The sequence below is a fragment of the Eleginops maclovinus genome, chromosome 16 (genome assembly GCF_036324505.1).
Source record: "Eleginops maclovinus isolate JMC-PN-2008 ecotype Puerto Natales chromosome 16, JC_Emac_rtc_rv5, whole genome shotgun sequence".
NCBI classification, from domain to species: domain Eukaryota; kingdom Metazoa; phylum Chordata; class Actinopteri; order Perciformes; family Eleginopidae; genus Eleginops; species Eleginops maclovinus.
In genome coordinates this window covers 19,629,806-19,773,984 of record NC_086364.1, presented here as the reverse complement: position 1 = coordinate 19,773,984, position 144,179 = coordinate 19,629,806, and the positions used below count along the sequence as shown (strand labels likewise).

Sequence of the window (144,179 nt, the reverse complement as noted above, 5' to 3'; positions counted from 1 at the left end):
ATACCATTTATATTGGAGCTGCAGATACATCCCAGTATTCTACAGACTCAACATATACGGTTGGTACAGATCACACCATGTTTATTTTTATATATTTTATGAGGCAAAATGATCAATCCCTTCTATATGTCGTGATCACGATATCAGTCAAAGTGATTGCAATTAGTTATTTTTTACAAACTGTGCAGCCCTGATGACAGGTTGTATGATGTAAGGTCAATTGTGTCATTTTTAAGTCGAACTCTGAATTGTTAAACGTATTCAATTGCATTTTAAACACATTTTTGATCTCACGCTCAAGCTTCACATTTATTGAATTTTGATCCAATGATAAAAAATGATCCTACAAAATTAAATTGCCATGCATCTGAACTGCATTTCCAATTATAGTGAAACGTATTTGGTCTCGGTTTAAGGTGTTCGTACAAACACGTGGTCAACATTGCAAACTTAAAAACTGAAACAAAAACCACTTTAGGATCACTGTAGGGGCCACAAAGCTTATTTGGCCTGAGGCAATTATTTTCCATTATTGTTGTTATTTAGATTACACACCTTTTAATTTAAATATTGCTTCCGGCATTTGTGACATGGGTGGGGTGTGTTTGTATTTAGTCCACCTGTTGTTTGCCCGTCATAAGTCTGACACAGAGCGTGAGCTGGCTCAGACATTTTCGGTTGAACGCATCGTTAAACTTTAACTTCAGCTCGGAGTCTTTTCGATTGAAACGTGTCAAAGTGATGAGCCTACCTTGGCCTTTAGCGCCTGTTCATTGTGAGTTTTGTTGCTGCAATTACCATTTATTAAAATTTGCCTTAAAATAAGTTCAGTATAAGCCAAATACAGGACATCCACCCTGATCAACATGACACAGACGTATTTGTGATGCCTAAGAAATCGTATAAAATACATTTACCTTTTGAAACACAATTGACTGTGCATTTATTCTTTGTTTGGGAACCTTTTTTATGATATCAAACTTTATACTGCGCACTGTGAAGTAGTAGCTTCTGACGTATCCTGTCTTGACCTAAATAACAATGGATAAGTGAGAAGATGTGTCAGTCATGTGGATCTATCCTCTGGTGAGACTAAAGTTCTGAGTCTGGAATTCACACCCTCACAGATATATCACATCCCATGAGCCACCGCCTCTAGCAGGGCTGAAAAGACATTGCACCACCCAAAAAATGGGGAAAATTACGTAACATGTAAGAGAGATAAGAGAGTGTGTTTGGTTTGTTAGAGAGAGGTGGGACGGAGAGAAGGAAGAGCGAGGTGAAATGCAGACGTTGTATATTTAGCTGAGGAGCTTTTGTTTTCTGGCTGGGGGGAAGTGGGGAAGGCCGGATGCTTTGCCAAACGGAGCTTTCTCAGTAAAGCCATCCACAAACGCTCAGCCATGCACATGCAGATCCACATACAGATGCACTGGTCCGCCACACACTGACATGTACAGTACATATATCACAGTATACTGTGTGTGTGTGTGTGTGTGTGTGTGTATATGTGTTTGTGTGTGTGTGTGTGTGTGTGTGTGTGTGAGCTCATGGCTGGGCCTTGTCACATTATGATCATTATTCAGGAGATGACCTTATCAGTCTGTGATTTATTGCTGACTCCAGTACAGTTTTATTATCATCCCCTCCAATCTCGCAGATTCGGTGGCCGGGCACCTCTGCATCTCTCCAGCCAGATTTAATGAGGATTCTCAGACTGCATATAAACAGCATTTTAAAAGTGAAATTGCAGAAGGTGTGTGTGTGTGTGTGTGTGTGGGTGTTTGTTTATATCATACAAACACAGAAATGTACACACAGTGAGAGAAGCATGTTTGCATGAGTCCAGTGGCAGCCACATTTCTTTTTTTACAATTAAAGGGCCGAGTAGAGTTTGTAAAGGAAACCATCCATTGCAATTTATTCCAGTAAGTGTTTCTGTGTTGCTGCCTGCAGAATGTGTTTATGTCTACAATTCCCTTCAAGTGACATGGCAAACATGTAAAATACATAGTGTTCATTGGCCTAAAGACAAGGGTTTTCTCATCTTGTTTATTTCAATATTAAAACAAGACGATCATTTTCCCCTTACCTTCAAGTCTCTTGAGCTTTCTATGCATCTTTAATATCAAACATGGTCTAGTGCTGAAGTGGATTAGAGAAAGGGATACATTGCATTGTGAATGAACGTGTGGCACCTACATTCATCCATGATTCAAAAATTCAATTTGCTAAGATTTAAAAAAACGTCAGCCAGATAAACGACAACACACAACTAATGAAAATACAGGTGTTTCTTTGTCAAACTAATGGAGAAAATGTCGTTAACGAGGAGTAAATTGAAACCATAGCCCCACCATGCCGTTTTTCAGCAAAGGAAACGCTGAGATGCTTATTGAGCAAAAAGTGGAATTTGACCATAAGTGTCAGCGATATTGCAGAAGTGTCATTAGCATTGATTGTTTGGCCCCCCCCCCATGACTCCACACATTCTGCTGTGGGAATCAATGGTTAATGTTACATAACACTGGAGAGGGAGAGATGACCCGGAGGAAGCCCTCGGTGTTTCCACAGGACGGTTCCTGCTGTATCAGTGTCTTACAGCACTCCTGAGTTGGCTGATGAGGCAATGAGTGACAACTGATCCCCATTATCTCAGCTATATTTGTACTGCTTCACCACCCTGGGGGAGCACTGTAACCCATTATACCGGGTTGTTTACAAGACTCATGAGTGTATGGCAGGATGGCTGTTCAGTTTTTTACAAATTGACTTTGATCCAGGAATATAAACAAACTGCCTGCTTTTCACTTCCTCCAAAAGTCAGCAGAGAGTTGCCTCAAATTAAAAGCTCCAACACTGCAACTTTATGCCTCCGGGCAGGAAGTGTATTGTTAGTCTTGACGCTCGGTTCAATTGGTTTAAAACAATCCTCTCTCATCGTGATGGGCTGTCTAGCTTTGGAAAAACATGTAGCCTCAGGTCATCTAGGGAAGCTGCTGGTGAATTTTAAATAAAAAACCATTACAATGTAACTCGATGGCTCGTCTACTTCAATTCAGCTTCTCATTTAATTTACATACGGTTCATAGCGAAAATAACAGAAGAAATCATGAATAAAAGGCGAATGGGCTGCCACACTTTCAGATGCCTCATGGTAGGATATGAATTATTTAATATTGTATCTTTATCATTAAATGTACATAAATAATAAAAATAATAATAGTTCAAATAAATCAAGTGGGCTCCATGGTCAGTCTCCCCATGGTATTATACAAATGATATTATACATTTTTAATTGAATTAAAATAAATAAAAAATAGATGAAAAATCTTTAAGATATATATCTATAACGGGAATTGTATAAAATGAATTCTTTGTCATTAAATTTACGTAATTACAAAAATAAAAGACAAGAAAATAATCATAAATAGAAAACAAATGGACTGCATGGTCATACTCCCTATGGCTTTACATGAATTACACTATCATATCTTTTTTTCATTAAATTAGCATAAATTACAAAAATAAAAGTCAAGAAAAAACATGATAAAAATAAATCAAATTTGCCGCGCCGTGGATTAAATTGAACTATAGAATATTATGTCTTTATTATTTGGTCTAAATAAATTACACAAATATAAGACAAGAAATAAATCAATTAAATAAATTAATGGGCTGCCAGTATATGCCCAATGCTCCAACTCGCATTGCTTGATATGTATTATATAACACAGGGTAGGGCTGCACGATTCTGGCCAAAATGATAATCACGATTATTTTAATCAATATTGAGATCACGATTAATTATCACGATTATTTGGTAACTGCTTTCACATCCAGGTGCTACATTCCTGCTAATGTACACATTTGTGCATCAAAATAAAATTGGTCTATATCTCGTCCACACTACTGCGTTTTTACGGAGCCCGCGAAGGGTCATGTTGGTAAATATTTTTATTGCGTTCCCTCGCAATAGTTTTGCGTTCCCTCGCAATAGTTTTGCGTTCCCTCGCAATAGTTTTGCGTTCCCTCGCAACACTTTTTGCGTTCCCTCGCAATACCTTTTTGTGATCATTTTTTAAAGTCCAGGTTATCCATGGTGACTGAAATCCAAATCAACCGTGTAGCCTATTGTGAGGTTGGAAATGCAGAGCCCTATTCAAGGGAGCACAAAAGTTATTGTGAGGAAAAAAGTAGCCTATTGCGAGGGAACGCAAAAGTTATTGCGAGGGAACGCAAAAAGCATTGCGAGGGAACGCAAAACTATTGCGAGGGAATGTAAAACTATTGCGAGGGAACGCAATGAAAATATTTACCAACGTGACCCTTCGCGGGCTCCGTACGTTTTCGTTTTAATCCGGAGTTTTAAAACGAAAACGTGACCATTCACGCATACTGGGCATGCGCGTGCCGGTTGCAGTTGCAGCATTATAAAATGCAGAATTTACCTGCACAACAACTGCTACCACAGACAACAAGGTAAACAGCGCTTTTACTTCGTTATCCATGTTTACCACTGGTAGTCAAGGCTGATCCGACCCGATACCCAGCTGATCCGACCCGATACCCAGCTGATCTGACCCGATAACCAGCTGATCTGACCCGATACCCAGCTGATTTGAATTTTTCCGGGTAAAGAAGGGTCACATGGTAGGAGCGTGACGAATCAGAGAAGGATACTCGTGATCGATAAGACCCAATCAGAAAGCGCTCATGGGTGCCTACGTTAGCGTTTCCAAAAGTCTGCGTTTTAAAACCAAAACCCAGTTTTGTGTATTGCATTGTATACGAGGCTTGTTTTCTCCATCACACGCTAGAAGCGCTAGATTGGCTTTGGAAAAAAACGTTGATACTGAGCGTTCTATGAACCGAATGACACATTTAAAATATCGCTCGATCACGCGATTTTGATCGTGAGAAGCAAAAATCGTGATTAAAATTCGATAAATTGTGCAGCCCTAACACAGGGTTACATAAACATAAATACAAAACAAGAAAAAGTTCATTCAAATAAAGCAAATGGCCCCATCTCAGAGGCTCCGTGCAAAAAATGAATGAATTATATAATATTTTGTTATAATAAATAAAGGCAATTAAGACCTATGACAATATGGTTGTAATTGATTTATCTCAGAGAGCCTCTTTCCTTCACATCGTCCAATGGTTTCCATGGAGATGACTGTACCGTTACTTGAGGGCCACCAATCACGACTCGCCATGAAGGGCAGAGGGTTCAGGGCGTCTTCAGGTTGAGTCAGGGAGAGCAGGAGAAAACAGAACATGACGACACACACTCAACTCCCTGAACCAAACGTGGACAGAGCTCCAGCCATGTGGGGCCAAAGAGAATATTCATTAAGAAGAAAAAGAGCATAAAAAAGAAAACCCTAGCAAGGCTGAGACAGCAAAGACAGCTGAGGGCAAAATGAGAAAGGGTAATGAAGTGTACATTTAAGTGGACCTTGAAATGACCTTCAGATGCTGGAATGTAAACACTGCTACATATGTCACTGTAAACAAATGTTGGAGGCGGATTTATGTCCTGTGTGTGTTGTGTCAAACAGAGTCATCATACTATTATCATAATTGCATTGGAGAGCAAATCAATAGTGCACGGAGCACTGTGTCGGCATGAGGTGAACCTGCAATCTTCTATATGTTTCTGAGCATCTCGCAGTACTTTCTGACTGCAGGCAGAAAATCGATCTCCAGACGTGGAGAATGAAATGGTGTATTTCTACACTGGAAGCACCACGTCAATATATCAGAGCTCCATCTTCAGCAGATAGATGCATAAACGTGCTAGATTTAAGCTTTTTCGACATATGGAGATGTCTTTTAAGGTTTGTTTATTCAAGGACAACAATTTCAGCTTAATGACAATTAGGCTGTGATCTAATAATATCCCAAAACTATCTGGCTAAAGTCAAAATGAAGATCTTTACACTTGTGTTTTGCTCGAAAGTCGCTTAATTCAGAATTCCGACATCACGGATACAAGCCATTGCTTTGTTAATTGGTTTGATTAAGCAGCCTAAGTCCCGTTTATGCTAAGTAGCTAGCTAACAGTCGCAAACGTAATTTCCGTAATTGCACAAAAGATGTTTCTTTTTCGTAACAACACTATCCTGACATAATGTGATCACAAGAAGTGTACACAAAGTACAAACAGAAGTGTCAAATTGAGTAAAGTCAGTGGGGTTGGCAGTAAATACTCAGAATATTGATTTCTTTCAGAAATTCTCAGACTTTTGACTTTTTTTCAGAAAAGATGGAGTCAGCTGAAAAATAAATCAGAAATGCGGCATATCGCAATATATGGTATCGCAATACATAGCATATTGTAGAATCGCAATACTATCGTATCGTGGCTTAAGTATTGCGATAGTATCGTATCTTGGGGACCCCGGTGATTCCCACCCCTAATTCGACCGCAGCTGTATATTCAGTCTTGATCCTTGAAACTCAAACCTGCTATTCCACTATCCACCATTTCCAATACAACCATTCCCTTTAGGTTCGTTGATTGGAATTAAGTGAGCATTTCTATCAGCTTTACTCAATAACAAACACCTCCACCACTGTGTAGTCTCCGGATGACTCTTAATGTATGTTGATGAAGATGCTTTACATTATTTGGATCCAATCATTTGGTCTGTTTACAATCTCAAGGCCTGTTGTTATACACCTCCATCTGATATCATTTTCTTAATGAACTTTCAAAAGTGTCCAATCAATTCATCATTATCAGATTTTAGAGGAAGTATAAAGAGAGGAAGATATATGATGCTGCTTCAGAAAGCTGTGTTACATCACATAGATTGAGGCGAATGAATCGAGTTCTTTGCATCAACACCTTCAACAGTGCAGTCCTCAAACCCCCCCCAAAACCCAAAGCAGGGAGCACTCTTTAAAGCAGCCAATCTCCCGTGCACTGACCCGTTCAGGCACACCAACCTGGTTATGTTGGCTGTAAAGCAGCCAGCAGAAAGTGCTAGAGTGAGAGCATGGGAAATGAGATGGCTTTTAAAAATCAATGATAATATCACATAGTGCTCTGCATCCCCCTCATTTGCAAATCTGTAGAAATAATATTATTAACCCTTCATTCATTTGAAAACAGACCCCTGAGGGGAACAAATTAATAGGCCATATAAATGCTTTGTGACTACAAAGGGGACTTTCAAATATCAGGGATTTCAGAGAGAGACAAAAGGAGAGATGTTGAGGAAGACAAACACAGAGAGATTGATAGAAGTTGGAATCGAGAAGCTTTTCATTGCTAATTAATGGGATAACGTTTGGGCTGCAACAAACTGTAAAGCCTTGTGGGACCTCTTCGGTGGCTCCTTATGGCGCTGCCTTTAAACTGCCTTTGGAACACTAATTAATTTGCATCCTGCTGCTAATTAATTTGCCACCGCTAATTAAACTGAAAGGCACCTTCTTTTCACCCAGTCCTCAGCGTCCCACCGCTCCTCTCGCTGTTTCTCTATGTCTGTGCTTTTTTTTCCTTCTGCCGCCCTCCCTCGATTCAACAGCTCATCCAACGAGCCGCTCTCCCCGCAGTGTCTTCACGGCTGACAGCTGATGCTATTATTGTGTTGTATGCCCCCAGCTAAAAAGCAAAACATCTTGCTTTTCTGTTCCTTTTTAAATGGTTCCACCAACAGGGGGATTGTTAGCGGGATGTCAACTATAATCACTCTCGCCGAATCCCAACGTTGCACTCAGCTGATTCGAACCTCCCGTCTCCCACTCAGACAATCACAATGACATAAACCTGGCAAATGGCTCCCGGAATTACGCAATCCTTGTTTACTTAATGATGTAAAACTAATCCCCGTACTTAAAATATAAACACAGCTGTTTTAAAGCAATTGTCTGTTTTCCGATGACTCACGAATTTCGTCAATCCATAATGAGCTTTACTTCCATGCCTGTAATCATTTTGTAGGGGTCTTATTTTTCTTGAAAATGCGTCAAAAGCAAAGCACTGTGGTCAAACCGTAGGAAGGAGGAGGTCCGCTGAGGACTCCTCCCGAACCTCGATGCTGATTTGTCGTTGCGCCGTATATCGACTATCAGATGCGTTGTGAATCTAGCCTCGCTTGGACGATCCCAGTGTAAGTGTACTTCCTCGTGTGTGCATCCTGGCCTCTTGACCCGCTCCTCAATAATTCTGTCACTGTAATGTATTGCATGTCAATTTGACCACGGCCCTATATCCACTCCCATCCACACGGGAACTAACGTGCATGACAGGTCAATCTCATACGAGCCCCTTTCAACCTCACTCCAGCTGAATGGACATCTTTTCAAATAATTTATTGTAAGTCATGCCGTATAACGTGGATTTGGTAATAACCAATTACATTTCGTAATAATTGGAAACAACCTCATTATATGTGCAATTTAGCCTACTTATCGACGCATAATGAGCAGCCATAGAGCTCCTCACGAAGCGGACACACACACTTACCCTGGGGTTATCTTTACCTGGGTTAACGGCTGACTGGGGAGTTTTTGACACACAGGAATAGTTTGGATTTTTTAAGTGGGGTTGTATGACTCACTTATCCGTAGTCAATGTTTTACCTGCAGTAGATAGCTGTCAGCCAGTCCTACATTTTGGAAAAACAGACAGAAGTTACGGCACACGAGCAAAGAAATGTACCTGCTGTTGACGGGGACAGTGGGGTAATATATTTTAGCCACCTAAAAAACTTTCATATTGGAAGTGTGTGCTATATTTAAAGATATCTTTTTTGCTCTACTGCGCCATCAGCAGACACGGGATCCACAATCTATGTTCTCTTCTAGGCAACTACAGTCCTTTGACAAAAGACAGTTATTCAACCAATCTAAAATCTAAATCCTACACTCCTCTTCTTCAAGTGAATCAAATGAATACCTATTAAGCCGCCGGCTTTAAAAGGAAATTCCATAAGGTATTACAACAACTTCAATTTTAACTTAACTCCATGTAACTCACCTAATTTAAATGAAACCCTATCTACTGAAAATACCAATCATTCCTTATTAAAGCAGAGGAAAACATAGACACATGAGGTAGCTCATTTAATAACTGCTTGAATGAATGGCTTTAATCCACATAGGTCCACAACATTTACAAAAAATACTCGTTGAAGGAACAAACCTTAAAGGTCTCCTATTATGCTCTTTTATGGCATATATTACAGGTCTCAAATATATCAAAAAAACATGTCCTGAAGTGTTGCCAAATACCAAACAGATCACCCATTGTAGCATGCCTCATACCCCTCTATTTCAGCCCTGTTCCTGAAGTGCTGATTCTGAGACTGTCACTTTAAATTTGAGCTGAGCTGAAGCTGGCCACGCCCCTTTGGATTTCATGCAGCTCTCTGTCTGAAGAGAGAAGTTTCTATTGGAATACTCAGCTAAACGCTGCCGTGATTAAACCCCATATTATGTTCCAAACCACAAGCATTATTTCTGAAACACTCCTCAGTGTTTACCACTAGAACAGAGACAAGTATTATATATACAACAACTCTGAGTCCCTCCTGCAGACATCCTGCACAGAGGTGCTGCGGGGATCAGCTCGCGACTGTATATTACAGACGATAGGTTGGGAAGTGTCACATGGGCGGGACGTTGCCAGTAGTTCAATGTAAAGCCAGCCCACATTTCTGATATGACGTCATATCGGCAGCAAATCGGGATCAGCTCGTTTGTAGCCCCGTTTTTAGAGATGTGGGTAAGGAGGAAAGGAGAGAGGGTTGTATTTTCTGACACTTTGTGAGTCTCCTTACACCCCGCAGTATGTATAAAAGACAGCAAAAAGTGCACTTTGTGACCTTTTAAGATTTTCATTTTAATAAACAACTGAGTCACTGTTTGTTGCCAAAGTTTTGTGATTGACCGCTGATGAATGTATAGCTATATCCATTTACTTGCTCTATTACAAACCAAGAGGGGACATTACTTAAAAACAACAATGAAAATAACTATATTAATACATTCTTTCTCCATTGCTCCATGTTTCTCTGACACGTTTACCCTCCTGACACAGGGATAAAACCCACCGCAGTTTGTTCCCCCATATTATTACAAAGCTCTTGCAACAGACCCTCAAACTAAACGCTCTTCCTGAGGATCAGTGCAGTGTGTCCCCACACTTTAAATATCCATCCACTTACATCAATAACAATTACGACTATGATTATGATGATAAAGGATTGTGCTGCAGTTCTCTCGGGCTACGATCTGATTATATTACCAGCGACAAAGATAATGAAAGTCATACACTATTGATTACGGCTGTGATAAACCTTTACAGTGGTGGAGTGCTCATTTAAACTCCTCATGAGAGTGTGTGCTGTACTGTGTGTGTGTCAAGTATCATTATGGTACGATGACCTTGTGAGGGTCATTAATGACGGTATGTCTCGAGGGGTTAACGTGATGCATAGAGAGGGTATTCGTGTAGGCAACTACAAGCAGAGATATACCGTGTTTTAACATTCACAGCTTCGAAACACCTTCCTATGCTCCAAATAGATACGTCCTATGGTGTGAGTGTGTGTATAAGCGTGAAAACTGACAGTACGTGTGATCACATAATGACATTCTGGTATTTAAAGACGCGTCGAGTATATGTTATTCCAACACACGTGCAATATACATGAGGTTTTTCATTGTTTTCTTTGCTTCAGGTCTGCTCCTTATGTCAGATTCTCAGTCTGCTCAAACACCGCTTTCTTCACGCTATCTTGAATGCAATGAATTTCTAATGACTGGTCTGATGGAAATTACATTTCAGTGTTTGTTCTCTCGTTGAGATGTGTGCTCGATGTAATCCGCCGGGAGATGTCGGGAGTCTGCCTGTGAAACATCTGCTTTGGGACGCCTGTGAGTGACAGATGTGGCCCATTGTTTTCCACTGTTTTTGTTTCCGAGAGAAGTAGGACATAAGTCTAAAAGGATGCCCTCAATGCTAATCGCAAAAAAATGGTTAACCCTTTAGAGATATTCTATGACAATTCCACTCCAAAAGAAAACCTGGAGGAGCAAAAATAGCCTGGCGCTGAAGTGTGACGGACGAGCTAGCCAGGATCAAGTCAACTTTGTGGGGGCGGGGGGGGGGGGGGGGCTCGGCGTGTTGCCAAGGAGAGGAAACAACGGAGGGAGCTCTTTGTGGCCTTATGTTCCACAACGGATGGAAAGGGATTAAGTAAATTAGGAATTTTAAGCTTCATTTATACTCCAGGATTAAAGGGTTACACCATCCCTATGGCGGTGGCTACGAGTATTAGCTCAGAAGCTACGACTGACGTGTACGCTACACAGAAAGGCGTCTCTGCTCATTAGCATACTCTCATTGATAAATGGGGAGGGCTGTATAATAAGGAACGAAACAGTAACTCAATGTAAATATCCAAACCGAAATGACCACACAGTTGAATCAACACGCTCAACGTTCATTAAGGTAGGATTATACAAGACTACCTGTGTAACTGAGTGGAGGTTAAACAGGATATGGCTGATCATATATGATATACATCTGTCTTGTGATGCTTTGGTACTACCAAACAATGACTAACTGACCAATCGATATGTACGTTGTAGGTATTCAGGACTGCAAATAAACCCTTGCTTCCATAAAACTGCCTTTACTTCCTACAAGTCCACGCTAATTCTTTACTGAAAACGATTAGCACGCCAACGACCTTCTTTCCCATGTCTGAGAATATGTAATGAGATCACCAAATCATTAAAGACCAACTGTCTCTCTACTAACACGTGATATTGTTGTGGAAAGAAGACATGAGTTAAATGGAGTTTAAATGGAGTTACTTGGAAGGAAACAAGGTGATATTTTCGCTCAATTTAAGCTGATAACTAAAAAAGATTTTTCATTACCTAAAACAAAAGTAGTTGGCCTACAGTGTTTTTTGACAACTCCAATGGTTTGGGGATAGTTCATTAATAAATGAAATAGGAAAATAGTATTTCCTTATTTTTTGACCTTATGTTGACTCCCTGGATGATGTCCACTTTAGCGGTTCATCTCTACAACTCACCTAAACACTCAATTATCTCGACAACTGTTTGGCGGATTGGCATTACATTTTGCTCTTAAAGGATAGAAGTATTTCTAAAGACTTGAATGATCCACTTACTTTTCCATTTGTGTCATTATGAGGATTACATTTGTACTATAGGTCACTAAAACCCCACCACGATGATCATTTTGGGTTTCCTTCTTATTTAGTGGCAAGATTGTAGTGTCTATTAAGTTGTGTTTAATGCTTATTTACAAAGCTTCCTTTCCACCTGCTTATCTTATACTCCTGTGAGAAGCTTAGACGCCTCAGCAATTACTGCTAGTAGAATGGAACCTGATATGTTTTAGTCCCAGTGCCGTGTAAATGGACTCGTGCATGTAACCTTGCACGACCCCAGGCGTAAGGTTAGCAGGCACCGGGGTTAGACTTAAATGTCTCGGAGCAGGTGTATCTCAGAGGAGGTCACAGGTAGACAGTTAAGGTTCAGTAATGCACTGAGCAATCTTGAATGTCTCAAAGAAATTTGTAATTAATCTAAGTAAAAAAGTGTGTGAGATTCAATATGATCAATTGGTTTGCAACTGTGTAGTTTCGTAAGAATTATTCAAGTGTGTGTCATTGTCTGTAAATCAAATCTAATAGCTTTTAACATGTATTTCCCTCTTGGGAGAACAGGGATATTCTCTAACTGCAGAGGAGAGAGCCTCGTCTTGATTCAGATCATTCGTGATCGTTGGAGACAGATTTTGTGATGAGCCCATTTCAGAAGAGCTTTGAAATTTGAAAGGGATAATGAGGTCACTGCGGAGGGCTTTGATGAAGGCGAGGAAAACATTTCGGTCGTTTGTTCCTATAGCTTCAGTGCAGAGTGAGCTCAGGAATATGAAAAAGGAAAGGAGACACTTTGCACTTCAGTAAGGTGGTTTCACTGTAACAAGTCCTGCCAAAGCTTACTTATCTATGGGGGAAAAAAGGGGGCATTTTGTTGTCAACATCAGAAATGTACCGGGACCACAAAATCACTTCTATAGGTTCTAGTAAATCTTGGATGCCCGCATTGTGCTGCCACCCTGCACTGTTATCTTCAGGGTAAGTGCTTCATTTTAAGCCAATAAAAAGAGAAATCCCTTGTTAGAGTAGCTGTGTTTGCGAGACAGATGGAGTTACAGTTGTGCTCTCAAAGCTCTTTGTTGGAGATGGCAGAAGGTCTTTATTACTTCTTATCAATAAAAAACAAATAGGATTTAGATCGTCTGCCCACGGGCAAAGTTGTGTGCAAAGTTGGCAGTTCAAATTGCTAATTACACACACACACAGTGACTAAATTAGGACGCTGCAGCTAAATTATGAATGTCGGACCTCTCTGAATAAATATTTGAATGATAAAATGAATAATTTTTGCTATTTTTTAAATATTTTAGAGTTCGTATTACAAAATCAACCATTAAACATTCTCAGTTTCACTCCTCTTAAGACTTGAGTGTTGCCATAAGCCTCCTCTACACTCGACTTTCCCTTTGAAGAACTTTAAAGAAATTAAAGAGGAAGCCCTGACTTTGATACTGCCTCCTCAGCATGAAACATTTTTAGATTAGATCAGGAAAAAAATAACCTCCCGGAGGCAATTTGCCGTGCAATATACGTCACGTATTTACACGCTGTAAAATGCTAGTTTACAGCCCTTCACGTTAGCTTAGACGTGCTCTGGGCTCTTCATGGCATGCAGGTTATCAACTGCACAGGTTGGACCGCATTTCTTTAGATGTGATAAGATGATAAATATAGACTTGGAAAAACAGCCACAGGGAGAAGGAGCTGTATGGTGATGTGATCAGCCGTACTGAACCAAATATGAGTCATCTACAAGTTTAGGAGCCTTGGTGATGAAAACATCAGCCCGTAACTAGGCTAATCCACTGAAATCCACATATTCAAACTACACACACACACACACACACACACACACACACACACACACACACACACACACACACACACACACACACACACACACACACACACACACACATTCACGTACTTAAACCAAAGCGGTGCCTCATTTAAACTGAAAGAGATTAATTATGGAAGACTCCATGTGCTTATACATGTGTGATTTATAGACCTCACATTGTATAGCTATCAAACATGTTTATTTAAAGGCTTTACATTTCCATATGTGCATGCACTGATCTTTGCTCTGCAATAAAAGTCAACTGGATTTTACAAATCCGCTTTGTGTCACAAAAGTTTAGCAGGAGAAGAGAGAGAAAGCGAGGGCGAGTTAGTCTCTGCATCAACAAGGTCTCCTGATTCCAACTCTATCCAACTCCCATAATCTGTTGGGTTTTTATCATTCCCTCTTTTCATTTCACACTAAAATGTCCTGACATCATGGATGGATTATGAAGGGACCCTATAGAGTGGTGTAGAAATAACTCAAGCAACCAGTTCTGGTTCCCTCTTCTTGGGGTCAACGTTTGTTTGAATTTGGTTGGAAGCCTGAAATAAGGTCCGTGGGTAAAACAAGCCTGAGAATTTGACGTTTGGATCTGCGATATAAAATACGTCAGTAGTTAACACACTTGCCTGAAGCTTCTATGTTTCATAGAAAATAACTAAATGAAAAGACTTAGCGTCATTGCGCCGACGCAAGACCGCCTTTAGCTTAGCTGGTGATGCAGCCATGATGTAGATTGTGTATAGCCTAGCGTTAGCTTTTCACTCCTGCTGATTGCATTTAACGCTTAAAAAAAGTGACGTTAATCTGTGGAGGATATCCTGCTCGAATGTGTCATAAACACATGTTGCCTAAAGAACTTGTTTCTGTGAAATATCAAAACCAATACTTTTGGTTGAGGGAACTCTTGGGGTTCTAACTTCCAGGTCGTCCGACAAAATACTCCATCACTGCACCACTCTCTGCCAGATCATCGGTTTGAAGTGACTGTTAACATTGTTGTTTGGAAAGTCAATCAAACCAGAACAAAAAGATGCAATACAACCGCAAAGAGACTGCAATGAAAACATCACCAAGGAGGACCCCAAACACGGTTACAAAACCAGACTTTAAAAAAGACTACAAAGAGATGCTTAATGACAGAAAGACATGCAAAACTGTACCCAAAAATGACTGAAAACATGGGAAATATGCCAAAATAATTACAGAAATGACACAAAATGACTACAAGGAGATGCAAAAAGACTATAAAGATATGGAAGATATCAACCAGGATTGGGCATTATGTTTTCCAAATGGCCACTGTTACTCCAACATTAGGCAATTTCCGATTCAGGTGTGTGTGTGTGTGTGTCTGTGTGTGTGTGTGTGTGTGTGCATTTGCGTCACTAAGGAGCAGCTGCCACTCGCTCTCTTGATGCGGACCATTTAATTATCTTAAGAAGAATGACACAAAAACACCTTGATAAAAACAACCGGCGATGTACTAATGAATCACAGATAGCTGATTATTTCTCCAATCCCCAAAACCATGATGCTAACCATTCATTTCCTTTTTTCCATTTCTGGGTCTTGTTTTTATTCAGGTGAGGTGGAGGACCTTTTAAATTCCTGTGCCCAGGGGTCCTGTGTCTCTTAATCCCTCCATTCCTGACATTTGTGCACCTGCTCTTATTTTATTTCCCATTCTTCATTCAGCTGCTTTTTTTCCCCCTCGTAGTATGAGCCACCCCACCTCGGATTTCCTTTGTTCACCTTTGGGTGACCTTTCCCTTTCCCTCTCATTCTACATCTCTGTTCACTCTATCCATTCTTCTGAGGACAGATCTCCTCTCTTACCGGCTGATTGGGTTACTGCGGCTGTCCCTGTTGACACACACACAAACACACAGATGCAAACAGCGGATGGCTTTGCAGGGGACTGAGGCTGCATTCGGGCAAAACGGAGACAGACAGCTAATAAAGACATGGACCCCCCACTGAGAGGCAGTCAGATAATCCCCTATTGACGACTGCTGGCTGAAGGCACGACGGGTCATCTAGCTTGGTGGCTCCTCGGTGCTTCGGCTAACTGATAGAAGAGATCGACTCTCTAAATGACTTTTCAGAAATACTAGTGATCCATCCGTCCACAATTAAAGACAAATTAAATATATCCTGTCCAGTGTTTGACAGTTGACGAGACGATCTGCTGTAGTCTCATTATGTCCGGTAAATGATCGCCCATCAGTTTAATATGAACTGTATTAAAAGTCAGCACCAGCTCCTCTCTGCGGTCATGGAGGCTTGAATTTGATTTAATTTTTATCAAAGAATATGTTGGCGTGAAGCTGAGGGAATTCTTTGTGCTTCAACATCAAGAGCTTGGTTAATAATTATAATAAAGTAAAATAATGATGCACTAGTCTATGGACAAGACTTTGATTCTTATTTGAAGTAGCTTACTTTTCGAATAACCATAACTCAAAATGGGTTGATGTCATTCTTTACATAGCCTTCCCTTAAATTAGAGTTCAACTAAAAACAGAGCTACTATTTGACGTGATTTTTCCCATTTGTTGGGACATTGACATCTTCCTGACAAGTTGACCAAAGCTTTTTTTCGTACGGCAACGTGGATCTAGTTTCAAACATATCAATACAATATAGATATACTTGCAGTGCAGGGTTGCACAGGATGGGGCTTTTCCCAGCACACATGGAGAAGGGCCACCATGGACAGGTTTTCACATTTTTGAATGGGGCACACCAGCGCAACGAGAGCAGTGAAAGTAGAGCGTATTGTTTACGTGCATTAATGGCGTGCCACGGATCATACCAAGCAGCCTCCTTCTGCCAAACCGTGATGGATAATGAGTGATATTCCCTCATTACGCTGCGTCTTCAGGTTTGTTGACCGTTTGGCTCAATACCTGATGGGTTCAAATGGAATTGTTCCTGATGGATCGAAGCGTGTCGTCAAACTAAATTCCTGTTTGGATAGCTGACAGAGAAGACTGGATAGCCTGGTTAACAAATGGCTAAAAAGGATCATCAATACTTAAATACATTAGCAGCGGGAATTGATCCGCACATAGAAGGGCATTTGAGGTGGTCTTACAATGGAAATATAATATGGCAATAGAGGATTGTATATATAGAAACGCAGAATAACACCGCTTCAAAGTTATGTTTCCTAGGAATAAACTATAACAAGATATCCAGGAACTCAATAGATTTATCTTTTATATCAAAGTGACCCACCGATGGGTTAGAGCAGGGCAGTTCTTTCACTACAGGACCTTTTCCGTCACGGGGAACAGACAGGGTGAGCTCTTTGTGTACTTTTCTTTTGATTGTCTGTAACCCTCTCAGCTTTCTCTCTTCTTCAAAGAGGGATCACAGTACAAAAAGTGCCACAGCGGGGAATAAGACCCAGCTGGCTCGCGGGGGGGGGAGGGGTTGGGGCACAGAGAATCATCCACAAATGAAACTTTTATTTTAGGAGAACAGCACGAAGCACGGAACAGCTATAAACCTCCAGTGACACAGACTTAAGAACACTTTTCTTTATGTTTTACCTTTTTAAAATCAGTCATTTCTCCTGTAAAAATTCTGATAAATTAATAATTTAAAAGAACACAAACTTCTTCTGTATGGCAGGTGGTTAATGTTGTGAATTTGAACAAAAACGCAGCCACCAAACCTATTATCATTAGCTAAATATCAGGGTTTGGCATAAAATAAATAACTGTTGAATTATGCAAAGTTCATTTAAGTATTGCTGCAACTCAAGTTTCAGTGCATTTTTGGACACTTTCTGAGAGTTAAATAAGAAATTGATACCACACCAACTGTCCGCTAAATATGAAGTTGTTTCTAGCAGCATGTTAGCTTAGCTTAGCATATCATAAAGACTGGAAACAGGCTTGAGAACAGTGGTATTAACTAGTCAATCACAAGTTAGGCACGTCCTGAAGCGATTAAGACTATAAATGCCTTGGTAAAAATGTTTAATCGTGTCAGAAATCAAGTCATTTTCTCATAGACTTCTACACAATTTGACTTCTTTTGTAGGACATTAGAAAGAATGCAGGTGTAAAGCTATTGTGCATCAGCTAATGAGACCTAATGGTGTCTGGCCGACTGAAATTCAATGCAGTGCTTTTGATTTGGAATTTAAAACACCAGTGTTGGATGGATAATTACATTAAAAAGCAAACACACACACACACACACACACACACACACACACACACACACACACACACACACACACACACACACACACACACACACACACACACACACACACACACTCCTAATTACTGCCTAGGTTAGAGTATAAACTATATATTTCATGCTGTCAAACTCTTTCTGAACCCTCCCATCTTGGAACATGATGTCTTTGTGAGCGAGTGAATGGGGAAGTAATGTGTGTGTGTGTGTGTGTGTGTGTGTGTGTGTGTGTGTGTGTGTGTGTGTGTGTGTGTGTGTGTGTGTGTGTGTGTGTGTGTGTGTGTGTGTGTGTGTGGCAGGTATAAGATGTCTGGTCCCTGTAGTCAAGGACGAGGTTGCTGGAAGGCACTGTCTTGGGACAATGCTGAACACGGCAGTAAACCAAAAAATAAAACACTCCTACAGCCGCAGACATCCATCAACCCGACAGAAGTTATCAAACTATAACTTAATCCATCGATCTTTGGCTTTGTTAGCTTGTTTCTTCTCTCTTTCTTGGTTATTTTTGACTACCATTATTCATTTTTTATAACTAATCCTGTTTCCAAGGCCTTTCCCTGGATTCATCATCCCTTCCATTCTCGCATGGCCTTGTCTGAGTTACCCTCCCATTTCTCCGTCTGTTTTCCCCGTGTTCATCCCCACCCTGAGCTAATCTATACTGAGTGACGGTCAGAGAGTACTCGAGTGATGAGCCGAGCAGCCATGCCGTGCAGAAGTAAGTGACAACGGTTGAGTAAAAAAAAGAGCGGGAGTGACAGGCGTGGCAGAGCGTGGTACATACACCAGAATTTGAGAGACAATGGGAGACAGTTTGATGAGAGGATGTGAAGATGAGGAGGGTGACAGATCGAGCGAAGGACAAAGTGAAGGTAAAGAGAGGATGATGATGGAGGGAGGGGGAGGTTGGCTTTGAGGGAATTGAACATATCTACGCTCCTTCAGATTTCAAGAAGGACCAAAGGAGAGCAGGTAGAGTGGAGAGGTGGAAGATGAAAAACAAAACAGAGGAGAAGTACCTGAGAAAGACGAGAGGAAGAGGGGGAATAATGAAGAGATTAACAGAGGAGAGAATATCCTTTCACTGGATTTGTCAGCATGTGACAGAAAGATTTCATAGAGAATCCACCAAACACACTCCGGCTGTTACCTGGAGTACAGTTCAAGGTGTCAAAACTAAAACATACTTCACCATTATTATTGTAGTAGAAAATGCCCTGACTTGTTTGTCTTTCTTTAAACCAATTGACTTTCCTTCTTTGTAGAAATAGTGGTGGTCTGTTTTGAAATTCATACAGCATTTATTTTTTCCGTTTTGCTTATGCAGAGTTTTTAGATGCTGCGCATGTTTTCATCAAATTGGTGAATGCTTTCTGAATGCTGACTTGACGACACATTTAGGTGAAGATGCTCCTTGATTTGCATGTGTTTTGGAATATTCGTGTTTTATATATTTGCATCGTTTCTGAAGCTGCACCTCGTTTCTCCTAAGGGAAATGTTTTGTGCCATTGTAGTGCATTGGCACCTGTTGGCCTCCGTATATCCGACTTTGGGCTGAAAGTTGAAAACATTTTAGATCTTTCATTTTCATTATTCGACTTTGTTATCAACATTATACTGAAAATGTTCAATTTACTTGTGAAATTTTGTGTTAATCCTTGAAATTAAGATGTTATACTTGGCCACCTGTTGGCCACCATATGTCCCACTTTGGGGCAACATTTTGAGAATAAATCCAAATACTAATGCAGCGGATATTCCAAAAGTGCAACTTTATTTGCAAAATGTTAACTTTATTATCAACATTTCGACTTTTTTTCCTACTCTATACTCAAAATGTCCGTCTTAATTGTTACATTTTGTTTTTATCCTCGAAATGTTGATGTTATATTTAAATTGCAAGGTTTTTAAAAATGTTTTCAATCCCCCCCCCCCCCCACACACACACACTTATGCCTGGCCCTAAAATTCTTTAGTAAGAAGGAGAGGAAAATACAACACCAGAGTGGAAATGCTATTAAACCACAGCCAAGGAGAGGAGAGAGGGAGAGAGGGAGAGAGAGAGAGAGAGAAATTATTTAAGACTGATCTCCTATTCAATCTGTCCTCTGCCCCCCTTCTCCCCCCCAGGACTTCACCTCTACATCCATCTCATCCCTCTTTCCTTCCCGTCTAGATTTCCCACCAACACCCTTCGCTCACACCTCTCACTGCTTCTCTGCATCTTTTTCTTTTTGATGGTGGTAAACCAATCTTTAGTCACCACCACTTTGTTTCCCATCTCTTAATTAATGACCTGCTTTCCATTAGAGGAAATGTGCTGAGGACACTTTAATGTCAGACTGCAGGAAGAAGGAGGATTAGCTGATTTGTGGCACATCGCAGAGCTGTAGTGTAAAGTCATGGGAGTGTGTCGAGACGCAGCGTTTGTGTGCATTTTCTACGTGTGTGTATTCTTAACGCAACTCCTGACGCACCCTGCCAAAGATTTTAAAGCAAATTTAGGCCGAGAGGGTTGGACAGAGTACAAACAGCAAGCGAAGAGGAGCTACTTACGGAAAAAAATAAAGAAATGTTGCTTTAAAATCAGGGGAGTTTGTGAGAAGATCAAAAGAAACTGGTGACAGGGAAATTAAAGAAAAAGCCCTTAAACTTTTATGTAAAGTTTGGAAAATGAATATTAAAAATAACAGAATAAAATATTAAGCAGGTTTCCCTCCCCGCTCCGTGTTTGCTGATGAGGTTTGCCCGGTTCATGGTCGGACCCAAAGGCGCTATTTCATTTTCGTGTTGGAAATCTAGTTCACATTCAACATAATGTCTGGGATTATTCAAAGATTCATAGCGCCTCTTCAGTCGATTTCCTGGGAATTTTTCTGGGGCCTGTATCCCTTTTTGTGAATTCTCTCTGAACACTATTCCCTCTCCCGGTCTAATATGTCATATCCTTTTTGAGAAAGCTGTACTGTTTTTCCCCCTCCTACCTGTCTGCGCTTCCTTACCATCTATATCTCCCCCTATCCTTCTGTCAGTTCCTATTCCAGTTTCTTTCCCCACGTTTCTTAATCCCCCCTCCCTTCCCCGTGATAATTCCTCTCCTCTTTTCCCTCCCCGGCTCCTCTCTTTGGCAGCCGCTGTCCTTTTCTCTCCTCCCCTCCCTTCTCTTCCCGCTTCCCTCTCCCTCTCTGTTTATCTCACTCTCGCTTCCTCCTCTCCCTCTATCCATCCATCCCTAAATCAGCTCCTATAGACTGCTGCCGCATCACACATGTTACAAGCGTGCTCCCGCAAAAACGGGGATGTGTAGAGGTGTTACGCGGCAATAAGACACATACTGAAAAGATTACAAAGATAAAAGGTAAACAGAGATGAATGGATGCCACAAAAAAGAGACAAGAAGAAGAAAACGAGGGGAAAAGGAAAAGGAGGGAGTTTTATAGAAGAGGGACAACAGTGAGAGAAGAGAGTGTCAGTGACACATAATGACAGAGTGAAAGGGAGAGTCAGCAGCGCTCATTTACGCACAAAAGCTATAAGTGTGTGTGTGTGTGTGTGTGTGTGTGTGTGTGTGTGTGTGTGTGTGTGTGTGTGTGTGTGTGTGTGTGTGTGTGTGTGTGTGTGTGTGTGTGTGTGTGTGTGTGTGTGTGTGTGTGTGTGTGTGTGTGTGTGTGTGTGTGTGTGTGTGTGTGTGTGTGTGTGTGTGTGTGTGTGAGCAAAAGGGAGGGGAGGAGTGAGCGAGAGAGGGAGGAGTGAGTTGCGGAGGGAGGAGTGAGAGAGAGAATGTGTGTGTGCGAGACATTGTCATCCAGTCCTGACAGAGAACAGCAGCAGCGCGAGCATCACCAGCCGACGGGATACAGACGCACTGAGCCGCCTCAGCGAGGAAATACGGGAATACACACTGATGGAGAAGCAGCAACAAAGGGAGAGGATGGAATAAAAAAAAAAAAGAAAGAGAAAAACATTTTATTGCTTCTCTTCCTACTTCTGTTTGGAGCATCCCACAAGCAGAGCACCAGTGAAAACACATACATATGATATATATATAAAATTCCTATACATATATATCAAATTATGCCTGTTTTCAAAGAAGCTGCAGCCGGACAAGGACTGAATTGACAGAAAGAAATCCATTGCATGACAAATTGGGAGATAATATGCGACATTTGCCTTAAAACTGTTGCATATTAGATTTCTTTTTGTACATTTCTTTTGCTCAAAGGGCGGAAAAAAGACAAACAAATACATTGATGCAAATGGAAAAATTTGGAAAAAAAGGCAACTGAGTTGTTGAACAACAAAGATCTTCTGCTGCAGGCAGTCCTATATTTCCAAGTGGGCTTCTTTTGAAAACAGGATATTTTTGCCCTCATTGCCACACGGCCGTTTGGCTGTCGCATCTCCACTTGTCTCTGTCGTGCGTATGGGCTGGGGGAGCTTTATTCCGGCGAGGCTTGCACAAGTGCGACACTGAAAGTGCAGAGGGCAGTCCACGGGCTCTCTGACCCCACGCTGATATTTCCTCAGTGACGACAAAAGCCCACACAGCTCGGGTTGAGAGAAAAAGGGTGAGGTAAGTTGCGGGGGGAAAGAAAGAAGCAGAAAATATCAAAAGAGAGCATTTAGGGAGATCAAAATGTGAACACAGAGAAACTGAGCCGAAAGAAAAACAAGGAAAGACAAACTAAAACCCGTTATGTGGGACACGCCACTGATCCCCACGTATTTGTACAGCTTCTTTAGAGACGTGGACGCAGCAACGCTCAGACATTAAGATCAGAGATTCAGCATCCCAACATCAGCCCCCTTCCCCTCCTACCTCTCTCTTTCTCCTCCTCTCCCCTTAGTCTTAGCACTTGTAGGGCAGGCTGGTGTCCTGGGTAGAGGTCCACAGAGAGGGGGGGGTTCCACTGGAGCAGCAACAGGAGGCGAGGACACAAAGCCATTGGACTCCTCGTGTGTCGCTTAGACAGACTGACACTGACAGAGCACTGTCACCAGGGGAATTGGAGCTGCTGTGAGTGTGTGTGTGAAAGTGTGTGTTTGTGTGCGTGAGAGACAGCACGCCTCAGGTGCAAGAGCTCTTGGACCGTAAGGATTTCAGCTTGACGAGACCCCCGGAGTAATGTTTTAAAGAATATTGCACAGCTGTTGTGACCTGTTGGCTGGCAATAGGAAGGAGATATCTTTCCAAAATAAAAGCTCAACTTTTGAATCTCACTCAGAAAGACTGGATCTACACATCTGAAGGAGGGGGTTCACCAAAGAGGAGCAAGGTGGCAGTGGAAAAAGATGCCCACCACCAAAATAAAAAAGCTTCATTTGAATAGAGACGTTGAGAGTAGGAGGAAGACAGATGCGAGATAAGCTCTGTGAGGGAAAATTGGAGGAGACACACAACCCGGAGAGGAAAACACTGCACTCTTGGTTTGAGTTTTCCCAGGACATCTGAACTGATTTGACTCCAGCTTTGAGATTTGTTATCCACTCAGGAATAGGAGCCTGTCTCCGGAGTGCAAATCCTTTCATGTGGGAGCCTGTGACCATCTCTGAGTTTGAGAGGAGTCTTCCTTCTTTTTTCTGCCAGCGCTAACAGTTTTCCACTTTTCACGGATTATTCATCCACTCAGCGGGGGGGCTTATTGCAGGATGTGCCAAAGGCAAGTTCATTCGTAGGTAACACGCCCTCTTAAACTAGATTCCCTCCGAGCCAAACCGGATTAGGATTTGTCTACAACCGCCTCTGCTGTCTGCTGACGACATATGGCTTTGTGAAAGGTGACAGTTCTTGAATTTTGGAATATTTTTCTGCTTCGATAAACACACACCTACACACATAACTTAAGCTGCCAGGCACTGTGGTGATGAGTCTGTGCATGTGAGTGTCTGCTCACAAGGGACACATTCACTCCTGTTGAGATGGGAGATTGATTTCTTGCACTCACTTGTTCCTCTGCCCCTCGACGACAGTTTCCCCTCCTGTAACTGTTTGCTGTAAAAACTCCCTCTACGCTAATTGAATGCTCTTTGTTTTTCTTCCAGGCATGCATACTGTATATAGGTTAACACCATGTATCCATTACACCTGTTATCTTTAGAGATTCATTGACCAAAGACGGATATTTAACTTTCTTTTTCTTTGTTGTTTTTTTTTTTTAAACCTAGGAGCTTTACTATCATTTCAAATTACACATCACGGCTTCCAGAAGACACTGGAGTAGATCCAAGATGGCCACCTCCGTGCATCCACTCTTGATAAGCCTCTCCCTGGCCATTCTCCTGGGACTGACCTCTTTTGGGGGACTGAGCTCTTGGCCCTCAGGTCAAGCTTTGGCACAGGTTGCTTCCAACAACCAGACGACAGAGCCCTCTATGATACCCGAGGCGGCGCTGGCAACGCCAACACCGGAAGCGGAGGACAAAACGGCTCCGTCGAACGGTGGCCGCTGCTGGGGTTACTACGACGTCATGGGCCAGTGGGACCCGCCCTTCAACTGCAACGTCGGTATCTATCTGTTCTGCTGTGGCTCCTGCTTCTACCGCTTCTGCTGCCAGTTCAAAATCCACAGTTTGGACCAGACTTCCTGTTCCAACTATGACACGCCGGTCTGGGCGAACACCGGGAAGCCGTCAGAACCCGTCACAGAGGTCCGAGAGGAACCGGACAGGGATCGGACCCACATGATCGTGTATATTATCTGTGGAGTGGTGGCCATCATGGTGTTGGTCGGGATTTTCACCAAGCTCGGGCTGGAGAAGAGTCAAGGAGGACAGACCGACATGACCAATTCCAGGTATGAAGTGAGAGTGTTGGATGGATGATGTTGGGCGAGGATAATAACAAGCAGATGATAATGGTTTCGCTAACCACATCATCATCATCATTCTGGTGTTGATATATTGAGTTTCATAGGACTATCTTGAATGGGAGGAATAGTCTCTGTTGCCTAGGAGTCATTCAATTGAGGAAATACGTGTACTGTAAGAAGCTTTATTTCGTTTGTACATTTATTCTTTACATTTGTTTGTACTTTTTCTAGAATTTTCTGCAACAATTGATGTAACAAAGATAAAAAAACTGTGGTTCTTTGATAAAAAGTACGAGTTGATTACGCCTCCCAAGCTTTTTCCAGCAATAATTACCTAATGAAGCTTAGCCACAGTTGGGAGGCGGGGATAAGTTGTCACCCAACAAATCACACCAGTCTGCCTTTAGTAAGTCCAGTGCCTTTAATATAACCAGTGTGTCATATTCCAGAAATAGGAAATAAGAGACATTTAGGTTTTTAGCTAGCAACAAGCAGACAAATTAGAGGCAGGTCAGCTTTGGTGGAGAGCACATTTGTACCATGTTAATAAAGGATAACCCACTAATAAACTCCCAGTAAGTCAACTAACAAACAGAGCCGCACATTTTCAACGTGTTTCTGGGATTTCTTACCTTTATGTAGTCGTTTAATTTTAATTGCGGTCCTTTGTACTGCTCACTACTGGAAGAAGTAATTGCACTAATGATATTTGTTACTGAATAATGCATTACTGCCCCACCAATACAGACAAACAAAAACAGATGTGCTTCTCCGCTGCAGCACAGTGGGGTTTATGCATGTACCTGTGTGAATGCCCGCCTGCTGATGTGTGAGAAGGTCACCGGCTGGGTTGTGAGTCAAGCGCCTGAATCACAGCAAGGTGATAATTGCTGAGACTTTTGCATGCAACCACCAGGGAGCAACGGACATAGTGATGGAGGAGAGGGAGGGACCCTGATGGAGGTCAGGCGATGAGATGGAGATCCCGAAGGACAGATGTCGGGTGATAGTAAGGGAGGAGTTTGGGGGGGGGGGATTACAGTGCTGCTGTGTTGTCTCCCACATTGATGGGTGATTGATTGCTGTGACACAACTATGACTGTGGCAAAGCGCGGCCTCCAGTGAACGAGGGGAGAGGCGTTTTTTTTTGGGGAGGGTGGAATATTGAGCTGATCCGACTGGAATGCAGCCAACGGCTAATTCTAGTACCGAGAATAGGGGGTGTGTATTTTTGTTTGTGTAAAAGGGAGATGAACATGAGGGGGATGGTGGGTGTGTGTGTGTGTGTGTGTTTCTGTGTCAGGCCATGGGGGTTACTTTAAAATCCTGTCATTACCTGATCTCCTCCAGCTCCCAGGGGGGTATGAGAGGAGGAGGATGATGGCGGTGGACATCAGGACTTGTTAGTGTTACACTGCCATGAGCCAAACATAACACAATGAGAGCTGGCACCTCTTCACACACGCTCTCCCCTGAATCAGACAATTATGTGTGAGGCTTTAAACCTAGATCAAGGAATTGTTTTGGAGATATTTCTGGAATGGTTTGGTCTGTCCTCACCACCTCCAGGTCAGAGTGTCAAAAGATACTCTGCATATGTCTTGAAGTTTCTCCGAAGTGACATCTGCTTCCTCCGATCAGCGGGACAGATGTTGGCAGGCTGAAGTGTCCTCGAGGAAGACACTGAAACTCTGCTTGCTTGACCGTTCACTTTGACCTTCCTGGTAGAAAGTAAAGAAGATCATTGGTATGAGCCTATATGCCAAACTCGAAGGCCACTGGAGTTCCACCAAGGTCGTTTCCATAGTATGAAATAATGCCTGTACTGTATGTGCTTTGTTTTTTGGATCCAATCCAAAATATGAATGAGTTTTTCCTCCTCCCATGCTCCGTTACATCCTTCCTTCAAGTTCCTGGAAAATTGACATACAGACCAACAAACCAAACGAGAGGTAGTGAATGAATGCGAATAAATTGTATGTAGTTATTTTACCAATCGTGTACAATTTTAAATTTCGCCATCAAAGAAAAAACTGTCTAAAGTCATTTATTTTATTTCCATTTGTAAATTAGAAAAGACCTGCCCCGCTGCTTTGATTGATTTTGTATGAAATTGCAACACTAAAGAGGTCAAATCTCTTCTTGAATCAACTTCTCTGCCAGAGGGTCGTCAATCAGGGCTTAGCATGGTCTTGCTTTCGACCAATCACATTCCCAATCTGGCTGAGGGGCAGATGAGAGCCCAATAATGGACAATGGTGACACCAAATTTGCCCTATAAACCAATTAATTGCATCTCCTTAAAGCAAAGCCAAAATCTAAACAGGTTTGGTATTAATTAACTGTGAACAACATGTTTAAAACCACATCTTTTGTAAGTAGTGTCCTAATTGCCCATTTTCCCCATCTAAACAAGCAGATAATGGAAATGAAAATAACACCAAGTGAATCGGCTGATAGCAATCACAGCGATCTCTGTGCGTTTACAGAAAAGCAGTTATCGAATCAAGTAGACTTTGACTGAGAGAGGGTTTTTTTTGTGGCTGATAAATGGATGGATAACATCTTAAGAGAGGGGAAATACGGGCCTTTATTTAGTCTATTCAACAGACTTACAGTATTTGCTCCTCTGGTCATATTTTCTCATTTATTCCCATCATAATTGTCATAAAAATCTAAATTGTCTCAGCACAGTCTTCTGGTGTTTGGGGCTGAACACACATCTCGGAGGCAGCACTTAACACACGTTCAGTAAAAGATGCAAGTAAAAACAGTGTTAGAGATGTATTATATTAAGATCATAAATGTATGACTGAGACAAACAGAAAAGGAACATTTCTATCAAAAATATTAGAAATTGGGCTAGGTTTTTAAGTTTTCAGGAATAAAATAACCACCAAATGGCTAAACGAATTGCCCAAACTGTCACTGAACAAAACACTGAATTGAATTTCAGACCCCAATTATAAGAAATAGAGTCAAGGTTTTGGATATAACCAGTGAGACAAAAACCCAGCGAGTTTCTCCGCAGACTGGAGGAGCCCTGGTGAAATTGTTTATCGTATTTTAAAATTCATTCTCCACCTGCATACATTTGACTGCACTTTCACTGCGTGCGAGAAAGTGCAGTTGGTGTGTGTCTGTGTGTGTCTGTGTGTGTGTGCACTGAACGAATAAATCCAGCCACAAAGCTGTTAAGGTGGTAATGCGCTGAAACCCTGGGTCAGGCAATCACAACAGCCAGCGGTGCAATGATGTATAGCACAACCCCCCCATCCCCCCCTTTGTGTCCCATCAGTAGCCCTGCTTCTCACCTCCCAAGTGACTGTTTTTGTTTTGCTCTCAGTCTGTCGGCTGCTGCGTCTGTTGTGTGGAAACTGCTGCAAAGCAAAATTAAAAATGAATCACACCCTTTGATTCAGCGCCGGGATTTAATCTGCCAGCCCAGAACAAGTTTTTATTTTCTCTTCTTCTAAAGTAACGACGGCTCAGCTCATCATATTTTACAGTTTGAATCACTGGAGGTGAAGGGGGGCGTGCAGAGGGAGGGAAATGGTACGACCATGGCCTTTCAATTACTCGTAAACAGGTTAATATAGCGGCCCGTGAATGAGTCCTAAACCTGGATATGAGTCAGCATTTTCCCTTGTTTCTTTTGGTGATTAAAACAAACTAAAGACATTTTTGTATTTTGTTCTACGACCAAATACGATAGTAAATGGGTAGGAATCCCATCACAATGCTTTCATGTCAACCTGTGGCAAAAAGCTCAGACCAGCGGGCCATGAACACTGCCGCTGTTTCAGTGGTCGCTGGAGCAGTTTGGCGTTGGCCAATACATTTCGTTACTCAAATAAACCAGTGATAGCAGGTGAAGCATCCAACAGGCGCATCGTGAACAATCAGATAATTGGGTAACATTTAAAATCCTCAGATCTACAGATACATGTTTCTTACTGGACTGGAAGGGTATACATAATCTGGATAGTAGTTAAAGATATCTGTGGAATAAAATGTATTATAAATAATCTAATACCAAAACCTACAGCCGCGGAAAGAATTAAGAGACCACTTCAGCATGATCAGTTTCTCTGTTTTATTATTGAAAGGTATGTCTTTGTATTCTATAAACTACTGACAGCTTTTCTCTGTGTTGGAATTCAACAGACACTGGAAAGGCTGCCATAGATGTAGAGATAAAGATTCAAGAAACATTTGGAGTGGGCTCTTCATTTTTTCCGGAGCTGTATGTTGCCCTACACTTCATTTTCATTCCTGTTTTGGTGCCAGTAAAAACATATGGCTGAAAAACATGTATTTATGAACATGTGTACCATTACATTACCAGTTGATTGGTGTAGAATCCTGTTTTGGGATGAATTCCGTGTGTATACTGGGATCAAAGTCCAAGAAAAACACAGTGATATACATTTTAATTCACATGGCCCCCCATTTAAGTACCTTAAATACTACTAAACCTTAAATGTGTACTTAAGTAAAGTTCTGGTATACTTCCACCACTGTTTATATGGCTTGCTGTCATCATGGCTGTCTCATTAATCCAAACTTAATAAGTCCAACACAAACATACATTTTTTAGGCAAGCTCTCCTAACTAATCCTGCATGTAACACACACTTTATGTTGCGTAATGAGAAATGCTGACTAAGTAGAATGATTAAAAACAAGTAGTGTGTTTGTAACCTTTATCAGAGACCTTATTAACACCTCCATCGTAATATCGCAGGGAGAACAGCGAGGTATTACTCAGCTCAAGTGTGTTTGTGGAACAAGTGACCACTTCCCACGCAAGTTGTAGACAAACACACACACACACACACACACACACACACACACACACACACACACACACACACACACACACACACACACACACACTCACTCAGTTTAATAATATTGTGCCACTTATCCTAAATTATTCCGCTGAAGAGCCATGTGTTCAAGGGCGCAGGCGATTGAATGACCCACCGGGGACCCAAACAAGCGTTTCCAACCGGCCATTGTATTGTGTTTCATCTACAGCGCTTTTTCTATTTCCTTTATTGTGCAGCCGCAGTGGCGCTCTCCATCATCGCCTCTGACAGGTGTTTGGAGCCGAGAGATAAACACGTGCACACGGCTCCGCTCTCCCGTCACACCTAGCGGACAAATACATCTCAACATGTTGTGGTGCAGCACACATTATGTATTTGTGTGGTGGCATTTGGGGGTCAACAAACTCAGCTTCTCTTTCATTTAGATCAAACGTATTCAGGAGCAAAAACTAAATGAAAACATCAAATAAGAAATGACTCATTAGACAATTCCGCTCAAAGAGAGTCGTCGTGGATGTTTATAAAAGCGTCTTCGGCTTCGATGCTGCTCGTTGGTTGGAGCGTTTGATATTCTCACCTTGCATTAATAAGAGCTTGTGTTTTTTTTGTTTTTTTGGGGGGGAAATCAGTGAGGATGGTTAAGCTCATGTCTTCCTCCTCCATGCTTAATCACGACCCAAAATAAACTGCTGCAGCACGCTTCATACGGAAAGCACGCCTACACACATTTGTATTTCAACAGCTTATTAGTTGAGACTCAACAAAGCAACTGTTTTGTTTAACACAATTCCTCTAGAGTATTGGTGACATTTCAGGACCACACCTACATATTCTCACACTATTTTAGCATGGATTGAATACCTAATTCAAGTTTATAGAAGAATATTAGCAGTTTAAATATAAAACATAGATAAATGTGTCTATTTTACAAAAAGTTTGGTGCAATACTTGAGAAAAAAAAAAACCCTTAGCAGTAAACATTTACCAGATATAATTAATATTGTGTAATATAATGACTTACACAGCTATTTTAACCCTCAAGAAATGTCATATTTCATGTAGGAAGTGTTGAAATATAATAGAATACATTTAATCAAGCACTGTAAAATCAGGAGGTACTTTTCATTAAAGGTCCCTTTATATGAATACCCTCTATAAATGTATATTATGCACCATTTATCTGCTAGCTACTTTGCAGATAGAGACTTTGCATACAAAACGCATGATTATCTTATCTTGTGATTAATATTTATATATATTAAATGACCCTACAGGATGTAAGGTAGTTAAAATCGCTGTTATATTTCTAATAGAAATCAAAATGCCTTGGACGTGATGATAATTACTCGTATACGTAACTTACAAATCTGAGTACTTCTTCCACGGCTGGATGTGCACATACTTCTTTATAGACAGAGGCGTGTCCCATAGAAGCAGGTGTTGCAGTTTGATTGTAACTCCGCACCACACCTCAGTGCAGCAGAGCTCAGAGAGACGGATTGCTGCAGCGCTGAAGTTCCTCCGCTCAACTGTTGCTGCAGTGGCTTCACGACACTTTCTGTCATGCCTCCACCTCCGACTAAACCCTGAGCAATTGTCCCATTTCTCCCTCTTTCTCTCCTTCCTCCAGTCTCCACATTTTAAATAGTGAATCCAATTATCTGCACTCCTGCTTCTTCTACTCCTCTCCTCCTTTTTCTCTTCATGTAGAAAACGTGTTGCAGACATCTGGCCGGTGTACGTGCGGCGGCAGATGGTCAGATTTAAACGGAAAATGACACGAGGTTTTGTATATTCTGTTGGCTCATTATGCATCATTTTAAATAAAAAATAAATAAACAAAAGCAGAGAAAAGTACTTTAAAATGAGTGAATGCAAGGCGAGAGTATTTGACAGCAAGGCAATTAAAAGTGCTTTATTTAAGACACAAAGCCATTGAGAAAACACATAACAAAAACAAATCAAAATACAGAATAAATGGAACTCATCCTAAGTGTTGTACGGCTCTCATTAGGCAGATTGCAATTTCAAAAACTGGATACAAAATTAAGAGATAGTGAAAGAAAGTCTTAAACGTGACCATATACTATGAATTATGGTATAAACATAATAGTGTAAGAAGACTAAGAAGAGTCTTTGCCTGCCAATATAGTTTTCTAAATGCTAAAATGATATTGAATTATTGAAAAGATTTTATTGATTTATTTATACATTTTTGCTAAAAAGTCATACTAAGAGAGGTTGCTCTGTTTGAAGGTCCCCTATTATGCAAAATGCACTTTTTGCTGTCTTTTATACATTAATATGTGTCCCCGGTGTGTAAGGAGACTCACAAAGTGTCAGAAAATACAACCCTCTCTCTCACATCTCTAAAAACGGGGCTACAAACGAGCTGATCCCGATTTGCTGCCGATATGACGTCATATCAGATGTGTGGGCTGGCTTTACTTTGAACTACTGGCAACGTCCCGCCCACGTGACACTTCCCAACCTATCGTCCGCAATATACAGTCGCGAGCTGAATCCCCTTCGCAGCACCTCTGTGCAGGATGTCTGCAGGAGGGACTCAGAGTTGTTGTATATATAATACATGTCTCTGTTCTAGTGGTAAACACTGAGGAGTGTTTCAGAAATAATGCTTGATGTGGTTTGGAACATAATATGGGGTTTAATCACGGCAGCGTTTAGCTGAGTTTCTCCGTTAGAAACTTCTCTCTTCAGACAGAGAGAGATCATGACGCTCCAAAGGGGCATGGCCAGCTTCAGCTCAGCTCAAATTTAAAGTGACAGGCACAGAATCAGCACTTCAGGAACAGGGCTGAAACAGAGGGGAGGAGGCATGCTACAATGGGTGATCTGTGTGGTATTTTGAGCAAAACACTTCAGACATGTTTTGTATAGATGTTGCCCTACAATATATTGTTGAAATATAGCATGATAGGAGACCTTTAAAGGGAACATCCTGCCCTAAGGAATTTCTTGCATAGTCCGTGTCATTTTTCAGCACAGAATAAAACAAATTTCACCCACCGAAAGCAAAACAGAGTCTTTAACCTTCCCGACATTTCCCTTTCTTCCCATCTATTTACATTTAACATCAAAATTGCAACAGCCCGTCGGTCAGCTTCCTCCTCTCTGCCTTGATTTTAACTCGTAGCATCCAAACACCTCTATTCGTCATCCTACGTCTCCCGTGTGATATATTTATACCACACCACAGCCCACACACCCAAATGACCAGATATTTTCCATATGACACGCAGCTAAAACACCATATGTCGCTTTCTGTTTGAAAAGAAGACAAAATATGAGCTAATAAGTGTGATTACTCCATAATGAGGTTTTATTTTACTCTGTGGGCTGCTAACAAGGATCCCTGTCACTTCTGACTTTGTAATTTGAAGACGCTGTGGGAGGTTTGTGGGAGGCTCCATTGTTAGTGTGTGTGGATAGATTCCCATCCAACAATGTTTTGCTAACTCCTCAGAACTGAAGGCCGTGTGTGTGTGTGCCTCCCTGTGTAACTGTGTGTGTTTTAGTCGCCATGGAGTTTGAGAACAGGCCGTCCAACATGGGCTGCGTTTTCACTCCAATGATCCTGGTAATGGTCTCGTCCCCGTGTGGATTGACGCTGGCTCCAAGTCGCCCTGACAGAAAATCAACTGCTTAGATGTCGCTGTTTGCTGAAGCGCGCGTAGTAGCAAGCATTATCACTCACTGGGTGCTGTAGCTGGTCGTCTCTCTTTCTCCCGCTCCTCCATCTCAACACTGACACATCCATCTATCTGTCTGTTTCTATCTGTCTGTTTATCTCATCTCTATTCACTGCCGTCCCCACTGTTCGTATATCAAGCATTTCTTCATTTCTTTGCAATTTGCCCTTCAACCCTCTGCTTCCTTCTCATCTTTTAATATCTTTCTCTCAAAGCAGGGGAGAATAATGAAGCATTTTAACTCAGGGGGGGATTGCAGGTTACCCTGAGCAAGTAAGGTATTACATAGCCCACTGTTCAAACTATGCACATTGATCATTCTTACTTTGAAAATGGCCTGTTAATACAGAAAATAAATGGGAAATGATTTACCGAGTTAATCACGAAGGCCCCGATAAGGAAATCTAAGTCTAACAAAGGTGAATTGATGATCGGCGCTATGCCGTTGGTATCAAATAGACCTTTACTCATTTACATTGGGTAAAGGACGTTTGGTAAGTCAACTTCCCATCTCGGATGCTTAATAGAGTGGTGCAGGGGTGAAACATTTTAGTATGCCGAACCAGATTAGCATTCTACGGAAGAGGATTAGGACCACATGAAAAACATGTTTTGGTTAAACCCATTATTTACAGAATTAGATTGGGGGGGAAATAAAATCGACCTAGCATATAAACCAACACACTTGCTGCGAGCTAAACATGGTCTGCCATATTCTAACACCTTTGTTTTTACGAACGCCAAAACAACACATACAGATTCATAACTCACCTTTTGTTCTGCCATTTGGAATATGGTTTCCTCCGGGACCCCTCTGGCGCGCAGAAACTCCGTTACCTCCTCCATTTCTCCGTAGTGCATTATGAGGGTCTCTCACTGAAGTTGGGCCACTACAGGAACCCGTACTTCTGACTTTAATCCCAGAATTAAAAACAATAGGTTTTTTTTTCATTGGATTTTGGAATATTGACGCAAATAAGATCTTTCCAAACCCACCTTTATGATACGTACAGGTTTTGTGCAGCAGGATAATCTCACATATTGAGACTGCTGAAGCGTAAGTGCAATTGCGAAAAGTAACTAGCTAATATTAGGCATAATCAGTCACATGACCTTACATCAGCGCCGCTAAGCTAAAGGTGGACTTTTAGTGGTCTCATTAGGACCCTTGTTAGCAACTGCAGATCTCTACAGAAAAAGGGAGAGTAAAATAATTGTAATTCAGAAATCTCAGTTTCAGTGTCAGCCTGCAGCCTGCCACTCGTCCACCGGCAGACCCACCGGACATCCATCCCCTATTTATTCTCCGTAAAAACAGAGCTGTCTCTGCTGTCTGAAGCTCTATTGGACACCATCTTCATTATTTGAGGTAATTATACAGTTTTTGACGAAGAGAAATATTGTTTTCCGGCATCACTTTAACATTTGGCGGGGAAAATCCACATTTTGGTTTGAGGGCGCACGCCCAAAGTAAGAGGATGCAGCACAACCTGGCTGGCACTAAACCCTGTTCTGTATACACCTGATCTTAATGATAACGCCTTTATTTATCACCCTACGCCCACTCCTTTCCCTAGCTAATAATCAAACACTTTATTATCATTCTTCTAATCTTCTTATGAGCAGCTCATGATGTGCTAATAAGGGAATTGCAGCTATATTTACTCACTCATCTCTTACAGGTTGTTATTAGTAACGGACCTCAACCAATCTGTTTTGTTGCAGGTGGGTGTGATTATATGTTTTTTTTCCTTGCTCTCATTCCCATCTTGCCCCTCTCATGTTCTGCCCATCGAGGCTCTGAGTAATCACCTCTTATCTCTGAACACCGTCGCACCAACACCAGCGCTTAAACGTAGAAACAGATCCATCCTCTTTGACATTCATCTTTCTTATCCTTCCATCTCTTCCTGTTCTTCATAGTCCCCAAAAAATAATTACCTGCTAGCTGGTATCACCCAAACCCTCGTACGTCTTCGGCGTTGTGCTGGGACGGAGATGAAACAATGGCGCCGATGCGCGGGAACTCAGGAGGGGGAACAGGATGACACAGCGAGGAGGAACTCTCTTCTTTACTTTGCTCTCTACTTTCATCCCTTACCATCATCCCCGTTCATGATCTGTTTGCGTTTCATATTCCTATGCTTGTGCTTGTCCCATTCCCTGTCGGGCTCTCGTTGTCTTGATCCTTTCTTCTGTCTCTCTACTCTATTTCTAAGCCCTATTTCTTTCTTCAAAACTTTTTTTTGGCAGAACAGTGTTGGAACAAGAACTCAAATCTTTACTCAATCTTACTTTACTCAAGAAAGAGTAGCAATACTTCCTTATCTATAAAAACAAGTGTATCTATTAGTTTAGTTTGTTTTTTGCATTAGCCAATAATCTGAGTCTGTAAAGTAACTCAATCTGTGATTGGTCAACCGCTTGGAGATTTCCCTTAGCTTATCACGTGCAATATGTTGGAGTACTAGCCAATAGAAGTGCTTGTGTTTCACAGTGATGTTAGTATGTTACAGAAGTAAACAATGGAGTTGAATGGAGGGGTTTCAGGCAGGGGGGGAGTGTGTGGGGGAGAAACTGGGAGGGATCTTTGGGATTTTAGCCTTTGCAGAACATGTACAATGCACACAAACTTATATAACACACTACAGGAAAAGGAAAATCCCCAAAAAGCATAATAGGACCCCCTCCAATTTTGCATTATAATCTGAATCTGTTAAGTAATTTATAACTCAAGCTGTCAAAGAAATGTAAGGGAGTAAAAACTGCAATATTAGCTTTCCAAAATGTGGAATAGAAGTATAAAATGGACCAAAAAAAAGGGTTGGATTTAAGTACTAAAGTAAATCTACAAATCCTATCATTTTTTAAACATTATCATTCATAACGGTCACATTGGCTGGTCTTCAAAACCACTTAATCACTTGTACACACACATCTATTCACACACACACACACACACACACACACACACACACACACACACACACACACACACACACGATAGCACACACAGACTTGTTGCGACAGGCTGCAGAGTTCAGTGCCTATATATGTTGAGACCGATGCAGCAGTTGTTTCTCACCTTTCAGGTCTGAAATCTGGGTTATTCCTCTTCCTTTCATACCAGCTGCAGGAAGACACGGAGACAAAGAGTTCTAGAAACAATTGAACTAGAAGGTTTCCATGTTTTCCCCAGCTGTTTTCATCCTCTCAATTAACCAGGTTGTGCACTTCACTTGATATTAACTTCAGCAAAACGGCTCGGTAAAGACCTTACTGTTCAGTAGCTGAAACAGAAACAGTCAGTGATCTGATTTCAGAGGAAGAAATGTCTTTTCATTTTTCTTAAGCACATTTTTTTAAGGTTATTTACTTTAGTGTTTCCATTTCCCCCCAAAAATTCAGTTAGTTAAATCATCTCAAGGTAGAAATTCTCAAGCAACCCAGCAAGGGATATACAGTGTATGCAACATTAGCCTTACACACTGTAGGCCTCATATCAATAGTGATATTGCCCATTTTGAATACTTTTCGTGCTTTTAACGTAACTCTCAAAAGACAAAATTCAGATAACTGTGTGGTTGCAGTCAGAAACCAAAACAGCACACTGTTATTGCTGAACTCATTGGCATTGACCCAGAATGCAACACTGCTGAATGATAACACTATGAGTCTTCAGTATTGGAATAATGGCCATTTTCAGACTGCAATTAATTATGGTTTTCAGTGATTGCGATAAAAATAATTGTCTATTGTATGAAATGTGGACTATTGTTCATTCCCTCCATGCATCACAGTATTTTACTGGTATTCCACCAGGAGCTAATTCGGGGTTGACTCTGTAGCTCGGTGTGTGTCGTGATTGATGAGCCTGCGAGGGGTTCAAGGTCTGCAGCCGCTCCCGCCACTACATCATTGTGTCTGCAGCTCCGCTCCACGTTAACCCTTAACTCCAACCTTACACGCTTATACACAATCATACAAATATACATAAAGGCGGCGGGTAGTTCAAATCAGACTGGAATTGTAGACGTTTCCAGGGAATAATTGCTTTTGCATGTATATGATTATGACTTCCTTGCCCTCTTTCGCTTCCCCTCTCCCACACATCTTTTTTCTTTATGCTTCAGCACATTTAAATTGCTTTTACAGGGTTTTGCTTGTCAAAAAAAATAGAAAAACAGGACCGCCCATCCTTACATTGATCTATTTTGCATCATAAACAAGACAGGAGTTATCTGGTCTTCAACCACAACTGGATGTGTAATTTTAAGTGTTTTATGGTGTTAAATCACACCCCTGTAGGCTCTACAGAAGCAGCCACACAGTGTACCTCTACTATCCTTGTACTGAGCAGGATTGTGTTTGTTCTTTGCACTCGGGATTAATAACACAGTGCCTGAGCCATAATGAAAATCAATCTGGATTCAGGCCTGCAGTTACAACGCATGATGACTCTGTCATAGTACACTAGAGCCACCGGGCTGTCTGTGGAGCCAACAGCAAATATTAAATTCAATATTTTACCTGCATCTTTTTAAGTACTTTGGAAGCCTCCCATAATAACTGGAGATATGCCCGGTCTGCTAATACTCCCCCCGTCAACTCTTTCCAGTTTTTTTCTTTGCTTCAGCTGGTCACAATGATGCCAATGCTGTGCAAAAGTCTTTATTTATAGTGAATCATCGCAGCAAATATAAGTCTGACAAATGTTGGCGAGATGGCTGGGAGTTTTTTTCGATACCAGGAAATTGTGATGGACTTTGTGAATACAAATATGGCAATATATTAAGGTTAATTCATTAAGGCTCAGGGTTATTTTTATTCATAATAATTGTACAATGCAAGGCTGCGCAACACAATTAAGTTGTTGTCCTTTTCTGCTGCAGGATAAATCATCAAGTTGAATATTCAATTGACCAAAATGCAGTTTCTACCGTTACAATTCACAAGTGTAAGTATAGTTTTTTGTCTTGACAATGGTCTGCAAAGGCCAAAATCCCTGTGTTCCCTCCAGAGGGAGTGTCTCTCCCACACTCTCCCCCCCTTGCCTGAAACGCCTCCATTGGATTCTTTTGTTTACTCCTGTAAGATAGCGACATCACTATGTTACACTTACACTTCCATTGGCGAGCGCTCCAACACATTGTACGTGCCTTTATGAACATCAAAGTATGTAAACATGTCACAGTAGAGACACAAAATACAAATACGAAACTGGAAATGAGCATAATGGGGGCCCTTTAAAGTCAAAGACCCTGAAAACGTTTGCGTCAGGATTGCTCTCAGGGTCATTAGTCTGAATATGAACCGTCCTGCACACATACGCACACTCGCAATTGGCAGCGGCGCATCAGTCGATATGTGTTACCTAATTATACCCATGCTGTATCAACGTTTTAAATGTCTGTGTGATGCACACTGACGCTGGCTGATAGAGAGAGAGCAAGACATGTTGACGTCTTGTCCTTGAGCTGCAGCGAACACAATATAATGCTGTGAAATGACTGAGACCGTGATGGAGAACAACAGGAGAACTGAGATTCCTCATCGCTACCTGACAGCCGTAATGGTCAAAACGCAAATCGTCTTATCCGCCTACTCCTTAAATCCATCACCACTTCTTCTTGTTCTTCTTCCCTTTTCCTCTGATATCTTCCTCTTAAACGCCTCTGGTTTCTAACCCCACATTACTCGTAAATATGTCAACACTGACGAGCCGTTCAGTGATATTAATAACCAGCTTTCACTGTGGGCAGACCCAGTGCCTTCAAGTCAATGACCCTATTGTGTCCTTATGGTTTAAAAATATGCAGCATGTGCTCGTACGCATGTCTGAATGCTGAAACCAAAGACTCTAATCCGCTGTATATGGCTAATTTAACTCGTGACCCTCGTGATTAGGGATCATCGTCAGACTCGGTCGCCCTTCGGCTCGGTGGCAGGTTGCTCCGAGGGTTGACAGAGATATTAAAGGTCCTGCGCTGTCTTGGACAAAAGACTTTTAATAGGAAGATGATTTTAAAACAGCTTGTCTGGCATAAACTCAGGCCTTTAGAACAGAAATGAAATTAGAAAGAGAAGGGTATTTCAGATTGGGGGATGCTATAATTTAAACACACTTAGGAGCCAAGCAATCTTATTTTAAGGCCAAATTAAACAGTTCTTTTGCTTTTATTGATATTTTTACATTTCTATTGATATGTTAGTCTACCAGAAAACTAATAAAACTGGATAATAAGTATACAGACTCTCCTGCTGAGAAACGTTTGTATGGTAAACATCTCATACCACATTTTAAAGAGCCATGTTCATGTTTTCATTTCATTCTTATTTCTATTTTGGAGATAATTATGCTTAATCGAAACGGTATACATTGCCAGTCCTTCCATTGCTTCGCACTACCTTTGACTTCCACCTTTTTATTTCTGAACTATATCTGTTTAATGTTACACTGTTGGGCTAATCAAAATGTGTTTGAAAGAGCTATTAGCACTTCCTGTTTGCAGTGTTTTTATGAATGAACAGACGACTCTCACTGGATTAGTCTGATTCTAAAGAGGTAAAAAACAGATGGTTCTTCTTTTAATTATAAGCAGCGTTTTCCCACATCATTTCTAATTGAACAGGATGTTTATTGACGATTGACAAGGGGATACAAAAGTATAAATAATGCCCTTAATGGTAACATTGGCATGCTAACATCTTCACATTGGCACGGCTCACATACCCTTCTGACCGCCTTAGCATCTTCCAGCTAATCGTTTTGTTTTTTATGCAACTTAACTTTCCTCTTGTGTCGTCTTTAACCACAGCAAGCAGATGTTTGAAGTAAAAACACCTATAAACCTTGCTAGCCCCAAGTGATTAACAAACATAGAAAAAAGTCCACCATTTCAACTTTAGGGGGCGATAATTTGTCAATGTTGTTTTAACAGGTTTTGAGCCGACCCTCGGTGGCAAAAATTCAACTAATGAGGTTTAACGAGTATCAATTTCATTATTTCCCATGATGCCAGTTGTTGATGTTAACTGAGGAATCCCTGGAAATAATTGCTTTCCTCTTTTAATCTAATTTGCTGTAAGTAAAACACTAATGCATTAGTCGAGATTTAACCCCTGAGGACAATCTCTACTGTGGTTGTGGGAATAATGTTGGCAGTGGTAGCTACACTGAAGAATATCTACTCGGGTAAAATAACATCAACAGAGCCTTAATTTTAAGACGGTTCAGTCGAGTTTACACTGGCTGAAGTGAGACAACAAGCACTCTATATAGTTCAGCCACTGCTCCGGGAAACAAAGTCACTTTATGTGCGCCCTGTATTCCTGCTTGAGTGAAATAATAAAAACACTGGTTACTGCTGGTCCCCATAACCAATAAGCTGAGCGCAGTTTAACCATCGTCTGTACGAAAGTGGAGCACGGAGGCACAGTAACACGGTTACATAACACAAGGCAAGGGAGGAGTGGGGGGGTTTGAGGAAAACAAAAAGCTTGAGAGGGAAATGCAGAGAGAAAATACAAGAGAAAGAGAAGGTTGGTTTGTAAAAGTGATGGATATGCAACCAGACGTGAAGAGAAAAGAAAAGCAGGAAAACATTGATGGGAAATATCTTTTCTGTCTGTTGTTTAACGTGAATACATTTCAATGTTTGTTCAATGTTGAGATATGAAGATGCATATCCATACGACGACGGCACCTTGGATGACATTTGATAAGAAAACTCCCCTCGTCAAAACTACAAACCTTTCCAAACTAGGGCTGAACGATTTTGGAAAATAATCTAATTGCGATTTTTTTCCTCAATACTGCGATTGCGATTTAATATGCGATTATTTTTTCAAGGTCCTCTTCTCATGTATTTTTCAACAAACACAAGCAATAAATCAATCGCGATTACAATCGTGAACCTCGTGAGGTAGCAACAGTTGCGAGGCACGTTCTGCACAAGACCTGACGTTGTGCAGCATCTTCCTTTTTAAAGCCAAAATAATTCCACACAACTGACGTGCCGCCCCTCTGTGGTACCAAACTTCCAGCCGTGCACTCTTCTGACGAGCCTGAGGCCATTGTGCAACAGGTTCAAGCGCAGCGTTGACTTCTTTCGCTGCCTGCTCGGCTCCGCTCCGCTCGGCTCCGCTCGGCTCGCTCGCAAGTCACGTGACCAGATCACGTGACCAGTCAAATCGCAGCCTTTGCGGTTGGAAAATCTCGTTTTGTCATATCGCGATATTATCGCAAATGCAATTAATCGTTCAGCCCTATTCCAAACTGTGTAATCTGAAGCAACAACCCAATCCATTTTATTTCCGAGCTGTTAAGATAAGATAAGATGTACTTTGTTGATCCCAAATTGGGAATAGTTTTTGTTGCAGGTGCATAAAACCAAACAAAGCATTGCACATAATTAGAAATTAAAGGCGTAGAAATAAACAATTCTAAAATAGAAACATCTCAAAATGGAAATAAAAAATAAACCAGCATCAGAGAGTAAAAAACATACAGTTGACCGAGAATATAAAAAAATCTATAAACTGTCTGACAATTAAAACCAATGTTCACAGTTATCACAATAAAAAAAGTAGCATTAAAAAAGCAACACCACTTTTTTCATGTATTTATATAAAAAAACAATATATTGTACATCTAATTTTTTTTAGGAATAAACACCCATTAGTATGCAGTGTATTTTAGAAATGGCTAATGAGTTTTCCTCTATTTGTGTACCACATGGGTCTCTTTAAAGTAAGAACCTAATTTAAAGTCTTATGGGAATAAAAGTAATGGGTAACAAGGTGAAGATTTGAGCTAAAGTGGCACTATTTTTATGATGTTGCACTTGGCCGGACCTGTGTTTTCTGTGAAGAATTTAACGGTTATTTTCTCTAGGCTCGTTTGGAATCCTGAGGAAAACAATAAGTGGAAACACACACATTACGTCTATAGGACCGATTATTTATAGACTTCTGCATCTGTCTCTACATACATGACAAGTAGAATAAGGGAGTCATGGTTTTTGTTGAGCAGTGTCCTTTGCTTCTGGCTTTCAGTATGACAGTCTTTGAGCCACGTCATCTATATGACTCTTTCTACTTTCATTTCCTCTTCAATAACCTTCTTCTGTACCTCCTCCATCCATCCATCCAGTCCCTCGTCCACTCCTACGTCAATCCATCCTTCTCTTCTCCATTTGGTGTTTTTATCCGAATGAACCACTGTGAAATTTAAAGGGACATTTATATTCCAGGCATGCTTCCTCTCCTCCATACTTTTGTACAAAATGAGTGTGATAAATCTTAAGGGGGAGGAGGGTTGCTGTATATGCTGCATACATATTGTGGCAGAAAGGCAGCACTCCAGCTTCCAATTAGAAAACAATAGCAGCAAATGTATGCTTAGAAACACCGTCGACTTGTGATGGCAGGAGTTAAAGAGGCGCTATTATCATTTTTAGGGTTTTCCCTTTCCTGTAGTGTTTGATATAGGTTTCGGTGCATGTAAATGGTCTGCAGAGGCTAAAATCCCAAAGTGCAAACTCTCCCCTGCATGAAACTCCTTTGTTTACTTCTATAACATAGTGACGTCACCATGTCACAGTCACACTTCTATTGGATAGCATTCCAACACATTGGACGTGATAGGCTAAGGAGTGGGACGTCTCTAAGTGGTCGACCAATCACAAAACAGCTTACCAATCAGAGCAGACTGGTTTCAGACAGAGGGTGAAAAGAGATTATAACCAGCAATCATCATTTAAACCCGAGAGAAAAGTAAATACAACTAATTGGAAGCATCTTTGTTGATCTTACCACTGTTTCAACAATCACCAACTTTAGTTTGCTCGATTTAAACCCAAAATTAATTTAATAATGCTCTCCTCGAAGCTACTGGCTTCCATTGACAAAACCAGTCATTTCACCTCGCTGATCATTCCAAATACACTTTATTTAAACGGCAAAACACGTATGCTGTAGCACCAAGCTACGTTATTACTGCGCAATGCAAGATAACAAGTGTATCCAACCTGTAAGCACACACACACACACACACACACACACACACACACACACACACACACACACACACACACACACACACCCATTCCACTGATTGAAAGTTGCTGGTGGTAATGTGCCAAGAACTGTTGCAATGCGCCAAAAAAAAAAGGCAGAGAAGACTGCCAGCTCGGCAACATGGATGTAAACAACATTGTTTTTAAATCTTTCCAAAAATCAACTCTCAAATTTCTGGCCTCAGGGACACACACACATTGTGTTTGATGTAAACGTTTGTTTGTTAAATCTCCACGGGGTGCCTTTTTAATTTGGAGAGCATGCATGTTTAAATATGAATGCATGTTTCTTAGTTATAGACCAATTAAGTTGTTTTATTTTAACCATATAAATTAAACATAGGTACAAAAATACAGAATATAATTTAAAGCTTGTGTTTCTAAATGTATTAATTCTGAAAATAATGGACTTTTTTAACCTTTTTTGGGGCTTTTCTGTACAACATCACCATAAAAACCATACAGTTCATTTATTACATATATGTTAGTCCCCTGGAACATTTCGTTAGAGTATTCAGTCCAATCTCTGCCTATATTTATGCATAGACCACCACCTGTGTTTGTGTGTATGTGTGTGTGTTCCTTTATCATTATGTGTACAGGCATTTTTGTCACACACGCACATACATCAACATATAATAAACCATTTCCCGCTGTTCACATCCCCTTTTGGTCTGTCTGTCTGGCGGCCTCCATCCATCTCCAACCTTCCTCTTTCCTCGTAAGTGATGACTATCCCGCCAGCTTAGCTCATGCTAATATCTCCAGCCATTAAGTGGATTTATGGCCCTGCCTTTCTGCGGGAGCTATAGGAACCTCTCTAAGACACCAATCAATGCCCCGTTCCCCCTACATATATGTCTGCCTGACCCTTTTCCATGTGGGAGGGGTTTGTTTATGCCAGCAACTCGTCACACATGTGTAGTCTGGGTTCCTTAAGTAATAAGTCGTTAAAAGCCATCTGTGTGATGGTGCTAGACCATAAAGCATAACAAAGAAGGCCAGTGTTTATTATACATATGGGACATTTATTTTTTAGTGGTTGAATACAATAAAAGCAGCTTTCATACAATTTTAGATGTAAAGAATGTCTGGTGTGTTTGTAGTTTATTAAAATGCCCTATCTACCAAACAGCTGCTCACATGGACCTTTATTCACTATTTAATTTAAGCTTCACTGATCAGCCCACAGCAGCGAATGAACGCTGCGCCTCTGAAGCCTTAGGACACCTTGCATGTTATTTAGAGAAAAACATGCATTAGCATTTCTACAGATAACTCTAACCATTGCACGTTGCCAATGGTTTGAAAAAAAGCTCAGTCTAAATGTGGTTTAGTTTTGTGATGATTTCTCCTGTGCCACGATTCAGGCTGCATTGAATTCAAAATAGTAGAGTAAGAATTGCACTTCCATTACAGTTATTTGCAAGACATCCAAGTATTTGGCAACCTCCAAAAAAGTACTGGAAACTACATGTCCCATAATGCGTGAACAGTATAGTAGCTTTCAGATCCTCCCTGCCTTCCTATCATTTCAGATTCTCTATTCCCCATGCTTTTAAAGTCTCTTAGACCAACTCAAAATGATCCTAATGACATCATCTGGGTTATTTTTCAATTGTTTAGAGGCTGAGTAGTCATCTTCATGGCCTTGCTTATTAATATGTGTATAAATGCCACTTTCACTCCTTTTTAAATACCATATTCAGTGCGTTATTGTAGTTATAGCAGTTTCGTGAGTCTTATCCCACTAACATGCAAAATCTCAACCTCGAATGACTATAGTAATTATAACAGAAGACATTAGAGAAGTGTCCCAGTACAAAGAGCGACAAGGCTCATGTAATTTTGACATCATTTCCACTCCATTCAGTCATAGTCGTTGGTTTGAGGACATGTTTCATTAGAGGAAACACTGTTAAAGTATTCATCATTGAGGCTGTTTGTAGTGACTAACTGTCACCAGCATGGAGTCCCAGGAACACATCATGGTGTCTATTTTCACATCTCATTGCTGATAACTTGACCAATAGGCCCATTGGACAAAAAAAACACCCCAGCTTAATCCCTTCAAGTGTGTGTAGAAAGACAGGTCTGTGTGTAACTGCAAGCCGAAGCTGTGCCTGTGCATCAACTCCAAGCAATAAGCCAGCGAAACACACAGAGATAGAGGAAAGGGGGGGGCGGCAGAGGGGGGGGGGGGGGGGTTTCTGAGAAGACGCTACAAGTGTGTGCGCTCACATGTGTGTGTCTGTGTGTGTGTAAGTGAATCAGAGGGCAGTTTGTCATGTTGCTGCTCCACAGCCCTGATCCGAGCTGACAGGTGAAGCTAAGCGCAGCTAAACAGCACACGTAACAGAGAGAGGGAGAGAGGGAGGCAGCGCAGATAACGAGAGACAAAAAGAAAATAGAGGGTGGGAGATGAGGAAAAGACATAAAATAAGTGCAGAGGGAAGGGGAGATAGTCGTCAGAGTTAGAGAGCCATTAAAAAGAGAAACAGGGCGGACTACAGAGGAAAACAAGCAGAGGCAGAAAAAGTGAGATAGAGAGGATCCGAGCAAAAGAAAAGCTGAGGAATGGAAGAACTTTGAGATTAACCGTGAGAGAGATTGGTTAATTGGCATTTTATCAAAACACTGGACCGAGCGAGTTAATTCTTTCACACCATCACTCCATTAATCTCTGCCTCCCCACCTCCCTCCCATCCTCCCCTTCTCCTTTCTTGAAATGGCTGAACGTGCCGTTGTGGACACGGGAATTGATGGAATGTTTTATCAGCAATTTTTTTAACGAGAAAGATATAATTTAAGAACATTAAAGTCAAAGTGAGTCATTGTTATTGTCTGCTGATGAAGGCACATGTGTCGGGGGTGGTGGGGGGACAGAAGAAGCAGGAGAAATAGACAAAGGAAGAAATATAATCGAAAGAAGAACGGCATCTAAATGTTCAGAGCGCATTAATCCAAAATGCGGTTGGAATAAACCCATGAAGCTCAGACAATGGGATCAATGCAGACTCAGCTTCCGAAAGTTCATGCAAATATTGCTTCAGTCAAAGCAAACATGGTTAAACATCAAGTAAACAAGACCATGATACCGTAAAGATCAAATCTAATATGAGTATAAAAGATTTGGTGAACATTATGGACTTATTTTAAACCATGCTCACCTAACATTAGCTACTTAGCACCAATAGCTACCCTACAGTTCAATGCTTTAGGACTTTTCCTTTTCCCTATCAATATGTTATGTACAGCAGGTTTTTGTGCATGTAAATGATCTGCAATGGCTAAAATTCCTTTGTTCCCTCCAGGGGGAGAGGACTTGGGACATCTCTTAGTGGTTTAATCACAACAGAGCCGGCCAGCTGACCAATCAGAGCAGACTGGGCTCTGGTTTCAGACAGAGGGTGAAAAGAGGTGCTGTCCCCTTTGTACGACTTCCAGAAATTCATTCAAGTATATTATTAAACTTTAGGGGACATTACAGAGGTTGGAGCCACCTGCCAAGTATAAGGAGAGAAAGATTAGCTTGAAGGAGTTCAAAAGTGAAATGGGCAACTCCACAATGTTTCTGGGGGAACATGATGGAGGCAGAAAAAATGCTGCAGAAGAGGCTGAGAGAACGAACAGATAGGACACGACGGAGAGGAAGAGAGAGAGAGAGGGAGAGGTGTGTGGATGGAATTTGAAGTAGTCAAATCGGACAGCTTGATAGATTGGAGTCATTGATGTGACCCAGCCACTAGGCACGCACTCACTCATGTGAAGGGAAAAGCCCTGATCGGACCTATTGTACATGTGTGTGTGTGTGTGTGTTTGATTTCATGACAAATGAGGACCAATAATTGGCTCTGAGACTTGCTTGCCCATTAGTTTATTATACCGCATTGTCAGTGTCCTTGCACTGTGTGTGTGTGTGTGTGTGTGTGTGTGTGTGTGTGTGTGTGTGTGTGTGTGTGTGTGTGTGTGTGTGTGTGTGTGTGTGTGTGTGTGTGTGTGTGTGTGTGTGTGTGTGTGTGTGTGTGTGTGTGTGTGTGTGTGACAAACTACATATGTTGTAAATCTTTGATGACTGCGTACGAGGCTGAACTTTGAGCTGAATGCAGTGTGAAGGGAATATCTGTGCCTGAGTGAATGTGTGTGTTGTGAGCTAAACACAGGTTGACTCCTGGCTCACACTTTGTGTTGCGCTGCATTGCGAAGCTTTTTATGGTGTTGCCTCCTGTTGCATTTCACTGCGTTGCATCAAATTTATTGTAGTGCGTCCAGCAGATTAGCGCCGAGTACTTTTCTTTTTAACAGCTACATTTTAGACCAGGTTGAATTAGTCGATGTAGATTAAGGGCTACAAGAGAGAGACGGCAATTACAATGAAGACAACATCTCCCATGAACCCACACTTCTCGATGACTTCACTAAACTCTGCTTTTGTGTCGATTCACTTAGCCTTAACGACACAAAACAAAATATTGTGCGTTGAAAATGTTTTGAGATTGCTGAAAAATGCAAGTTTCTGTGGCTTTAAAGGTGTCGCTTTTGGAAATACACTCTCTTGCCAAGAGTTAGAGAAGGAGATCGATTCCATTCTCATTATTTTCTTCATAAATTCAAAGTACAGCCAGTGGAAGATGACCTTAACTTGGTATATAGGTAGAAAAAGCTAGCCTGTATCCGTCCGAAGGCAACAAAATCTACCTAGCAACAACTCCTAAATGAATCTCTTTACATATTTTAAGCTTTCTTGACAAAGGCCTTCATGAATTATAAGATCTGGACGCCTGACACAAAGATGAAAAATAACTATTCAGGCCAATAAGGCACTTTTTCGTGGTTTACTTCGGGTAACTTTCGGGTTAACGGAGTTTGTATCGTAATAAATATGCTGTGTAGTCCATTTGCCAAACCTCCATAGATAAAACATTCTAAAATGAAAGTATTAATTGAGCTTTATTTTAACACAAGCCTCTTTTACAATGGAGATCAATGGGGAAATCACTTTAAATGCCACAGGTGGAATTTTTGCAAGCAGAAATGGGAAGCAAGACTGAGCGGAAACTTCCTGAAGCTCCCTGTTCATTTTAGTCTTGAAGCTAACCTGAGATAGCTTCATTGTTGTTGCTTCATATGTAGCACACAGAGCAATGAGAGTGGTATTGAAAGATTGAGTTTTAGAGTGTTAGTGTTCATACATCGATTAGGAACAATACGGTCCGTTCAGAAACAGAAACATTAATGGTTATTGAATCATATATTTGACAAGATTAAGCGGAGGATATGTTCATGTGTCCTTGTCTTTCATGCCCTCCTGGGTCTTTATTCAAACTCTTAGCATATCCTCTGATAGTTCGCATTTACTGGCTGACCAGCTGCTCCCCCTTAGCCATAAGTAGCATCTGGAATACGCAGAGTTGCCAGATCCAGATGCAAATGAAGCTGCATCCAGTTAAGATTTGCCGTTCATAAATCCGTCCTTTTTTCTGAATGCTGCGAGAATGCGTGTCTCAACTTCCTAGACCGAGAAAACACATCTCCCAGGGCGACTGACCATCATATTGCCCACGCTAGCACCATGTGTCCGTGCCTGCGGTCGTAATCCAAGGTCACTTAACTCCGCCGTTCACACACTGCTAACAACATTTACTAGAGCCTGTCACTGGGCTCTGGTGATGGAGTGCTGTGGCATTGCTAATTCATCAATGCTGACCTGACCATGACATATTTACAGCAAATGGCATGTACAGGTTGTGTGTTGGGCCCAGTGAGTGCTTCCATAGGAGACATGAGAGGACGAATTGATCCCATTGTCCATGTCAAAGGGATGGATGGTCGGGACATTGACCCCTCTGCCTGAATGAAAGGCTGGGCCATAAAAACGATCGCAGGATAAGTCCTTTCAAGACAACGACGATAAATATAAGAGATTTATTTGCGATAAATTCATTTCTGAATCAGTTTAGCTACGAAAATGCACCAAAAATACTGGATAAATAGTTTTGAGCGTCACACAACCCAAGGAAAGGACTTTCACTATCAGAATTTGATCAATTTGGTCCGAAAATATTTGAAAAATCTACAAAAGCCGCGTAATTTCATTAGTTAATCCACATTCAAGTTAGCACACTGTCGTGAATCTGAGCCTATGCACTCAACACATTAAGACACGGACACAGAAATAGTTGAGGTTAAATATTATATTGTTACGTAACAAACATAATAATGTGAAAACCCCACGTTGCTCCCAAGCAGTCAATGGCGTATTGCCTTCCCATGACAGTAAGATTCGTACACGTTTATATTGGGAAACTTCCCGCCTCCAATGCACACACACACATTCCAATCTTTACACATTAACCTGCTACAGATGCGTAGGTCACTAGTTTTCCCAGAGTATAGAATAACAATGTCCAGGTCTTGAGAGATTGCACACATGGTTTAGGCAAAGGGGCGTCATCCTGGAAACTTTAGGGATAACAGCTTGGTTACTTGTGTTAGGATCTCAGCTGTTTTATTTATAGTTTACTGTTTTATTTTGAAATGTCTTGTTTGGTCTCACTTCCTGTCTTCTCTAGTTTACTTTCTCTCTTTAGTTTCCCTCCTGTCTGATTGTCTGAATGTGCTCACCTGTTGCCCCTGTGTTTCACCTCCCCTTCCCAGCTGTGTCTTGTCTTGTGATTACCCTCCTCTGTATTTAGTCCTGTCATCCCTTTGTGTTCCTTGTCGCGTCGTCGTCGTTTGCCTGTTCCCTGTGGTGTCTCGGATCGCCCTTTTCAGCCCTCCCTTTGTCACCGGTTTGTCCGAGTTCGCATTCTATACTTCTCCTGTGTTGTACATTTTCCTGCGTCCTAGTTTTTGCATTTTGGTGATCAGCTTTTCCATTAATAATAGCTCGCCTTTTGTTACACTTTTGTACCCCCGCCTCCTCTATCGGTTCTGCGCCTGGGTTCTTTTCCCCCCCCGCCGCGACAACTTATATAATTCTATACATTGCATCACAGATTGTATTAACAATACGACTGAACCAGAAGTTCGGCACCTTCTCAGAAATCTGTGAAATGCAAAAGTAGCGTGAATCAATGACCAACAAGAAAGATGTTGTATGATAAAAAATCAATATAAACCAAATTTAACTTTCTGGTTTCTTCAGGGTTCTGTGTAAAGGAAAATACTTTTCTAACTGGAAATGATAAGAGACTTGAGATGATTCTTGATAATAATAATGACAAAGAACATGTCGATGTATCCTTGGGCAAGATACTCAACCCTGAGTTGCTCCCGATGGTATGTGAATGTGTTTAAATATGAGCTTACCTTGAGCAAGTGGTACTGCTCTGCATGAATCAGGTGTGAAGGGGTGAATTGTATGTAAAGCGCTCCATATGATATATTGGTAAGAAACGTACCGTAATAGCTTTTAGCATAAAGTCCAATCCTGGGATGAGTGTTATTTTCTACATTCTACAATCAAGTTACTTACAATCCACTACCATGAATTATGTTTTAAAACAAACACATAGAAGAAGTTTAAGCATGTGTGTGCATGTGTTAACTGTGAAAGAGAAAAAGTGAAAACGTCAGAATAACAAGATGCAAAAATCCACTCTATTCTATCTGATGGAATCCTATAATGACTTTTCCTCATTAGTGGTTTAAGACGTTATAGATATCTGATAAAACAGATCACTATGATTCTGTCTATATCTGTGTCATGATGGATTAGGGTGAGATCACAGCATACTGAGTACCTGTATATCATCAATAATGTCAAAGGCTTGACAGGATGATAGATATTCCGCTGACAAACGCGTGTCTCGGTGTAGGCGTAGTCATGCGTGGGCGATGTGTGCGTCACGCTGGTGAATGTTTGAGAACAAATCCCTTGAGGAGAGCGAAATCTTTGTCTTTGTGTGCGTGCGTGTGTGTGTGTGTGTGTGTGTGTTGTTTCTAAAATAAAGACGGCCCAAAAATAATGAGTGCAGGCAGTGACTCAGAAGTTGACATATGGTATTTTCTGTGACATCATCTTTAGCAACGCTACAGCCTGAGCGCTGAGATCCTGCCAGCTACTGGTTCATGCGGCTTCCAGCATGCTGGCTTTGAGTTTGCTTATTTTATTATTATTTTTACTGCACGCCGGTGTATGAATCAAGGAATATTATGAATCAAACTCTCCCAGAACGATTGCTTCAACACTTTAAAAGATATTGAAGCCGAGATTAGAGGAGCATCAATGACGTTAACTTAGACCTCATGGGGTTTTAAATGATAGAGGACATCTTTTTTGATTGATTTAAATGAGTAATTAACTATCATTTTCTAATTGAAGTCAACAAAAAGTGAACATGTTTTAGTCCTGTTTCCAGCAGTGGCATTTTTGTAAAACACTATTTTTCTTGTCATGTTTCCTAATCGTTCAGAGGTTAAATCTGTCCCCATCTTGGGTTTGTCAGGCTCTGGAGGTAGAGCGAATCGTCCTTTTTGTCACAAAATTGATAGTGCGTGTCTGTCTCTTCCTGTCTGGAAGTCAGAGTATCCCTAAGCAGGAAGTTGTCACTGATGGCAGCTCTAGTGGGATTGGTTTGCGAGGACTTTTTGCGAGAACTGGCCCTCTTAGAGCAAACTGAAAAGTAAACCAACTGATAAGAGACTCACTCCTGTTTGCATTTAGATTGTGAATGCCCCTTGTCTCCTTTTCGTCCATAATGGGTCATTTTGTTTTTTAACTCAATGGTTTTTCAACTTTTTCTCATTTTGGCTCCCCTAGCACATAGCAGCAGTGATGCAAGGTTAGCATTGCATGACAACGTGGTCTTTCATAGGGTGGATGTTCACTACCTTTAATATTGTATACTCTCTGGGTCTGGGCTGATAGCTCAAACGTTGGATGGTATTTGCTATAGTTTGAAGGCAACAACAACACATTTTATCATGGTTTTCATTGACTGGTCCACTTGGACAGTAGGATGTCCTATTGTGCCATGCTAATCTGTTAAAATGTGTTTCGTTCTCTGAACTGGAAATGAAATGAACACTTTGCATCTGCTAAAACAGACACATGAATGATTACACATATAATTAATAATGACAGGAAGTGAGTCAAACCATGAATTGATCCTAAAAGCTCTCCATTAACACAACGGTATGGTGAATACTAGACCACAATTTCTTTCCAAAGGGGATTCGATATTTTTTGGGAGTAAAACTCTTTAACTATTTGAGGGCGATACACACACAGGGAAACACACTCTCATGATAGTGGATGAGAGAATATGCATGAACACAAACCGGCCTTGGCATGGCAGGCAATCAGCCATGCCAAGGGACATTATTTGGCAGCTGTCACCTCTAATAGGAGTATAGCAGGGTGGGAGACAAATCCAGGCTCTGTACCAAGCCTACAAGGGTGCACTATCTGGCAGCTACAGCAGATCTGCGTATCTTGCATCCGTGTGCACGTCAGGATGCAAGTGTTTGTGTGTCAGAGGAACTGGTGTATCAGACCCCCTTTGAGATAACGCTTGCTACCACTGTTGCCTCTACCGTGTCCATTTAGCCTACTGTGTGTGTGTGTGTGTGTGTGTGTGTGTGTGTGTGTGTGTGTGTGTGTGTGTGTGTGTGTGTGTGTGTGTGTGTGTGTGTGTGTGTGTGTGTGTGTGTGTGTGTGTGTGTGTGTGTGTGTGTGTGTGTGTGTTGCCTCCATCTGACAGCAGTTGGGATCGAGTGCAGGGAATTACTGATGAAGAGAGACTTCAAGAGTTGGCTCTGTCACTTCATAACACTATAAGACGAAGAAGGAGGGAGAGATGAAGGGACGGACACACACACACACACACACACACACGCACACACACACACTCTCTCTCTCTGCTTTCTCCTTTTACTTTCAAATGCTTCATTTGACATTCTAGCTCAAACCGCCCATTCAGAGGCAACAAAAACTGTGAACTGCAACTTGATTTACACATCAATCAAACTCTTCTAAAAAGCTGCGAAACAGCTCTCTGCAACCAACACAAAGGAGGATGAAACTATACACAAAAGGACAATTTCTTACCCTGTGTTGCTGTATGGAGAAGTTCAGATAACTCTATTTTTGTCCTAAAACCACATTATAAAAAATCCTAAAATATTGACAGGGTTGGCAATTGTTGTTTTTAAATAATAAAATATATAAAATAATCAAATATAATGAATTTAAAGAGGGTAAACACCAATTACAAAAAAAAATCCCTTTCCTGGAGTGACTTATATAAATGTGTGTGCATGTAAATGGTCTGCAAAGGCCAACATTTTTCTCATGGAATACAGGGTAGCACAGGATGAGTAGTTGATGTACAGTGGTCAGGTTGTGGGTGAGTTCATTTGATCATTGGTGAATCAAATAAACAAAACTCTCAGGCAGGGCGTATAATATTACAACAGGTAGGTGGAAAATCTAATTATTTGGTTATTGGACTTTTTTGGATGTCACATTTCTAATTAATAGTGAAATATCAGACCCAGGACGGAGAGAAAACAGCCCCCACATGATCATAAACAGACATACATCCTCCTAGCGTGCTCATAATATAATAAAATCCCCTCTTTCCTGCCCCGGAGGATTTCTGGTGAAATTATCGGTAACCGCCACATAAACACAGAAACATGAACATGCTTTTTTCCTCCCACTGATGTAAAAATGCTCTTCCCTCCCACTGTAACCCCTCTAAATTACCATCCATGAGAATTACAGGGTGAGTCACACCAGTGTGGCATCTACTAACTCCCTCTAGGAACGACCGTAGGTAGGACACTGACGTGTGTGTGTGTGTGTGTGTGTGTGTGTGTGTGTGTGTGTGTGTGTGTGTGTGTGTGTGTGTGTGTGTGTGTGTGTGTGTGTGTGTGTGTGTGTGTGTGTGTGTGTGTGTGTGTGTGTGTGTGTGTGTGTGTGTGTGTGTGTGTGTGTGTGTGTGTGTGTGTGTGTGTGTGTGTGTGTGTGTGTGTGTGTTTGTCTAAAGCTGCATTCTTCTGATAAGACATTTGCTTAGTCGAGATATGGAGCAGAGTTTAGGTATTCGTCATCTAAAAGTCCCATACAGCTGTTGTCCCATTGGTTACGATTTGAAATGTCAATGGCAACCGAGTTCAAAGTTGAAATAATTTGAAGTTATTGGCAATTTCTAGCGTTGCCTTTCCCACTGACTTACATTGGAATACAGATCTAAATCAGCAGCTAACTCTTTGCCAGCTAAATTATCTACCCTGTAAATGTGTAAGAAGGTGCCGAAAGGGGAATCCAGAGCTATTTGTCTTCCTCTATTCATTTGACTGAGCCAAGGCTGTGACGCAGGGGATTTGTGGCGGGGCTTAAGGAAGAACCCTGGAAGATCCGGGTGTTTTTGGTCTCACGAGTCAGGCCATTTTGACATCAAGCACCACTGAGCAACTTTCATAGGAACTAACAGGGCCCCACCTCCAACGTTTGTCTTTCTACATCCACGATGTTGACATAAAGGGCTTAATCCAAGGTAACAAAAACCCAATGTTTCGTAGTTTCAGGGGATTTAACGCTAATTATATCCCTTTTATGCTCCCTTAAACCGTACACACTGGCCCTTTAATCTTCTGAGTGGCGTACATGTGGGAAACTGTGAGCCTGATCTGTGTCTGCGTAGGTTGGTCGGGTGGGACGACTGTAGGTGGCGAGGAGCATCACAAACAATTACACAGCGCTCCTGTAGTAAACAGCAGGGTTGTCTCTTAATGCTCAGTCCCATGCTAGGTTACAGGGCCCTGGAATCATCTGTGGGGGGGCTTGTAATATAAACTAACCTGCTGTGACAGTGAAGAGTGATTCAGCTACAAATGCTGTGTTAAAGACCCAGGGGAGAAAATGTGTTTGTATGCAGAACAATACTGAACGTCTTATTACATGACCACGGGGTGTTTTTCTCACATTATTTTTAGCAGCAAACACACTTTGACAATTGAAAGCAATAGTGCACATTTAGTTACACAACCAAGACCGCTGCGAGGTTGAGATACACCAACTAACACAACTGTATGCTGATGAAGTAATTTGGCTTTTTCACCGCATTTGAGTTGCAATTTGACCGTGAAATAAATCGTTGCCCTCTCTTCTTCGCGGGACATGCGTAGCAAAGCGAAATTAGGCAAAACACAACAAAATGTGATCTTTAAATGCGTGCAAATTCAATTCTCTCACATCTATTTGCATGAGTGAGTAAGCAAGTGAACGAGTGACTTCATCATGCTCGGCTCTTAATCAGCATTTCGAGTGTTTCTGTCATCAAAACAATAAATGCTTACATAAGCTCATGAAGTTTTTACCCGAGCCGCTCTCCTGGAGTACTTGCTGTGTTCAAGGGCTCACTTACAGCCACAGCAGAGGGAGCGGATAACTTCTTTAATTAAATATAAATGTGTCAGATCATTTATTCTTTAGATTGTTTCTAATGAAGCCGTTTAACACACATTTCACACATTGTATCGACTCAATTATCCTTTAATTAATGCTGTAATGTGACTACATTAGTTTTAGTGTAGCTTACACTAAGTAATGAACTGAGTGTAAATGATATGTAGGTTACATCAGAAAGACTGCTGCTCTAATTACTATGTGATATTTAGCCATGTTAGCCGATTGGCTCTGGGGATGGCAGCGTCGGTCTGTGGGACAATTGGTCCGCCACTTTGGTGCACACTTTGAAATATCTCAGCCGCTATTAAATTCATTACCATGAAATCATGTAGAGACATTTATGGTTCCCAGAGGATGAATCCCACTTACATCAAGGTTCCCCGAACTACATCATCATAGGACTTATCGTCATGAAATTTGGTGCAGACTTTCATGTTCACCTAAGCCTGATTTTTGTAAAGTGTTTGGCACATTAGCAACGTTTTCATTTGGGCAGTACTTCTCCTTGTAAATTACCAGTATAACTTATGACGTTCCCATCAGCCTCGACTGTCCTTTGTGTTTAAGAGGATATGTTACGCTCCTTTTCAGGTTGATATTTGTATTAAGTGTCTCTACTGTCTCATGTCTCCATGCTTTAATGTTCAAAAAGCTCTTTATGTTTCTCATACTGCCTGTGCTGCAGCACCTCTTTTCACCCTCTGTCTGAAACCAGAGCCCAGTCTGCTCTGATTGGTAAGCTGGGCGGCTCTGTTGTGATTAGTCAACCACTTAGAGATGTCCCGCCCCTTAGCCTATCACGTACAATGTGTTTGAGAATAGCCAATAGAAGCTGAGCGTTACTGTGATGTCATTATGTAAAGGAAGTAAGGAAAGGAATCCAATGAACCTTAGGATTTTAACCTTTGCAGACCGTTGACATGCACTAACACCTATAAGGGAAAACCCGAAAAAGCATTGTAGAGCATCTTTTGGTGATAAGGAGCTTGTATTAGGATGCTAACGTGCTAAACTATGTAAACACGGTTTAAAATAAAACCTGCGTTACATCAATATTGTCCATATCGATGTTATAGTTGCCATAGGAGACCAACGTTAGCATGCCAACGTCAACATTTATTCCACAGTCTTTTCAACGCAAAATTCCCATTAATTTCCTTAGAATAAATCTTCACATTCAGCTAGTCAACTGTCATCTTCATCACACTTGGCTTTAATGCATAAAAGATGTTCTATTCTTATTGCCTCTGGAAAACCATTAATCTTCTGGTGGAATAATCACATTCATCCATTCAACAGACATGATTAATCACTACTGCCTGACATCCCAAGATACGTTTGATACCCTGGAAAATGTATCTCAGCTATCATCTTTACTTGTAATTCCCCTTTTGAAGTCTAATAAATGTACTCAAAAAGGCAGATTCAACAGATTGATCTTTCTGCTTTGCTTCGGCTGTGGTAAAGTTAAGGAGGGAATTCAAGAAGACGGCGTTAAATCAAGTGCCACATGTTTTACCCATGAGAAGCTCCATGCTGCTCGGAAATTACAAAACCGTTTCAGAAGCTGATCGTTTCTCCCGTGAACGTCTGGATGATTGCTAATTGCGCCTGACTGAAAAGACACCATGATGGTAGACGGCTGACTGAGTTGGAAGTCATAAAACTGCTTCAATGGGAAAACATCCTCCCTCGGTTGGATCATACAGACTTTATACGTGTCACTGTTGTCAGTTCGAACATCTTCCTAGTAATATTTAGCAAGGCTGTAGTTCTAAAACTCTTTCAGATTGCCTGGAGAGGTTTATCCTGAGTTTCCTAGAAGCTTCCCCTACACTAAATGGGATTAAAACCCTCTATAGTGGACATTTACTGCCTTCCAGTGATTCATTTGAACAATACAGTCTCTGAACAACAGCTTTATTCATTTTTCAATTGCTACCCTGTCTTGCATTACAAGGAAATCCATTTTTTGGTAATTTAAAAGGATATTAGGCTCATTGGGCCTTGTGTGAATGCAAACATCATGACATTGATTAACGATATTCTATTTAGGAAACAACACACCATAAAATATAATGTGGAGAGTTTTCCATATGAAGAAAGTTGACACAACTTTAACAAAGAATGTACATTTTATAAATGAGAGAGATGTTTGGTAGTAAATAAAGTGAGGACAGTTTACTGAGAATAGAGAAGAAATGCAGTATGGACAGAAACAAAAGACCAAAATCCACTTTCTTCATGTCTTTTATACATGAAGATGTGTCCCCTCTGTATCCATTTATATAAAAACCTATCTTTTAATTAGTTGATCAGATTTTGGCCACTTTGTGATGTCACAATGTTTTGTAAGGTTGTGCAACCATGAGCCAATCACAAACCAAGGTAAGCCCCGCCCACCCGATCACCTGAATCTCCTCCTTGAGCAACACTGTGTTTGAGCCAATCAGCTCTTAGAGGGGCGAGGGGAGCTACACTTCTTAAACAGGGCTGAAACAGAGGGGTTCATGGTATGATCTGTTTGGTATTTCGAGCCAAACACTTCAGAGACATGTTCTGTATCTGAAACCTATAATATATTGTTGAAAATTAGTATAATAGGGGACCTTTAAAAGAGACAATGACTTTTACCGGGACAAACTGAATCATACAAAGATCACAGTGCAGCACAGTGACTTAAAAGTGTGTGGGTCTGTCCCAGCATGCATTGGGTGTGTGGCGGGCTACATCCTGGAGTTGTGCTGTTCAGAAGCTTGATGGTCTTCCACTTAACTTTTCTACGCCTTAAAACCTCCATGTTCTCGACTTTGTGGCTCATCTTTTCCGGTATACATGTTTTGTTTCCATGTGTACACCTGGAAATGAACCCTGAATATACTCTAGCATCATCAGGGTCATTCTTACAAGCTTCTCCAGAGTTACAGAGACGACTATTCTAATTGTTTTTCCAAAGGCTGAGCAATGGTCCTCATTAAGAGTAGCACTTGAGTAAACCCCTTTGTATCATACAAAAACAACACGCCCAACTTTAAGAAAGGAAGACAGCATTTGTGTTTTAGTTGCTCCAGAATGAAGTTGTGTGTGGGCTTGCAGCATCTTCTATTCTTCTTGATCTCTTTGCTAGCAGTATGTGTTGTTTGAAGTCAACACTTAAAGCTCCCTCCCTTATCATGAAGAGTCGAGACCGTGTGCTGTCCTGATCTGGAGTTTACACAGTGTTTGACTTTAGCGGTGTGGCTTTACCATTTGTCAGAAAGCTGCTATAGAGGTGAAAGCTGATGGTGAATGCATGCCTTTACTTTATTATTTTCTGAGGTCATAAATGCATTGTGTGTTTGTTTTTTGGCGCTGACACGGAGCTTTTATGTCCTCATATCACTCTGTTTCATTACAAGAGTGCTAAAATAACAACACGTTAGAATAGTTTATGTGGCAGTCTCCTCAGGGAGGGGGTGAGAGATGATGGAGGCAAAGGGCAAGGACACTTAAGGGGAAGAACGAAACAAAGAAGAGGGAGAAAATAGAAATCAGGACAAAGGGTGAGACGTACCAGACACAACGATGTGAAAGAGCAAGAGCGGCAGAATAAAGAGGACTGAGGGGGAAATAAAGAGAGGCGCGGGGTCGAGGAAGCGATACAGGAAGAGATGAAAGGCTCGTAGAGATGGAAAAGATGAAGAAAGGGGGGGAGTGATAAGAGGAGGGGAATGGGGTCAGACGCAGGAAAGTTGAGAAGATAAGTAAGACAGGATCAGAGAAATAAAGAGGAGTGGTTTCAACAGCGACAGAGGAACAATAAGTACGCAACGAAAGCGCTCTTAAGCATCCTGGAGGGGAGGAAAACAGAGCAGGGGGACGAGAGAGTGACGGACATTCAGCCTCAGCTCGCTTTTATTGCCAAGAGACGGAGAGGAGGGGGGGAGTGGAAGACAAATGTAGTAATGAAATGGAAGTGGACTGATATTAATGATATGAGAGGGAACAAATGGATTGGATGGCAAGCAGAAAATGCAGAAAGGCAATCTAGGTGCATGTGCAGGTACTATATCTCTGCTCCTGTGGCACATATTACTGATATAATACAGTGGGAGGACACATGTTGAGGGTATTCATCATCCTTTATCAGAATCAGAAATCCTTTATTAGTCCGGCAGTGGGGACATTTACAGCGTTACAGGAGAAGTGACATAGCACATCGAAGGCAAACAATCATAAAGAGTTAGCTAACATGTTAAATATAGAGAAATTAGTCATTAAAAAAGGAGAAATGAGGACACATCCATGGCTGAAAATAAGTAGCATTTAAAAGTAAACTAAAAATGAAATCTAGGTGCATTTGCAGGTAGTATATAAGTGTTCCTCTGGCAAATACTGTCTATATAATACAGTAGGATTACTCATTTTAAGGGTATTTATCATCCTTTTATTAGAATCAGGATCAGAAATCCTTTATATGTCCCTCAGCGGAGACATTTACAGCGTTACAGCAAAAGGGACAAAGCAGATGAAAGGCGAACAATCATAAAGAGTTAGCTAACATGTTAAATACAGAGAAAAACACTCATTAGTCATTTAAAAAAAGCAGAAATTAAAACATTTCCATGGCGTAAAGTAAGTAGCAGCATTTCAGGAGCAAAGTGAATATATTAAGGGGTTAAGATATTATAGAAAATGAAAAAGAAATATTATGCAATGGACCTAACGGTGATTATTGCACCGTAGATTTGCAAAAAAAAAGTATAATGGAGGTTTAATGAAGACTAATGTAGCAGTCTATGATTGTGTGGTGGTCTACCAGGGGCTGTGGAAGTTGTAAAGCAACCCATTAATGCACTTTTATTAAAAACACAATCATTTTAGCTTTCGTTGTAGCCATCAAACGGTTGATAAAATTGCATTTTCTAAGCTTGTACATGTTTGCCAGAAGCGATGATCTCAGCAGGGGGTGAGATATCAAACAAACTTTCTGATGTTAATTTATCCTGGCAGAGTTTTTGCTGAGCTGGGTATTTTTCACATGCGCACCAGGGAGCAGCAGCTCTAATGGCACCTCAGCAGCAAGAAAAGTATCAAGGGAGAGGAAAGAAATACCAATCTTATTTTTTCCCGATACTTCTGATTGGATGTTGTACAGGGCAGTCACTCAACGTCTCCCAACAGCACCAATAGGCATTTCTTTGATGTCTAGTCAGAATTGAATTGTACTGTATAATTGCCTGCACCAAGGAGGGCATGTTTCTAACCTCTCAGTTAATTTGGATGTTTCCGTCTCTGCTGGATACTTTTCAAAGCTCCTTTCTACCCAAAAATTGTTGGAGAACCAAACCTGATGAACTTATGTAGAATATAGGTGGTGTACAGTACGTCAATTAACACACAGCAAAAGACTTAACCCAGGGAAGTATATGTAATGAAATAGGTTACTAGATCAAGTGAAAAGTGGGGTAATTTCCTCATAGACTTCTATAGAATTGGACTTCTACTTGTTCTACTTCTTTCTCAATTACATCCTCAGGGGTATACTTCACTTGATACATTTCCTCCAGAGCCAGAAAACACGTTATGGAACTGCTGTTACAGGTTGACTCGAACTCCTCATGACCAGTGAAGTCATTTTCACGTGTAAAGTTAGTAGACGGCCCCTTTAAACAACTAAATGTGTTACCATGATAGATTGGCATTGCTATGAGAAAGTTAAAGGCAATAGCAATGTTGTCCAGAAGATGCTTAAACTAGGGATGCACCGAAATGAAAATTCTTGGCCGAAACCGAAAACCGAAAATGAGGAAACCAAGGCCGAAAACCGAAACACCGAAATAAATTATTATTCCAATTATTAGTACCATTGCATTTATGGCTATGACTGTGTGCTAACCTTACTAAAAATCAAGGCGTTGCAATTCAAAGAATAAATAAATCACGAAATTATGAAAATATTTATTTAGAACTGACATTATGCACAATATAAAATAAAATGAAATGTTTAACTTGACCACACATGTGTAGCCTACATGAAATAATAATGTACAGGCCTGTAAACTGACTGGCCTGCTGAAATATTGTAAAATTAAATATGTTCTCTCATAAAAAAACAAAGTGCATTTAAGTCAAGTGCATCGAAACTCTTGTGAATTAAGCAGAATCTTTTGCAGCTTGAAATCTGTGTCGATCCACTGTGCAGTTAGACTGAGCATACTCGTGATGCTGACGTCTGAGCTCCATATATCGGTCGTGAAACTGATTGCTGAAATATCAGATGCCATAAGCTCATGGACGTGAGTTGCAACAACATTGAACAGCTCAGGTAAACATACGTCTGAGAAATGTCGTCTGCTCGGTATGGCATAACGGGGCTCAATGTGCTCTATCAGCCTACGAAATCCCACGTCCTCTACAACAGAGAACGGCTGATCATCTAAGGCAATGAATTCCATCATTTTTTGTGTAATGCCCTTAGCCTTGGCACCATCACTGGGAAACTTTTTGGCCTTTTCAAAAACGTCTGCCACAGACGGAGTCGGTGTGCTCGGAATGGCTTTCCTTTTCTGTGCCGCGTTTTTCTCAAATTCAGAATAGCGATCGGGATGTTTTGATTTAAGATGATGAATTAAACCCGACGTGGAAAAACTCTTTGCAGATATACCCCCTCTAGAAATATCGGCTTTACACGTATTGCAAATTGCTATTCGTTGTTCTTTTTCAGACACAGTGAATTGCGTCCACACCGCAGACATGTTGGCCCGAGTGCTGTTCGCGGTTTTTTGCTTGCGTCATCATCACAACGTTCTGTTTCGGCCTTGTTGTTTCGGTGACAAAAGTGTTTCGGCCGAAAACAGAAAATGCACTTTTGGGCCATTTTCGGCCGAAAATTTTCGGTGGCCGAATTTTCGGTGCATCCCTAGCTTAAACCATACGCAATCATCTCGGTGCTCCCTTACTGCGAGTATAGGACCAGTTACACCTCAACACAAACACACCTGTTGGCTTTCCTGGCCCCTAAATGGTGTAAAGAACTCCCCACTGTTACTATATTCATCTTTCATCACAGGCTGATAACCCACCTGTTTCTACTGAACCTGGACCAGACCTACATTTTCAAAGCTCATTTCAAACTATTGCATCGGCTCATTTGAAGGGAATGTTCCTGCGTTTCGTCGCCATTCTGTCTTTGTATTTTCATGATGTATCGCAAGTTGTTGGATAAAAGCATCAGCTAAGTTAATGTATTGTAATATATCATGACTTGGATTAAACCGGTTTCTATTTAGAAACACAAACATACAAAAATAGAAACATTATGACCTTCTCCGTGACATATGAAACATAACGCCAAATGCACGTCGAACCCCTGGTGACCCAAAACAAACGTCATCAGATGCTAATGAAGGCTCCTAGCTGAAAGGCTTTTGTTTGTTTTCCCATAATACACTACGACAGTGGTTGGTTGTGACCCAAAAGTGGGTTGCGGACCCATTTTGAGAGGGTTGTTGTTATGCAAGTGAGAAAAAAAAAAGTTGAGAAAAAAAAAATGTTGTAAAAAGTCAAACTTTTATTTTGAAGGGCACTTTTATTTTGAAGGTCTACATTTCAAATGCTTCACATGCAGTAGCTGCTAGAAATGTCAGAGCCCAGAAACGGTTTTGAAAACTGCTGTCACTTAGTGATCCAGGATTGGCTCCAAGTCTGTCTTTTTATTTCATACAAAAATATGTGCTATATATATATATATATATATATATATATATATATATATATATATATATATATATATATATATATATATATATATATATTACTGCAAACTCTGGCTCAAAACTTTGGGTCGTGATTTATTGACATTGGAAAAAGTGGGTCCTGAGGCTTGACCAGTTGAGAACCACTGCACGAGGAGAACCTACATCTTTATGTGCTGGTGTTTTGTTTCCATTCATCCTCGCCATGCCCAGATACATTTTAGTTTCCAAACTGTGCCCGCTGCCTCCTCCCAGAATAACCTCGTCTTTTCTGTTGTGAATTGCATTGCATAGTTGGAGTGTTCATGTTTTTATGCTTTCTGCTCCCATGACCACAGGCAATCATTTCACAGCGGGCTAATAAAAAGACAGTTGCTCTGCTGCGTGTGAGAAGGCTGCGTTAAGGGCTTCAACAGTGAGATTAACAGTGAGGAAATATTTATGGCTCTCTTGATAGCTGCTCCCAGGTCACAGCGGATTTGTTGACGATGTCGCTATAATTTCCTTGTCAGTGGTTACATGTTGATGTGGAGCCTTCGCTTGTTTTTATTCCCTGGTAATGCGAGCAAATACTGGGAAGTTTACGAAACCAATTAAGGATACAACTTTCTGTTATGAGCAGACAGCAGGTGTTGGTATTTGTTCTGTTTTCTCTGTTAAACTTATTAAAAACAGAGACTGACAGGGGGAAATGTAGTAGCTGACAACCTGAAAGGGCAAGTAATATTCTTGGTTTTCCACCTGGGTTATTTACTTTAGCAATAAAGAGCAATCACAGCTTTGTTTGAGATGAGCTTTGACGAATCAGATCACTTGGCTGAAACTATATGAAACACTTCTTCCTCTTCCATCTTACACAGAATAAGCAGAGGTGGAAAAAGTATTCAGATTCTTAACTTGAGTATTTCCATTGTATTCCTTGTACTTCTACTCCACTACAATTCAGAGGTAAATGGTGTACTTTTACTCCACTACATTAATTTAATACCTTTAGTTGCTAGGCAGATTTGTATTAATGATGTGAAATATAATCAGCCCTTAAATCAGACTTTAGTTCACCTGCAGTAAATCCAGCAGCTACCCTGCAGTATACAAAGCCATTCAAACTAGCTGCACCTTTACCAGCTCTGAGAACACTTTAATGATCAATAATTATAAAACAGAGGATATATATTACTCTGAAATGGACCAAATAGAACGAACCAAATAAGTAGATTTTGATGCTGATACTTTTCTACTTTTACTGGAGGAACATTTTGAATGCAGGACTTTTACTGTTACTCTGGTACTTGTATTTTTACTCAAGTACAAGATCTGAGTACTTCTCCCACCTCTGAGTAAAAGTACTATACTACATTATAAAAAATATTAAATATCAAGTAAAGATACTGCATGGAGAAGGGTACTTAAGTAAACGTATTTAAGTATGATTAGGTAAATGTACATTGTGCAGAAAAAACAGGAAAAAGTATTTAAATATTTTTGAAAATATTTAAAAGCAGCAAATCTTCACATTTTAGAAGCTGGAAATTTAAAACCAAAACAATTCAAAATCCCTTATAACCCACTCATTGTTTTCCTTGCTTAATTTTGATGGTTTAATCTTTACGAAACAATCATACTTTAAAAGTGTTGTTTGCAAATCTGAATTGTATCAATTAGCGAGTAAATGAATCTGTTAAGTAAGAGTAAAAAGACAAATTTGGTATTCAAAATGTAGACGAGTAGAGAAGAAAATACATGCGTAAATTGCACGTACCTCCAATGTGTACTCCGGTCTTTCCACCAGGGAGAATAGACATTAAAATGCGTCCATTAAAATAAAGCAGTTCTTGTCCTTTTTTACAGCTGCAGGATCTCTGTGCGCTGAAGAGTTAAATCTGCATGTTTGAAGGCTGTTTCCTGCCAGTGTTCCAGTTTGTGGAGGCACCAGAACTTGTTCAAAGGCATCAAACAATATAAGATGACGAGGGGGGGGAAGGGGAAGTTATTTTTTATTTTATTTTTGTTATAAATGATTGATGCTCCCAGTTGGCAACAATCCAGAGACACATCCTTTTCATCTTCGTTTCCACTCTTTTGAATTTAATCCTATCTAGTTTTTTAAACACAATCTGTTTCAAACTTGTCTTTTTCTTCCCGGGAAGAGGAATTAACGTGAAGCCTGTCAGTGTTTGGATTGCTTTATATAATGTTCACATAAACATGTGTTTGCTTTATCATGTTTTTACTCTGTCCAATCACATCTCCCTTGAGTTCTCTTTTCCGCACAAAGCTTCTCATTTACCTAACACTCTCTTCCCTTTGTGATGTCCTTTGTGATTTATGTCTACTTTTTAGTTTGTTTACAGGCTGCTTTTATGAAGTATGTAAATGTGTGTTTTTCTTCCTTCTTCCAGGACTCTGACAGAGCTCATGAAGCAGCCAGGGGAGGCAGGAATGGTGGATGGGACTGGGATTCATCATCCTATAGGAACCAACGGCATCTCCGCCAGGGCGCTACGCTCCAACAATGGTCAGTGTGTGTGTGTGTGTGTGTGTGTGTGTGTATCTGTGTGTGTATCTGTGTGGGTTTGCATGCAGGCACACTTAGCTGATGTGAAATGACTGATAACAGAGGTTTTGCAGTTGGGACTCTGCAAATGGAAAGTAGTCATTTTCCTTTTTTAAGACACTGTGCTTTATAAACTCCAGCCTATGCCTGTCTGTCTGTTCAGAACAGTTAGATGATGTGACATGTCGTAGGGCAGAGGTTCCCAACCTTTTTTGTTAAACCTTTACCCCTTCTGACGAACTCCAGTACCCTTTCACTGACAGCTTTATTTGTTTAGCTGTTTCCCCATATAGCTAACTAGCTTACTAAACTGTGTATGCACAAATTACATATTTCAATTCTTTGCCCTAACTTTGAGATAACTGTTTCAACTGCTCATTAGTTTAAGCTAATTATTGGAGCTTCATTTTAATAACTTTAAAGCTAACGATGTCAACCACTTATTAACAAATCTAAGCTAACTATCACAGATGTTTATCCATTACTTTAAGCTGACGAAACTGTTTCAACTTTTCCTCTCACTTCCATCTGTTCATTTGGTTCAAGCTAATCCATGCTCCTTCAACAAACTCCCTGGCCACTTTAATAATAATCAGAATACTTGTTATGTATAAAGCACCCTTCCTGGTGCTCAAAGCCCTTTACAAGCAAGTAAAGAATAACAACAACATCAGACTATCTAGAAGTGCCCCCGTCCAAGTACTCTTTCTTGGTATTAACTGTCCTCAAGTGACCCTCCAAATGGAGAGCCTTTTAGAAACCCGGGGACGGATAATTAGGAAAACTGGGACAAAGCAATATTATCCGCTGAGACACACCACAACACATCAGCGCTGAACTCATGGGACAGTGAGGACACCATGGACCCATTAAAAGCTCATATACTGTGTGTTAACTTGGCAAACCCTTGTTCCTGGTTGTATCCACACACTTAGAGGTCTCCATTTGCTCGCTTACACATGTGTCATCCATGTGCAAAGAAGCACAGGTCATTTTTAATTAAGAGGTAATTAACGATGTTCCAGCTCCAAATCCACATAGGGAACACTGTAGACCCATCTGTCTCCCGCTTTCTCTTTCTGACCACACACACACACACACACACACGTTGTAGTACACACACACATTCATGCTCGATATAACCCCCCGCGCTTCCTCAGTGCATTGAGACTCAAATTAGTGATCATGTTTCCTGAGGGCTCATTTGTGACAAGATTAATGGCATGTAGTAGAGGACAAAGGTCCCCGGTGCCCCACTGTTTCATCCTCCAGCAGAGGAAATGTGGTCCAGTTGTTTTGTAGTCTGAGTCTCATTACCGTGTGTCTGATACATATCTTAAAGCTGACATCAGGTACTCGTTAAAGCATGTGTAAAGCAATATGATTTCAATAAACACGTCTCTTTATCGAACATACAAGCAACGACAACACCACATGTATCAGATGCTCTGCTTCATATATTAATCATTATAGTGTTCGGTTTTCAAGTTTCAAGAATACACCCACTTCCATTAACTCACACATATAGTCTGAAGAAAAAAAAGGGAATTGCTGAGGCTTCTCCCTTTGCTTTCATCTTCCCACCATTGCAATAAACAAGTTTCTGGCCTCGTTTTCACCCCATACTGCGCTTATTAGCGATCTGCTTTCTTCTGTCTTGCTTTCCCTCGCTCCGTTAATTTCTTTCTTCCCCTGCTATTTAAACCCCCCCCCCTTTTTCCTCCTCTGCTTTCTCACATTATTTTTCTCTCGGTGTTTTGAGGTAGTCTTCAGCAGCATTATCTGATCAGCCTTTCAGCTCCAAGCGCACACATTTTAGTTACATACAGTATTCTATCTACTAAATGTCATGAACTTTCAGCTTGTTCGTTATTTATTTCAATATTGTCTCTAATATATATGGTTCTATTATGCTTTTTAGGGTTTCCCCTTTCCTGTAGTGTGTGTAGAGGTTTGTGTGCATGTAAATGGTCTGCAGAGGTTAAAATCCTAAGGTTCATTGGATTCCTTTGCTTACTTACTTACTCTCAGCTTCTATTGTCTATTCTCAAACACATTGTACATGATAGGTTAAGGGGCGGGACATCTCTAAGCCATTGACCAATCACAACAGAGCTGCCCAGCTAAGCTAAAGCTAATAAAGAGCTTTAAAGCATGGAGACATGTCCCAGTAGAGACACTAAATACTAATATGAACCTGAAAATGAGCACAATATGTCCCCTTTAATCTGATTAAAAAGAATCTAGAACTTTGAAATGAAAGTTTTCGCCTCCATTTTTAAACCCCATATTTACTCTGGTTCTAAAACCACATTTTGTTGTGTTTATGAAAGTTTTCTATCTAATATTCTCCTTTCTGCCAGCAGTACCTGCATGATTAGATGTAATAATGGAGTAATATTCCAGCACTTAGGCGAACATCAGGGAAGAAGAATGGATACTCAGGGTAACAAGAGAAGCAGAACACCAAAGAGGAAGAAGATGGAAAGATAATAAAAAAAGGGAAAGGAAATAACAGAAGGAAGGGTGTGAGAGGTGTGAAAGCAGGGAAAAATAGGTCGGACATATGGAGTAAAGAGTGTGTGTGTGTGTGTGTGTGTGTGTGTGTGTGTGTGTGTGTGTGTGTGTGTGTGTGTGTGTGTGTGTGTGTGTGTGTGTGTGTGTGTGTGTGTGTGCGTGTGCGTGTGTGTTTGACTGCGTTGCAGGGGTTGAATGAGGGAACAGGGTGATGACAGTTGGGGGAATGGGATGAGGATGTCTTGATCCTGCTGTGTCAGGGGTCTACAAATAATCACCTCTTAATTAAACACTTGTTAATCCTCCAGGCCACTTAGATGGACAGAGAGAGAGAGAGAGAGAGAGAGAGAGAGAAAAACAGAGAGATATTTGGGAATGAAAGAGAGAGAGAGAGATGGAGGAAAAAGGAGAGTGGATGGTAGGAAGATGGTATGAACAACGACAAAATGCAGAAAAGAGTTTGGCTGTTTCACTACTCTATGATTTGAATTATTGGGCTCATCGAAAAGCAAAGAGAAGTATGACCAAGCATGTTTCAAGACAAGACAAGACTTACAATACCATTAAACAATTTTGACTTCAAGGTCACTCAGAGAGCGCAGACCTCTGCCAAGGCCGTTTCAAAATATGGAAAATAAAGTGTGTATATTCATCGTGATTTTGATCCTCTCCCATTTCTAATGCGTTGTCCCTTGGGCAAAGCTACAACCTTCCACCAAGTTTTATGAAAATGAGGTCAGTGGTTTTTGTGTAATCGTGATGTAGAGCTGACGGACAAACCAACTCCTTGGCGAAGGATGACAACCCTAACGCCTTTAAATGGACAAAAGTGATTGCAGTTTTTAGCCCTGCTAGGCCTCGCTTTATGGATAACAATGCCAGTCTGTTAGTAGATCCGCCCCATGGCTCAAAGTCAAAGAGCTTGCCAGCTGTTGGATATATTGGTGCTGGCATTCATGGTCCCCAGAGGATGAACTCTACTGGCTTAACAATCAGGTTGACTATTTAGTTCAGAGCGAAATGCCTCCATAAACTATATTGACTTTCTTTAGGAATAGTCCCTCTAATTAATAAATTGATTCAATATATTTTTAGTCCAACACTTTCAACTTCAGTTTGTCTATTAATGGTTTATTGTCCAACCCCTGCAAACCAATCATCTAGCCTTAGCTCTACTTTGTTTTATCTGATAATTAACAAATGGTAATCCAAGATGGACCTGCTTAACATCAACATGTTAATAAGATTAGCATTTAGCTCAAAGAACTCATTGAGCACGTAAGACTGTAAACCAAGTAGACCAAGGGTGACTTTTATTAAACAAGTTTGTCTTAAATAAGAAAGGTCTGGAGGACTGGCCAAAAAGAACAAAAGGGGTGGTTGGAGCTTGAGCCAGCCACACCATGGGCCGTAGACCCAGAACTTCCTCCCCTAAACTAAAGGCAGGTGAATAACCTAAAATCAGAAAACAAAAACACGAAAACAAGACTACCAGATCCCTGTGGCACAACAGGTCAAAAGGTAACGAGGATAGCGCTAAAGCCGTATCTATAGATAAGGGGGTCGACAGCGAGAATGTCAGCCGGCGTCCGTCAGAGAGAGACATCCTTCCTCCCCAGCCTTCCTTTTATGCTGGTGATGAATGAAGGTGAAGGTTCATAGAACAGTGGTCCTGAACTTTTCCTAACTATCTCATACATATCCTCCAATTCAACTCACAGATTATGATCACATTAATGCCTTCCCTTGAGAGTTCTCTAAGCTCATTTCCTCAATCCTCATCAGGACTGGAAGGCTGTTTATAAATGTGCTGAAGAGCATCAATGCAAAGCAACACAACAGAGAGTCTGCTTTTCCTACCATTGTCAGAGCCAGTGCACTGCTGCGTCCAATAGGCTGAAACTGCACAAGTGAGAGTGCAGTGAGCAGCATGAGCGCCGCTGATTAGGATGGAAATACACCGAACACGTTCTGAGCCCTTTCCCTAATGAAGACAGCAGCCTGATCCTCATGTTTCCTCCAATGATTCCCTTATCTGCCGTCCAACTCCTCTCCTGCTCATTGTCAAGGCAGATGTATTTTAATGCCAATGTAAGGGATGAAGTAAGGGATGAAAAGTGGCAGGATGTAAAACTAAAGGATGGTATATTTGACAGAAAGAGGGAGAGGGTTTGGGGAACAAAAAACACAAGGAGGGAAAGGTGTTGAAGTCATGAGACGGTTAACTGAATCAGTGACTGATGTTTGGTGATGGAGGAAAAACAGGGTTGAGAGGAAGTTATTGAACAATGTCAAAGAACAAGGTAATGGGAAGCGGGGAGGGAGAGGAGGAAAATGAGATGAGGTTAAAAAGGACGCACCTTAACGATTTACTGAGGCATGCAACAGGATAACCGTCAAGAGAAGGTAAAAAGAAAGAAAGACAGGGAGTCAAGAGGGGGGTGATGGTGACAATGAGCGGTGGGTGTGACTCAAGGGCAGTGAAGAAGAAGAGGAAGAAGAAGACATACTTTACTAGAAGAAGACAAAGAGAAGAAGACATACTTTTATTTATCCTACAAAGCGTTATTCAAGAGCGTGGAATAAGGAAGGTGAGGAGAGAGCAATGTGTGAGAGAGTTGGAGTGCAAGTGAGAGGAGAGAGAAAGAGACAGGGTGAGGCGGGATGGATGAACGGAGATGGAGATGGAGAGAATAAGGTAGAGGAGACAACATGCTGCTAGCTGCGAGGGGGACAGCTGGTCAGCTGCTGCTCTGTTCTGGTGTGGAGATCTGCCCCGAGGACAGTCACCCTGCTGAGTGTACACACACACACACACACACACACACACACACACACACACACACACACACACACACACACACACACACACACACATAGACAAACGCAGAAGGTTGCATGTATTTAAGTACATTAAACACAACATAGGCCAGATTAAACGCATATTTTTGATTGTATGGAGTATATTAGGTATATTAGGGCTGCACAGTTTGTCTTTTTTTAAATATAAACAGTGCAACATTAAAAAAGAAAGAAGGATATTAGTTTTAGAAGGCTAAACATGTGTTTAAATACCATGAATTAGGTATAATGGTGCTTCTGAGGGTCCCAGACTACAAAAAAGAAGACGGACTTTTTACAAAATCTATCTCAAAAAGAATCGCACCATGGTCATTTCATATATTATTCAAAGATAATGAGAATGTGATTATCAATCCCTCATATTTAATTGATCTCCATTGTGTAGCCCTAGTTTAAATCAACGATCAAGTTATTGTCTAACAAATACCTCGATGAAAGTAAGATAGGTGGTGAAATTAGATATTTACAGAATACGATTTTGTAGAAATAATCACTATTCATTTGGTTTGAAAAACCGTGTGCAATAAGAAAAATAATGAATATAAACCAAGAAAATACTGCCAGGGTTTTTCAGAAAATACATAGCATGAGAGCAACGCTGGCGTCACTTCCAGGCAAAATGACGGCCCTGCCCACTTTCCAGTGAACATACTGCGTTAGATCGAAGCAGAGAATAATAGTGTCTTCTTGTCTTAAAGCTGCTGAGTCATATATTGCACCTCAAACAACAAATAAATCCAGAGTTAAGGTTTCTTTACTTCCTCTACAGAAAAAAGGACAGTAAAAGAAAATCAGAAATCTCAGTTTCAGTGTCAGCCTGCTGCCTGCCACTCGTCCACCGGCAGACCCACCCGACATCCATCCCCTATTTATTCTCCGTAAAAACAGAGCTGTCTCTGCCGTCTGACCAGACATCTGACACGGTTAACATATTTTTGGAGTAATTCTACAGTTTTTGACGAACAGAAATATTGTTTTCTGGAGTCACTTTAACATTTTGGGGGAAAATCTGCATTTTGGTTTGAGGACGCACACGAGACAAAACCCTGTCTGCTATATAATAAATAAACGATATCCAATATCCAAGACGATACTAAGTCTCGTATCACAACACCGAAGTCGTATATTGCCAGCCCTAGTGTTACTGAACAGATAGAGGGTTTGAAGTAGAGGACCTGTTGAAGAAAATAAAGGCAAATATTTGAAAGCAAGGTCAGAAGAAAGGAGGAGAAAATCCCTGAAGAGTCAAGCAGAGTGCTGGAAATCATAAAACGAGAGACAGTGAGGGATTATGTAAAAGTGCGAGTAAGAGATGGAGAGGGTATCAGGCGGTGGGATGTAAATAAGAAAGTGTGGCGAGGGAGAAGGAGTGAGAGCAGATGGCAGGGAAGAAGAGCGGGAAGGAAAGCTGGGAATGCGAGACACACTCCCGGATTACTTATAGCTGATGTCAGCCCTGCCAACATAATTGAAGCACTGACTGCACAGAGTGGAACAAAGCAATCCTCCTTCCTTTGTTTCCTCCAATGACTGTTAGCTGATTTCAGCACCACGGACAGCAAAAAAACTCAGCCAGCGAGGTTTTCCCAAATAACTGGGTGAGCAATACATCCCTGTGATGCATCATTAGAGCGGGAAAACCTCAAACGAAGTTGCAAACCTCGAGAGAAATCTTCTGAGGAAACACATTTTATGATGTGTGATAATTAAAACAGCGGCTTCCAGTGAGGACACGCTCTCTTTCTTTATACGGGGCAACCTTCAACTCTACGATACACACCAACAATTAATATACAGTACACAGTTTCATAGACTCATTCAAGGATTTATGGAGTGGAAATACTTTGATTTGAATACCTCTAGGGCGTGGAATTTGTTTGTTATGGCTATAGATAATTAAAAGGAAGCAGCCGTGCTCGTGCCATGTCTCTAAAGGGCAACGTCAGTCAGTCTGCATACCAATTTTACTACATGGAAATCCACTGAAAAACATCTCTGTGGGTGTCCAGACGACACAGTTCACTGTTGCTTTAGCCGGCATCGGTTCTGTTTGTTTGTGAAATGCCTCAACAAGTATCGGATGTGTTGCCGTGAACATTTGGTATCATGCTTCCTACTTAATAATTATTATAACTTTTACGATTTTTATTGTTTTCGGTTCCTGCAAAACGAATGACATTCTCATCAGTCTCCGCTGTACTTTGTGTGAGTGCTAATAAGCAGATGTTTATCATGCTAGCACATGGTAAACATCAGCATGGTAGCATAGTGACTATTAGCATATTGCTCAATGCACCACGTATGTAGCGTAACAAGCTACACGAAGGTTGGAATTTTCCAGTGAGAAATATCCAACCCTCAAGCGTTACAGGTGCATTACGTCGTATAGACATCACCAGCAGCGTCCACAGTTTTTTGGGCCGTTTTTTGGGCCGTTTTTTAACATCTTTAGAAATATATTTTGTTGGTTAGGATTGTTTTTGTCACTAGCTACCCTTGGTGTTGTATTCTGTTGCCATTCAGAACTTGTTTACTATAAATACATTTCTATTTTCAGTTTAAATGTATGCAAATGTTGCTTTACGTTGGTGGGTTACCATGTACACTAGCTCTTATACTGTCGCCAGGAAAATGCTTGTTAATTGGTAGGTGAATTTCTCCGGATTTTACCAGAAGGAACTTTTAGTGCCAGTCCATTTTCCTTTATCTAATCAGACGTCAAACCTGTGTATGTTCTCTGGATAGCGGCATAGGTACAATCGCAAGGGCATGGTTGTAGACAATGACTTGTTTGACACTTTGTGCCATGCATCATCCAAATAAATCCATTAAAAGAAGGCAGTGTTTCTCAGTTCAAACCGTGGAGAAATGTGATTGAGCTTCTGTAATTGAACCATTAGAATCCTCACTCATTAGCCGCTTAACACATAAACCATTACCGTTATAATACCCCGCTGTATATGACTTTCTATTATGACACCGATGATTCAATTCCTCAGCAAACCATTTCCACTTGTGCCCTCGTTTCAGTGCAACCTCCATTTAAACCAGTTGAATAATGATGCCTCGGACTATCTCAATAATGCACACATGCGCTGCTTTATTCAGCAGTTCTCAGAGGTAACCTTCAAACAGACGCCGCCCCTTCCTTATGGAAGGAAAAAATTCACTGGAGCATATCTGAGCAGGGCGGACTTTTCTCCACTGGAGGTCTCTTCTGAGATAGGGAGGCATTTGCATTTATGGGGCATAATTTGCATGTTGCTGGCCTGCGAGAGAGGGAAAAGAGGCAGAGAAATATAAACATCAGAGGGGGGGGGGAGGAAGGAGGGAATATAAAAATCAGGAGTGTTTATTTGATGCATAAAAAAAGGGAGAAGGGGGTGAAATAGTAGGGGGAGGGAGATGGGATCGGTGTGACATTGAAATCAAAACAAGGAAATGAGTATCATGGGAGCCTGCAGGGCGGGTGTTAAGTGAAAAGATGCACTATAGGCAGGGGGCTGGTGTGTGTGTGTGTGTGTGTGTTTGTTTACATCTGTGCGCCCTTGATTTCTTCACTACAGTGCCACATGGGGCCAGTGCCAATTATATCCGCACTGAGCTCGTCAACGACACCCATCCAGAGAGACAGAGAGAGGGAGACGGAGGGAAGGGAGTGAAACAGAGCAAATATGGTTTAAGAATATGTGAGTATATGTGTGTGTGTGTGTGTGTGTGTGTGTGTGTGTGTGTGTGTGTGTGTGTGTGTGTGTGTGTGTGTGTGTGTGTGTGTGTGTGTGTGTGTGTGTGTGTGTGTGTGTGTGTGTGTGTGTGTGTGTGTGTGTGTGTGTGTGCAATGTGTATGTTCATTCAAGCATGAGATAAACTTGCTGTCATGCATGACCGTACGGTACAGTGTGTGCAGGTGGTCGACTTGTCTTCTGTGTTCTTAACATCATGTCTGAACGAAAGACAGGACCTCGGGTCATCCTGCCAACCTCTGTGCTGCTGCATCATGGGGGTTTTTATCATAATTAACGACAAAGTGACTGATCCTGACCTCACTGGCCTTGTGATAGCTTCTGTGGCCTCAGAGCGACCCTCTATTGCCAGCCTCTGATTTAATATAGCAGAACAGAACAGATTTTATGGGATCACAGGAATGTGTTTAAGCAGGCTTGGCAGCTGTAATAAATCAACCCGGATCCAGAGCGTATATGCCTTAATATTAAAGAAGTAGCAAACCACAGTTTATACAGATGTCAACTCATGTTTCACCTAAGAAAACTGAAGCGATGCATGCCTAAATTGATTTTTTTTCATGTGATAATAAATCGGTCTAATTATAACAACACCTTTTTGTCCAGTAACATATCAACTACAACGGTTTGGTGAAGTGCTGTGGCATTTCTTACAGTCAGTCCTGGTCCCCAGAGGATGCATCTCATTGACTTCCCCTCACCTTTTGTCTGGACTTGCCATTACATAGATATAGTTTTCATTGACATGTCTCAACAGCTATTAACATTTTCATTGTAAACTGTCCATCAAAGGTTTGAAATCACTGATTTAAAGGTGCCATAGAATGAAAACTGTATTTACCTTGGCACAGTTGAATAAGGAGAGTTTAGTACATTGAACTGACACACCGTGAACCTCAAACACCATTGTTTCCTCCTTCAGGTACAAATCATGAATATGCATATCACAGCGGTAAAACGGGCGAATTACAACAATCCCTGTGTGTGACGTCACACACGGTAGTCCAGCCCCAACATGTGCATACACCAGCTGCTGGAAACACTAACACTGACCACTCCGTAACGTTGCTCTCCAATCTCTAACCAACTGGCTGTTCTTCAGATTCATCGGTTTCCTCCTCCGATAAAGGCTCAAACATGTAAGGTTGGATGCCAATAGCCTCCATGGTTCATCTCTCACAGTTTCAGGAACTTCCCTTACTTCTGTGGGCTCTGAGGCAGCCATGGGTTGCTCCTTGTAAACCAGCCAATCAGAGCAGAGCTCGTCATAATGATTTGAATGAGCCCCAAATAAGGCAATTCAGCTTGTTTCATTCTAGGACCAAATCAAAGGGTTTTAAATGGGCCTGTAAAACCGCATCTGGACATTTTTTGGATCAACCAAAGTTATATGCCTTCTTTGTAGACATCAGAGAACAGTTTAAAATACCAGATGCTTTCTATGGCACCTTAAGATATTTCCGTTTGGACCAAAAGTGGCTGATTTTGTTCTCTACATACTACCACAGTACCCAACACTGTTTTCTATACTTTTAACTTCCTATTTTAACGGATTATATCATATGATGTGTCTGCTCTCTTTCCCTCTTTGTCTTATACATATTGGCCTACAGATCTTTGTTTCTTTTTCACATAAATCTTCCAAAAGTTATTATTTTCCAACTAGGAGAGGAGAAAAAATGAGTTGCATTTCCCTGCTCTACATCAAATAGCTCCTCTCTCAGTGTCTCTCCCCCCCACCCCCTCGGGCCAAACTATGTGTATCCACCCGGACTCTACTGACACAGCTAAAACTGCTCAACATCCCCAAAACACCCAATTTAAATTTCTCACTTACATATTTGTCGGAGAGGCAGATATTTTCATGAATTTCTTTTGATGTGTTTTTCCGAGTCACTGAAAGTCATATACAGCTTTCATTATCTTTGGATGAAACCCATTTTGAATATCAAGTGATAAATATGTGTCTTTTTAAGGAAAGCTTCACGGATAGGATTGAGTTATGCCCCCTGATGATTTTGAGGGAGGGTAAATCAGGTGTAAGTCAGGCAGATAATCCTCTCGTGCGTCGCTAGCTTTACTCTCTCTCTATCTCTTTTCCGTCTTCCAGTTCTCTCTCATTAGCCGCCAATCTCTTCATCCTCTGCCCTCTTTCTGCTCACAGCCCAGCTTCCCTCGAGGTCTCGCTCCCTCCCTCTCTTTCCACTGTTTCTGTCATCTCTCAGTGCCCTCCACTTCTTTCTCCCCCTCTCCTTTCTTTCCCCTCTCTAAATCTTAGCCTGGGTGTCTGAGTGCACACTGAGCTTTCTGATCCCTCATTTTCCGACTGAACTCTTAAAGTCACCCAGAAAATGATCACAGAGCTACAATAAATAGACCTGATGTTCCTTTTGGTGTTTAAAGGAGTTCAAGAGTTGAGTTGCACTTCGGTTAAGAGCTAACTTTTAGGTTTTTAGGGACCAAACCGAAGAGGAAACAGATAATGAGTTCAAACGAAAGCTTGTTACATAATAAAATAATGAACCGTAAGTTGGATGATGTAACTAAAATGAAATGTAACACTAGAAAACAGTCAGAAAAAGCATGACATCCAAAAGACGTCTCTTTAAGTGATTGATTCAGAAAGTAAAACGGTTCAAAATGCACGCACATGCATGGTGCCGCTCTAATTGTCCTACTTCTGTGAAGATCCGTCCCCGCTGCTGAAAGTCGACCAACTCACAGAGGAGGAATATTGAGAATAGGCTTATTATTAAGCCAGGGCGGCGGCAGATTACGGTTTTAGTGAGCCGCCAAAACAATGAGTCAGTCTGACAAACTGAGAGACACAGTCAGACAGACAGAAGGTCAGGGATTTGGGGGGAAATTTTGGCTGATCAACAGGAACAAGAATGCATGAACACGTTACAGGATCTCACCAACGGCCTCAATCTACAAACCACTTAATTTCATTTATTTATTTGATTAGCAGGGAGTGTCCGTATTAATAAAGGCTGTTTTTCATCTTTCAAATTATGTTAACTTAAAAAAAGAGTCTCACAAAACAGGACGTACATTTTTAAAACATACATACTACATATTTTGAAAATAGCGATGATGACACACAAAAACCATTAGGGTCTATCCTCTGGGGATTGGGAATTTAAAGATAAGATAAGATAAATATAGTTAATTGATCCCAAATGTGTTTTTTTTTCTCCATTGCAGCAGCATTAAAACAACTATTGCACATAATTTGAATTAAAAAAGAGTAGAAAATAAACAATTAAACAATATAAATGTCTCAGAATAGAAAATAAAACAGAATAAAAAGAGTGGAAATATAAAGGTTGACCGTGAAGATAACAATCCGTAAACTATCTGACAAATAAAACACTATTCAAACTAAATTACAGCTCACATAATTTAAAAGTGAGATATTATTTACATTAAGTGTGCAGGAACAAATGAATGTACTTAAAGTCCAGTTGGCCCATGTCATGTTATGTTTATTCATTGATTTGTTAATGTGCATCTGGTAAATAAATATATGATATATATACTGTCTCATGTCTTCATAATTTACCTGAGGAATCAATTAAGTTGTAGCTTAATATTTAATGGAACATAATTCAATATAAGTGATTATTAAATGGATATCAAATCATCAAAGTAACTTCAGCAGGAAAGAGTCGTAGTGGAATAAACTGAGGAGTATTTATCTTTTAACTGTAGTTAAGTACAAGTGAAAAGAATCAGGAAATACTACCTAAAAATGATCCTTAAATACAGTATTTTATTAAATCTACAACATTACTTTCCACCTCTGATTACACCCCAGTGAATTGTACAGGTGTGCAAACATCTACGATACATTCAACTGACTGATTTCTTCTGATTGGTCTAATGAGTAATGATTGGCTGTGTAGAATCTGTAGATTTCCTTCTGCTTCCCTCGGGATCGGGTCATGTGACTCTCTGCGGGCTCGTTGGGTGGAAGTTAACACACGGAGACCCCCGCAGCCTCTGTAGAGGACGAGCTTAAATGTATACAGCATGCATAAGGGGAAAGAGTGTCTTCGGGCGTATCTGTGCTGTTATTTACATGCGTGCATGAAGAGTGAACATGCTTGTGTGTGTGTGTGTGTGTGTGCGTTCGTTCATTGATCCAGTGCAGTGTGGGGGTGGTTTTCTCACAGTCATTTGAAGGACACCAGACCCTGCTCTGCAGCCCCACACGCCAAGCAGTCATGACAGCCCCCCTACACACACACACACACACACACACACACACACACACACACACCGTAATGACAGCAATTGTAGATGGCACAGTCAGACGATTTCATAAATTGCAGCTCAATGGAGACAAATGACGGCCGAATTTCGCAAGATATTGTCATTGTGTACTGTCTTGATGTGTGTGTGTGTGTGTGTGTGTGTGTGTGTGTGTGTGTGTGTGTGTGTGTGTGTGTGTGTGTGTGTGTGTGTGTGTGTGTGTGTGTGTGTGTGTGTGTGTGTGTGTGTGTGTGTGTGTGTGTGTGTGTGTGTGTGTGTATTGGGGGATTGCAAGAGGAGCTGAGGGAGGCTCTGTCTGTGACCTCTGCCTCCAGCCATCACAGGAATTAACCGCTATGGATTGACACATTTTTACACATTTTGACCTTAAAAAGAAACTGTGTGTGTGTGTGTGTGTGTGTGTGTGTGTGTGTGTGTGTGTGTGTGTGTGTGTGTGTGTGTGTGTGTGTGTGTGTGTGTGTGTGCGTGTGCGTGTGCATGTGCATGTGAGAGAGAAAAAGCAGAAGCATGTGCAACCATGTGATTGCATGTAATTGTGGCGTAAATGTGTTTTCCTGTCTCTGTCTGCATCAATAAGCTATAAGGTCACCATGAATATCCATGCATGAAGCCGAGCAAAAAGAGCCACTGTTCTTTTTTTATTCTCGTCGGGTGTTATGTGACACATTTCAAGAGGATGATTTTTTTTTCACCGAGCATGGGTACAAAAGCACTTAGCCGTCCTGAATGTGCAGGCAGAGGGTGGCATTTATGAGTAAGGAGCAACGAGGCAGTTCAAAGGGAGAATGTGGATTTCCATGGCTGTGAAGTGTGTGTGTGTGTGTGTGTGTGTGTGTGTGTGTGTGTGTGTGTGTGTGTGTGTGTGTGTGTGTGTGTGTGTGTGTGTGTGTGTGTGTGTGTGTGTGTGTGTGTGTGTGTGTGTGTGTGTGTGTGTGTGTGTGTGTGTGTGTGTGTGTGTGTGTGTTGGATGCTGATAGGAGCGGCTGCTGAGCCCCTGAGTGAGGTGCAGTGCGTGGCTATACATTAAATGACCGGGATTAGCCCCGACTGCTGCAGGCTCACTGATAGTATTACTGTTATGGAGCAGAGGGGAGGGATCGGAGTCCATTTTGGCTCTGTTATTCTGTCATAATGAGGCATAACCCCTCTTATAGAGGACTCAATGGTTTCCTGGTTAATGCATCAAGCCAAGGGTAGCACTTGTGCTGACTAGCAGAGAGAGGGATGACAGGGGGGGGGCGGTGTGGAAGAGAGCGTGGAGGACAGAAAATCTGCCAGCAAAGGAGAACATTTACAGGATAAAACAGTGTTTTTGGTTTGGTTGTGTTGGCTTCTTTTTCCATTTTTCAGCATGATTATTGATAAACTACTGGGCCAATTTTCCTTCAACTTGGTGGAAAGGTGTAGTATGAGCCAACAAAAATTTGGAGCAGATCTGAGTCAAGGGGCTGATTTAGCTAGTATAATGTTATCTATAGAAATGTTGTCGTCTGCTAAAAGTTAAGTAAAATGATGCAGTCATCAGTATTTTTATAACCAGTTAGTTTTTCTCTCAAATTCTGACAAATTCTTGAACTCTACCACTATTATATATCTAGGGCTTTTATTGTGAAAAGGAAGGGATTTGTTTTGAAATGCCGTATTCTTTCACAAAAGCATTGTTAGTTGTATGAACACTGTTAATATGACATTCAAACTGTACATAACAATCAATAGTGTGCCAGAACAATCCCTGGTCTTATAATTTGTAAGTGTTTAACAATATAAAATGCAGGCTTTCAAACAACCTGCATTGTGATCTGATTGGACGCTGATACAGATCTGCAGATACAGACGAGCAATGCTATTTTGGGATATTTCAGGCAGATCTAACCAAGTTAATCGTGTTTTGCTCGACACCGCTCTGAGAATCCGTACATGTGTTCTGTCATGTTCAACGCCAGTAATTTCCCACAATCAAACTAGCAATCTTGTTCAAGCTCAAGCCCAAAGATTACAAGCTTCAAAGACGATATCAGATGAAGGGAACGTGTCTTCTAGAAACCTTGTATCTCTCTAAAGGTAATGTTGTTTCACAGTGAGCTTCATTGCCCTTCAATGTGTGTCACGCTTATCGTTTGGCTTAGTCCTGCAGCCATGAGGCGTTTCAGAAAGAGGGAAGATTAAAGGTGCCCGCTTTTTCTTTTTTTTAAAAGGATATTAAAAAACAACCTCACAAGGGAAACCTAGACGAGGTAACAGGGGAGAATTTCTGTTTGATTACAATGACTCCCCCAAATTGAGAAGGTTGCTCCTGCTGTGAGCTCAAATTGATGTAGTTATCACTAAAGAAACAGTGGCTGAGCTGGACTGTGTGTGTGTGTGTGTGTGTGTGTGTGTGTGTGTGTGTGTGTGTGTGTGTGTGTGTGTGTGTGTGTGTGTGTGTGTGTGTGTGTGTGTGTGTGTGTATGTGTATGTGTATGTGTGTGTGTGTGTGTGTATGTGTATGTGTGTGTGTGTGTGTGTGTGTGTGAGTGTGTGTGTGTGTGTGCTGTACAAATCTGATTGAAATCAGTCTCACTACGGAAAGCCAGAGCTCTTGGAATGCAGCATGGGAGTCCTTGGCACACACACACACACACACACACACACACACACACACACACACACACACACACACACACACACACACACACACACAGAAGCACCACAACGAGTCCATCAGCACACACCTTAAGAAAAAAAAAACACACTTCTGAGCACTGCACATAAAAATGATACACACACATCCTACCTATGTCCAACACACACACACACACACACACACACACACACACACACACACACACACACACACACACACACACACACACACAATGCCACATCACATCATGTCACTTTTAGAGAGCGTGTTTAACCTAATCACACTCAACCATGCGTGATCCTCAGAGGGAGAGTCAGGTCTGTTGTGACAGTGGATGTGCTGTGTGACGGCCACGGGCTTCAGAGAGCACCGACCAGCAGCCTGCTTTTAATACACACACACACAGACACACACACACAATTTGACCACACACATGACTGAGACCTGGGCAGGACGACAGGAGAAGTGTACGTGTGGGCAGACGAGGGAGAAAGCCAAACAGACAGAACTGCGAGGCAGAGCGAGTGACTAATTGCGTGGGGTTTTTTTCCGTATCGCTAACGTGTGACCAGACTCACGTCCAGATGAAGCGCCTGATGTCCAATCAGATTTGTCAGATAAAACCTGACAGGGATCTATTATTTATTTTGCTATGGTATCAGTGTTTCAATGCTTACCTGTTGGGGGATAATATTGGTGAGACGGGAACCTAATGCATGAGTAGGAGTCATATCTGTCATGTTGAGAATGAGTGCAGTCATCTCTGTAAAAGAAAATCTGAAAGTAGCAGAGGACCTTCTAAATTCTGTCCTATAAAGTCATAGAGCCGTGAATAATTATCATTATTATTATAAGGGAGTTCAGACCCGATGCAGACATTTTGACATTGTACCTTATTCTAACACATATCATATAATTAAAATGTGTAAATTTTGCGTAAACATTTATCAAAAACGAGCAAAAATGTAAAAAATCTAACTACATTTCTGTCTTGCCTCTTAAATTTCTGATGTTCCTCCTTCAAAACTTTAGTAATTGAGTGTGTAATATCCCATCAATACAACTTATCCAAGGACAGAAGTAACCTCATAAACTGGATCGGCTAATTAGCCTAGCTTAGCAGTGTAGCGGTAACTACCATTTCGGATTCCATTTTAATCACTTGCTTTCTATCAGTACGTTCTTGTTGTTCTTGTTCTTGTTCTTGTTCTTGTTCTTCTTCTTCTTCTTCTTCTTCTTCTTCGTCTTCTTCGTCTTCTTCTTCTATACGTCTTCACTGTTTTTGTATTTACTCCACACCGTCTTCACAAGGCAGTCTTGACCAATGGGGTTCAGAGGTGTCATACATACTACAATCCATCACTGTGACAAACAGAAACAGACCTTTACTGTGTGTGTGTGTGTGTGTGTGTGTGTGTGTGTGTGTGTGTGTGTGTGTGTGTGTGTGTGTGTGTGTGTGTGTGTGTGTGTGTGTGTGTGTGTGTGTGTGTGTGTGTGTGTGTGTGTGTGTGTGTGTGTGTGTGTGTGTGTGTGTGTGTGTGTGTGTGTGTGTGTGTGTGACAGACAAGGTGAGAATGTCATATAACTAAGTGAAGCCATACACCACTGCCAGTACGCTTCTGTTCTAGTGACTGACATCATTTATCTAACGGCAGCAGAGCGTCTCTCTCGCTCTGTCCGTCACACGCTATTGGTAACATTAAAAACAAATATGTCTCTTAATTGAATCATTAACCAACACATATTAACTTAATCACACATTGGATGTCACTGACTGACTGTCCTATCTTCACATACTCGTCCCAATACTCCCGCCATATGTCCATGCTGCTTTCCCTGGCTGCCAAATACCGATCTGCAACACAAGGACAAATCAACACATTATTTATACCTCACATTAAGATGTGATCTACATCAGAAATGTGACAGCTTCCTCGTACACCTGGAATTATCCCCGCATGTGCTGTAATGTCGCCTCTCTGTCCATGTAGTGATTGATTTTTCATACACACTCAATTTGAAGGCAGATGTGGGGGGGTGTCCTTTATTACAAGCTTACATGCTAGAGGTGATGTCATTGCTTTATCTTGTCAACTGTTGCTGCTCTGCCATCTGTACAGCGTAATGATCTTTTCCTGTAATGCTGTCAGGCTGTCACTCTTACCCCACACACTGCTATCAATCATCGGGGCTTCTCGTTGGCTCCGGGGAGGTTTTCACCCGGAGTAATGTCATTTCATAAAAACCACCTCACTAGATAGACATTAATCAGACTGATATTGAAAGACAACTCCGCATTTCCCAATAAAATCAAACAGGAATTCCTTTTTTTCTTTCTTTGTCACGGTGGTCCATGAAAATCGATGTTTAAAGGGGTCCATGTAATGCTCATTGCCTCTACTGTAACATGTCTCCATGCTTTAATGTTCAAAAAGGTCTTTATTTTGCTAATACTGCTTCTGAAACCACAGCCCAGTCTGCTCTGATTGATTAGCTGGCCGGCTCTGTTGTGATTGGGCAACCTTTTAGAGATGTCCCGCCCCTTAACCGATCACGTACAATGTGTTGAAGCACAACTTTTAAATAGTGATGTGACAGAAGTAAACAAAGGTTTCCAATCAATATTAGCATGCTAACACGTCTTCTGGTTAGCATGGTGAAGCGAAAAGTCAACATGCTGGCACTGTCATTGTGAGCAGGTTGGCGTGATAGCATTTAGCTCAAAGCACCAAGACTCACCGAAGCTGCAAGAAGGCAGACTCTCTGTCTTGATTCGAAGACAAAAGGCAATGAAAAAGGTTAATCACACACTGAAACCCCACTGCACAGCAACAAATACTGGATAATTGAACAATATCCACTTACCACAATGGACAATTTTTGCCCTGGCACTCTCTCTGTGTTTGCTGAAAATGGGAAACTCAGTGTCAATTTATCTCTGGCTGTTTGCAGAAAGTGGTTCATGTCAGTCTGGCCTTTCTTTTTTTTTCTGCGGACACAAAATCAATTTTTGGAAGTCTTCCTCTCCGCCAAGAAATAACCAGGTTCATTTAGAGTGGCTATACTATGAGCAGCTGTGGTCAAATGCTATTTATTTGTGTCTAAAAAAAGATGGTAATGTTGTGAGTGAGGGTTACCTGTAAACACAGGCGTAGAGAAGCCAATTAACCTCGGTAATTGTCGCACCGACCTACTGCAGTCACACAGAAAAGAAAACCACACTGTTGCTGCTGGAACAGTGACATGGAGGATTTGTTAACTTTTCATAACACACCACATTCAATATGCACTCAGGCGTCCCTGCTTGTGCGTGAGCGGAGGGTACCGAATGGAGAGCAGAAAGAAAAAGACAATAAATAAATGACAAAAAGACAGATGACGAGATAGCGAGAGAGGAGGCACAGTGCGGGGCGGGGGGGGGGAAAGGTTGCGAGGAGTGACGGAGAGATAACAGAGAGGTGGAGAAAAAAGAAAGATGGTGAGGAATAACGAGGGAATGAGATAATCAGACGGATGGAGAGGGGAGGAAGACCTACAGAGAAAACAGTTCCCTGGTGACTCTGCGCTATTGATCTTAGCTTGTTGCTTAGAGATAGTCTCACTGAGATCAGGCTGAGCGCTGACACAGCCATCACAATGCATTATGGGGGATCAAAGGAAGGCCAGTGTTGGCCACCATGCAGAAGCTGACGCCTGGAGGAGGAGGGGAGAGGGAGAGGAGGAGGAAACACACTCCTGCTAAACAGGATTTTCAATCACAGCCTGTCATTCGCTGTGGCATCTCAATCGTTCACCGTGGCACAGGAGAGAGAGGAGGGAGGATGAGGGGGGAGGACATGAGACGGGGAAGAAAAGTAGAGCATGAGAAAGAAAGTAAAGGCGCAGTAGCTAAGATGCCAAAAATAAAGAGATATCGAAGAGGCAGCGCTCTGTGGCGGCATGTGTGTGTGACAGATGGAGGCAATAGGGTGGCGATGAGGTGAGAAACATGGTGGGACTCAGGGAGTGAAACTTGAAAGGGAAAGTGAGAAGGATGAGGAGGGAACCAATAAGGAATAGCATGTTTGTGTGTTTGCAGTAAAAACCTGTTCCAACATCTCATAAAACACTCTTCCTCCATTCACAGCTCTCCGCTCTCGTTTATTTCCCGCTTTCTATCTTTATTGTGTCCTCTGTCTCCGGCCATCCCGTCCACGCAGTGTGTGAAATGTCACTGGACAGCCAACATGTGCTGGCTGCAGAGTGAGAGAAATGTCAAGCATGGTCAAATTGCTGACGTATCTCACTACGTATGTGTGCTATATTAAGTGACCTGGGTGTGTCTGTTTATAAGTCATGCTGCTGCAAGACTGGAGGCGCGCTAACATGCAGCACGTATGTGAGCAAGCTGTATCATCACAGCGACATATGTTATTTTTAATGCGTACTGTCTGTCTCTTACGTGCTGCTGAACATTGCTTGTAAATATCTTGTGGCTGGTAACGCCATTTGCATGTTGGAAAATAGAGGATATCGGTTAGTAAGAACTGTGATCCTCTAAGTGGGATCCAGCCATGGCACTTTGTCAGATGGTCCGAAATCATTTGTCATTATTATAAAATTGGGAATCAATTATCAATCAATAAAAAGAAGTGGAGGCCTATGTATGCCAATAAAAGGTCAGCTCTGGGCTAATGGAAACTCTAATATGGTTGTGAAGGGAAGCATAAATGTTGTTTGAAATTAAAGCACTTACTTAAAGTCAGATTTATACTTTATTACATATCTGAATTTATTAGCATTATGCTAATTGTGCTAGCTCGTTTTCTGAACGCTTTTAGGATGAGACTTGAATCGTAGAAAGACCAAATGCAACTTGAACAAAATGCCTTGAATCAAAAGCATTAACAATAAATTCTTATAACCAAATTACATTTAAATGTGTTCCTGTTTATCACAATGAAACATGTTTAATGTATACTAGTCCAAATATTAGCATCCAAGTATGGCATTTAAGAGAAAGAATCAGTAGTATTGGATCTTATGATCTTGGGATTAATTGGTCTTACGATTGTAAAGACGTCCTTGGGAAATGTTCCTTTTAAAAGGCTTCTGGACTCTAAAACTATGAATTAAAACACCAGGTTAAATCTAACATAAGCTCACGTGATGGTATTGATGGTAAATTAGCCAAGAACCAGAGAGAGTGAATTTACACTCTGGGGTTTTTGAGATCAGTCCAAATTCCTCACAAGCACGTACTACTATCTTAGTGTTGACTCCATGTTTGAATGGATGTACGCCCTAGCTTAGCGCAGCCATGTGGCCCAGTGTGAGTGTGTTTTATAACATACCCCGAGGTGGTACACTTCACCCAGCACGTCTCCATCAATAACAGGCTGAATCACATGTTACAAATGTCAAAGTCCTGACCTTGGCATATGAAGTCATATCTCCTTCGTATCGTCTCGACGTGATATTTTGGACCGTGCGTATGACGCGGCATCGTTTGAAGCAGAGATAGCGGTATAGGACGGTCGGAGCTCAGAGAGGATTTGAACTACGACATAGGGGGAGGGTAATTATTCTTGTAGTTGAGAAACTGGAGTAACTTAACCTCTAATATGTTTCAGCGGAGCAATTTTCTGGGTCAAACAGCTCTCAGGAGTGAAGCTGATGGATAAAAAGCCTAGTACTTGTTGGTTCTATTCATCCATGGTTAAATAAAGGTTAGAAAAAAGGTCAACAATGCCAGTCACAGTTCATTGAGCTCGATTTGTGTTTTCCGCTGGTTGAATTGTGTCAACACGTCTTGACATTAAAGCTAATGAAGCACAACTGCTATACTGGTAACAGCATACAGTGGTATGCAAAAGTTTGGGCACCCCTCTGAGATTTCATGACAATTTGCTTTTCCTTTATAATAGAAGATCACAGCAACAACATTTGTTTTCCTACAAAGATGTAGACGTTTTAGTGTTTTCCAGACCAAAATTCTTAGGGTAGCATTACATAGTTTTATTATAATAAAATAAAATGCAAAAAATGGGATGTGCAAAAGTTTGGGCACCCTTATAAATAGCATTCATTTCAACACCTGTACGGATTTATAGCTGACAGGTTGCTGCACAAAATTGCTTTGATTAGCTCATTAGACCTTCAATTACAAAGACAGGTGGAACCAATCATGAAAAAGGCTATTTAACATAGGTAATAGCTGGCTGTGCCTGGCCTAGGTTCTTTCTTAGGGAGTGGCAAGATGGGGACCTCAAAACAACTCTCCACTGACCTGAAAGCTAAGATAATCCAACATTATAAATTAGGAGAAGGGTACAAAAAATTATCTGACAGGTTTAAACTGTCTGTCTCCACAGTCAGAAACGTAGTTGTGAAATGGAAGGCCACAGGAACAGTCCGTGTGAAGGAAAGATGTGGTAGGCCGACAAAAATAGGGGAAAGGCACAGGCGAAGGATGGTGAAAATGGTCACAGAGAAGCCACAGACCACCTCCAGAGAACTACAACAACATCTGGCTGCTGATGGTGTAGTTGTTCACCGTTCCACAATCCAGCGTACTTTGCACCAGGAAGAGCTCATTGGAAGGGTGATGTGCAAAAAGCCTTTCCTGAGTGTTAATCACAAGAAGAGTCGCATGAGGTATGCAAAAGCACATCTGGACAAGCCAGAAGCATTTTGGAACAAAATACTGTGGTCAGATGAGACCAAGATTGAGTTATTTGGTCATAACATGAACAGGTATGCATGGCGAAAAAAACACACTGCATTCAATGAAAAGAACTTGTTGCCCACTGTAAAATTTGGTGGAGGATCTATCATGTTATGGGGCTGTGTGGCTAGCACAGGTACTGGAAAACTTGTTAAAGTTGAGGGCCACATGAATTCCTTACAGTACCAGGAGATTCTTGACAAGAATGTTCTAGAGTCAGTCACAAAGTTGAAGCTACGCCGGGGTTGGATTTTTCAGCAGGACAATGATCCTAAGCACCGATCAAAATCCACCAAGGAATTCATGCAGAAGCACAGGTACAATGTTCTGGAATGGCCATCCCAGTCCCCAGACCTTAACATCATTGAAAATGTATGGATTTATTTGAAGAAGGCTGTCCATGCACGGAGGCCAAGAAACCTGACTGAACTGGAGACGTTTTGTGTGGAAGAATGGGCCAAAATACCACCTGCCAGGCTTAAGGGACTTGTCTGTGGCTACAGGAGGCGTCTACAGGCCGTTATTGCAGCAAAAGGAGGCAATACTAAATATTAATGGAATTATTTCTTAGGGGTGCCCAAATTTATGCACATGCCTATTTTTGTTTGAATGCACATAAACATGTTTCTGTTTGACCAATAAAAGTTATTTCACTACTGAGATGTTTCTGTTACCATAAGGTATAACATATGTTAAAATGAAGTTGCTGCTTCAAAAGCTCAGCAAGTGACAAACTGATGCAGTGGTTTTCCTAAGGGGTGCCCAAACTTTTGCATACCACTGTATATGTTTTTGCCTTAGACCTTTTACTGTTTTTGTGTTTGTGCTTCAACAATTACATGGCCTACTGGGGAGCTATATTGGAACAAAGCTATTATTTATGCTATTAATTACAAGTGCTTTCCTTTGAGATAACGTACTGTGACCAGGGTTTCTTATCGTCTCGTTGTGGTGTTTTGCTTGGTGGTATGACGTAGCATTTGTGGAGATTCAGAGAGGATTTAAAGCAGCAACCTTGAACCAATAGAGGAAAGTTAGGGCAGATAAATTAGACTTGTAGTGAAGAAACTCAAGTGACTCCCAGTTGTTTTAGCAAAACTGTTTTCTGGTACAACACTCCCACAACTCTCAGGAGTGTACCTGAATAGAAAAGGACAACATGTTGTTAAAGACGATTGGTTATACCACCCATGATTAAAAAAAGGTTTCTAAAAGGTCAACGATTTGAGTCACCGAGCTCGATTTGTGTCCTCCGACTCGCCCTGACATTAAAGCTAATATAATGCAAGTGTTTTACTGGTAGCAACTTAAATGGTTTGGTTGTAGAGCTTATACTGCTGTTGTGTTTGTGCTTCATCATTCGGATGGCCTACTGGGCCACTGGTTTGGAACAAAGCTATTATTCATGCTATTCATTACCTGTACTTTTCCTTTGAGAAAATGTACTGTGACCGAAGTCGGACATGGAGAACGAGCTGATTAAGTCAAAGGCAATATATCCAATTAGAATACAAAGCCCAGGAAATAATAACTTTACAAACAAGGTTGATATAGGTGGACGGATTTTTATAAACCAAATAATAATAATGCTAATTTAAGCCTCTCTAGCAAACTGTGAACTCTTGAGGTGATGCTCATGGAATTTGAATGACATTGAGATCACAGAAGAGATGAATTATGGACCAATGGACCAAGAGCACTGGGGAGTCCAATTTAAGCTAACAAAATGACGGGTTACACATCTAACCTTTTTGACATGTCAAAGCAGGAAAAGCACAGGTGTAATTAATAATAACACAATGGGTGAAATCCATTGTGTTGTCCAATTGTCTACCCCCTGACTTCAATAGAAAAAAGCCATAATTAATGGACTCTATTTTCCCCTGTTCACAGTCTGTTGTTTACGTGTCAAAAGGCTGATATTTTCAGGATTAATCACAGGTGTTAGAGCCTTGATAACATTCATTAATGCTGTGCTCTACCCAATTGTCCAAGTAAGGGTGGCTAGAGACAATTGTCGTCTAAACTTTATTCCGAAATAGTGCTAACCAAATGTCAGGCCATCAAGTGAATCCTTTCCTGTCGTATTCTGATTGGATGGTTCGCAGACGGAGGTCACAGCAACAGCCAGGATTTGTTCCTGAATTTTACACTGTCAGAATTTGTTCCTAGATTGTACACACTGTCAGAATTTGTTCCACAATCTGAGACACTGTCAGATTTTTTGCAGCAAGCTGTCTCCAGCAGCTGAACTTTGTTTCTCTCATGAGTCAACTATTGTCTCCGAAAGCCAGAAACTCCCCGTGTTAGGAGGCTGGACTGAGTTTATTGTTTACTATTCACCCCTAAACTTTCTCAGATGAAGCATTTCATAATTACTCTTTCTTTTGAAAAGGGCGTTTTCTACAGCTGATGTTTCTGAGACAATTATAAACAAAGAAATCCAAGAAATAAAGTAACTGTGGTTTAGACGGCTGCAGCCACAATTTCATTATTAATGTTAAACCTGTTTTAGATCTATGTGAACAAACTATATAGTTTAACAACGTCAAGAAGTGTTGTCTCCTTCCTTCCTGATCCAAATATGAGAAAGCTGCTAAAGAAAATGGGCGAGTCCCCCTGACGAAATGTAAATCTTTGAAGTAATTTGTGCACCAGTGTTCACCATTACCATGGAACTGCTCGGGTTGGGGGCGGAGAGCCAAAGACTTCAGCAAAGGGGCGTGGCCAGCTGCAGCTCATTAGCATTTAAAGCTAAAGTCACTGAAACAGAGGGGTTTGTGGCATGCTATAATTCATGATCTGTTTGGTATTTTGAGACAGAGTTCAGAGGCAGAGACATGGTCTGTATATATCTGAGAGCTATGATATATTGTTGAAATAAACTATAATACTTGACCTTTAAGATACACACATTTGATCAGGTTTGTCTAACACCATTTTTATTTCCAGAGGATTCATTTATTTTCATATAACTGTTTTCAATTGTGCTGGATTGACATCATATATGGATTATGGTTTCATACAATGGATTTTTCCTATAGTGATTGTGTTTTAAATTAGTTGTCACTTTTGTTTGACGAGACAAGTTTTAAAGACATTATTTTGATCAAGTATTTGGTCTTACATTCAGTCTTTTCTAAATGTTAACTACTCGTATAAAGAAATACTTTAAGGCACTTACAGCTTTCCATTAATGCTAGTCTCCATGCTTGGTATTAGCATCTGGATGCCAACACCACAACCCAACATGCGGCACAAAGCCCCCCCGCCGCCTCAACCTGAGTAAAGGTCTAATCAGCGAGAGTAATTGAACACCTGTGTGCATTCAGAGTCGTCCTTCATTTTTGGCGGCGCCGAGTCACCTGATCCTATTTAAGAAGGGGGGAGCGAACGACGATGAGCAAATCATCTCAGATTATTTTTAGTCCGCTGGCCTACATTTCACACCTAAAGGATGAAGCCCATGGAGAGAAGGCGATGTGTAATTATTCGGAGGTGGCTAGACCCTTACATCCTCCCTCCTCCCTCCCTGTTTCCTTCTCTTCACCACTTTTTTCTAAGGAGGACAGGAAGAGGATCCAGCTGCCAGAGTATGACAGAATCCACAAATCACTGCCTATGGGGAGCCGAAAGTGGGGTAGAGAAAGGGAGGGGGAGAGGTAGGCTGACAAAATCAATGGGCAACGGAGAGCTGTAAGGGACGATTGCTGAATAATATGGTGAGACTAATGTTAACCATGCTATTGGGCTGAAATTTAAAGAAATTGCGTTCAAATATTTCGTCAAAATTATACATTTTGGCTTCAAAATGTATTTAATCATAGCTTATCATTTTATTTTACTCTGAAAGTCTCTAAACAACTCTTAAATCAGTGTTGTTCTGAGTTTTATCCAACCTGGCAGAGAGAAATAAAGAGTTTGTGTAGTTCTGTGGATAGAAAACATATTCTACCTTCACTCAAACCGGGTTAGGATTGATCTACAAAACTACCCAGCATTTCTCTTCATAGAGCACTTTTTAAAAACTGCCAAAACGATAGATATTATAGATTTTTTAGAGGAGTTTTTGGATGTAAATATGGGGTTGGGACTTCAAATTAAGTAAGTTATAAGGAAAACCACTCGTTAAGTCAAAATGCACATTTATTTGGGTGTTTGGTGATGAATTAAATGAGGTGCATAAAATGTAACATAAAAGTTGTTTTAATTAGCAGGACGGGAAAGTGAGAATAATAGCTTTTCCTGGAGTCGTTTCCAACTTCCTTCATGAGGGAACGAGTTGATGATGATTCTGGAAACATGCGTTAATAAAAAGAGGGCAGCTTGCTTCTCAGCGAGACGACACCGCTGCTGGATGGAGCGTTTTCTGCTGCTCATGTTATCCCTTTCTCTTTGGAAGCCATCTGCTCCTCTTCATGAGTCTTCTCTATCTCTTACCTCCCTCATCACATCACACCTCCATCCCAGGACGAAGCACGGCCTCCCCCTCTGTCCATCATGTCCTCCCACGTCTTCCTCCATCCCTTTGTTCCTCCCCCTCCGCAGGGGATATCGCAGCCAATTAGCGGCCTGCGCAGGTTATGCTAACACCCCCTCCCTTAACTCCACATCCAACTCCACTCTCAGGTGGCCTCCGCAGCACTGACCCAGTCCTGCATGTTAATCTGGTTTTAGAACGTGCCAAGATCGGAGCGCAAATAGGAAAAGGTTGGGGAGAGGGGGTGGTGGGTCATTTGGATAGAAGGTGATTTGAAGGTCAAACACAGGCATGCACATGCACAAACACACACACACACACACACACACATGGCGTCTGTCTGAGAGTCTGTGTAGCATCAATCACTGTTAGACATGGTGGGTGGGCACACTAGCAGGAGATTCACGCTTTAGGAAACACGGAGAGGAGCTGGCCCCTGATGCGACGAGACAAAAAGGACAGAGGGATGGCTCCGTTCAGTGTGTGTGTGTGTGCGTGTGTGTGTGCGTGTGATCCAGTAGAAGTTGTGCGTGTTTGTACGCGGTCCTCACAGGCCGGCCATGTGACCGAGGTGTTTTGTGTGTTTCTATTAAAGGATGTGGCAGGGAGTAACACCCGCTGCATGAAAAGGAGCTCATTGAAGCGCAAAGCGTGTCTCCAAACAGCAGCTCTTTATATTCTGTTGTTTCCTGTCGTCAGGTGTTGCTTTCAAATCTTTCCTAATGTTATTAATAAGATACCGTTGTGCTTTTATTTTACATCTCCTCTTGTGTTTGCACTTCTTCACTTCTACTTTTAATTCACCAGAATAATGACACCGTAGGAAAGTGATGGCGTGTCACAGTGAAACTTTCCTGTTTGAGGTGCACATAAATAAAATTGCATCCCTGCTGTCAGTTGTTGTTGTTGTGATGAAGGCAGGTAACTTCGCTCAGATCAAGTAAATTATAATACAGATTGCTTTAAAGGGCTATTTTTCATTTTGGGGAATACACTGGCTTCACAAACAGTACAACATTCACCTTACCGCAACTCTGAAGTTCATTTATTTACATGTTCCTCATCGTTTATCTCTATAAATACGTTGAAGATAATGATGACTTTTGGTTTCAGGCTTGTTTATGTGCCAGAATGTTTCTTGGCCAGGCATTGTAACTCCCTGGAGTCAGTAAATTCTCCAAGACAACAAATACTGAGCTTAAGAGATGCTTGTACTCCTATATAGTTACTTTTGGACGGAGCCAGGCTAGCAGTTTCCCTCTGTTTCCTGTGTTTGTGCTAAGCTAAGCTAACGAACTGCTGACTGCAGCTGTGTGTTTACGCTACAGAAATGAGGCTGCTATCGATCGTCTCCTCTAACTCCCAGCGAGAAATCGAATAAGCATATTTGCCAGAGTGTGCCTTTAATGTTTTACGTCTTTGTGAAGCTCTGAACACCATAAATGAAATTCCATTCACCTCCATTCTTTTGAGGTGAAGGCGGAAATCTCTGAGACACATATTTATCTGAAAGCACCTGAGCATACTCAACAGATATTATTTTCATAGCAAGATGGGGGAGCGTAAGAAATGGCATACTTGGCATTAATTACGGTTGACAGTTTAGCTTGAGTTCCTTTCGGTGCTTAGATCAAAATGTACCTTGAATACGTGTAACCCTGAAAGGAAAATGAAGAGAGACACTTTCGTCTTGGAGGTTCTATAGCGTGATTATTCATTTTCACTTCAATCAATCCATGTCACCGTCTGCTGATAAAAACTGACAAAGGGCGACGTCTTTGAAAGCTACTTTTTTTAGATCACTACTCAAACCACCACATTGCAGATACAGTGCATTAATCCATCTTAAGGTGACGTATCTGTGGATGTGTTCTCCTACACACTCAGGACATTAGAATATAACACATAAGAGTGGAGCAGGAATGAGTCCTGAAATCTGGAAATGAATTAGCATTTAACAAGTTCTTGTTGGGTTATATTTAGTTTAGGTATCTAACATGCACAGATGTACTTACACAAACACACACAGACACAGATCTAACGGATCTACCGGTTATTATTAATTCATTAGTTCTGCAAGTCGAGCGGATAGCAAGACTGAGTATCTGTACCCTTCACAGAGATTTATGAAGATATATCTGTATCTACCTTTTAGAGAATTGGTAAAAAAAGAAGTCCGTAACGGAAGGGGAGTTTATTGCAGCCTTTAGAAATCCAACCACCAAATTGCAGATACAGTGCATTAATCCATCATAAGGTGAAGTATCTGTGGATGTGTTCTCCTACACACTCAGGACATTAGAATATAACACGTGCGGGAATGAGCCCTGTAACCTGGAAATGAATTACGATTAACCAATTCTGTTAGGGAATATTTAGCTTAACCTTTAACCCAGTCCATCACGTTCTCCTTTCACACTCTCTTTTCCCGTAGCGTAGCTCTTCGGCCTTATCTTTCTTAGAGAGGAGCAGCTCTGGCTCATTGTTGACCGAGAACAAACTAACCTGAGATAGTTTATTGTCTGTGGACCACTGGGAGTCCTTCTTATCGGATGCGTAGGTCCTGCTGGCGTACACTTTTTGGCCATGGACGACAGTTTTAGTTAGATTTAGTGCCCTGCTTGTTTAGTCTTACTCTGAACTGGTTAAAACCTCAGACTACGGCAAACGCTGTGTCTACTCGTGGCTACAGCAAATGTCAATTCTCCGGCCGTAACTTCATAATAAACCTACAGTGTTTGCCGTCAGGTTCCAGCTCTCCCGTGACTCCATTGCTCCAGAAGGTTCCGTTACAGTTCTCGTGCGTGGAAGTTTGTTTGAACATGTTTGTGGTAAGACTCCTGAAAGGAGATCTGTGGTTCACAAAAGCGTAGGAGATTTTCATCTTTCGTTCTGGGGCATAACATTTGTACACCACTGGTGAATGTCCGAAGCTTTAACTCTACAAGTCACAAAAGGCTTAGCGGATGTAGCTCCTTGCTTAAAGTCACAAAGGTTTGTGTGCATGTAAATGGTCTGCAAAAGCCAAATCCCAAGTTCTTCTCGATTGGACTCTTTTGTTTACTTCCATAACTTGAAGACATCACTATGTAACACTACCAATTCCATTGGGTAGCGCTCAACATGTCACAGTAGAGGAAAATGTGTATATTAGGGGCCCTTTAAATAATTTCCTGTGGCACTGGAGATGAGGACCATCGATGGTTGTCATCCTTTAGTCTACTTAAGAGGAAACACTGCCAGCAGAAAGACAGACATTCATGGTACAAATGTTGTCCTGTCTGAAGTAAATGAACAAATAACTCAACAACAACAATAGACTTTTTATAACATCATCAGAAAAGATGCTTTGAAGCTCCACTTCCAAGGGACAAAACATGCACAATATCCTCTGGGCTGGATTTTATAAAAAGCAATTCACATGATTTAGCACTTCACAAAGAGATGAAAGCCATGCACATTTTCCTTTTTCTATTTCCTGTTACCTACATGAGTGTAATTTTAGACGCTGGATTGGTTTCTTTCTACCCCAAAGGTTTGCAGTTAATATTCTTGATCAGTCGCCCCTGTCGCCAAAGTGTTGTAATGGGAGCCGTTGAGTGAAGGACAGCGCCGGCTGGCTGCTGGCTTTATGGTGCTTCGTGGAGGCAGCGAGCCGCCGCCGCTGCCTGGAGAATATGGATGAGATCATTCCATGCACACACAGACAGTACACAGAAAAGGACTCAAGTGAAAGCGCTCTGATGCACCTGTATAGGAACGAGTGAAGAAAGGAAAGAGTTTAGTCTCTACACGTGGAAATGCACACACATTTACACACTGGGGATAGCACGATAAGGTAAGCGCCTGGGTAGCAAGGCCTATCGCTCCTACAGTCACATGACAGGGACGACACACACACACATATGCACACACACTTACCTCCAATCTGAGGCTCTACACTAAGATGAAAGTGTGGTTTTTCCATTAAGCAAAGCGCTCCCTTTCTCTACTTATTAATGAACGGGTTGGTTTGAGTACATGAAATATACTTTACCATTGATAGGTAGAATATCAAATAAATAGCCGGTTGTTTTTTCAGTGAAGATGACGATTAAAAGATGATGATGATGATGATGATGATGAGATGCCTTTGAAAATAAATTAGAAAACGTATGCTAAAGCTAATGTTAGCAGTTGTTAGATAATCTAGGCTACTTAGCTTTTATAGATAGTACGGCAGACACTTAATTTTCCTACATTTCTCGTGCATTTGGTACTCTTTTTTACAAATGTACCCTTTAAGCCGTCGTATAGCTCAGTGGGTAGAGCTGGCGGCCATATACTGGGGTTTGAATCCGGCCTGAGTCCCTTTGCTGCGCGTCATCCCTCTGTCTCCCCACTTCTGAACTGCACTATATTAAAGGCACTGGTTGCCCAAGAAATTCTAAAAAAAACTAAAAACACATCCTTTAAATATCTATACACACACAGCTGGAAAGCACCCACACACACACACAAGGTGTATGACATGCATGAGACCTAAAGGTAGTAATTAAGCACAGTTATACGTACTGAAATGGACTTTCAGTTTGCAATTGTTTGAGCCATTGTTCACAGGGCATAATCATGTCTTAGGTCATGTGTGTGCAGTGGAGCTTAAACATGCAATGTGGCCTTTATCCTACCTAAATAACTGACACCCAAAGTAAAACTTCATCTAGTTTTTAAAGCGTAGCATCTGCAGATTAATTCCATACTAGAAATGTTATGATCCACTGTAAGGAGGCATGTCAGAGATGAAAAAATGTAAGTATGCTGGTTACAATTCTGGGTAGAATTCGACATTTCTTGTGCAGATTATTCTGGAAACAGTCTAAAACCCAGAGGTATTCAACTTGCAGTAATAGAAACCTTACTGTTTAACTGATAAATGAATATATCTTTGGATTTTCAGAAGCAGAGGTTGCATTTTTCTTAATAAACAAGTGTAAAATGACTGATTGATGGTTGATTGGTTTTTCAGTCCGTGAGCTGATACATGGATATTTGATGTATTGTTTCCCACTTTAGCTCAGATGTGAGGGCGCTTCACAACATGAATGTGTTAAACCAAACACTTCTCAACAAATATAAATGTCTCGCTCGCTCCCTCTGTTTTTCTTTTGTACATGTTTCTGTCACGGTTGGAGGCCACGTCTTTCTCTCTGATTTACGAGCGGTTGTCTCTCTGCAGCGCGTTCTTTATTTGATCCTGACTCGGTACACGGCTGATGGAGTTGTTCATATATGAGGCATACATGTGTGCGGTCATGTTTCTGGACGCTCGTAAAGTAAATGGGGCGTATCCCGCTTACAAGTAGAGCGGCGTTTAAACCTACACACACACACACACACACTTGTTGTGTATCTGTGTCATCTACCATTATACATTAAATTACATCACAAGAGACACTTCAGTCCCATAAAGCACTGAAGTGACACTGTGGAGTGGGGGGGGGGCTCTTGTGTAATGATAGGCTTCATGTTAAACATCCATACACACACTCGATACACTCTTCAGTATTTCACTTTCATGAAAGGTGGAGAGTAACTGAGTACTTTTACTCTGGTACATAATGGAGGTACTATTCCACATTATGCTATATATATTCGTCTCTACTACAATTTGGAAGGAAATATACTACTTTCTACATTTATTTAACAGCATTAATTACTATTATCAATTAGGACACATGGAGGTTTAAAAAGTCGTTAAATTTACCTTCATCCGTGCTGCAAAATGAAAACGATATACAAATGAATGACTGTACTAAAGCCGAGTCATATACACTGCCCGGCCAAAAAAAGGTCACAAGCCTGTGGGGGCAGTGCTATGATCTGGGGTTGCTGCAGTTGGTCTGGTCTAGGTTCAGCAACGTGCCCAAAGAATGAGGTCAGCTGACTACCTGAATATACTGAAGGACCAGGTTATTCCATCAATGGACTTTTTCGTCCCTGATGGCACGGCATGTTCCAAGGTGACAATGCCAGGATCCATCGGGCTCAAATTGTGAAAGAGTGGTTCAGGGAGCATGAGACATAGTTTTCACACAGGGATTGGCCCCCACAGAGTCCAGACCTGAACCCGATTGAGAATCTTTGGGATGTGCTGGAGAAGACTTTGCGCAGTGGTCCGAATCTCCCGTCATCAGTACGAGATCTTGGCGAAAAATGAATGCAAGACAGAAATAAATGTTGCGACATTGCAGAAGCTCGTGGAAACGATGCCACAGCGAATGCGCGACGTAATCAAAGCTAAAGGCGGTCCAACAAATATTAGAGTGACCTTTTTTTGGCCAGGCAGTGTATGTATTATTTGACTAAATGATGTATGATGAGTACAGAGCATTTAGTTGTGGTAGTTTAACAATGTTTTGATGGTAATACTTATTTAACTTTTACACAAATGCAAAACTGAATGGAATAATTGAATCAGAGCATTTCTACACTGTTGTATTACTACTTTAAGAAACAAGTACTTCTTCTTCTTCTTGATTTCCACTCTCTGCTACTTTACTTCTCTACCATTTCGAAGCAAATGTTGTATTTCTTTCTCCAATATTTTTCTTTGCCAACATCAGTTACTAGTTGCTTTTCAGGTTAACATTAAAAACGCATAATAAAAATCCACTAATTCATTCAATTGTACTGTTATGGATTAAAATACCTGGAAGTATAAAGCAAGTCATGAAACGTATCTCCCTGTGAAAACTCAATAAATATATTTAAGAAATCAATTAAATTAAAATCTAAATGATGAACACATTAAGTGATCACTGATTATGATCCAGTGATGTACATATTATTCCAAAATAGCCATTCTGCATTTTACTTATTTCAGTTTAAAGTGTGGTTTCCTGCAAATGCTTTTTTCATTCTTACTGAAGTAAATACCCCATTAATGTAACAGGAGTTTTTCTAGAAGAATATAGTCTGATGGCGCTGATATTGAATATAAGATATATCAATTCTACGATTACATCTCAGTACCACCTCTGACTTTCCCTCTCAACCTGTTATTCTCCACTAGTCAAAGTCAGCTATAATTTGCATTTCTTTTTTTATCTCTTAACTATCAATCACCGGTCCCTATCCTCACTTGTTCCCATCAAGCCTATAAACACACTTCATCACATGTCTTTTTTTCTAAATGTCCAGCCCCCCCCTCCCTCTCTCCCTCTATAACTCCTCCTGTTCCTCTAACTTTATTGGCTGCACCAAAGTCTGATCTGTAATATTTCATAGGGAAACTAATATGCATACCTCCTGCTCTGCCTTCCTGTCTGGATGCATGTATAAATAATGAAGTCCTGACTTGATACTCTCCTTCACACACACAGGTGGGAGTGTGTGTCCATACACTATGTCACATTATACAGTGTGTGTGTGTGTGTGTGTGTGTGTGTGTGTTCTCATTGACCTTGATCATATGCATCATTGCTTAACCCTCATTTACAAGTAATGGCTGCATGCTGGGTTTACAATAATATAGAACATTTCATAAAACTTATTTTTTGTTTCCCTAACAATCCCAACTTTCAAAGAAATTCCTCAAATGTATTCTGTAGAAAAAAAAAAACCTGATAATGACCGTAATATAAATAATGATGACACTCTTATTTCATTTTGGGGTGAATCTGTCACATTTCATAGTGCTGATAACCTTCTATCATGCAGCTTAGGAAATATTGTTCTATTGCCCTCGGGCGGCTCGCAGATCTCATAAAGAGACAAGACGCCCGCGGGGACAGAAAACATGTAGGGGATTAGATTTAATGCACAATATGTATCAATTAATTTATCCCTCACTTCTTTCTTCTTTTATGGGCACAACAGTAGCTCCTGGCTACGGGTTTCTGCATGAGAAGGAATGGGGTTTAAATCTGTCGTTGCCTGCCCTGACACCGGTTGTGTTTCATACTCCTGTACAAAAAGATGACAGAAGGATTAAAAGGGATGACTTGTCTTTATTCGACACAGAAATTGAGCTGGATAATCTAATCTGGCTGATCTTTAAACCACCATGACAGTTACCTGGCCAGAAATTGCTCACCCGTATCGGTACCTGTAGGTTTAAGGCAAATTTAAGCGTAATTCTTTTTCAATTTAGTGCTAATAGAACTATAATGTAAGTCATGTTACCAGGTTCTCTTGGTGAGGAAGTAGAAGGTATGTAAGGTTTGATTTATGTCGATTGCTCACAGGATTCCTTTCTTTCCATTGATATTTAGTAAGAGATTCCTCGTTGGCAATTAACCCCCAAATTCCCAAAATGATGTACAAAAAAGGCATTATCAATTACGTCTTTGAGTGGAACATTTTCTGCCCTGCTCATGTTTATATTTCCCAAATACGTCTGTTACCATCGACGATGGACGGGGGGGGGGGGGACTTTCACGCAGGTGGTCGGTGTTAATATCCCATGTGAAAACTTTGATCGTAATTTAAATACTGTCACAAGCATACTTATTCAGAGCAGAACCAATATAGTTTTACTAAATCTATCCTGGAAGTGTGTTGCTTCAACATAACCATGTAGATTTGATGCATTTTTTGTTCTGATATGTCTCAACGTCAACCACACGTTTATAATTGAGACCATTGGATGTGTGTTCCAGTGTGTGGATGGGAGGGTAAAGAGAAACATCCATCCCCTGTTTATTCTCTGTAAACACAAAGCTGTCTCTGCCGTCTGACGAGACATTTGACACCACCTTCATATTTTTGGACTCATGATACATTATTCATGTTTTTGACGAACAGAAATATTGTTTTCTGGCATCACTACAAGACTTTACGGGGGAAAAACGCATTTTGGTTTGAGGGCGCACGCCAAAAATAAGATGCTATCTGGTTAGGAGAAAAAACCCTGGGTCATCAGTACAAGATTTTTCTTTATGGATTTCAACATTGTAATAATGCAACTGTAAGTGTCTTATTTAGTAGTTTCTATGGTGTGAGTGTGTTCCAGTGTGTGGATGGGGGGGTAAAGAGGTCAGACTAAAGCACCTTCAGACCATTTGGGTTCACTTTCTACTAAAAGGAACAAATCGTACTGTACGTACTTCAATAAAAATGTGTTTGAAAGGGCAAGATAATTCCCTCAGGAGCAGGTGGCAACCAAAACGGAGCTAAAAGGGTTAATATCGGACCAACATTTATCAGGCTGCTGATTTATAAGTATATAAAAGAACGAAACAGGCTTTGATGTGACGTAAACGGGCTGTGTTGCAGTGAGATATATGGGGGTGTTTATTTGTTCTTGCGCATTAATGCCTGCTCATGCTGGGCAGCAGTATTTTTTGGTCCGACCCTCCTGAAGCGAGCCTTGGTGTTAGAGATTTGTGAGTGTAAACTGAAGCCCCAGGGGCTGCTTGGCCTGTGTGATGAAAGGGCATGTTCAACACTCAGATTAGCTCAATAATTCACTAGTTCTCTAAGTACAGGAAGAAAACGTGTACCTGTATGCATCCTCTGCAGTGCCACACACACACACACACACACACATGCACAGATGTACTTACACAAACACACACGTACAGAGATCTAACGGATTTACCAGTTATTATTTATTCATTAGTTCTGCAAGTCGAGCAGATAGCAAGACTAAGTATCTCTACCCTTCACAGAGATGTATGAGGATATATCTGTATCTATCTTTCAGAGAATTGGTAGAAAGAAGTCTGCAACGGAAGAGGAGTTCATCGCAGCCTTTAGAAATCCAACTCGTTCAGGGATTGCTCAGGTTTTTAAAAGATAATGTAAAGAAATTGGCAAAAATCACTTGGACTTGAATATGTTTTAACACTTTTTCAAGATATTGCATCACTTTTTAACCTCTGTGGGTTCTTCACATCTTAAAGTCACGCCTCAATTTACTAGAAATAAAAGTGGGTCCCTCATTACCACCCTTTATTCGACAAAATGAAATAATGGCATTGAAACTATCTATTTATCTGAACTTATTTGAACACATCACCATTACCTTGTAATTTTACTTTTCACATTTTTTTATGCTTTATATAATTAGCGTTACGGAACTCAATGGAAGCACCATTAGCATTAGCTGTTAGCACCACATAACTAGCTCTCTTCCTGCTGATTTTAAAATACGTTTGTCCTTGACAATGTCCCATTTTTTGATAATGGGGTGGGTTTACCATGATGGGTTGGATTTAAAAGTGTCCTAAACCCAGTGAAACACGAGCAATGTTACATTTTCAGAAATACGGCTACATGTGCGGTAAGCTGGCAAGCTAACGTGGCTAACTAGCTACAGTAACATTCCACTGTGAGTTAGCTACAAGCAAACAGGACGGTGGACAGTCTTGCCCTCTCCTAGGTCAGAAAGAACATTCACAAGTAGAAATATTATGGATTTGTTAAAAACTCAACACAGACTCAAATTAACTTATTCTGAATTCGGGACGGTGTTTGGATGAGGTCAGCGGGGCGTGGGGGGGGGGGGGGCTTGGTGTCCGTGGTGCTCTATTAAGCTACATAGACTGTATACAGTAATACTATCTAAATTAGATTGGCTGCCACAGCCAATAAGCTCCGGCGTGTGACTGGCTGCAGGACGACTCAACCTCTACGGACACATTTAATGGTTTATCAGACAATAACTACTCAAGATTCTGATTTAGTATCATTTCGGGACAATTAGGGCTGGATTTGGGACAACAGCTAGATTTCGGGACTGTCTCGAATTTTTTCAGGACGTCTGTCACCCTAGTTATACATAACCATCTTAAACCAGGTCATACTGAGAGTTAATTTGTCACAAAAAGGCACAAAAGAGTGTCAAAGACTTCTGATTGTTTTCTGTCCGTCATCAATTAGGCCACAGATACAAATGACCCTCACTTGACCTCCATCATGCAGGAAAACTCATCTCGAATCTGAAGCAATTGATGTGAAATGTTTTCATGAAACATTCATTCAGGCAAATCAGCTTGAGACCCCAATTGAGTCCCATTGCATAACGAGAGTTTCTTCACCTCTCTAAATTCCTGCAGCTGTTCGAAGGAGCTGGAGATGATTATGCAACACACACACACAAATTGCATGTGTACCAATGCACACACACACACACACACAGTCAATTTGCAGCACTCACAAGGCTACAGGATTGCTCACAATCACACAAAAAGAGAAACCAAAGCAACCACACACACACACACACACACACACACACACAGGGCATCAGCCATCGTTAGCTTGAGTTTTGGATGATTGTGCAGTACAATTACCTCTTTTGAATAATTGAATCCTCAGAAGTTAAGCAGCGCTGGCCAGGGGTTTGCTTTGTTGTTCCTTGAAGAACAATTACAGAGAGAAAGGGGGAGAGTCAGAGCAGGGGGAGTGGGGGGAAAGTGAGTCATGGTGTCTTTGAGGGGGGCCAGCGGGACTTCAGACGCCTGTCAGAGTTAAAAAAGCTCTTTGTAGATATTGAAAAAATAAATAATGGAATAAAGAGATTCACTCACAGTGTTTGCTCCAATGTTACATAACACGCACATGCAAGCACAAAATAACGCATGCAGAGTAGCACTAATTATCACACACACACACACACACACACACACACACACACACACACACACACACACACACACACACACAGTATGACTACAAGGGGAGTTTATGTGTGAGTAAAAAAACTGTATTATGCCTGACAGGTTAAGCAGCCAGACTGGATGTATGAAAAACGGATAAACAAGGAACTATTTCTTAATTGAGAAACAGGGAAGAATTAAAGGATCAAAGCAAGTATAAACGAGGGGTAAAGGATTCAGAAACTTAGAAATAAACCACCATGAAGAGGCTGGATTACAATTAATATCAGCAGCTTCCTGTGCTTTGTGGGGCTCTCTTACTCTCAAGTAAAAGTCAAAGCACGATGAATGATTTGCTGCTTTCTTCATCCAGTCGCAGCGTATGTATATTCACCCTAAACAGGTAAACGTTAGATCAGCTACCTGGAAAAAAAAGCACCCCATCATTCCAGTCCAAAGTGGGTTAATAATTAATATGTACTTAGGCATAACAACTTATTTTAATCTCTTACATAATAATAAATTGAGGCTAATAGCGGTGTTCATTGTGCCGAAAAGAGACGCTGGAGATCTCGGGGGGATTGTGTTATTGTTTCTGCTGCGCTGCAAACAGCTGCTTTACTTTTGGGATGAGGATGAAAATCACGGGGGACTTTATCAGCTCTTTTCTGTCGTTTTTCTACCTTTTTTATCTTCTCACATCTGTTCAAATCTCAGCTGCTCTCCCCTTAGTCAGTTCTTAGTCTTCTCCCCTCTTTCACTTCCGTTTTTTGGACATATCATTCACAAGGATTACAGTCAATCTAATGAGTTAACTACCTTTATTTTTCCCTGGATGTTAATACTTTTGCTTTACAGTGCATTCATCCTCCTATTGTGACATGTCACATGTGATTAAACCTGCATCATATAACTGCATGTTCCCCAAACTAAGCGGATAATGTAGCATCTTTCTGTTGGTTTCCATTCTTCGCTGTTATTAGCTATCTCTTCTTATCACACGGTACAATATGTGGCCATCACCAAACAGCAGACACACACAATGATATATTGGTAAATTGATAAAACATTTGGCAGCTATAGAGCAAGGTGTTTCCCTGGTAGCAACCAAAACAGAGCAGACAAACAACAAACAAAGTCTGAAAAGAAAACATTTAGTTAACTTGGGGTTATATCGACTTTATAATCCCACCTTATACCGTATGTATGTATAGTGTTTCAATTGTTGTTCATTCAAGCAAAGCAGGTTCAAGTTCTTTTATATAAATTAATAATAGGAACATCCTACTGATACGCTTCTCTTAAGGGCCTGGTTGATGAATAATATGCTCCTTACATCCTCACACAATAGGTCATCAGGGAGAGTGTGCTAACGTAACTTCCAGCCAAAATGTTGCATTAAAGCGAAGCGGAAAATAATAGTTCCTTCATGTCTGAAAGCTGCGGAGTCATATATTGCACCTCAAACAATAAATAAAACCTGTTTCTTTACTTCCTCTCTGCAAAAACAAAGCTGTCTCTGCCGTATGACAAGACATTTGACACCTTTTTCATATTTCTGGAGTAATTATACAGTTTTTGATGAACAGAACTATTGTTTTGTGGCATCACTTTAAAATTTGACATAGAAAATCTGCATTTTGGTTTGAGGGCGTAAGATTGCCTGGTTTAGAGAAAACCCTGGGTCATAATTACAGTCTTTAAACAAGATTTTCTTTATGGATTTTAACATTGTAAAAATGCAACCGTGCGTGTCTCATTTAATAGTTTCTATAGTGTATTAAATCAGTAAAGTGCGTGTTATTATAAGACTTCACTATCTCTCAACACACCTTCAGAATATTAGCTGTGTAAGCCTTCAATCCCTGTCTTCCTTATCTCCTCCCTCCATTCATTCACTACCTTCCTTTAATTCACCTTCCTCAACCATCTCCCCGATGGGGGGGGGGGGCGGGGTTCTGAAAGTGAAAAGGCGCCGTCCGTCCTGCATGTTTATTACCAGCGCAGCGGTCCATTGCGTTACGTAAAGTGCTGAGCAGACAGACAGTCAAAGTTCAATGCTTCCAGTGTGTGGGCTGAAGGCAGAAAATAATGGTGTTTTCTCAGGATAAGCCCCTCGTTTACCCTGCAAATAGAGTGTGTGTGAGAGAAGGAGAAGGGACGGGGGGAGGGAAGGGGGGGGGGTGACAGAGAGACTTTCTCATTGGAATCAGTGTACTGAAATGACTCCATTTACTCCATTTAACACACACAGGCGAGAGCGAGGACAGCAGGGGAGAAGCGAGCGCTGTGTGGGCTAGCAATGGACGCAACAACTCTTTCTAGTCATTTCATCACTCGAGTTGTCATTGCAAAGCTAAAATGAAAGCATTTTTTCAACTAAAAACAACCGACAAGCATCTTTTATTACATCACTGCGAGTTAAATGAAGTTATCCAGGAAGTAAACGCTTACTTTTCATGCTTATTTGCATGTTTATGGGCTATAATAAGGTAGAGGATTTAATAAATTAAAGGTGGATGAGTGCGCCCCACACTTTGCTTTCATTGCTTCGACACAACAGATGGTGTGCCTCACACTCACTGAGGGAAAATTAAAGATAAGACGCGGTACAGGAAGACAAAGGTAAGTGAGAAAGGAAGGATGGAGCGAGGCAGAGGTAGGAAGAGGCATATGACAAGAAAAGTAATGGAGAAAAAACTGTGATAAAAAGAGATGGAGAGATAAATATACAAAATGTGAGGAAGGAAGGCAACGCTCAGCTTTAGGTGATGCTGGCGTGATTTAGAACGACTGCAGCACGATATAATCCGCAACACCTTAAACTAATATGTGCGTGTGTTTATTTTCCAGCACACTGAGAGATATTAATGAAGAAGGCCCATATGTTACACACATGCCACCCTCTGAAAACGCTAGCATGCAAGGAGTTACCTAACATGTTCCAGGTTGAGGTTATCCTCTTCAGCAGCAGCAGCAGCAGCACACTAAGTTCATCTATGATCATTTCATTAGCTTGATTGTCGGAGCTTTACATTGCCTTATATTATTCAATGGTGAAAGGTTTATTGTGTTGCTGTTTTTGTTTATAGTAAATGTATTATTATTATTGTGTGTTATTATTTAGTCGTTTTTTATGCTTTTATTTTGAAGGAATCGTTGGGCACCTGGTGTAATTGCATATAATGGAAACAGGTGATGCTGGGAGTAGAGCACCAGTATGTGTTTTACCACAGGGAAAGCACATTTTACTTTTGAGTTCATTATTTGTTTTACTTCTCTATGATTTTGGCCGCCACATTGATGAAATCCCACGCTGATTAAAGATGCTGTAAGGCTTTCGGAGAAATTGAAATACGTCTGGCGCAGTCACAACTCCTCAATATTTAAGAAGGAAATCCTTACTTGCTGTTGCTGCCCATAGCCTCATACAACACACACATATTTTCCCTTAAATGATATGGAAAGATTGTGGAATTATCTGAAAGGTGCATCAAGCATAAATCTGCAAAGTTATTTAGACAAACAAAGTCAGTCGTGTTATTTCAAGTATAGCGTTAGTATTTTGACACGGGTTAGATAGTTCAACTCAAGTTACTGCACTAAATAATTAATCTTAAATCTAATCTCAACTGAGCATAAAAACTGTTCTGTCTGCGTTGGAACGACAAATACTCCGGTTCATTGCTCTCTTTTTAAATTATACATTGTCATTTGTTTACACTGCAGTGTTTGAAGGCATTGACTTGTTGATTTAGTTACCTTTGCACAAAGCCAGATGTTCTGTGTCCTGTCATTATGCTATATGCTAAGCTAATCAGCAATATGCCAATACCCAATATTTGGAGTATCGGCATCAATCTAAATCCGTTTGTGTTCATAACTATGGATGTATTCAGTAACAGAAAAGGTTGTTTACTCATTAATACAATAAATAGTTGAAAGAATTACACACTCAGAGGAGTCGCTTGTTTCTTAAACGAAAACAGCCGGTCCACCTTTATCCATGAAGCTAAGCTAACCAGCGACTGGCTGTAGCTTCTTCATAGCAGAAAGAGAGTGAATGAGCTCAAATACACTCACTAAATCCTTCAGATGTGCAATATTTCAAGTTCTCCCAGTCGAGAAATAATGCTGGTTGCATGCGATGAGTAAGGACACATGTATGATTTGTAGCTTCTGCTCTAATAACTCAAAGTGCACATTGGCCAACATGTAGTCCAGACAGTCACCCAAACAGCTGGTGCATCACTTTAGCAACATGTACTCTCTGTGGGGAGGCATGGTAGTCACTGGGGTCTGTAATGGGAAATAAATATTATTAGATATCAGTTTTTCCTGTGAGATTTTGAGAGACCATGGAGAGGGGACGTTGGACCCCCTGAGGTAATGATCCCCAGGGAGAACATTTTATACATTGGAGCACAAATTCAGACGTTAGGGACTTTTTTTGCTCTATTAAACTATTTCTAGTTAAAAATGTGTCGCTTTATCACTGATTTTAATATAAACACATTGTTTGTATAAATCAAAAACTGTATTAATTGCAGACGCTTTAGGTTCTGCTTCTGTATTGACTGATTATGTCTTTGAATTATTTAAAGATGCCGAGCTAAGTAAGGCATTAATGCTGCTTATATGCCAAAAGTGTTTTGATGTACTTCACTTTACTTAACTTCTTGTTGTGTTAGGATTGAACCATGGTGATGTCAGTTAGATACAGTATGGTTTGGATCTGTTTCCACTTCAGCCTTTATTCCTCTAACCAAAACCAAGAATGCAACATAATTATTCTTATCCGTTTCGTTATTGGTTGAAGAAAGTCAAAGTTCCTCAAAAGACATTGTTCCTACAAGTCAAGTTCTCCTTCCTGGCCTCCTCTGACCTCCAGTGCCCTCTCACTCCTTGTTTTCCTTCCTCTCCTTCCCTCACACGCTTACATGAAATGATGTGACATATACGCCACTTGGCTGTTCATCCAGTGTGCCCTACAGTTCCATAAGTGCACTCACATTAGCCTGCGTGGCTAACAGGACTCAAACTCCCTGCTAGTTTTGTGTACAATGCATTAAACAATGCAGGAGTCTCCATCTCTTTCTCCCTCATCTATTTCCCTCTCTTCTTCTTTCCAACCATCTCTTTTTCTGTTTGTGTGTGTGTGTGTGTGTGTGTGTGTGTGTGTGTGTGTGTGTGTGTGTGTGTGTGTGTGTGTGTGTGTGTGTGTGTGTGTGTGTGTGTGTGTGTGTGTGTGTGTGTGTGTGTGTGTGTGTGTGTGTGTGACAGTAGTCGTGTCAGAGTAAGGCTGGCTGAAGCCCTTGCAGCAGTCTGCCTCTTTGATGTTGAGCCCTGCTGAATTAGGCCATCACCCAGCGGTACTCTGCTGCCTGCCTGCACACACACAGCCTCACACACACAGTACACTTGCAAACAAAAACAAAAGCATGCTGGTAGGATGCAGCATGCACGTGCAAAAAACAAAGCATACAAGCTGCAAATCACACAGAAGTAGTCGGTAGTAGTCAAATGACATACTCATGCAGGTCTCAAAACACCGCACTGAAACACGTCCAAACACTCCCTCTCACGCTCACTGCGAGTCGCATTCATCCACCCTAAGTCCTCATTTCCTTCTCCACTTCTCTTTAATAAACATAAATTTGAATTCTTATGAGTGTTTCTCCTTCGAGGCCTCCATACTATAGTACATCAAAGAACGTGCACACACACTCATTTACACACACACACACACACACACACACACACACACACACACACACACACACACACACCAGCACAGGGAAAATGTAGGACATTCAGAGAGAATTTATTCACGAACACAGAATACAGGGGAGAATGTATTCCCTTTCAATCTGCTCCCTCTCTCTCGCGCTCACAATGTGGTTGTGCGAACAGCGGCAAAGTGACTAAGGCAGGAAGCCTCCTGAATTACACATAAAAACAGGCTGGTGCCCTAACATCTCATAAAATGAACATTAAAATGGAAATATATGCTGTGTTCACAGACAGAAATGCAATTCAGTTGCAAAAAGATGAGTCTTTTGTATCCTCTGTTAAGCTCCCAAATCATGCAGAGAAATATTTTAACTGTTTTGTATCTTGTGTCATTTTAGGCAGCGGCACGGTGCTGTTCTCATTTAAATATCTAAAAGAAAAAACACTGTATGCTTCCTGCTCAGCACCAAACAGCATTTAAACATAGTAAGCAGCTAGCTGGAGAACATAGAGGAGCATTTAGACGCTTAAGAAGCAGCTGGTGGAGACCAAAAACAGAGCAAAAACAAGATTTAAATGTGGATTTATATTCATCCGGTGGATCGAAACACACTTTAAGATGAATCCTAATATGTGTCTGTGTGTCGGTCATAAGGGGCTTTCCCTTTCCTGGAGTGTGTTAAATAGGTTTGTGTGCATGTCAATGGTCTGCAAAGGCTCCATTCCCAACGTTCCCTCCAGAGGAAGGTTCTCTCCCACACACCCCCTCCTATATCTGTCTTCATACTGATTTTTTGTTGTTGCTGTCGAAGAATAGAATATGCCCTTAATAGTCTCACAGAGGGGAAATTGACCTCGGGAGCACTTAGTCTTTCGGGGACTTGAACCGTTGACCTTCCCCTCCACCACTGCTGCTATTTTTGCTGCCCCCAAGTAGTCAAAGAGACAATGAATGCTGCTTTGGTTGAAATACAACATTTTTTGTCACCTAAACCAAACCACAACATCAGCACTAAAGAGATTATCCTTCCCTAACTTTAATTAAGAGTTGTGTTGGAGAGTAATTCATTAGAAACACTCCTACAGTGACAGTTATGTAAAAATGATTTTTACTTTTTGTAAAAAACATTTTTAGTGTCAGAAAAATCAGTGAAATTCTTTTTCAGAGCTAATGGGCACACCGGGTCTACTCTGAACTCTCCTGCATCATTAATGGAGTAATGCCCTTTTCACTTGTCATGTTCACTGAACTTTTTTGCAGAAGTTACCGGCTCTGGATAAAAATACATGAAACAGTTTGAAACATTCAGCAGTTTCTATCTGCTAACTAACAAATAACGTGGACCGTTTTTTCCACATTCCTGATCCCATACCGTGCCTCAGTGACTGAAATGTGGGGGTGGCAGTAGCTCAGTCTGTAGGGACTTCACTTGGGAACGGATGGGTCATCGGTTAAAGTCCAGATTAGACCAAACATAGGGAGTGTGGACTGGTGTCTGGAGAGGTGCCAGCCCTCCTCCTGGTCAAATGTCCTTTAGCAAGGCACCAAATACAGCAACTGCTCGGACAGCCTCTCTAGGAATGCATGGGATTGTGCATATCTGTATTCAGACCTGGGTCCAATGCATGTGTGTATACAATAACAGATTCCCCTTTGGGATTAATAAAGGGTCATCTTATTTAGCACTATATTGTCAAAACACGCTTATCTCTGCCTCTCTCTCTCTTTCTGTCTCTCTGGTGGCCAGGAACAGCCCTGTGGTCAAACTGGAGAACGGCCAAGGACCTTTCCATCAATTAGTTGATTTTTTTTTTTTGCCCCGTCCATCTCTGCCTTCACTGTCTTTCTGCTCTTTACTCCATCTCTCTTTCTCTGCCTTTCTCTCTCTGTCAGTCTCATTATTTCCCCTGTTGTTGGCTGGCTAGAAGATCTGTTGAGAGCATTAATATAGGACACTTAGGGAGTAAAAGCTTTTCTCTTCAATGTTAAATTCATCCCTTAACGAAGATAAGACACAATTTCTTCATGTGACTATTTACTTGAGGTCGAGGCACCTTTACATTTCTATTTTTAAAATGTTGGGGGATGAAAAAGTGGAGATAGCAGGTGGTGCCGGCGGTTCACATTAGACAATAACAAGACACTCATGGATACACACATTTGGAATTACGACACACAGTCCCTGCACTCCACGCCGCACACAGCGTGTCATCACTGCATATCAATTACACGGAGAAGTGAAGATCTATTTCTAATTCAATCAGTCAGCGCTGGTGTCACATCCCTCGCTCTGCGTTTTTCCCCCGCCGCCTCGTTCCCACTGATGCAACTCAGCCGTCGTGGGGCTGGTGGACGCGGGTGTGTGTGTGTGTGTGTGTGTGTGTGGCTGCATTCCAAATGACAAACTTTGTATTTTTTATTTTTAGTAAGTACATTTATTATTATAGTATTACATCTCATTTCATTTAGCTGATGCTTTTATCCAAAGCGACTTACATTAAGGGCAATAAACCATGAAGATACAAGCTTGAAATAGCAGGAATCTGTGAGTCCATTAGCTCTCAATACGCCACACCGTTATTTAATGCTACTGCATTGGCTTCAAATGGGCCAACACTTTTTTATGAAGGCTCTATTAGTCTTTTGGGGGTGTCCGCTTTCCTGTGGTGTGTTTGATAAGTTTTAGTGCATGTAAATGGTCAGCAAAGGCCACAAATCCAAAAGTTCCCTCCAGAGACATACTCCGCCCCTGTCTGAAATGCCTCCATTGAACTCCTTTGTTTACTTCATTAAAATAGTGACATCACTATGTACTGTAACACTCACGATCCTATTGGCTAGCACTCCAACACACTGTACAAATAGGCTAAGGGGCGGGACATCTCTTAAGTGGTTGATCAATCACAACAGAGCTTGCTAACTAACCAATCAGAGCAGACTGGGCTCTGGTTTCAGACAGAGGGGGAAAAGAGGTGCTGCAGCACAGGCAATAAGAGAAAAATAAAGAGCATTAAAGCATGGAGACATGTCCCAGTAGAGACAGAAAATACAAATATCGGAGCTGAAAATGAACAGAATGTGCCCCTTTAACGCTGTGAAGCTAATATATCATTGTTGAAACCAAAGTCCCTTTCTGCAATTGCTCTTCAAATTGTCAATACCACACAATGCCAAACACAAACACACGGGATCACATGATTGCTAGAATTACGACGTTATTAACAGATGATCAAATCCTGAGCCATAGTGCACCAAAGCATACAAATATTATCGGCTTCCCTACCATTATAAGACTCAGCCATTACCCAGGCACTGCTTACTTTTGTTCACAGAGCCTTGAAGTCTGTTTTATTTATCCTTTTTGCATTGTGGTTTAATTTTATTTCAACAAAGTCTGAATCGTCTTAGAAATAAGAAGTTCATTGCTCTTTAGGAAGGTGTATTCTCATCATTTTAGGGTCATAAAATGGTCTTAAAATGACCAAAGTATCATCCATGTATGTCATGTACATACTGTCCCATATGTCTGCTTTCCGTGTGTGTGAATCCTAGCAGTTGGCATTCAAAGCGTCTCTGTCCTGGGAAACTTGCACATCTGAAGGCTTTATGAATATATTTATTAATTTAAGCAGAACAATTATGTAACGAGGTATGCGCAAATGGTTATGCAGCCTCAGCTTATCATTGCACCCATTCTGCAAAAAGACCCACCTCCCTCTCTGGATTCATTTTGATTTAAGGACTCCTTAAAGCCTTCATGAACACGAGACTATAAATTGTGAAATATTGTTCCTCCTTCTTGACAGTTTTCTCATTCTCTCATATTTCCTTTGGCTGTTTATAGTGTGAACAACAATTACACATATATGATGTTCTCTCTCTGCTTCTCAGATCACAACCATTTGAACAACGCAGCCTTGTCTCCCCTGGGTCCCGCCATGGCCTTGTCTCACCCTCACAACAACCTGGGCATCGGCTTCAACAAGTACACCTCGCTCAAGGCCGTGGGTGAGTTCGACTACACACACACACACCACACACACACACAGACTCAAACTGACCACACAGAACAGATGAACAAACCTGAGTCATGAGGAGTAAGCATCCCCATACCGATGCACACACTGAGCGAGGGAGTGGTGAAGGGAGAGCTGCACCAATTAGGATAATGATCTCTTTAATAAGCCTGACTCTCTCTATCAGCCATGTTGACTCATTAATCATGTTTGAGTGCCGATTTAAGTCTTCCTCAATATTATATCAGCGCCAGGAGACAGCCATGATGTCAATATTGTGATTGCTGCTGCATTCATGTGGGGTGAGAATAATCAGGAAAATGAGTTACATGAATAACGCTTCAACAAAAAGTCGGGATATCAGATTTTTGTAGCACGGGCTGATTCAATATTATGCAAATACATGGGACACGAGAGCATTTCGTTAGGGATATTTGGTGCTGAATATCAAATTTGACATCAAATTACTTGCCTTTTCCCAATAAATCGTGACGTATAAAGCCTATTTTTATATCCTTATCATCATATTAATGATGCTGTTTGAAAATAAATAAATGTGCTTTCAGTTAATTCTCCTAGTTTGTGTACTTAAATCACCCTGTTGACGAAATTGTGTTTATTCTTTTATATTTTAAGTGTTTGCATGACTACATTTTTTAACAATTCCTTAATAAAGTCTTCAGGGAAAGGCGCAGAGAAACAGCTGTTTGCTTTGTGCACTCTCTCGTTGATTTCACCCCGTCAGTTTCCTTCTGCCTGTTGATTACCAAAATAGAGAGTAATGGAACCAGGGGCCAAGAAAGACTAGGAAAAGCAAGTGCGCCAAAAAGAAATAATTCTGTCCGTCTGTTTATCAAGTTTCCTCGCTCCATTTCAGTAACACGAACATTGATGCGGATACACCAAACAAACTGTAGCAGCAAACGTCCCTGAGTTATCCCACTGAGAGGCTACAGCTGTCTTTTGGCTGTGACGCGCTCCATAGAAGAGTCCGTACTGTAGTTAGAGTAAAAGTGTAACATCTCCACTTCCAAATACACCAAACCGGCATCCCACAGGTGACCTAAATACCAATAAGCCACACCCATGTGATAACCAATAAGAATTAAACGTGGTGTAAACAGAAATGAAGATATTAATAGAAAATAATAACAAGAATTTTCCAGAAACGTGATTTGGTCACTAGGCGAGGCTTGACCAATCAGATTCCACTTCTGGTAAACGTAATATTTACTGGACTTTGAACAGAAGGACAGTCAGCTGAAGGCGGTCAAATGTCAATCTCTTCCTTCATAATGTACTGTGGAAATAACTGTCCGTCGAAGTGTGTTAAAAATAGGATGAACAGATGAGTCAGCACGCTCTTATCGGTGCAACTAGCAACCGTATCTTTCCCGGCAACAACAGGAATGCTGTGTCAACCGTTTACATCCTCAGTCAGGGACACCCCTAAAACTCATGTGCATTGTTGCATGCTGTTTGCTTTTAACTGAGTAAATAATCCGATTTCTAATCCTTTCTGACATCGGGGGAATTCCTGTATTGAACAAAGGCAGCGTTGGGATCATTGTTAAAACTCTGCTGTCCTCTGCTTGTGATTGGCCGGTGAGTCGTCCGCCTGGAGCTCAGACTCTTAACAAGCTGACAGTTATTGACAGCCTGCCTTTCGGTTTATAGTAAATGGAAAAAAAGGTGCAAGGACAGCATGAATTCACTGCTAGGGATGCCATAACACACACAGAAGTCAAATAAATGTAATGTATTGATACCTAATTGGGAAATGGTTTACGAGTGTGAATTCTAAAAGGTTTAAATGTAAAAACAAAACCACAATACTTAGCATGTGTGGGCGGTGATTGACAGGAGCCAGGACATTAGTTTGAAGCGACAAGTCCAGGCCTCCAGCTCGCCCTTGGGCCTCTCTCTCTCTCTCTCTCTCACACACACACACACACACACACACACTCAAAAAATGCACACGTAAACAAACACATCATAAACATGTCTTTGTTGCCCTACACTGACCCAAACTTCTTCTTGACGCATAGGGGCACATAAGGGTCGCTAGCGTAAACATATACAGTACACATACACACACACACACACACACACACACACACACACACACACACACACACACAGACCATCTATCATCTGATCAGTGCAGACAGATAAGGGCGTGGGGACAGTGATGAGGAGCGACAGGTTGACATGTACTGTTCATTGACACAATATGCAGATGGAGACAGCGCCGCCCAGCATAGAGACTCGGACAGAGAAGCTAAAGAGCGTGAGTCATCCCAAGCTCCCGCTAAAGGACAAAGCTGTAGTGGATAGAGGAGCTTTCCATTCTCTCGAGGCATTATTTGATGTCGTTTGTAATCAAAACGCTGGCGAATTTACTCAGATTCTTTCCAACAATGGGTACTGGATATCTGACCGTGGTAGATGAAAGCGTTGGTTGTAACTTGTTTGATTTAAAGCAGTCGAGTCATTTGTTCATTTGCTTTTGGAGAAATGTTACAGCAGATTGTTACCTGGTCTACCTTTAAATATAAGGGTATGAATTCTGTTTAACTTTGAAGGGTTTGACAGGAATTGCTTTTATTTTGAAGTGCAATGAAGTTTCCTGCTCTGTGTTTTCTGGTTTTGGAGATTTCGGGTGGACTGCTGCATTAATGTGCCCCTTCCGTGTGACTTCTAGTCGATTGTTTGTCCTATTCTCACGTATGGATATCTCAAGAACGCCTTGAGCTTGTTTCTTCAAATTTGGTGCAATCGTCCACTCCAACTCTTCAAGAATGAACAGTTGGGCCCTTCATATAGCTTACTTGGTAGCAGCAGGAAGGAGTGATCTAATATCAGGGAGAAATTGAGGCAGATTGCAGCAGCAGAACCGCCCCCCCCCCTCCACTGCTCTGTGATGAGCGTGAGAAGCCAAGAAAACTACCTCAAAATATCAGATCGCTCTCACGTCGAGCTGCAGCGCTCCTTCCTCACCTCTCACTGCAGTATTCATATCTTTCTCTGTTTGATGACACAGACGCTGAACTGCTCCTCTCTGTTTAGTATTTACTGGATATGTCTCTCTAACACACACACACACACACACACACACAGACACACACACACACACACACACACACACACACACACACACACACACACACACACACACACACACACACACACACACACACACACAATTATGCACATCTCTGTTTGAGTAATTTTATTGTAGAACATTTCTGATGAGTCATGGTATTTCTGCCATCAGGGGCTCTGATCTTCTGGCTCTCATTGATACAGCTTACGCAGCAGTCACACATCTAGTTTTTCCACCCATTAATCAACGAGGATACACTCTGACACGCCAGCATTCATAAACAATATAAAAAGCTGATACTGTATAAGATTCAGAATAAGAAATCCTGTCAAATGGAACATTTTGGGGGTTTTCTTGCCCAGAGTTTGGCCTCTTCTTGCTGGTGGTTGTTAGGGAAGATGTAGTTGAAATATAAAGTAAGTTTAGTCTACCTACATTAGAGATTTATGAAGCATTTCTATTGACATTTTAGTTTATTGAAGAACCTTTTTTTGTAATAGTATTTGTACCTCCTGTGTCCTCTTTTGCTCGGAAACGTAAGTATTTATGATGACGATGTTTGGAGAACAAAACAAACAAAAAACTGAAACATTTAGACTTTTTTTGCAGAGAGTTTTGCCTCTTCTTGCTCTTGGTTATTTAGGCATTCAACTCTTAATTGGAAGAGTGCAGACAATGCTTTAGTGGTAAATTAAACATTTAGTAATTATATTATCAGGGGTCCCCAAATAGCCGATTATATAACGACATTTTAATAAATAATCGTAAGTAACGAGTAATGACTAACACAGATAATTAAACACAAGAAAGGGCATCTCTTCAAAAGACAACACTTATGCAGGGGGTCCTGAATATTTGATGTAACATAAGATCTCTTGGTTTCTCCCAATAAATCATGATGTATACTGTCTTGTTTGGTCAAATGATCAGCCTAATTGTAATACTGTTAATACAAATTCCAATGGGGACCAGCAGCCATCATCACATCCTTATCGCTCCTTCCTGTGTCCTCTTATGCTCTCGCAAGGATGGAAATTTTAATAAACACACGGTCCAATCATTTCTTCACACATGCTTATCAGTTCTCTCACTGGGCAGTAAACCAGGCCCCGGGTCCAGAGATCCTGGCTGTGTGGACAAAGTCATGGCTAGGACACTCCACAGGTTGGAGGTGATAGCTGAACGTTTGCCAGCTGAGACCGCAGGTGTGCGGACCGAGCTGCTTTAAATCCTTATCAACACATTGGGATTCCATGCAGCTGTTACCACATCAAGTTTTCTTTAAATATTGCGTTCGTAGCAAAACACAATAAGGGAGAAAAAGGGAAGCAGGAAATATTGAATAATATGATAGAGAAGAAGGAGGGCGATACAGGTCAGAGAGGTCGGGACTTTCAGAGGGAAACCAGAGCCAGGTGGAGCAGCAGGACTCTGGCACCGGCAGCTCCCATATATCTATCTTAATTAAAGCAGGACAGGTGGACAACAACACCAGGTGGAGAGATGTTCTCCAAGAGGCTGAGGAAGAGAGTGTTTGCCAGCTCTCTATTATTGCCTTACACTTTCATTAAATATATTTTATTCATTTTTAAAATAGATTTTTTGAGTTAGGAAAACAACCTTTTACACAATTCACATACTGAATGAAAGGCACGTTGATAAATAGACTAACTGATTAGATTTTAGGAAGGAAGAACAAGATTACATTATTAAATATTTTAGATTTTTTAAGGTAACTTAAACAAAATCATGAACCATGTTTAAAAGATGTAAATGTAACAAGTTTTTTTAAATTATTATAAAAAAAAAGATATGAAAACTAAGAATATATAAATTAATAATAACACAAAATGTATATACATTAATAATAATAATAATACGAATATATAAGTTAATAATAAAATATGTATATAAATGAATCATATCATAAAATGCTAATCATACTAATAATCATTACCTTTTGTCCTAATAAAGCCTAAGTTTGGGTTTTTATTGCCATAGAAATAAGCACATTTATCAATCAGTGTAAGGTTTTCAGAACTCTTAGACTTAGTACGTGATACAGTTATTAGATATGTTTGCCGTGCAGTTGCTGCATTTTTTACGTCTGTTGCAGATCACTGAAATAAAGATCTAACAGCCCGAGCGATGTCTTAAAATAAATATTTGAAGACATTTTTTTATAGATTTTTAGATTAGAGTTAACAACATCTTCAAGCACAATAACTTGATTGGCTATCGCACAGTACGAGATGAAATGACTGATACTTAAATGTGTGCTTCAGGTCACCTAATGGGTAAGTTTTGGGTTTTCTTTTTTATGACTAAATGAACTGCAGTGATCTAAAATTCTCCCAAAGATGGCTTTGAAGTTGGAGGAACTCCTCTGGTTCAAAGTTATTCTTTCTTTCACAAGCAGCGCTCAGTGGACTACCTGCGGTGACTAACGATGAAATCTAAAACCTTTTCCTCACCGGATTCCTCTTAGATGGAATAGATAAGTGCCATATATGTCAGTCTGAATATCATTGAAATGTGCAGTAAGTGATGCAAATGACATAGAATATTTCTATTTTAGGTAATGGTGCAGCTACATGAGCAAGGGCTTCTGGGCTTTAAATATTTCACTCGGGGTAAGACATCCTTTAGCTGGAATGAAGCAGTGACAGGACACTAATGCTGTCATGAAAAATGTGGAAAAGGAGTGGGGAAAATAGTAAAAATGGATAAAGGGTGCAGAGCAACAACTCTATTCAAAGTAGCAGTCATGTTTTCCACAATTAGATCAGAATGAGAAGGAAAAACAGTAAAAGCCTGTGGAATTGCCCCTGCCCCTAAAATATGAGATTCAAATACAGAATTTCTAAGATGGAAAAAGATATGTTGAAACAGTGAAGTGTGGGCAGGAAACAGGGATTTTAGCCTTTGCAGACCATTGACATGCACAGAAACCTATATAACACACTACAGGGAAAAGGAAAACCCCAAAGCGCATAATAGAGACTCTTTAATTTGCATCATACTGAGAAGCTTCTTGGCTTAAATGGCGTTCAAAATAAAGTTAATTGAATGCAGCATGTTGTCAAACTCTGAAATCCTCTGCAGGGCTTCTGCAGTTATACTGCGTTGGCCCAGATTCGGCCCGCCGGCCACGCTTTAGGCTGCTGCCGGGTAGAGCGCAGAGGCTGATGTTTTAGAAGAGTACAATTTAATGAAATGAGGATGGAAACATTGGAAAACAAGCAGGGTGAGAGAGAAAGAAGGAGCAGATGGAGAGCATGTGAAATGGAGAGGAAGGCACACAATGCTGTCGCAGAGGAGCCGGCTGTCAGGTGCTCCTGCTGGCAACATGTGTGGAGACACTCAAATGGACGGAAACAGCAGTTGTTGTGGGGAGGGGAGAGTGTGTTTAATTCATAGTTTCTTAGTCCTCACAGATTCCCCTGGCCCTGTCCAGAGATTGAAGCCAATTTTCTCTCAAATGATGCTGTTGTAGCTCGAGCTGAAGTACATCACACCCACAAAAGAGACACAGAAACTGAAAAAAAAACTGCTGTCGTCAAATGTCTTCGCGTCATCGTGACGAACAAGGAGCCGGTGAAAAACCATGAGAGGCACTTAACGGTGGAGACGCGTACACACAAAGCGGCTTATTCCCATTTTAATGAGGGAGGAATGTATGTAAATGATGTATGCAAATGTGTTGCACAATGCCCCTGCGCAAATACAGTCGCACAAGCCTTGCATGTGAATACAGGAACACACAGACAAAAATACACTCTAATCCTCAACACCCTCTTCTGCTCAATTCAAATGAAAGCAAAGCGGTTTCCTGTTTATTCGCTGCGGTGACACTTTATTGCTTTATAAAGAAAACATGTGCCTCCTTAATCTCTGTTGTCTGAACAATTAGTGATTCATTTAATCGTCCGTCTCTCTAATCCCTCTCCACCAGTCTGCAGGACTTTCCGTCTGAGTGCTTCTCAGTTTATATCAGATTAACTCAGAGCTGTGTGTACCCTCTGGTCGAGTGTTTAAAGTTTATTTCTAACCATCATTAATGGGTCTTAGTTGGATATGTTACGAAGACCGGGGCTACACTTCTACATCGCTGCAGCAAAATGAGAAGTCGGATCATTCGAGGTAATTAAAAACTGGATTATAGTTGCAAATACAACAATATATTAACTACTGGATCACCGAATGAGGTCAAAACAATGCGATAGAGCCAATGGCTGACCGATGGAGCTTTGTAAATTCTCAGTATGATAATACTTTAGATCTGCGTCAACAGGTCCTTAACCTCGTCCAGAAGAATGGATTTGTTGGTCCTGACAGTGGAAATATCTCTTATCATTTTTTATCAATAAACCAATGACCAAATGTTGTTGGTTCAGGTTTAACTTATGCTGCTTTGCCATGCACTAACGTACGATATCCAGCCGGCCTTTGAGGAAAACCACGGTTATAGCGGCACTTTTCCCGTTGGTACGTTGAGAAAAGCAGAATTGTATTTAAGTCTTCGGAGCAGCTTGGAGAATTTCCCCGAACGATTACCGGTAGCTCCATCTCCTTCCTCGACAGCTGCTGTTGAAGAGCCCTGGAGTAACACAATGGACCCGCGTATGAAGTGTTCAATAAGCAATTACCGGACTGTGATGGCACTGGACAGTTTGTTGAGATGTGTGAAAGTGAGAGTACTCCTCAAGGTGTTTCCTGAAAATACGAAAACAAATGTCTCCAGTCATCTTGGCTGGAAAACATCATTAGAATGAATCGACAGCAGTGGGTACGGAGGGGGGGAAATTGGCTTTGACTAAGAAATACAGTAAAGGAAGCCAAAAATCCTCATTCTGTTTTGAGTCAGTCGATGGGTGCTTTTTGTTTAAGGTCTTTATTTGAATAATGTCCGAAAGCTCTTCATGCAACGCTCTGCTTTTCTGAAACTGCATCATTAACTCAAGCGGTCCAGTGGAACGAACATACGGCACCTCAAATGTTTTTTCTGATGTATATATATATGTCTATTAGAAATTCCTTAGCACAGTGTACACTCACGCATTCGTTAACACCACAGTCAGGGACGTTCATTGCAACAACAAATTACAATCAACTGGTCCTGCATCTTCCGACAAACTATTGAAACTAACCTTAATATCTTTCTGCTTGCAGAGTGTTTATCATACGATCAGACAAACACATTTAATAAATCATGAAGCTGATAGCATCTTTATCCCTTGAAGTTATGAGGAAGGAAGACTAAGAAGAGGGATAATTCGGAGCAAAAATGTCAATGGAATGAAAGAGAAATACCCCAAAAAAGGAATGTTTTTCATTTCTCTTCAGGAAAAAAAGGACCAATAAAACCGGGCTAAGCAAGCAAGGTTGTTGGTGTCTTTAGGGCAGAGTGTGTGTAGGGGGGAGGTCAGTGGTGATGACCAAACAGCAGTTGAGTTGCACTCAGTGGGCTCACATTAATCTGACTCGACACGCTGAACCAACTCCATTTTTACTCCCAACAAATCTCCCGTTTTCGCCCGGCTCCTTGACTCTCATCTATTTGTTTCTCTCTGGTGCTGTTGTTATATTTAACTCCACTGTCAGTGCGTAGACGGTTCAAAGCTCAACAACAAACAGCTGTTTGACTATGCTCAGGGTTAGAATGAGGGATTAATGCCACATATGCACACAAAGACACTCAGAACCAAGCTACCAGAAGTTGATTTTTACAAACAACACGTTCTCAATCGCAATGGCTGCTTGGTGAAGACAACTTGCAATAACTTGTAATATCTCAAAGTCCAGGGCAACACATGGATACAAATATGTACGTGAACAAGTTATGTATGTTACTGTACTAGTTCAGTTAGGCTGAGGCATGTAAACTACCTGGGTTAGGTTAAGTAAAGATAATGGTTTGGGTTTGATTTGGGTTAACTTTTTTCTACAGACACAGTTGCACACAGAATATACGTTCAGAAATAGAACATTATTTACATTAAATCTGGATGTACTAAAAACTTGCATACAGTATCTGCTGAAGAGTACTCAGTTTGGTTAAAGTGGATGAGAGGCAGCTTTGTGTACAGATGTGGGGACTGCTGATTCTGAGCTGACATAAATAACAGCATGTTGTTTATTCCGTTTTACTGCTGATTTCTTTGTCTTTATGTTGCTGGTTATTAGGGGTGGGGAAAATCATCGATACAGAAATGCGCCATATCGCATCTTACTATCGCAAAAAGTATAGCAAGTATGGTATCGCATCGTTGGGACACTGGTGATTCCCATCCCTAATATAGGAGCATGGTGAAGGTTACGGTGACTGATTGCTTTTATCAAAGACGGTCTTCACTTTTCATTATGATATTTTAACCTTGCCTCTGCCCTTGTTTCCCTTCCCCCACTGTCTCCCTCTTTCCTGCAGACACGGCCTCGAGAGACTACTACAAGAGCTACCCAATGGTGGACTACACCCACCGCCAGTCCCCTCCCACATTCCAGCCAATCAACTTCCACCCCAAGGACAAGCCCTTCCTCCCGCCGCCCGACATCCACGCGCCGCTGGCCATCACCATCAACGCCTCCCAGATCCCCAAGCCTAAGATCTCCAAGACCAACACCCACCCTCTCACCTCCAGCTCGGCCTTCAAAGCATGGGACCCCAGCAAGAGCCACATGCAGCACCCTGTGGCTTCACACATCGGCATCCAGGGGCCGCAGCACCACCCCATCCAGCAGCAGCAGCAGCAGCATCAGTCGCTGCAGCAACAGCACCACTCGCTGCAGCAGCAACACCACGCGCTTCAGCAGCACCAGCATCAGACGCTGCAGCAGCAGAACAGCCGGCGCCAGGCGTACTCCAACAAGAGGCAGTTCAGCATCGAGACGCTGCCCGAGCTCTTCTCACAGCCGCTGAGCTACGGCCACTCGCCGCACGTGCACCCCAAGCACAAGGGACTGCCCACCAACAGCAAGACAGAGGTCACTGTCTGAACATGGGGACGAATGGGTTAACGGACAGAAGAGGAAACCATGTGGAGTTGTTAGCAACTTCAAGGAAAAGCTCAGATATCTTTTATATCCACAGCCGTAATGGCGAGAAGGGGAGAAAGCAAATATCGTGTATAATTTTTTTTACATTTTCCTCATCATTGTTGACGACAATAATAATAATGTGAGTGATATTTGTGTACTATTACGACCACTGGATCAAAGCAGCAGCAGATAGGCTGTGAAGGTGGCGGATCAGCAGGTGCTGGCTGTGACTCTTTGAACCCGGCCGCTCCGCTCAATAATTGAGTGGCCTCTCAGTGTGTTGGCACAGCACTCTCCCCGTCTTCTCCCCTCAACCCCCTCGAAACCTCTATGATACCGCACCACTACACCAACGCACAAATGCTCAAATATCCCACACACAGACACTATTTACCCCACAAAGTAGCCCACAGACACGCTCTATCTACGTTCTTTTGGGAGACTGTCAGAGAGGCTGGTAGGGGGGAGTGTTCCCCCTAAGACTTTGGCTCCCCATCAGCAGAAACAATGCCATTGTGTTGTCAGCTCCCATTGCCCTCCAGCACCTCCGGGGAGTAAGATATCTGCCTTGGAATTCATACAAGCGAGGTGGGGTGGTGGGGGCTGGAGCAAGGTTGGTTATTCATCTCGGTCCAGGGGCAAATGAGATGAGAAGTATGTGAACCGCGTACACACTCGCGCACTACACACTTGTCAAAAACTACAGACGGTTCCCAGCGGTGTCAGAGACCATAGGCACCCCCACACACAGACACACACTCTGAACGCTGATCCTCAGAAACGAGGGGGAAGTGAACAAGCCAGCTCTCTTGTTGGTATTTGTTGGGGTTTGTGGAGCTGCTCATTTCAGTCTCCATCTCTTGGTGGATGTTTCCCTCTGAAGAAACCCCGGGTTTGTGTCACAACGACTAAAGAAAGAGTCCAAGGGTCTCAGAAGGTCGTTACGTTGTAATTGCGTTCTCTACTCCTCTCTGCATGGCTATAGGTTTCACAAATTAGGATGGGTTTGTGTCAGATAATTCTGCGTATCGGACATATAGTTGCACCAGGGAGTGGATTTATGGTGTCTGAATTTAGATCATCACACTTATCTGTAATTAGCCGATAGATCCATTGGTTTCCAGAGACATGATTCCATAATCAAACACCAATAATTAACATTACTGGATAAAGGGAGACAAAATCAGTGATGCACCTTTTCCCAGTATGGCTCTTCCAGGACACAGCTGTTTGATGCATGTGTTTACAGCTGCAATGCTAACGTAATGTGAGAAGCTAAAACCACTTCAGTGTACTGCAATTAACTCCCTACATAAATGAATGACTGTTGGCTCCCAAACAGAAAGCAATATAATTCCTGCTCTCGATGCATTCAGACATAGTTAAACCCTCTAGTTCCTTTGGCATGAGAATGTGTCCAATTGAGTTTTTCGGATATGTAATTTACATGTTGAGTCTTCTTTGCTGGTTTGCTAGCATTAGCCCAGTTAGGACTCTAGTCAAGCTAGTTGTGTTCAGAGTTGTGCAATCTCTGATATTTCCTGGGTTGTGGTGTAGCTCAAACTCCCTTTTTTACCACGCTCGTCATTGTTTACAGTTTAATAGAATTGGATTGTTGTTACAATTAGCCAGTTTACAAGCTAATTTAAGCTAATACAATGCTAAATCCTCGACAGCGCATGATGCTTTACGGCCATTTATTTCTGCCTCGTTCGCTTTCACTACGGACTGTTTACCTGCATGCAACCAAAGCTAGCTTAAACATGATTGGTCAATACTACCCCTACTATGAATCTAAAACCAGAATACTTCCAATTGCAAAGTCATGTTTCGTAGCATTCATATGCGAAATTTGTTTATTTTAGGGATGTTTGAACCTCGTAGCTTCATTGTGTGAACTCCGCATGCGGTCACCATGGCTAACGTTAAGCTAGCTGTTGTTGGACAGTAAATACATCCAAACCATTCGCCTAAATACTTATATTATAAGGTGTGGATGTGGAGACTTTGGAGTTGTTTAAAGGAGCATTTTGGTATATTTCAACCTGACGTGTTTCCAAGTACCAGTACTGTAACTGAATTGTTTTTTATGACCCATAGTGTCACAAAGGCCACATTTAGTGTGAATATGCCAGGTGGAGAAACACCGGAAAGTCTCTTTAAAAGGCTCAGCTGGGCTCAATAATAAATCTAGCCATGTGCTTTTGTTGACCAGTAATGTGTAAAGCAATAATTTTGAAATAAGTAATATAACATTTCCTAAGTTACGTGTCCGACACTGGTAATTGATGGCTTCACTTGCTTTCAGTCTTCAAAAGGCCTCCACAGCACATATTGTCACCTCTTCCTCCTCCTCTTCCTCCTTCTCCTCCTCGGTACAGAGCAGTTTAACAGGCAGTGAGTCTCCCTGAATGAATTCACCTTCATTTGTTATCGTGAGGACACCAGCCATGCCGCAGTGCATATGCCTGGCACATGCTATAGCACATCAGACAGGTGGTGGAACCTAATCAAACGGCAGCGCTTACCAGAAGTCACACACTATTTAGCACTTTCTCTCGCTCCCTCTCCTTTTTTCTCGCTTTTTCTCTCCCTCTTTTTTTTCTGCTTCCTGGCACGCTGTCATCTCCCCCAACCCCCCTCTGTGCATCCATGTCCATGGAAGCTTGAGCGATGGGTACCGAGCACTTTTCTGGCGTTTGGTACCCAGTGATACAAGCTGTTGTAAACCATGGTATTCCAACTTTGTCTTCACTGTGTTCAAGTGTGTGTGTGTGTGTGTGTGTGTGTGTGTGTGTGTGTGTGTGTGTGTGTGTGTGTGTGTGTGTGTGTATGTGTATGTGTATGTGTGTGTGTGTGTGTGTGTGTGTGTGTGTGTGTGTGTGTGTGTGTGTGTGTGTTGGGGGAGAACTATAGTCAACCACCGCATGGCTGACTCCAGATTCACTCCCTGATACACCCTCATGCTCACCCACTCCAGCACTTGAAAGGATACACAAACAGAGGGCGGGATGGATGACCAGATGCTTTGCAATACATTATTCACATCCGGAGATTTGTTGGTACCAACTTGCTACCTTTTTAAATACTGCACCAAAGTGGATCTTATGCAAAAAAGATGTTATTTGATTTATGAATTGATCTTTTTCTCCCAAGCAGAAATGCCAGTCAGCCGAATTCTCCAATTTGCATCCCAATTTAATGGAGCTGTGAATGTACACAAGCAAATAAAGCGAGCGGCGGAGTCAAACTTTAATGAGAAGGAATAAATTAGCAATATAATGTTTGTAATGCCGCCACGGCTTCTCCACTTCACCTCTCCAAGATGTGAAAAACCTGTAAAGCAAGGCGGCTGGAGTGCTGCTGGCATGCTTTTGTAATAAGGGATCAGCGGAGAACGGGGATCATCAATACAAAAGCATGAATGGGATATGCATGGTGTGAATATGCATCAAACACATCTGCGCTCTAAGCCCGGCGCTGCACTGTAGGTTATGTACCAGGGGTTCGTCTCCGCGGCTCACTGTCTCTTTGACTTTTATTCCCGAGAGGTGCCATGCTATTTAAGTGGGTCACTTCATATATATAAAAAAAGTTTTCTGGCCCTCTAAAAAGCCCTCTCAAAATATTCTGTGGGGTCTGTCCTTAATCACTCTGAATGCATTAGAGGTTGAGAACAAACAAGGAATGACAGCAAGTAAACAAGCAATATGTGTCAGTAAAGCAATAAGCGCCCGACCATCCTCACCCTATCCGTATTTCTCCGTCTTGTCTGGAGCCGTCCCTCAGAGTTTGGGTGCTAATGAGGGTCCGGGTGTTCAAACCCAAAGGAGAGATGAGCAAAATGTTGGGCGTGGGAGCAGATGAAGGGTATAAGACGCAGAAAAAAGATGCATAAAAGCTGCTGATATGGCGATGGTTGTTTCTCATTCGGGTTTGTCTGGGGCTCCTAAAAACAATAATTCTGGGTTTTATCCCCTCTGATGTACCCAAACAGAAAGGTTTCATAAGCATGGTGTAACTGTAGCTGAGAGGGGAATTGGTCTTTACTTTCAAACGCACAATTTTATCATCAAAGCTATTGTTGTGGTCGGGTCTTGGAGGACCGAACTCTTGACAGAACAGGAGGTTTAACACAATGGCAGCATTGGCTTCAGGATTTACAATTACAGGAGTGAAGTCCTGCAGGACAAACAGAGCTCCGGGACTGGCTACCAGCAAACTCCTGACAACTTTCTTCAAGTTTCATTGCCTGACAACGTCTCACAACGATTGGCCAACCTGAGTTTAAGCGAGCACTGAACTGCGGACATCGATACATCTTCTCTCGTCGCAAACACAAAACACGATCGTGCTGATGTGCTGGAAACACCCTTTAGTGTTAATTTCCCTGTGGTCAGGCATCCTGGATTTCGTTTCTTCTTCAATGCTGGATGGACATGGATGGACTGCATGGAAAAGAGTTGAATAAATTATACTGAAAAAGCCTCTGATGAGCCACAGTTTTGCCTCTGTTGTGGACAATGTACATACTTGAACACACGCACATACACACACACCAAACACACGTTATATATCTTCCATACAATGTCCACAACTTTGTGGTACGAAACAGGACCAAAAGCCTTGGATCAGGAGAAACTGAGTACACCTAACTGATGCTTAACCGTCCAAAACAGTGAGAATGCTGAGACTGTTTTGGATCGTCAGCTTAGAGTGCTCTTACTCAATCTCTCCTGATTATCAGACAGACTATGGCGTCACCAGCTCGTCTCAGAGCTAACTGACTGTTGTTTGTAAAACTTCCTCTCTATAAAAAGAAACAATGCAAGTATTCTACCGCAGGTTATCTGAATGCAACCTGGTAGACATACTTGGGCTCCATGATCCCTAGCAATATATAGATTATGGTGTATGGTTCAAATTGTTTCTTTGTTTTCTGTCGGTTTGTTCTTTTTGTACTGTGTTTTTTCAAGGGATTAAACTCCTGTCAAAATCAGAAAAAAAAAAGTTAATTTGACCAATGGAAGTGCTTCCAAATGTTATACTCATGGCTGCGCCCCTCCCACCCCTCCCCTTCCCTGCCCCGCTCACACCCACCTTCCTTTACCACCGGAGGATGTCATATGTTTGAAGCTTGTGATCTTTATGAGTTACATTGTGAGGTATACATGCACTCATGTATTTAATGTTAAAAGATATTGCATTGTATCCAAGTGCTTTGCCAACACATTCGCTGAAAGTGGAAAAAGGAAGATTTCTTGTACAGCTTTTGCATCTGCAAAAAAAAAAACGAAAAAGAAAAAAACTCATGCGTTGTTTCATGATAATTTGTAATAGGCAGCAATAGGCTGTCTTGGATTGCTATGTACTACTTGTGTATATATGTATGCTGTACCACTTGTCTGCTGTGAAATTTGTTGACTACTCAGCTTATATAAGGGCTTTTTATAGATATGAAAGCAGACGGGGCAATCTGACGTCACTCTCTGTAACTCAAGACAAATTTCTCTAGAGTTTTTTCTTTTTTGTTTTTAGGGATGGAGGGAAATGGACAGAATTTTCATGCATAAAAAATGCTATATACTGACTGTCTAACTGGCTGAAATGTCTATAGGCACTCATACGACGTTGGCCCATTTGTCCTGTTTGAATAAATCTTTCGAGAAATATAGCATTCATTTGTCAATCTTACCCGTGTGTACCGGCTCTTTCTGTTCATATATTTTAAGAAATCCAACAATGAAGAACTTGTTTTTGACAGTTGAAGGTCTAAACTCCTGAATTTCCCCACATGGATAAATAAAGCCCCATCTTATCTTATCTTATCTTAAAGGAATAGTTTTACCTTTTAAGTTGTTTGCTTTTTCACTGTCTTGGTAAAAGTCTCGTTACATCAAATTGTTAAACACATTTTAAGCAAACTTTTGAAAAAACACAAAAAATAAATGCAAGTAAACAGCTTTTCCATCAACTGGTTTGGAGCCAGAACTGGTAGGTTGATTTTGTTATTCTTGGGGCAGTCTTTATGCTAAGCTAACTGATAGCTTTAGCTCAGACATTTTGAGCATTTCGATAGCAGCAAATATTTTTGGAGTGTCCGTAGAAAGGTGCTGGAAAAATCCCTGGGAAACAGTATTTTAAGTTCCCTCATCATTTTGTTTTTCTAGACATAAAACATGAGTTAATACCCCACTGAAAATGTCTGAAGCCTTTATGTTACAATTGTATTGATTAAATGAAACTACTAAACCTCATCCCAGCGAACATTAGCCGCCTCTAGCTTAGCAGTAAGGTCATGTGGCCCTAATGTAGTTCCTTTTGATAGCCTAACGTTAGCTTTCTGGTTATTTCATTTAAGCTTCAACTATTATAGACGTGGTGTTAATATGTGGAAATGATCTTACTGTGCAAAACATGTAAGTATCATAAAGGTGTCTTTGCCAAAGATCTTATTTTTTGTTGCGATATTTGGAAATAGAATATCAAAATCCCATTGCTTTTTTGTTTAGGTAGCCCTTGCTCTACTGGGTCGATCTACAAAGATATGTCATGTCTTCACCATTTAAACATACAGTTTTTTACTGTCAATTTCCAAAGGCCCTGACATACTGCCCCCTGCTGGTGTGGAGAGTTATTTCATCTCAAGCAGGCGCAGAAAATATATGCTAATTTACTGTTAGCTGTATAGGCTTTGTGGCTTCTTCAAAGTGCTTCTTTTTGGCCAAGACAAAGTCAACTTGGGGCAACACAACAGTGGGCCTCCATCGTTGTAGTTCTTTAAGTCGGTTTGGTGTGTCTTGGCCTTAAAGACTTACTAATTTTACTTCTTTGCATCCAGGAAGAAATCGATGCAACAATACCAACTGTAGCTTTAAACACATCACCTTGCCGATATTTCAGGAAAAGACACTCCTGGATGACATTCATATTGTTCATGCTTTTAGGGGCTTGTTCAAAAGGCATCCAGAGGACTACAGAAATGAAAGGAACAGAAAATGTATGGCACCACAGCAGGGAAAGTTAAGCCACTTCATCTCAAATGAACAGACTGACTGTAATAGACTCATGATGAAAAACAGGCACAGGTTTATTCACAGATGAAAGCTCTTTCCCCTCAAATCTTCCTAATTAAACAGTCGTGACAACAACATTCATGCCAATGCAAGCATGGAAACTACCGCCCCCAACAAACTGCAGCCCAAAAGATCTGCTTCAAGCTTTCATTTGACCCAGTTAGGGAGTTTCCAAGCGTGACGCCCCGCACAACATGCTTTCAGGTTTACAGTGACACGTCAGAAACAGAAAAGCACGTCGATGGTTGAAGAGGTTCCTCATCCTCTGCCATCACCTGTCTTCAGCTGGATCATTTCTATATTTCTCTGCTCTTTCCTTCTCACACAAGGCCTTAAGTATGGATTTCCAAAGAGGCGTGTTGCCACTTAATTTGTTCTGACATCATCTTGGATTTGACTGGATGTTTTTTCTCCCGGTTATAAGCGAGCTGGCAGCGTGTTTTTTAGAGTCCTTAAGTGTGTGATGTCATCCGACAGCACATATAAATTAACTCCCCTATTTCCTGCAATTCCTTTTTTTGCACACACTTGATAAAAGTAGGCTCGATCTTAATGCATTCATACCAGTTTTAGTTTTATCATTTATCGAGCCTGCACACCATATTAATTGACCGACTGTTTCTAATTCATTCTAGCCCTGTGCAACAACATCCTCCCAAATGGATCGATTGACTAATCCGGTTATGAATGTCTGCACTGAGATCTAGCTCAATTTATTTTCAACTGCAGCGTACATTAAACACTTTTTTAAATGACCTAGTTAATCGTTTTTGACACCGATGGTATAATTGCCCATTTATCCCGCAATAACGACTGTAAATTAGACATTTCATTGCTTTTGACAACTTGAAAATCAGACCCCATTGTGTTGTCATTATATTGTACAGGCAAACATTTTAGTAATGCTGCCCTTGAAGCACATGGCTGAGAGAAATAGAGCAAAATAAGCATATCTAATGTGCAAAGAGTAAGTAATGTGTGAAAGACAGGAGTAACAGATGTTCACACATGGACACACACTGCAGCAGAACAGTGTGGGAAACGCTGTCATGTTTATTGTAGAAGCACACAAACAATGTCAACTCCAACGAGCACAAACAACCCAGCTGAGAGGGTGTGTGTCACTGGAGGCAAGTGTATCCTTAGCCTTTAAGAGACACTGAACTGAAAGGCCCTTTTTGAGGTTTTTTTTTTTTACATAATGACACTGCTTTCTCTCCCGGAGGCTTGAAGATAAATTCACAACGCGGCTGAATATTTTAATTCAAAGGGCTTTGAAAATCTCAGCGATGCAAGTACAGAATGAACCTCTAGTTTAGCCTCTGAACAAAAACACAACTTGGGAAACCCTTGCCCCAGTGTGTGTGTGTGTGTGTGTGTGTGTGTGTGTGTGTGTGTGTGTGTGTGTGTGTGTGTGTGTGTGTGTGTGTGTGTGTGTGTGTGTGTGTGTGTGTGTGTGTGTGTGTGTGTGTGTGTGTGTGTGTGTGTGTGTGTGTGTGTGTGTGTGTGTGTGTGTGTGGCAGGCAGGGCAGTGGGCATCATCTCCAGCTGTCAGAAATGTCACAGTTCATTTGTGTGTCTCAGGGGTTTGGACCGAATCCATCACAGAAAGCAAAACACCGTGTGCCACAAACCATGTCCACAATAACACACACTCTCTCTCTCTCTCTCTCTCTCTCTCTCTCTCTCTCTCTCTCTCTCTCTCTCTCTCTCTCTCTCTCTCTCTCTCTCTCTCTCTCTCTTTCTCTCTCTCGCTCTCTCTCTAACTTTCCCCCGTGGTGGGCATCCCGGGGCTCAGTACCAGTGTGTAAATGTTGTTATTCAGGTCAAAGGACATTGGAATATTGCATTAACCATGACTTATTCAAGCATCTCTCCAATTCTGATGCAGGAACTCTGTATTCCAGTGGCAAAGGGAAACCTTTCAGGGAGCAGTTTGCAATTTTTATCTAGGAATTTAATTTAAACAAATCACTGGGACTCAAAGGATGCAATCAAAAGGCTTTATCTCTGTGAATATTTTTAAATGATCATTTTAGAAAGAAGCACAGCTGTTCCTGACAAACAACTGTTCAATAAAGGTGTCCCAGTGAGACAAGACAGGGAGTATTTACAGCTGTGCTTTTGTTCTGTGACATATCTAAAAAGGAGTTAGTATTTACTTTGCGTTTGGAGTCCATTCAAATAATGAGGAAGAGATAGATTTTCTAGGATCTTGGTCCTTTAATATAGAGAACGAGTTGAAAGGTAATCCTTGATTTATAGACGGCATTTAAGATACTAACACACAGTATTGGTTATTTTGAAGCTGCGCCTTATATATTTAACATGAACTATTCATCAAATGACTAAGTTTAGTGTGGATAGTGTCCATCAGTTCATCGGACTGCTTTAGAGTCTTTCAGGGGGTTGTTTTTGTTTTGCTTTCCACCCGCAACAGGACGCTGCTTTCAGCAAAGAAGCTCTGATTATCCTACTTTTTGCTAGAACGAAAAAGAAGATAAACCAGTCAGCAACACGCTGATAAAAAAGGGCAATGCACATCGGCTTAACATCCCATTATTCCAAAGCTGTAGTTTTATATAATATTTTTGGAATCCTGACCTGCTGTACTCTGACATCTTGATTCTTGTGTTGGTCGGGTTGGTTAGGTCTGTGCGTGATGATAGAAATGTGTTTTGATAGGATATGAATATGAGGCTAAACCAATAAGAGTCAGAGAAGCGTGGGTCATTCCTTTCATACCCAGGGAAAAGAATATGGCAACCGGGAATGTCAAATGACGTCTTTCTGCATAAAAATTCAGTGTTTTGACATGAGAGTGTGCATTTCCTGATCAATGAGGCCTCAGAACAATGAGCCTTTGTACTCGGGCTAACGAGCTGTCAGACAAATGGGCTGGCGGTCCAACGGGACATTTTTTGGACTATTGGGGTTTAACAATAATGGGCCATCGTGTGGCATAGCACCAAAGCATTAAGCAGCTAATGAGCCATATATTTTTTTTCAGGGGTTGGCAGGGACAAAAACAGAGCCTAAAGGAGAGCGAATATTGTTGTTAAATGCATCAGGTTGCCTAAAACTGGACTCCAATGAATGCTAATGTTGCCCGCTGGATGTGTAAATAAGTAATTGTTAGCTAACAAGTTTGCCATATCAGCTTTAGGGGATGAAATATCGTCCTAATTGGTTAAAAATACTTAAAGCTGTAGCGCAACATGTTTTAATCTGATTATTGTTTATATTATTTTTCATATGACTGATGTGCTGAAGTGTATCTGCTTATATATTCTACATATACCATAAGCTAAGGCTAGGGCTATGAGATGTAGCATTCATAAGTAAGGTTAGAGTTTCAGAGCAACACACCTTACTTATTTCATCCACTGTTCCCCTGAGAGTAAGATGATGATAAACTAAGAGAGGAGAAAGGGAATCAAGTCACGTTTAGGGCCTGCAGTGTGTCCAGCCAAAAAAGAGAATTCTTCCCATTGCATTATGGAGGCAGCACTGGCATTTTACCAGCCCACCTTTGTGCATCCTAGCGATGAATGGATTTTAACCGGGTACCTGACAGAACCAGATAAGACAGGAGCTGCCACACAAAGCCTCTCTGCTGCAGTCGATGATGACAGGAAAGAGGACTAAATGAATGAAGCGAAGGAAGAAAAAAAAGCTATAGGAGGAGGAGAAGAGGGAGGGGAAAAAGGGAGGAAATATCCCGTCTCTGAGGAAATATTGTCAAAAAGAGAATGATCTCGAGAATGAGACTGAGATAGATAATAGCATGGAGAAGAAAGGAAAGACAAAGGGAATCTGAGAGAAAAGAGAGATGACATTTCCAGCAGCACTGGGAGGAAGAAGGCGAGAGGCGTGCATTTGCCGCAGAACTAACCGAATGTAACATAAGCTGCGGAGAGAGAAAAGAGCTGCACGGGCAGAGGCAGGGAGAACCAGAGGACAGCTTTAAAGCTGGTGCTGCAGGAGAGAGGCAGACAAGCAGAGAGAGCCTGGAGGTTAATCCAGCTAATGCTGTGGTTGACTGGGGAGTTCGCAGCTGGAAACGGGGCCATGGAGAGCCGAGGAAGTGCTTAGCCTGGTGGTTTGATGGGCTAAGTGACATTAAGGGCCAAAAGCATGTGTGTTTCATTGGTTTTCATTTCCAACCAGAGGCCAGTCCACTGAGCCGTTCAATGACACACAACCTTACTTTGTGTTTTCTAAGCTTGCAGCTCGGCTCTAGGGATGTTAAGTCCCAACTGAATTTGGACCAGACAGAAATATCTTTACAACTACTGGATTTTGATGGGTTGCTAAATCCCTGGAGGATCAATTCTCCCTGACAGTCACTCAGCGTTAGGTGGACACTTTTTGTTTTGAGTGGACCTTTTTGATGAAAAGCACAGCCTCAGAGTGCTGCTAGCTGGCTGTAGTCTTATGCTTTGTCTCAATCCACTCACAGCTGTTGTGCACTCTCCACAGGTGACGAGCATCACTGTTAGCGAGCTAGCAAGCTAAAGATGGCAACGAGGCTAGCTAGCATCGATTGTTTGCAGTTCCAGCTCATTAAAGACTGCTCAATGAGCCCTATAGAGTTAAGGTTGGCTTTTTTTCATCACCAGTATAGTGGTACGTTACTTAAATAGTGAAAAAAAAGATGCATAACTTGTATTATTATGGTTTTCTGTTCACTGAACCAAACGCAATTGTGGCCGGTAGCGTATAGCTTCCGTTCTGTAGCCATGATGGCGATGGCTGAGAGGCACAGCATTAATGTTGTTTTTTATCAAACTTTTTGATGTAATAACTCAGATGATGTCATTATTATCTTGAATTAAGTTATTTAAGATACTCTTAGGATTGTTTTCTCTTCTCTTTACCCCATTTTCCCGCTCTTATTCCATCTGTTCATGTGTTTGTAAATGGGTGTGTGTATCCTGGTCTTCACTGTTTTGTCAGGTCATATTTATATAGTAGTAAAGCATAGTATTAGTATTCTCTTCACTTCTGTCTAAGCAGCTTTAATTAGATAATAAGCGGCTGATCATAGGAAATACATTCAATAAAACTGGAATGGTTAAAAGGGAGTTAATAAGAGGCGTTGAGGCATTATAGTGTGTGTGTGAATGGCAGAGATTTATAATCACAGGGGTAACAGTGTGACTCTGAATATCATCAGGGACAGCCTGTTCAATGCATGCGCACATGGGGAGAAAGACACACTGGTGCACACTTACACTCACACACACATAAAACACACACACACACACACACACACACACACACACACACACACACACACACACACACATATACACGCTCTGCTCTTTTATTCATACAATATGCATTCATTAGCATATCATTTTCCCTCTTCTACTTTGCTCTGCATTCCAAAGACATGTCTCTCTTTCTTCCTTGCGCTCTAATCTTCAATCAATAAATTCTCTTTCATACAAGTATGCCCACACGGCTACTGCCAGCCCGACACACACACACACACACACACACACACACACACACACAAATCTGCAACTCTGCAGGACTGGCCAGCAACAGCTTCATCAATCTGGTCAGCTCTCTGTCTCCGGCCAGCTGTCAACACACAGTCAGGAGTGTAACAGGCTGACAAAACAGGTTTAAGTGTGTGTGTGTGTGTGTGTGTGTGTGTGTGTGTGTGTGTGTGTGTGTGTGTGTGTGTGTGTGTGTGTGTGTGTGTGTGTGTGTGTGTGTGTGTGTGTGTGTGTGTGATTGTGTTACTGTGTATCCTATTATAAATAAATATAGGATAGCAATTTAGATTACAGCTCACAGTATAATTATGATGGGTATAAATGAAATGCCTATACTGAGACACATCCATCAAGACGAAGCGTTGAAAATGTGTTGTGTCCTTTCCCAAGAAATGTTTTAGGTAGACAGGCTTTTTGTATTTCAGTGTATTAACCTTTATATGTACAGGTTATGATATTTACAAAGTACCAGGGGTGGAATGGAGCATACATTAGGGTTGCAAAGGGGCGGAACATTTCCGGTAAGTTTCCGGTAAATTTCCATGGGAAGTTAAGCTGGGGAATTTTGGAAATATTCCATATTGGAAACTTCATGGGAATAATGGGAGTTATGGGAATTAATGGGAATTGATGCGATGGCATGAACAGATATATAAATAGTTAGGCTAGCTAAACAACTGGAATGATCTTCAAAACATGTTGCAGGAGGCAGATAAAAACAGCATCACGTTTGAGGTAGCTAGCGTCTTTATAAGAGTGCCTCATAGATGGTAAATGAAGTGTTGCTAGCTATGGCTTATTTAGCATCTAAGTTATCAGCTAGCGATCTACTAGATGAATGCATCTGTCTGTGATATTTGCAATTTAAACATAAAATAAATATATAACCCCATAAAATCACCAAACCTTACTTCACTTCGTGTAGTCCACAGGCTCAAAAGTGTGGCTTCAATAGTCTTGTGCTTTGGGCTCAAAAGTGTGGTCCAGTCTTCTAGAAATCATATGTGCATGTGATGGAGGAATGCACAGTGCCTGTAGGGAGTGATGTCTCAATAGCCATGCAGTAAGCAGTGTGCTATGTGCATGTGATTGAGGAATGGCATGGACATACTTGAACGGCATCTGTTTGTTTTAGTCAAGATTATGCTGAAATATACAATACTTTCCACTACTATATTTAAGTTCCCTATGAAGAGCCAACCTTCAATTTTGAAAGTGTATTCCCATAAATTCCCATGGAAACGTTTCCATCTTTGAAAATTCCTGGAATTTTGCAACCCTAGCATGCATTTAGTTATGTACTTTAATATAAATGTGAGGTACTTCTGCTTCACTTTAAGATCTCTTTCTTAATGCATGTCCTACTGCATCTCAGAAGCAATTATTTTACTTTCTACTACAATCCATTGAAGCTTAAGTAACATTCCTGATTGCAATCAAATTTTTGATCAAATAAAGTCATAAATATACATATATGATAGTAATTGAAATTCTTTTGCAGGAAAAGTTGCAATGTAATCTGACACAAGCTATATTTTCTTGTAAGTGTTTGTGTGCTCTGTGTATATTTTCAAATCACGTCATCCCTCTTTCAACACTATCTCTAATAAACACACTCTCTGTCCCAAAAATATCTTTTAGAAAAAGGAGATGGAGATTAGCTCTGACAATACAGGTAAAAGGAGAGTTGGAGATGTGCCATGAGAGGAGAAAAGTAAAGATGAAAATGAATGATTTACAACAGTTGACAAAATCAGGAACGAATTGTGAAGGTGGAGAGTGTTTCAAAGTGGGGATGGATGTGAAGATCTGTTATGAAAGAGTGGTGAGGAGGAGGTATAAGGAGAAAGAAAACAAAGTAAGGAGGCGGAAAGAAGGACAGTAAGTGAGATGAATAGAGGAAGAATAAAGGCGAAAAGAAGGAGAAAAGGTTTAGGTGAAAGATGCAGAGCGAGGAAGAGGAGAGTCCACAGGCATCATGGTGCCATTAGATGGATGTACTCCATCAATCTGCTCCGTCCAGTGCTTCATAAACTCAATTAAACTGCAGGCCTCCTGAGGAAGAACACTCCTTCTCCAGCCATCCATCTGAATCTCACTCTCCACCCCCACCCCCCCTCCTCGGGAAATCTACCGGTTTGTTCCACCGATTCTCCACCCTGTCCCTCCACAACAGCAACCTCCATTGTTAGTGGCAATATAACAAAGGGGAACTTAAAAATACCGCCGCTTCCCATACATCATTTACACATTATTTGTCATGATTTGAAGAACGAACGATCAGAATTTGCAGCTTTATCTGATTCCTAAATGCTTCATACCCTTGAAAGCTCACTGTCGAGAAAAAACATTATTATTTAGGGCCAGATTTTACAAAAGACCTCCATTTTTTATTACTGCAGTGACAAGGCGAAGTCAGAGTTGCTCTCAGCGCCAGAACAACAGGCGAATAAAAGGAAAGAAAAACAGAGAAATGCACTCCGGACCACTTCATAAAACGACGACAAGCCCCAATCAATACGTCTACTTTAAAGGGGAAATGATGGGAGATGGAGCGGTGGGCGGCAGACAGCACATAAAACCTGACGGATAGGAAGAGCCAAGACTGACTGCACGAAATTAATTAAACTTAAGGAAATTCATGGTGATTGGACACATCCATAATTACTCTTTCTTGATCGTGTGTGTGTGTGTGTGTGTGTGTGTGTGTGTGCGTGCGTGCGCGTGTGTGAGATGGAGGTTTCATCACGAGTAGAGGAAGGTTGTGAGTAGCTGAAATTAAATGTAGTGTGTGTTTGTGTGTGCTCTTTTTAAATTGACTGTTTGGAAGTAAAGCACCTCGCTCCCAGTGTGCAAACCAGTCAGTCATCAGGTATCAGTCTGTCAGTAGTCTCTCTGACCTGAAATCAACCACCATTAATCAGTGAGTGTCTGTTTGGGAGCTTTTTCTCCCTATATGTTCTCCAGTATAGCGTTGCTGAGTAGCTCCATTTTTCTTTACATCTTTACTGAGCTGATCCATGCTCTTACTGGGAATTGCGCGTATTGATCAAGCAAACAATAGATATAATTGCTAAGAGGGATTGAGGCACTTCATTTAGTTCTCCCGCCTGCTTTGGGAACGAGCCGGCAATCTTTAAGTCACAAACCTGATTTACAATTGACCCAAATGATGCTGGTTTTTTAAGCAATGCTAGCTGTGTTGCTCTAGAATAGCAATGTCTCAGCTCAAGAGTAAAGTACCTCAACAACAATTGTGTAAAGACATTCATAGTCCCTGGAGGATGAACCCCAATGACGTGAATGGTGATATCATGACCTATTGTTACACCCTGCCCAGTGTCCGAAAAATGACACTCCCGTACATCAAAACTGCATTGTCAATTAGCTTTCCGAGCAAAACCTAATGTGACTTAAGGTTTCCATTTTCTCAAATCAATCCATTGCCATTCTCTTCCTCTCCACCAGATGTCCTCACTCTCAGATCCATCCACTCCCTCCTGCCCTATAGTAACCCCTTTACCTCAAGTCCCAGTCACCTGATCTTCCCCCATACCTGCCCACATGTTCCCACTTTCCCTCATCAGGCCTGCAGGAAGTTAACCAACCATTATCCACTCATTCATAGCTAGATTGTCAAAGTTGCCAACATCTGTTTATACCTGTATCCTGTTACCTGAAATCCTTTCTTCAAATTCTGTGCCTGATCCACGGACTGGGGATTCTCTACCAAACCCATTGGATAAGTTTGAATGTCTGGACTGCCTTCCTGCCTGTGTATGTACTCCATTTTGCCATTGCAACCCTGAACTGTATCAGTCGGCCTAGGTTGTTTACATTTGAGTCATCTCCATGTTGCCCCTCTCTCATAAACCTTGACATATAACCTGCAAAATGTATGACATTCAACATGTAACACAACTGATAGCATGCTAACACGCTAAAGTTGATGGGGAGCCTGGTAAAAAGTATTCCTGCTTAACATAGCAAGTTAGCATTTTGTGCATGTTAGCTTGCTAAAATTAGCATTTAACCGAAAGCAATACAAGCACAGCCACATGTAGACTTAGGGCACCACTGGTATTGTTTTCCTCTTGTGACAGAAGAGGCAGTCACGAAACAGATGGCCATTTTCCCCCATTTATATCAGTTGCTCCATTTGGCGTTGTGCCTTGTGTGATCCCATTGGAGGACGGTTTGTTGTTGTTTTGGAGTTTCATTTATTGAAAACTCCTGTACTGGATTAGCAAACTATAGACTTATATTATTATATTGCTTCATTTCAATTGTACTCAATTCTCAGACTGACAGTTTCATCAGAGGGAAAGTGACTCTTACAGCCTCAAAGGCAACTCAAAATCTTCCTCCCACCATCCAATTCATTTGTGTAATTGCCTGGAAAGACAATATTCTCAATCAAAAGTAGGAAATAAGTTGAATGAGCTCAATCCTTTGTGAATGTAATGGCACCGTTGACTACAGATGCTTCCACAGCCTCTCAGGTAATGTTCACACAGATGGAGAACACGGGAAAAGGAAACATTAGCTGAGAGTTACTCATTTAATTTCTCTCTTGACATCTGCTGAAATGGCTTAAACAATTCAGAATTATATCGTATTTGAGGCACAACACCACAGGAAAAATACTAAATTACACTCCTCAGTGGACATTGAACACTTGATATGTTGAGTAAATGGCAGCAAAGGAAAGGAAACCTGCTGTTCATGTTAGAATATAATAAATGTATCCTGGTAAGAAGGACTATCTGTCTCCCTTTCATTCTTTTTTCATATGATCAAACCCCAAATGCGCTTGTTTTTCTAATCCAAAATAGGTATTAAATTCAGAACAGATCCTTAGAGAGCAGTAACTCAGTGACTATGATTGAGTCCTGTCAATCTCTATCACTACTCTCTCTGTGTTGCGTTCAACTCATCTACCTCAGGAACCACTACAGTCTTTTCCCCATTGCTGGACTGGCAATATTTTCTCTCAATTGCCACCATTAATCGCATTCATGTGAAGCTTTTATGTTCCCTCTCCACAATAACTAAACCCGTGTCCCGCAGCGAATCAGTCAAGCAGTTATTTTGTAGTGAAGAGCTGAACGATTGACAGAAAAAATGGAACATGGTATCAGAAAACAAATAGGGTTTGAAACAGAACAATCTGATGTTTCGATTCAATGTCTCAAATCATATCCATAAAACGCCAAGTGCAGATCAACAATATTGGAAAAACATTCAAGTGCTGCACGCCCGCAGATGTCTTCGATTACTCCTGCTGATGGGATGTCTTTTCAGGCTGGTTGAGATATGTTGGAAGTTTTCTCAGGCCTCACGATTGTACTCATGGTTAACATAAATGGACTTGAGGCTAAAAGGCGAAGAAACCTTATTTTATTCCTACTTTTTGTTCCCCTTTTCTCGGTCATTTGAATAGACTGTATGTAGAAGCTGATCGCTCATCGTCACGTCACGCATTAGTTTTTAAAGCTTCAATCTTGTGTCTTTTTACCAGCATTGACTACAGTAGGCCTATGTGTGGATCTGGCTAGTGCTAGCTGGCTGGTTAGCTTGGTTAGCAAGCTGCATCTGTAATTCTGTGGGATGCTAATATTGGCTAGCAAAAAAACAGAGAGTATTTACTGGGAAAAACAACTCCTCAGACTGTCTTTAATTAAAACCGAAGACTGAATAATGGCATGCTGGTGATAGCGCGGTCGTACCTGTCAATCAGGAGGTATAGCCACGCCCTAAAGCATTCCCTGCTGTATGTCAAGCTGAATAAGCATCAAAACTAGTAATTAAGACCCTTAAACTCAGCAATAAAAGGTTTAATTGTTCATATCTGGAGTCAAATTGTAATGCAATCAAACTCTATTCAGTAAAAATGTGTATTTGTGTTAATATAATTTGTTTAACTGAAAAAAACTGAGCACTCCAACCAGCATTTAATATAAAATGTAAAACTGCTAATGGAAATGAATGTTTAATGAAGCAACTGTTTAAATAAATACAATATTTAATTACCTAATCACTTGAATTGTGTTTTATGCAAATAACCATTTGTTAAACTGGAGCCTTGGACGAGGGGCGACATTTAGAGAATATTGTCCCTCTTTCAATAACTCCTAATGGCTGTCCTTCATCTGCTTATAATAAACCAACTTCCACATTTCTTCCACGTGTTTTTCATTTAAAGGAGTCTCTTTTATTTAACCCTGCGTCGGATTAGATTAACATTCAGATTTACAGAGCACCAATCGTTCTGATCCCCCATGCAGGTCCCACCTTTTAATCAGCTACACCGGGCAATATATCTGGCACCTTAGAGCAGCTGAATTAATTTATTACACTCCGCTTTGCAGCTAGTTGGCCTGCCTTTCCCTCGTGCCATAATAAACAATTCGATCCCATTCGCTTGAGTTAAATCGATTCAGTCCAACTGTCTTTGTGATTGCTGAATGAGGAACAATAATGCCAAGGCGTTTTTAGCACATAATCAACATTGTTTTAGAGGCTGAATGAAT

General features: G+C 41.2%; 1 protein-coding gene across 1 annotated transcript; it reads left to right on the top strand.

Annotated features, from left to right (window-relative positions):
* The first annotated feature begins 24,460 nt into the window (after positions 1-24,460).
* LOC134878185 (protein shisa-8) lies at positions 24,461-125,018 on the top strand. Its single transcript, XM_063904061.1, has 4 exons — positions 24,461-25,026; positions 66,224-66,339; positions 114,792-114,908; positions 124,450-125,018. Exons 1-4 carry the CDS (start codon positions 24,461-24,463, stop codon positions 125,016-125,018), a joined length of 1,368 nt encoding a protein of 455 aa, XP_063760131.1.
* Positions 125,019-144,179: the final 19,161 nt, after the last annotated feature.

Excerpts from the sequence above, each read along its gene's own strand:
- LOC134878185 (XM_063904061.1), top strand. The coding sequence starts at position 24,461 with ATGGCCACCTCCGTGCATCCACTCTTGATAAGCCTCTCCCTGGCCATT. Across the intron at positions 25,027-66,223 it reads ACCGACATGACCAATTCCAG|GACTCTGACAGAGCTCATGA; the intron begins GTATGAAGTGAG and ends TCCTTCTTCCAG. Across the intron at positions 114,909-124,449 it reads CACCTCGCTCAAGGCCGTGG|ACACGGCCTCGAGAGACTAC; the intron begins GTGAGTTCGACT and ends TCTTTCCTGCAG.